Raw genomic sequence first — 126,498 nt, 5'->3', positions numbered from 1 at the left:
TTACTGTAGATGACGGTATGTGACAGTGGATAGCAGTAGATTACAGTAGATAACGGTATGTTACAGTGGATAGCAGTAGATTACTGTAGATGACGGTATGTTACAGTGGATAGCAGTAGATTACTGTAGATGACGGTATGTTACAGTGGATAGCAGCAGATTACAGAAGATGACGGTATGTGACAGTGGATAGCAGTAGATTACAGAAGATGACGGTATGTTACAGTGGATAGCAGCAGATTACTGTAGATGACGGTATGTGACAGTGGATAGCAGTAGATTACTGTAGATGACGGTATGTTACAGTGGATAGCAGTAGATTACTGTAGATGACGGTATGTTACAGTGGATAGCAGTAGATTACTGTAGATGACGGTATGTGACAGTGGATAGCAGTAGATTACTGTAGATGACGGTATGTGACAGTGGATAGCAGTAGATTACAGTAGATGACGGTATGTGACAGTGGATACCAGTAGATTACAGAAGATGACGGTATGTGACAGTGGATAGCAGTAGATTACTGTAGATGACGGTATGTTACAGTGGATAGCAGTAGATTACTGTAGATGACGGTATGTTACAGTGGATAGCAGTAGATTACTGTAGATGACGGTATGTGACAGTGGATAGCAGTAGATTACTGTAGATGACGGTATGTTACAGTGGATAGCAGTAGATTACTGTAGATGACGGTATGTTACAGTGGATAGCAGTAGATTACTGTAGATGACGGTATGTGACAGTGGATAGCAGTAGATTACTGTAGATGACGGTATGTGACAGTGGATAGCAGTAGATTACAGTAGATGACGGTATGTGACAGTGGATAGCAGTAGATTACTGTAGATGACGGTATGTGACAGTGGATAGCAGTAGATTACTGTAGATGACGGTATGTGACAGTGGATAGCAGTAGATTACTGTAGATGACGGTATGTGACAGTGGATAGCAGTAGATTACTGTAGATGACGGTATGTGACAGTGGATAGCAGTAGATTACTGTAGATGACGGTATGTGACAGTGGATAGCAGTAGATTACTGTAGATGACGGTATGTGACAGTGGATAGCAGTAGATTACTGTAGATGACGATATGTGACAGTGGATAGCAGTAGATTACTGTAGATGACGGTATGTGACAGTGGATAGCAGTAGATTACTGTAGATGACGGTATGTGACAGTGGATAGCAGTAGATTACTGTAGATGACGGTATGTGACAGTGGATAGCAGTAGATTACTGTAGATGACGGTATGTGACAGTGGATAGCAGTAGATTACAGTAGATGATGGTATGTGACAGTGGATAGCAGTAGATTACTGTAGATGACGGTATGTTACAGTGGATAGCAGTAGATTACTGTAGATGACGGTATGTTACAGTGGATAGCAGTAGATTACTGTAGAGACGGTATGTGACAGTGGATAGCAGTAGATTACTGTAGATGACGGTATGTTACATTGGATAGCAGTAGATTACTGTAGATGACGGTATGTTACAGTGGATAGCAGTAGATTACTGTAGATGACGGTATGTTACAGTGGATAGCAGTAGATTACTGTAGATGACGGTATGTTACAGTGGATAGCAGTAGATTACTGTAGATGACGGTATGTTACATTGGATAGCAGTAGATTACTGTAGATGACGGTATGTGACAGTGGATAGCAGTAGATTACTGTAGATGACGGTATGTTACAGTGGATAGCAGTAGATTACTGTAGATGACAGTATGTTACATTGGATAGCAGTAGATTACTGTAGATGAAGGTATGTTACAGTGAATCTTGATTCGCAAATTCGAAGGAGTAAACAACCCTACAAAACACACATAGTTTCAAAATAACTTTAAGAGGAAGGATTTTTACTTCAAAATTGATTCGAATGTAGAATTAATGATCGCAGACAAAATTTAGGTAGAAATTAGGTTCAATCAACCATTTGTATTATCAGAAGCGAAAATGACGACTTTATTTGGGTAAGTCTTCAAAAATACATGATATTAGACTACTTGGTCAGTTTGTGCCTTGTACATGTTAGTAAAATATTTGTTGTTAATAAGAAGGAGTTTCGGGGATTTTTATCAATTTTTTAGTGACATTTGTGAGGAATATGAACAATTTTTTGAGCAGATGTTTGCCACATAATTTGGGAAAATATATTGAAACTACAATTGGAGAGAACAACGTACAAAGTTTTATCAAATGCATTGTGACATTCTTCACGATTTAAGGTCGTATTGCTTTGGCAAAGAAGTCACCAAGAATGGGTGTGAGAATTGTAGTGTATAATAAAAAGTTGCACCAACTAACTGAGCCAAAAAACTATTTAATATACAAGATACCTCAGAAAAAAACATACTGGAAAGTTTTGAGTATGGCATGTGACTACTGATTTACAAATAAGTAAATCTGGCGAGAAGAAGAAATTATAAACTGCTACATTATTTTGTACTTATGGAATAACTGACCAAGTCTTTAAAATTACATCATGTAGTTTTAAAGACTTACCCAATTGAAGACTTAACTTTTGATTTAAATTAGTCTACTTTAAAATCTTTTATAAGATTTTAAATCTTTAAAATCTGTTTCCAGATGGCAAGCATAGATGCTTTTCTACGAATGCCCCTTCGTTCGAACTTAGTCTTCTCTCTCGACTCTAGATCATTGAACCTTCAAAGATGGCGAATGTAGCTACAGAAAATTGGGAAATGTTGTGCGATGAAACACGACTTTCCAGGACAGTCTTGTCCAGTATTGCAGATAGTAGCGAGGAAGGGAAGTTGGCATTGAAAGAAATCAGTGATTATGTATCACGAGAAAAATTTAACAAAGAGAAATTAGTCTCAAATCTTCAGAATCTTCGTCGTTCACGTGTCAATGCAGGTATAATGAAATAAACACTTATGAATGCATGTTTTGCTCGTAGAGTTTAATTTTTCGTTAAGTAATGTAAATGATGACTCGTTATTTTTGTTTATTTTCGTTCTTTTGTGTTATGTAAATATATGGCGTATTTGATTTTGAGTATACGTATCTTAGTAATCACTAATTTCACTGATGTCAATCGTCTCAAATTTTTATTATACAGAACGTGTAGGACACTGACTGACACTATGAATATCACCCAAAGAAAGTCGTACTATATTTTTCCGTACAAGGAAGTTCAAAAAAACCTAACTTCAGTTTTTAAACTTTTAGTTTTTGCATGCAACAGTATTAGACGTGAAAGTTTTAGTCTAAAGACATAATTTATATGAGTACACCTTGTTAGTCAAATGGAATTCACATTGCTGCCATAGTTAAAATTTTCATAATGATTGTCCAATGATGTCTGTTGTTTTCACCAGAGAAAGACAGTCCACTTACTTTGCTTCAATGAAATGTTTGATATTGTGATTCATAGTTTTATTGATTTTTTGATGTTTTAGTTTTAACTCGTTTAAACACTGAATGTTTGTAAGTATCTTATTTATGAGTTTTTTCCATCTTAGCATCTTCAACCATTAATGCGTTAATGGGAAATTTTGAATAAATGCAATCTTTATTTGCTCATTCTTTTTATTTGTGACTTGCACTTTTTGTAAAAAATCTTCTTTGTTCCTTAATAAAATTCAATTAAGAAATAAAAGATGTTTACTGTGTTTGCACAGCTTATGCAAATTGAGGAGACCTTTGGGAGAAATCGAGAGCAGATCAGTGCAAGCCCTAGACCAAAGGTTGCACATTATCGAGAGTTCTCACAAACATCTCCGAGGTTTACATAAGCCAGTGCAAACACGAAAAACATCTTTTATTTCTTTTATAATGCAACAATAATGTGAAACAGACAAATTAAAAGTAAATGTTTTTAATTCCTCCTCTAAAATGTATTCATGATCGATTTGCAAATTCTCTTTGACTGATTGATTGTTGTGATTGATTGATTGATTTGATTGGTTGAGCTTAGATGTGTTTTGCACAGGCTAATGCAAACACAGCTCTCTAGACCAATCAGCGCAAGCGTTTCATTATGTTTATTTTATAATGACAAATGAAACATATTGTAAGAAAATTGTTTCGGACGTATTTATAACCATGATTTTTATAGCACTTACGTACATCTATAGCAAGATTTGATGGTTTATCCTTATGTTTTTTGCATTGATTAAATTATTATTTCAGATCAATTAATAATTATGATTTCAGATCAACAATTTAATCAACTTGAAAAGCAATTGATTTCATGCAATAGTAAATTGGAACAAGAAACAAAATCAAATGAAGATTTAAAGAAACGTTTGGAAGAGACAGGTAGGCTCTAAAAATACAATTATTAATTACTAATTCCTTATTGCATGTTTTCAAATTATATTGTCAATAAGTTGTTATGTATATTTTTTTTAAAAATTTCTTTATTGTATATTGAAGAATAAATAATCGAAGATGGAACATTCAACAGCTGCATATTAACCTTTGCAACATCACAAAGTTTTGAACTATTGTTATTGTGTCATATTTCACATATTTTTAAAAAGGCTTGTAATTTTGCATAAACTTACTAATTTGAAAGGTGGGGAAATTTTTTCAGGGAAGGCATATGTGGTTGTGTCTATGCATGATGGCATATAAAATAGTTCATTGTTATAGAATGTTAGGTATGACACAGTGGAACTTTATTTTAAAATGCTACAGAAGTTGATTGGATGATTCCATATGGAGCACTACGTATGTAGGGAGTTTGTTTTTTAGCACAAGGTAGCTAGGACACACAAAGAACTTGGTTGCACAATGCAAAGTAGGACAAAAAGGATCTTTCCTTTCAATAGATATAATATCACATTACTTTTTAACTTGTCGTTTGATTAGTTGAAGCATTGGCATTGAAATCCAGACATTTAAGTGAAGTAGAGTCATCAAAAGACGAAGCACTTACAAATCTTGTATGTTTTATAAAAGTTATTAGTTGTTAATGTTGAACATTGGTCAAAAGATTGGTCATTCTATTGTGAATGAAAATTTTTCTTCATGTTATTTTAGTCCAAAGTCTCACTCCAAAATGAAAGTCTGGAAGGGGAGAAAATAAACTTTGTGACCACATTGCAGAGAAAAAATCAGGAAATTGACAGACTCAATGGTAAGGATGTTTTCATCTTCTTAGGAATAGGATGATATTGCAAATATTAGTTGGTGACATTTTCAGTCTCATGTACATTGTCAATTAAGTTATAATTTATTATTCAAATATTTAGAGGAATGGAAAACAATGTTTGAAAAAGTGAGCCATGCAAATAATCTACAATGTGAGGCAAAGGTTTGTGGATCATTTTTTCCCAAATAGTCAAATGATTTTGGCAGCATATTACTTTATTTTGTCTGTTTTTTGTTTGATTTAACTCTTGTCAATCTGCTGGCAGGTCAAATTGGATGAACTTACTAGTAAAGAAACATCTTATCAGGTTTGATTTAAGAAAGTAACTTCTGCAAATATATTTTTGATTTCATTTGATGTAGATTCCCATTATATATGTATTGTAAGTCATACAATAAATAAACTTTATATGACACAAATCTGCTCTATTCATGGGCATTTTTGACCTGTAGTGATTCAAATGCTAATGTCTTCCTGTTTTTGTTGTGTTGAATTGCATGTTTACTTGTTGGAGAAAAAATTAAACTGAATTTATTAAGTGTTTCCATTAAATTAATAGCAACTGAATTGTCGATTAATTTCCTTTGTCATTTGATTTTCTGATGTCAAAGCTTTTAGCTCAAAAATTTGCATTTTGTGTACCATTGTCTCCCCTTGTGGAAAACCTTGTTGATACTCCAGTAAAACATAAAGATCTTTTTTGTTGTGTAGCTTAAAGAAAGAAGACTAGTTGAGGAGAAAGAACTTTTGATGAAACAAAAAGACTGGTTTGAAACACAATTAAAAGAAAAGTCTGAAGCTTATTTCACTTTGAGGAAAGAAAAGGTGAGGCAAAATTTTTGTAACATTTCTCTAGTTATGTTGTTTACATTTTAAGTAGACCTGACGTATAAATTGATAAACAAGTCTTTGACTGAATAGACTTGTATAATAACTATTTATCAATATTGTTGCCAATGAAGTGCCAGGCAGGAAACGGATTCTCAATATAAATATTAGAGCGCAACAAATAATTTTAAACATAGTCATAAACATAAAACCAAAAACCAAATTGTTTATGATTATGTTTAAAATTATTTTTTGGGCTCTAATATTTCTATTGAGAATTTGTATGATAACTGGCAAAAACTATCATTACTGAACAGATTTATGTAATTTATGAATCTTGTTTATTGTTGTTCAGAGCTTAACTATTGCCCAGCTGCAAACATCATTAGATGCAAAAATTGATGAGGTAAACTTTGAATTATCTTTTTGTCCTACTTATGTTGATACGTTGTAAAATCTCATTTATATTTTTACATTTTTTTCTTTTTTATTTGAAATTTCATTTTTTTATTTTTTCTTCGTTTTTTTTTGTGGTTCAGGCAAACAAATTAGAGACTTTAAACGAGAACTTGAAAAAAGAGAATGAGGACTTAAAGACTAACCTTAACACTTTTGTTGATAAGTTAAAAGAAGTATGAATTTTTTGTGATTTGAACGACGTGATGGTTTCATTTTTCTTAGAAACGTGGCCACTTCGACTTTCTTAGTCCCGTTTTCATTTAATCGTTCTTAGACACGTGACCACTATGCAAAGACGGAGGAACATTATAAACTGGAACTGGCCTCTCAGAGTAAACTTGCTCTATTATACAAGGTTAACAAACGCTTCAACATGAGAACGAGGCTACGTACATACGTATTTAGATGTTAAACTACGATCATTCGTTCTGAACATATGTATTACTCAAAAACTTTGTTTGTATACAAGATCATGTGTTGTTTAGGATTCTTCTGAATCGTCAAAGTCAAAATGTGATGAACTTGTGAGCGCAGTGGAAGAACTTCAAAAGTTATTAAATGAAGCAAATGAAAGTAAGACTTTTTATGTTTAGTGTTAAATATTTGCACAAACGTTTCATGTTACAGATTCCTGGGAAATTTTGCTTTTATCTATTTACATATTACTACCAATGATATTTATTTTACTGAATGGTTTGAGTCTTGAATTTGATGTTGACTAACGTTTTGACATCCCTAGCTTTAGCTAGTGATTGAGTCCTTCATACGAATGTACTGACTACATGTAGAGTAATTACTACTGCGGAATGTGGTTTGCTAATGTAATTATTATATAGATCGTGTTGAAGTTGAAGGAAAATTTTCTGAAAGTGAAGCCAATCAAGAAAATATTGTTAAAGAATATGGTTTGTTTTTCCACTTTTTTTATAAACGATTTTATGATTTATTGCTTTCATATGTCACCATCTCTTTAATTTAGATGAGAAAATACAAACGCTGGAGAATGAATTAAAAAACGCCAATGATTTACTAGAAGCAGCTCGCCAACGAGGTTAATATGGCAAAAATAAATGATTGAACAATATTGAAAGTTTATCATTTATTTGTTCTTTCTTTCACAGGAATGGCTCCAATGTCAGCAGAAACTCTAGCGGCTCTCTCTCCTACAGCAGCTGCTACTAGCGCTTTCTTAAAGTCAGGAATGACATTAACGCAGGTAATGTACCATCTAGCGCTTTCTTAAAGTCGGGAATGACATTAACGCAGGTAATGTACCATCCTATGTTCTATGGTAACTCTTTGGTGTCAACCTTATCCATACTATCTTCTCTGATGACCTCCGTTAATATGTATCTTGTTCCTATTTTCGTTTTCTTATTTTCAGATTTATAACCAATACATAGAGACTCTTGATTCTCTGGAAATTGAAAAGGTCGAGAATGGTCGTTTGAAAGGCTATCTTGATGATATATTGAAGGTATTATGGGTTTTTTTAAAACAAAAGAAATGGTTAAAAATGAATGATACGTAAATAGATTGATGATTGACGTATTTACTTTTCACAATAAGTATAAGGAATGTTGGTGAAATGCAGTTCTTATATGTTGAGTAAAATATAATTTATGTTCCAGGATATTGAAGAGAAAGCCCCATTACTTCAAGAACAAAAAAAAGATTACGAAGCTGCTCTCATTACCATCGATAAATTAACGACAAAACTTGAGAATGCAATGAAGGTGACGTAATGTTAAAAAAATAATGACGTAATGTCAAAAATTAATAAATGAGTTCATCACGCCTTTATGCGTGCATAGAAAAGTGCGAATAATTTTTTTGCTTTTCAGGAGATGGAAAATTTCAGCATGGAAACAAGTGAAGCAGTTCAGAAATCTGAACATTTACGACGTGAAAATGAAAGAATGAAAATTCTGACGGCAGATCTTGCTTCACAGGTGCTTATGCTACTTATAGATTTACGTATTTAGTTCATTTTAGTTTTTTGTTAGAGCAGTTGTGATTTTTTCAGGTTAAGGTGTTGCTTAAAGAATGTGAAGAAGCAAGAGGCTCTGTTGTTAGCACTACATCAAGTATGGGCTTAGATGAACTTACTCAATCTTACAACGAAGTATCCAGCTCTTCAGAAGTTATTTCCAAAAGACTTGTTACATTCAGGTTAGTAATTTTTGATAATCATTAAATGCTAAAAATCATAATTATTTTATTTATTGAACACGTTTTTTTTACATTGAACACTTTTTTTTTACATTAAACACGTTTTTTTTACATTGAACACGTTTGTTTTTACATTGAACACGTTTTTTTTACATTGAACACAATGTTTTTACATTGAACACGTTTGTTTTTACATTGAACACGTTTTTTACATTGAACACGTTTTTTACATTGAACACAATGTTTTTACATTGAACACGTTTGTTTTTACATTGAACACGTTTGTTTTTACATTGAACACGTTTTTTACATTGAACACAATGTTTTTACATTGAACACGTTTGTTTTTACATTGAACACGTTTTTTTTACATTGAACACAGTTTTTAAAAATTGGTGAATTTGTAATTTGTAAATCATCTTATACAGTTAACCTTCTCAGTTATTGATTGGTAAAAATGATTGTATGCATTTCTAGAAATATTGAAGAACTTCAAGAACAAAATCAAAGATTGTTGACAGTGATTCGAGAACTCAGTGAAGAGAAAGAAAAAGAAGAACAAAGAGAGAAGGATAATAAAATGTAATTTATGTCTTGGATATGTCACATATCATTGATCATTAACGAACACATTTTAACAAACTTTGAAAGAAGGCCGCGACTGAGATTAATTTGATGTTTTGAAAGTGCTATTTGAAATAAATCTTTGTTTACAGTCAAATTGATATGAAACGTAAACTGGATGAAGCATTACAAGAACTTGAAGAATTGAAAGATAGTCGTCAAAGACAAACATCAATGGTAAATTGCGGGTCGTATGAAATGCTGTTGTCTTTACAAAAATTAAAAATCCCATCTTGTAAACATATATTTATAACATGTGGTAAATTTTTTCAGATAGAAAAATTTAATACCATAAATTCATTTATTTCTTTAGGTTGAAGCTGTTGTGAGACAACGAGATATGTATCGTGTTTTACTGGCAAATAATGGTCACACTCCGGTCAGTTCTTTACGCTTGTTTTTTAAACTGTGTAAAAGTTTTGTTATTGATGATTTATAACGGAGCCTGGTCACACTCCGGTCAGTTCTTTACGCTTGTTTTTTAAACTGTGTAAAAGTTTTGTTATTGATGATTTATAACGGAGCCTTGGTCACACTTCGGTCAGTTCTTTACGCTTGTTTTTTAAACTGTGTAAAAGTTTTGTTATTGATGATTTATAACGGAGCCTTGGTCACACTTCGGTCAGTTCTTTACGCTTGTTTTTTAAACTGTGTAAAAGTTTTGTTATTGATGATTTATAACGGAGCCTTGGTCACACTCCGGTCAGTTCTTTAGGCTTGTTTTTTAAACTGTGTAAAAGTTTTGTTATTGATGATTTATAACGGAGCCTTGGTCACACTCTGGTCAGTTCTTTACGCTTGTTTTTTAAACTGTGTAAAAGTTTTGTTATTGATGATTTATAACGGACCCTTGGTCACACTCCGGTCAGTTCTTTACGCTTGTTTTTTAAACTGTGTAAAAGTTTGTTTTTAATGACTTATAACGGAGCCTTGGTCACACTTCGGTCAGTTCTTTACGCTTGTTTTTTAAACTGTGTAAAAGTTTGTTTTTAATGACTTATAACGGAGCCTTGGTCACACTTCGGTCAGCTCTTTACGCTTGTTTTTTAAACTGTGTAAAAGTTTGTTTTTAATGACTTATAACGGAGCCTTGGTCACACTTCGGTCAGTTCTTTACGCTTGTTTTTTAAACTGTGTAAAAGTTTTGTTATTGATGATTTATAACAGAGCCTGAGGTGTGTATGGGAGATTATGGCCTGAGGTGTTTCATACAGTCCAAGCGATAAAGGAACGAGGTCTTTACGAAAATGGAATAATTTTTTTATGAACAAATGAAAATCTTTATTTTAACACGCTGGTCCCCTCAATCGACTTTGATATTCACAAGGGACGTTCTTTTGTACAACTAGAATTACATAAATCACCAAACTATGAAATAATTGTAAAGGCAAAAGATAGGTTTAGATAATCAGATATTTACAAAGTTTAGATCTATCCTTAAATACAAACTAAACTAAATCAAAAAATGCAAGAAGCAATTTTATTTGAAAAAGTGACATATTTTTGCTATCTCAGATTTCTGTTGGAATTGAATCCAAAGCAGTATCTTCAGCATACGCAAAGCCTTCGTAATATCATGTAGACTGTGATCAGTAATGTCTTCTTCCGTTGTTTGATTACATTTTAGATTAAACCTCGGCAATTGTTGGATGAAAGTCAGAATTACGGAGAATCTTCAAAAACGGACGAAACTGGCAATGCTTTGAGGGAATTGCAAAAACAATTTGAGGCTTACAAAAATGAGAGATTAGCCAATGAAACGTAAGGCGAACCTACTTAATTATATCGTTTGTTAAATGTTAAGGTTTTTATTCATTTTTACTCTTCTTTAGCTATGATAATGTCTTTGTTTGAAATATGAGTTCTTGTTGCTTTATGATCAGGGAAATAAAGGAAAAGAATGAAGAACTACAGAGTACTATTGCTCAATTGAACATTAAAAATGCCCAAATCATTTCACAGGTAGACTTATTTATTACATCCCAATCCTCTAATCACAAGCCATCAATTATCAATGATTGTTCTTACGTACCCCTTATTATCTATGATTTTCCCCAGCTTGAACACGCCAATGACCGTTGCAAGCTGCTGGACAATAATAATGTCAGTTTGAAGCGTGAGGCAGACGCTTTACGAGATAAATGCGAGAAGATGTCTTTGAGCTGCGCCAAAATGGAGGTTTCGTGTGAGAACAGCAAACAGGAAATGATGGAAACGAAAGAAAGATTAATGAGAAGTGAGGTGAGCGAAATATTACGTCATCAAATACCACCCATTTTTTGAGAATAACAGCTCGAAATATAAGATCTAACATACGGTAGTTACAATGAATAAGTTGTAAATGTAATCTTTGTTTTTATTGTAAGTTTAAAAGTAGCAAAAATGAATTGAGTCACACGACATTTGTTATTGTTTATTGAAATATACATCCTAACATTTAGGTGATGTATGAGAATTTAACGGAAGAAAAAAATATTCTAAAGCAAGCGGAGGCAAGACTTTTAGAAGAGAATAAATCTTTAGTGAAGCAACAAAAAGGACAGAATGTTTTGTTGACCAATCTTCAAACAATACAGGTTTGTTTTACCACAATAAACTGTGCGATTATCTATGTGTCTTTTGCTGCTTGATTTACTGTAACTAAATGATTGGTTACTTCATTTATTGTTACTCAATGATTGGTTACTTCATTTATTGTTACTCAATGATTGGCTACTTGATTTACTGTTACTCAATGATTGGCTACTTGATTTACTGTTACTCAATGATTGGTTACTTGATTTACTGTTACTCAATGATTGGTTACTTCATTTATTGTTACTCAATGATTGGCTATTTGATTTACTGTTACTCAAGGATTGGCTATTTGATTTACTGATATTCAATGATTGGTTACTTGATTTACTGTTACTCAATGATTGGTTATTTGATTTACTGTAACTAAATGATTGGTTACTTGATTTACTGTTACTCAATGATTGGTTACTTGATTTACTGTTACTCAATGATTGGTTACTTGATTTACTGTTACTCAATGATTGGTTACTTGATTTACAGTAACTAAATGATTGGTTACTTGAGTTACTGTTAGTCAATGATTGGCTACTTGATTTACTGTAACTCAATGATTGGTTACGTACTTGATTGCCTACCTGATTGCAGGCTTCTCATTACTGACTGTTCGAACCATAATTAACCATTGTAAAGTTGGTCTTTTGTTGATCAACATTTATTCACCACATTGTTTTATTAATTGTGTCACATCTGAACAGTGGCGGATTAAAGGTGTCTTGGGCCCCTGGTTACGTATATTTTCAGATAGGGCGCCTCCACATTATGTGTATTTATACAACTTTTGTGAAAACAGACAAATTACACCTCCTAAATGTTACGTTAATCTATGATGTGTATCTTTGATGCAGATCGTACATTACTCTGATTTTGTGTATTAACGTAGGATTGAAATTTTCAATTCAACTCTAGCATTACCTCTTTTTGACAATCATGACTACTTTCTACTATATTATTTTAAAAATACTACAGCGGCTGCGCCCCCCCTAAAACTAAAAAAAATACTGTCCCCTGGCTGTAGCCCAGTCACTCCCCCTAAGCCGCTACTGCATCTGGAATGTTAAATCTAAAACTTTCACTTTTGTTCTTATGCGATTATGAATATATGAATTTTATACCGACTTATAATTTCTTTAGAACAATCTTGAACGACAAGAGTACGATACACGATCTCGTCTTACTAGTCAAATTGATAGGCTTGAACAAGAAATTGTCGTTCTTAAACAGAATTTGAAACACGAAAAAGAACAGAATGACGACCTGATTACATCGTTGAAGGTCTGTTGCCAGTAATTCGTTTCGCTTATTCATGTTTGGTTTTCACGATAGACAGATCAATTAGTTCTGTAGATCAGGGGAGCAATAAGGATTGCTAAAGGTATGGGTTTATGGCATGAACGCATTTTTATATTTGCCACAGGGGTGGTGCTGACAATTTCAGGGGGGTGAGCTGGTAAAGAAGTGACGTAAGACGAAGTAAGGGAGTAAGGATTTTTGGAACTGTCTGGAGTCGAGTAGGGTAGCCACCGAAGGTAGTATGGAAAGCTCAAATATTTCCCAGAAAAACGCAGTTCAACTTTACTACTGATTTGTTTTGCTAAAAATTGGGGAAGTTAAAATGTTGCTTAGAGGAGTGAAATCTGATATTTTGGCGGTGACACCCCCCTGTATCCCCCAGGAAATCAGTTCATGGCTTATGGGCGTGTCATAGGGAACTGCAAGTAAGCACGAGTTGTTGGAAGCAGTCAACAATAGCAGTGTTGGTACAGTAAGGTAAACTTTAAGATGTTGATTAAATGATATTTTTTAGGGTGAAATTGCTGAAGAAAAACGAAAGGTAGAGAATGGAAGTATTTTACAGAAGGAAGCAGAAAATCTTGTGGAAACACTGAAATCTGACTTAAACGATGTAAACGCCCGGGTATGTGTTTTGTAAACATCTTAACCAAATTGCGTTTCTCTTAGTGTATTGTATGTATTTTAGTTATCAGAAAAAGAATCTTTGCTGTCTGCAAGCGAGGCAAGACTGAATGAAATTTTAAATCGAAATGCTAGTGAAAATCAAGGTACTTGAATATCTTGATCTTTTGGATTCAGTTATCTTTAATTGTTCATAGTGTGAAATTCTTGGAATTTCGTGTTCTATTCGTGAGTTAACATTTTAGATGACCCGTATCTTCAAACTTTAAAAGACAAGGAAGAAGAACATGCTATAGAGATGGAGAAAATGACAAACAAATTTAACGAAGCGGAAGCCAGGAATAGCGGTAGATATTGCTTTACGTATTAATGTCGCTGTGTAAACTATGACATTAATTGATGAGTTCAAAATATGATACGAATATCGCCATTAGTAATAAAAATAATTATTTAAATTTACACAAAACTGGTAGCTTACATGTGATACACCGCCCCCCCCCCTAAACTATCCTTCATCCTTCATGACTGTTTTATATTGCAGTTCTGGAGAATTGGAGAATCAAATAACGCTTCCCCCCCCGTCTGACTTTCATGACTATTTTATATTTATACTACAGTTTTAGAGAATCAAATAACGCTTTCGAAAAAACATTTGGAGCAGTATAAATCTATGTTGTCTGCGAATGAAGAAGCATTGACGGAGCTCAATAATGTAAGGACAGTTTTAAAATTCATGTGGTTTCTAAAAGTATACTGGGGAAGGCTCTTCATGTTAAAAAATCCTTTAATTATTACAGTAATTACTTTGTTATTGTTTTTTCATATGTATATACACTTGTTTACTTGTGGTATTACGTTTATTTTGGTTATGTTTATGTCGCTTGGTCAATACACCGTGTCTCTGCCTATGATAAAAGTTATTAAAACAAGCATTATACCTTATCCTTGTTTATACATTTTGCTATACATATGATTTGTTGTAGTATTTTTTGTTTTTAGTGGCTGTACGAACGAATGTTCTGGTTGATTCATTCAGCTTTAAATTTCGTTTTTAGACAAGTAAATTATTCGAAGAAAAATGTGAAAATGAACAAAAAGAGAAAGAGAAAGAAGTTGCATCTTTGATGAAGTCACTAACGTCTTCACAAGAAAGAATCACAATCTTAACAACAGAAAATGAAAAATTGAAGGAACAATTAATGAAAGAAACAGAGAGCTTACATAAAACTATCGATATTTTAACATCAGAAGCCAAAGAAGCTGTAAAGAGAGCAGAGCTTTCACTTGAGCAAGAGAAAAGAACTTCGGAAATTTGTGAAGAACAGAAAGCATTAGCGGCTGAGGTGAGTACTGCGTAACGTGTAATGAATTTTTTGTCGTGATTTTTCTGTAGTCATTAATGTGTATATGAATTGTGTTGATGTTCAGGATATAAATGGAATTATTATATTTTTTATTTGCGTTAAAGATTTTTTCTTGTTAAAGTATAAATTATGTTTGTTTTTTTTGTCTTTCAAAAGATTCAACTTCAAACTCTTAAAACTAAATGTTTTTCATTAACTATACTTCCGTTTTTGCAGCAATCTTCAGTTCTCATTATGTCAATTGTTAAAATTTCGTAATTTATTTAGACGCAAGGGAAATATCAAAACGAGTTGTTGCATCATGCTTCAGACGTGCAAGCCTTGACAACAGCAAAACAACAGGTTACAATAAACACTTACTTTTCCCGCTTATTCTATACATCATATATTCTACAATTTGTTTATGCCGTATGCTGTCTATAGTTTTAACCTTTTTCGATAAGCACTTTTTTGATCTCTTGTATTTGTAACCTTAGTTAGAAGATGTTGAGTTGCGTCTTGCGGAAGCTGAAATGAATAACAAGAGGGCAGAAAGCAGTTTAAATGAATGTAAAGCATCTTGGGAAGAGAAATACCGACTTCAAGCTCAAGAACTTAGTAATATTGTTAGTCGTTGTGAAGAACTAACCAATCAGAACGCATTACTTCATGAACAAGGAGAAAAGGTAAAATGTGTCTTGTCAAAACATTGATAATTTTGTTCTTTGATCAACAACTTTATTCAAATAGTTATTTTAAAATGAAAATATTTTTATAAAACATGTCATGGTTTATTCTTGTACAACCTTAAATTTTTGTGTCGTTTGTTGAAAAGCTTTCACGGCAAGTCTTGGCGGCCCAAAATCGCTCCATGAATGATGGAAATGTCGAAAGTAAGATGCTTGAATCAGCTCAACAGTCAGATAATCGAACTGTCAACGATTTATGGGAGGTGATCAGGTATTTATATTTTCATTAATTCTTTATTGATTTTATTTTGATAACATTTGCTTTTAAATATACTTCAATTTTTTCTTTTTTAACTATGTCACATTAAAATATACGTAAAAATATTTTCAATTAATTATTTTTCAGGTTTGTCCGTAAAGAGAAAGATATAGCGGAGACAAAAAGTGAACTGCTGCAATCAGAATGTGTTAGAAACGAACAAAGACTTCAATTTATTGAGAAGCAACTTCGCGATACTGAATCATTACTTGAGAAAGAAAAAGAAAGAACGAAATCGTTGCCTGTTGATGACGCAGAGTACGAAGAGATCATGAAGAAAGTAAAAATGTTCACTGAAGTGGAGGAAACAAATAAAATTTTATGCAGTGAAAAGGAAACTTTACAAAATAAAGTGGAAGAAATTGAAGATCGGGTAAATTATATATTGTTTTCAAAAACAAGTTTTGCTAAGCAAGGCGACATGTCATGTAGAATGTTTGCAATCAAATAATGATGAAATGATTGATTTTAGATGAAAAAGTCAGAAAGTAAAATGATTTCTTTGGAGCAAAATTTGAAGAATTTAACGGAACAAAAGGACACTTTGGTTGGTGAAAAAACTGGAATGAAAAATGAGGTAGAATATATGAAAATTGTTTTGTTAATTACAATTGTTTTATTTTCATAGTAAAGAAAACCTTAAGTCCTTAAGGAAAATCTTTATAAAATCATAAGCAATAAGCAATTTTTTAGGATTGAAAATCGATAATTTTTGTAAAACTCACGAAAGACTAAGCATTTTATCTATTTTTTTAAATAGAAAGAAAATATGAGTGTTTCTGCTTTTGAAATACCCATTATAAATTATCTTAAGAGTTAAATCTGTTGTAAGTAAGAAGTGAGATGACGTGAAAAGGTGTAAATTGACGATAATGCATTTTATTTTACTACTTGACAGGATCAATTTGCTTATAATAAATGTTATTCTTACGGAATTAAAATTTGCTAAACGGTCAATGAATTGTTGTATTTCCGGGAATTTGTTTTTTTCTTAAATTCCGGATTCTATTTTGAATGAAAAGTGTAAATATCTTTGCGGTAGATACAAGCATGTATTGTTCTCATGATAATTATCAGTCGCTAGACGTTTGTGTTATCGAGTTGTTATTTTTATTTGTGTTTAAGATCCAACGCTGGCGAAATCGTGTGAATCAGTTGACAGAACAAACTAAAAATCAAGGAGATCCAGATGAGATTAAGAAATTACAAGAAGAAAAAAAGCAAATGGCATCTCAACATAAATCTGCTTTAGATGAAGTAGAGAAATCCAAAGCAAGGATGGAAGCTATGCGTAATGAAATCACAAGGCTACAGGCTGAAATAAATGTGATGAAGGTATGTTGACAGTTGGAATAAATTTTTTTTGTTGAAATAAGATAAAGGTGGAAAACTCGTTCGTCTGTAAAATATAATGGACAAGATAAAGTTCATTTTTTTTTACATTAGACGGAAAACAGCAAAACTCAAGAAGAATTGAAGAATTCAAAATCGACGAGCACAGCCGCTTTAGCAAGTCTGTCTGAGGAAAAAGAAAAGTTGGAAAAAGAAGTGAAAACAAAAATGGAAGAATTACAGGAGAAAGCAAAGTTTATTCTACAGGTAATTTTCAACGTTTGTTTGGTAATTTCAAAACTTAGTTTTTTGTTTATTGTCTAATGCCTTTTGTTCATAGATTGTAGTAAAAAATACATCTTTCTACATAAGTACATACGTTTGTTATTTTTGGTTTTTGTGAAATGTCTTTGTAGTTAAAGAAACTCGCAAAGCGTTACAAAACACAATATGACGAAGTTGTAGCGGAGAAAGAAGTATTGAACAAAAAATTATCAGAAGAAAAACCTGAGTCAGATGTTTTAAAACAAGATGAAACAATCCAAACTTTGAACTCAGAGAAAATTTCATTACAACAAGAAATAGAAAAATTAAATCAGAACTTGACAACATTCAAGGTATATGAAATATGCTGGAAACTTGTTTACATTTTTAAAAAGACTTTGAGAATTTATTCTTTATTATAGGAAAATGAAGACAAATCTAAGAAAACTTTGAGTTCAGCCACAAAGCGCATTCGTCAGTTAATGAGTAGGTTTTTTGTAAATATAACATTAAATTGCTTGATTGGTGTAGGTTTTATCGCAGTATAAATATTAAATTCATGAATGGAATGATTACCTTTGTGTTTTTTTGTTTAGCTGCGAAAGAAAAATTAACAAATGAAGTTGATGAGTTAAAGAAATCAATGGAAAAAGTTCGAGAAGAAAGTGAAGCTGCAAGCAGCGAACGTGAAATGCGTTTAAGTGCTTTATCAACACAGTTTGAAGGTAAACAATCGCGAATGGAGAAAGAACTTAAAGAGAAGAATGAACTTATTGAAAAATACAAAGAAGAAAAAGCAAAGATGGATGAGAGAGAAAAGGAAAAAGATAGGTATATAGTTATTTAAGATAGAATGTTTTCATGTTGGTTTATGTAGTCATATCTTTGTATCCTCTCCTGTAACAGCTAAACACTGCGTGAAAAATTTCTAGCTTTATTCAACTGTAAGTGTTACTGTTGTAATCAATTATTTTATGTTATACCTACTTATTTTTTCTTGTTTTAGTGAACTGGAAAAACAAAAGAAGCGACTTCAGCAATTTGAACGTGTTAATCGTCAGGCTCAACAGAAAATTAAATCCCAAGCTACCACAATTGCTACATTGACTGCTTTACAATCATCTGGGACAGCATCTTGTGCTGGGGGAAACACGGGTGTAAGTGAGGATACGACTCAAGTGAATACTACTTTACCTCCTACTGCTGCCGTCAAACCTACTGCAACATCCTCTACACCTTCTTCTGTACGATCCATTGTTACTCCCACTGCTAGTATTCGTCCAATGACTTCAGCTACAGTGCAAGCTACACCAAGAGCAACAGTACCTCCAACTGTAACTGCACAACCTTCAGTTTCCCCTATTGTCAATACACAGTCAACGATATCCCCTACTATCGCTACACATGTCGCAGTAGCCACTAGTGCAAGTACTCAAGTTGCTCTACCATTTAACATGACGTCACAATCATTAGTAACTTCACCAACGTCTGTCACAACACAATCTGCGGTTTCTGTTACTGTCACAACACAAGCCACTCCATCCTTGAATATCATATCGCAATCTACGAGTACCCCTATTGTCCATCCATTACCTTCTGTCTCCACTGTTGTAACGTCGTCTGCAACAGAACTTTTGACAACACCTGTCAGACCGATGGCCTCTTCTGTTATGGTAACTATGACATCAACACAAAACATTGAAGACAGAACATTTGAAATCGTTAGTGATGAACGTCCATCGACTTCTGGTGAAAGTCAACTTACCGTTACTGAGTTGAGGTAAACGATGTTTATGTTTTCTATGGTGGCTGATTTGTCCTTAGGTTTTGTACTTTTCAATCTCGAAACGATGGATTTCCTTATTGTTTCAGCAATGTTTTTTCTTTAATAGTGATGTTGATTTTGATATTTTTTACAGTTCTGATGAAGGTGCTATCTCCAAGACAAGCAAAGATGTTAGAGTTGCAAATAAGCGATCACGTGACTATGAAAGGTAATTTTTGTTGAGATTGCTAAATATAAAGATGAAATAACAAAATAAATTATATATAAACATAAATGTTGGAGATATTTCACAGATCATATGTTAGTTGATTGTAAATATATTGTTAATTGTGTTATCTTACGTGTGTTATTGGAATATTCAGCTCATCAGAGTCTTCACTCGGAGTTCAAGAAGCCAAAAAGTCAAAAAGAGAAACTGTAAGAGACTCTCAGCTACATACAATTAAACACCACTTGCATGCTGTAAAACAACACTTCACTTCGCAGTTCGTAGTGTTGAATTGTTGGCAGTTTTTAAATAAGTTATTGAGAATATTGAAATCAATCATTTTTTAAGGTACAAATTATTGTGATTGCAACTGTTTGGCAAATAATATTGATAAATTTGAACTACCTGTAATTTTTTAAACACAGAATAAAAACTGTCCAATGTATACGATCTCTTGATCTACAGTCAGGAATGTACTGTGTTCACGGATGAAATCATTGTAAAAATTAAGAAAAGAAACATTTTATACCTCTACCAAAATATTTTATATATCATAAGTTGCATAAGTTGTTTGTATTGTATGTCTACATAAATTGACAACTTTTCAATATCTTCGAGCTCACTGTTGTTGTGAAAATTTTATATTTAAGGTTCCTGAAGTGTCTGACGTTATCGATGAAGAGGATGTACTTGATGTAATGGCAGACGACGATGATCCTATTGAAGAAGGGGAAATGTCAAAACATGTTGTCGGAGAGCTCAAACCTCACGAAGTTGAAGAAAAAAGAGAAGTTTGTAGAAATGTCATTTTTATTTTAGTTCGACAATTATAACATCATTTGCTATAAATTAAGAAAGTTAACTTCAGTGCGAGATTAATTATTCATTATTTATTATTATTTATTATTTTCACTTCAGTGCGAGATTAATTATTCATTATTTATTATTTTTTATTATTTTCACTTCAGTGCGAGATTAATTATTTATCTTGACTTATAATGTGTAGGTTGTATTTATCGATGATGAAAGTGAAGAAGATGATGAAAGTAATAATGGAGACGAAGCTGATGATGATGATAGAAAAGATGATATTGATCAACAGATTGACATTGATGAAGATGAAGTTGTTGAAGTTATTGATGATGATTGTGATGACGTTGATGATATAGATATTAAAGGTTAGAAATTTATTTATCATTATGTTTTCATAACATTCACTGACAAACACGTAATAATTTTTCTTCAGAAGAACTTGCTGATGAAGATACAAACGAAGCAAGAGAAGTCACTGAAGAAGAATGTGACAGAACATTATTACACACCGGTTTGTACTTTCATCGATATTTCATGGTATAAAGTGTATAATAATTATATATGTATGGATGTGCATGGATATTCATGAATTGTAATGATGTATTGATGCGTTTTGAGGATGATTTTAGTCGTCTGGTTTTGGGGCTAATCATGTTTCATACGATAACGGTAGAGCTCGATATAGTCTGCCTAATTCTGCCTGTTCTAGTAAATCTAACAAGAACTCAACTTATAAATATATGTAAATCACGTTTTAGTTTTTGGTTTTTGTACCTAAATATTCTTCTACGGACATCTGTTCATAAGTAAAGGTGCAAATATGAATATTATTATTGTAGAAAATGTCGAAAGTACTAGCTGTCTTGGTGAAAGGCCATCACAAAGTCAGAGAATACGAGATGTTGTGATAACAACTCAAAGTGTATCTATTATAACACAACAACCATTTATTCGTTCCCAGTCTCATCTTGCACCTTTCTCATTAACGCAGGTTCGTTAATCTCCTTATCATATTGTTCCAGAATATTTGAATATTTTCCCTTTGACAACAATTTATCACTGGACTTTGCAGGCTCAGTCAAGTTCTGGAGGTTTTGATGAAACTGATGATTGTACGGTTCCTAGTACTCCAACGTTATTTATACCAAAACGAACTGATGGTTTTGGTGAAATGATAAGGTAGGTATACTTTACTTTACAAAACATCACAGTTAGAGAATTTGTCGTGGTGACTGTCTGTGTTTATTTCCAGTTCTCCACGTGTTCACCATCCATCATCTACATAACTGTCTGTGTTTATTTCCAGTTCTCCACGTGTTCACCATCCATCATCTACATAACTGTCTGTGTTTATTTCCAGTTCTCCATGTGTTCACCATCCATCATCTACATAACTGTCTGTGTTTATTTCCAGTTCTCCACGTGTTCACCATCCATCATCTACATAACTGTGTGTGTTTATTTCCAGTTCTCCATGTGTTCACCATCCATCATCTACATAACTGTCTGTGTTTATATCCAGTTCTCCATGTGTTCACCATCCATCATCTACATAACTGTCTGTGTTTATATCCAGTTCTCCATGTGTTCACCATCCATCATCTACATAACTGTCTGTGTTTATATCCAGTTCTCCATGTGTTCACCATCCATCATCTACATAACTGTCTGTGTTTATTTCCAGTTCTCCACGTGTTCACCATCCATCATCTACATAACTGTGTGTGTTTATTTCCAGTTCTCCACGTGTTCACCATCCATCATCTACATAACTGTCTGTGTTTATTTCCAATTCTCCACGTGTTCACCATCCTTCATCTACATAACTGTCTGTGTTTATTTCCAATTCTCCACGTGTTCACCATCCATCATCTACATAACTGTGTGTGTTTATTTCCAGTTCTCCACGTGTTCACCATCCTTCATTTTTGTTTGGCTCGACAAGTGAGAGCAACCAATCTGACGGTCTTGCTATGGGAATGTCAGAAGAAGGTTTGTATTAAGAATGTCAGTCTACAATATTGCAAATAAACATCATTGTATATTACAGGTCTTCGTGTGGATGATACGAGATTTGATATTATGGCTTCATCAGGCGAAAACGAAGATAGTGATCTTATTCTTGGTAATATTACGATACTTTTGTTGAATTAAACTACATTTCAAGGTATAAGAGGCGAATCTTGTGACTTGCGTAGTTATTTTTTATGTTATTTCTTTTCTTAGATAATGTTGTCCCTGATTTAGATGAAGCAACTGCCGTCCAGTTGACGTCAGATGGTTAGTGTTACTTTATGTTAGAGTAACTTTATTTCATTTAGGAGCAGTTGACGTCAGATGATTTGTGTTACTTTATGTTAGAGTAACTTTATTTCATTTAGGAGCAGTTGACGTCAGATGATTTGTGTTACTTTATGTTAGAGTAACTTTATTTCATTTAGGAGCAGTTGACGTCAGATGATTTGTGTTACTTTATGTTAGAGTAACTTTATTTCATTTAGGAGCTTTTGACGTCAGATGATTTGTGTTACTTTATGTTAGAGTAAATTTATTTCATTTAGGAGCAGTTGACGTCAGATGATTTTGTTACTTTATTCTAGAGTAACTTTATTTCATTTAGGAGCAGTTGACGTCAGATGATTTGTGTTACTTTATGTTAGAGTAACTTTATTTCATTTAGGAGCAGTTGTCTACAATTTTACTGTCATTTAAATGAATGAAACTATTCCTACATCTTTTTCTTACTGTGATATGAATGTAAATATCCTTAGCAAATATATTATTACTTTAGATGATGCTGGAGAATCTTCTGTGATTACTGCTATAACAAATACTGATATTTCTGAACAAAATGTGCCAGAGACTGGGGAGAAGTTTGAATGTACAGATATAGTGGAGTCTGGAACAGAGGGAACTAAGGATGAGCAAATAGCGTCTTCAATACCTGAGCAAAAAACGTATAACATAATTATGCTATCATTTTGCCTTTTTCATTTCGTGCAGAATGACAACTGTAATATTATAGCTTGAACGCCGGATAATTTAACTGAAAAAAGTTTTTACAGTGTTTAAGTTGTGAAGGATGAACTTCAAGAGCTCGCAATTTTTATAATTATAAAAACCTTTTTTTTATTTCAGTGAAATAAAAGAACCCGAGGAGGCAAGCTCGTCCAGTAGTAACTCAGCATCATTAGATAGTCAGGGTAAACATTACGTATACATAAGAATTTCGTCAATATCATTATACTATGTCACAATATTTAATTGTGAGAAGATAAGTATATTTAATCAAGTTGTGGCTAAACACCAAGGTTGCCTTCGTGTTTTATTTTAAGAAGAGAAATTTATACAGTGTTAACATAAGGTCAAAAACGGGCTTTATTAAAGTTTCTCGTTAACTTGTTTATATTTTAATTTTAATGGAAGTTTCGGAAAAAGTTCAGTTGAACTTAGAAAGATATGAATCCCAGTAGTTAAAATATCATTATTATTATTATCATGTAAAACGAATGAGTTTGTTTTAGAATCTGGTACAAAAGAAACGGAGGAACGACAATCAACTACAGTATTTGAACCTTCGACATCTAGAGGCAAAGCAACAACGATCACACAAGGTAGTTTTACGACATCGTTATTACGATAAACATTATATAACCCGTATGTTACAATAACTATGTTATAGTAACAAATGAAAAAATGTTTCCTCATTCTTTTGAGTGCTTGTCGTAAAAAACCTGATTAAGTATTGACCAACGAGAATAGACTTGTGCTGGTCTTTGTTCAAGTTTGCATCAAGCTACAATTAAAATCGTTTTGTTATTTTAGCTCGAGCTAAGTCAACAGTCGTTCAACTAAGAAGACCACTTCCTCAAACATCTTCAGCAGGTTTAAATGTCTTATGTTTTATTGCTAAGTTAATTAAGCCATTTTCAAATTCGCTTCATGTTTTGTAATATTTGATTTAATAATTGTTTTTCTATCCAAAAATACAACAAGATGTTTTTTAAGCATGTTACGACTTTCTTTTTAAAGACGACGTTCGACCGGCCGTACGTGGACGTCGACAAATACGGAGAAATCAAGGTATGGAAAAAACTCAGATAATTCACTCTCAAATAGCAATTTTCGACAATCAAATTCTTCCTCCGCTTCATTTTGAAGTATGTTTATCTAACTGTAGGTCGTGGTCAATCAGCTCGAGGCTTGATACGACGAGGTCGTGCTAGACAACGTGATAACTTATAAAGACTTTACATAAGTTAATGGAAGAATAGTTACAGAGACTTGCAGAAAATATCGTGTAAAGACTTTACTTTGATGAAATAATTCTGGTTATTTCATCACAGCTTTCTCAACTCTTCACTTTTAATTAAATAATGTTATCTTAGGGACGTTTCGCACATTTTTTGTAAATCTGCATATTTTTTTTGCTCATGCAGTTGAGTTTTATTAAACTTCTTTAAATACGTATTTTTTTATTGCAAATATTTAATACTTTGTGTTCAAGTATTTGAGATTTATAACAACTGTTACAACTAGCTTGGCACAGACTTTTTAGGTTAGTTAACAAGGAATGCAAAAACATGAATGTTATTCAACTAGATTTGATTAGAAACTTAAAATATATCAGTTGTTTTATAATTGTGGAGATTATCTATGATCACAATTCTCTTCGAGATATTTTTCTGCTGATTTCAGAGCGCTTTGTGTGTCATGATATTGAACTAATTCACAAGCTCTGTCGATATTTGCCCATTCATAATGTTGATGTTCATTTGATAGTTTAATTTTGAAGTCTTGGTCTCTTAACTCTGCAAGCCAATAAATTACCGTTTTCAAAACACCTTTTACTGGATATTTCAAGACAACTTTAAAATCTTTAATGATCTTTAAAGATTCAGCAACAATGCCAGCTTCTTCCTCGGTTTCTCTCAAAGCAGTTTGTTCATCCGTTTCACCTTCCTCAACATGTCCTTTTGGTGGCGTCCAATGGTGACTTCCATAAGATGTTTGGAGAAGAAGATATTCTATTGGATTGTTGAAAATACGACGAAATATTATCAACCCAGAAGCTCTTCCCCTACTGGCATGTGTCGCCATATTAAAAACTGTCGGGTGTAAAGTTTTCAGCAGGCAACAGGCCAGCCTTGTGCCTGCGTATTTGTTAATAAAAACTGAAAACGATTTCAATTTACTCGATTTAACCTTCAATGAAATTTTGAAATCTAATGTTGAAGGTAGTCAGAATTTCTGCAATGCAAGGAAATTTAAAGCCAAATAAATGTTTCAATGGAAATCGAGATATATCGTCTCAGCCAATGATTGATGATAAAAATAAAGATTCTTTCAGGAGTAGTTTGGATCACCAAGGTCCTGATAAAGTTGGTCAAATGAACGTTTCTGGATATCCTTTGTTCACTCCACCATTTGCTCATGTTATGAATACAAACAACATACAACCATTCAACTATTATCCTCCTAATGTCATGTATAATTATCAAAATAATCTTTACCATCCTTTGATGTATAGTGGGTATAAAAATGAAGTAAATTCATCATTGAAGAAAAATTTCACACCTATCAATATTTCACAATATCCAATCAATCATCCAGTGGATTATGCAACAAATACAGTTACTTTGTATCCTTCACTTTTGCAATACGAAGCGAAAGATAAGAATGGCTCTCATACAAATAATGATGATGCCTTTTGGTTAAATCAATGGTTAGAACAGCATCAGTTTAAACTGGAAAATGGCAAAGATTGTAAAAAATCATTGAAGGTCAGTTTGAAATTTGTTTTATTTGTAAAGTTTGAAATTTATCATTACCAATAAAGTAATGTTTTTGAAAGTAGTTTGTTTAAATTTGTGTAATAAGTAAGCAATAAAAAAGCTTTGTCATTATTGTATTTCTTAATATTGTTTTAAACAATTTTTCTGTTATAATTTGCATCATGTTGGATAAGGTTAAGTGGAACTATTTCTGACCAATGAAGTACAGCATCATTCTTCAAGATGTATCTCTAAGCTAGTTATGATTAATTACACTTTGCAAAATGCAGGATCCACAAACCTCCCAAATTTCTCTTGTACAATTTTGATGTTTTTGCCTTGAGGAAAGTTGCCATCTTTGTCAAAGTAAAAATTCTTGAATTTTGAAGGTTGGCTACCAACCTTTAATCTTCCCTATATTTGTTTAACCATCTAATAAACATGTAAACTATTCTTTATATTGTTTATTATTTATGTCTGATTGTTATTTACTGTAGCTAAATTCTTTCAAATGAGAAAATGATGAAAATACATCCACGACTTCTAAATGTGGCATCTAAAATCATATTCCTGGATGAATGAATGAATATTTATAGTATCCTTTCATTTCTAATTTGAAAACAAATTTAAAAAACTTTTTTACCTTAAAAACTTTATTGTCAGTCATTTAGATAATTGCAGATTTGAAAATGAAATAATTCAGGTTGAAAATATTGATGTACTTTCATATCAGTTATATTTAATGAATTCTGTACCTTTATTTCATAGATCAGTGAAGCAAGGATACTCTTTGATCGTTATTTGAAACTTAATACTGATTTAAAACAGCAGATTCAGCAACTCAACAGCAATATTGAGGGTGAAGAAAGGAAATGGAATTGTATTTTGGCTGATGTTGAAAAAACCAAGGTACAATAAAATATAATTTACTTTGTTTTTAGCATAAATGTTTATAATACCTTTATCATATAATAAGAAAGATACTGAAATTGTGTATATTATATACTAGTAAAGTATATCATGTCACTAGTTTAATTATATGTTTTTAGGATGAGCTGTCATCAGTGGAAAATGTTTTTTCTGACCAGCAACTTATTAAAGATCTTCAAGTGAAAATTGAAAAACGCCAAGAGAAACGCGTTAGTTAAAAAATTTGGGTTATATAAGTAAAATGGCTTCATTTTTTTTATTTTATTTTGAATTGAAATTCATAAATTTCATTTTTCAACAGCATTGGTGGAGACGTCGACAACATCGTCGATATCTTCAAAGATTAGAAGATGAAGAAAAAACATGCAAATTACATGAAAAAATTGATGCTTGGCAGAAAGATCTAAAACAAAAAGATATCAATGCTAGAAAGGTACTCTAATGTACTTTGATGAACTCTAATTTACTAATTTCATTGCTTAAGGTACTCTAATGTTGTGAGAGGTGAGAGTAAATTGAAACTACATTTTTCTAAAAAGGCGGCAGAACATTGATAATTGGGAGGGGGAGGGGATATTATTCATGTATGCATGTTTTACTTTATTACTTTTTATTAAAATCAATTGTGTTTACGGATTACAACATATGAGTATATGAATATAACCCCCTCCCCCCAATTATCAATGTTGTTTCCTAATGTATTCCATTTTCTGATTAGGCAGCCTCACTAAAACATGAAGCTGGTGGAGTTTTAGATGAAGTTCGTCGCAAACTTCAAGATTGTCGTAAGCTGGAAGACTTGATTCAAGCTCTCGTTAAATTACGACAGTTGAGAAAAGACGAAGGAGAAAAAAAAGGTTCGTGAAACGTTTTCAGTATTGTTTAAGTTAACACTTACACATAAAAGTTGATGCATGTGTTAAATTGCTTTTATTGTTTACGTATTAATTTATTGTTTTTCTGACTGACAAATTTGTGTATCTCATTTCTCTTGAATTTTGCTTGTTGCACAGGTGTCTACCCAAAGACAACTTCTGTTGATGATGAATGTTTAAAATCAAAATGTGAGAGAATAAGTTTAATGTTGAAAGAAAGAAAAGAAAGTTATGAAGAAGAAGAAAAAACTTTACAAGTTATGATAGCAGAAGAAAAAGACGAACAAGAAGAAAAAGAGAAATTAGAACGATTACAGCAGAAAGCATTGCTTAATCTCGCTCAAGGTACTGTAATATGACTTTTTTAAGGATAATGTCAGTATTAAATAACTTAATTATCATTCAAAATATAAAAATTAGAGAATGATCAGATGGCAGAGTTTAGCCGTTATTATGAACAAGCCGACATTAGTCTACAGCATCTTCTTCAAGTCAGGTATATATGACTTAAAAACATTACGACTGTGTCTTTCTCATAATTTCACTATTTCTAAATATACTCACGTTTAGGCAAGGATGGGATATTTACATTACACAAGATACCAGTTTGGGAAGCAGAATACCTAATTGTGATATCTCTCCAGCTTCGCCGACAACCAGTCAGTGGGAAGCCTGTCTTGATACCAATCATGTTAAAGTCCATGCAGTGTCAGATTTCCATGAACAAAAGTTTAGAAAGTAACATAAACTATTGACACCAATAAATCTTTCGGGTTTCATTTTTGTCTACAGACATTAAAAGCCCGGAAATTGTCAAGGAAATAATTTATACCTGCCATATGGTGAATGCCAAAGAAGTAAGAAGTGCGTATTTTCTCATGCGTGAGAAAATATAATGTGTTCAAAAAGTTACCAACAACGTTGTGTACAATAAGTTGTATATATTTTTTTATCAAATTGTCTGCTTATTTATGATCCAAACAAGATTAAACAGCTCCCATAAAATTGTATTTTTATGTGACGTTTATCATTTCATTGAGAGTATCGTTAAGATAAAGCAGACATTCAAATAAACATTTTATACGTATGCTATGTACGACACATACTCTATAGTAACAGAAATAGTCCATCGCTTAATTCTGTTACAAACTGCAAGTCTGCAACATCACACTTATTCATCTTTCAAAGTATGTATATGTTATAAGAATGTTAGCTTTTGAATGTCCGCACGTTCTCTAATGATTTAAATACAACATCATGCGCTAAAAGTTCTTATTTTCTGCATTTTCCATTTTCGAAATGTCAATCGAAAAATGGATTTGTTAATACAGAATAATGAATATTGTAACTTGAGATAAATAAGTTAATGAATAAAGTAATGTTTAATAAAGAGTTAATTTAGCGTTACTTAAATTACTGCAACCAAGGTAACGTGTACTTAATCTAATTCATTTTGATTTTTGCCAAGTGTTTACATTATCGACTGATAAAGGTTTTCTAAATTAAACATGACTGCCTTAGAAGATCCACGAACCTATGTTTTGCCAAAACCTGTATCGCAAATTTCACACAAAGGACTTCGTATTACAGCTCGAAGCGATGTTGTTTACACTGCTTGTGTTCCTGACAGACATCAGGTTGCTCAACAGAATTATTTTCGACGAAGTTATCAAATGAAAAAATGTGGTTACAATTCCCTACCACATAAGCCGTACCAAACTGTTGGCAAAGTGTTCCTTGATGATAAAGATCTTATTTTAGTCACACTTGGTCAGAAACAGGGCGAATCTCCACTTAAGGTATTGTCGAATATCAATGCTAATTTAAAATATAATTGTCTAATTAAGACAAATGTCGACTGTATATTTCGAGTTTTTCCAATTCTAATTCATCATTTGCAACAATTTTAGCCCTCTCCGTTGATTAGTAGTCAATTTATGACAAGCATTAAGTATGACCAACATTGAAACAAAAATTGTAAAAAAGCCTGCGTTAACTAGCCATAAATCTCACTTTATTTGTTTTATAAGTGACCTTGGTTACCATACATACATACGTTGACATAACTTTGTGTTTGGCACTTTAAAACAATCTATCAAATTTTTTTGGATCCAGATTTTATTTATTGTTAACAGGAGTAAATAAATTCATACCAATGTAATATAGCAATTGCCTAGACTATTCCTCTTCTTTAGTAGACATCTCATTTCCTTAAACTCTATGGATCGTGCACTTATACAATGTTTTGATCTGAGAAATTGACTCCACTAATACATTTCTTTTTCATCTTTTTCATTTCTATTTTCAATGCCATTTATTCTTTGTACACAAACCTAACAACCATTGATACAATTTCCAGCTTATCTATATAAAAGCCACTCTCTCTAGCAGGTTAGCTTGTCTATGCTTTTCATTGATCGTGACAAAGTTGTTTAACCATTACTGCTTGAGCGACTAGTTGTCAATTTCCGTTTTTGTACTTTCTATACCACTAGGCTAGATCATAGTTACTTGCACATAATTTTAACTCAAGACTTTCTCTACCACAAGCTCTTTGTTCTTAGCTGTCTTTCTTTTTTGTTGCAAATCAGTCCCAACTAATTTTTATTTACTATCTCTTCAACGTCATTTACTTTACCTGCTTATGATATTTGCCTGCTTGTCATATATTTCAGATTACCATTTATTATCCATCATTGGTCGGTTGCATGAGTGTTCGATAGCATTATCCACTGGTTATCCATTGGATTGTAAGAAAGGTGTTTATGTTTTTCTTACAACAAAAAAATTTTGTAATCTTTCAAAAAATATATATTATTTTAGTGTTTACTCTTTTCAAATCATATATTTTTCTCTTGTAAGAGATTTTTTCAGCTTTCAGAAAAGATTTGCTATGCAGTGGATAGCGCTGTTCAGCCTTCGTACAACTGGCCCCAGACTTTTATTTGTCACCTGACATCTTTTTGTGTGCAAAATAAATTTAGATTTCTGTGATTTTGTATCTTAATCTTGAATCTGATTTGATTGCACTGCAGAGAATATTAACAAATTTTAATCTGTCATTCTATTTGCATTAGGAATCAAACATAAATTCTGTGGAAGAGAACAAACTATCGGGCTGCGATGTTGAGAAAAATCCTGCTGCAATTGATATAAACATTGAATTGAAGTTAAAAAATGTATGTATTTTTTGACATTTCAGTTTTTATCAAAACTGGCACAAATAAATAGGTTGAACACAATACAACATAACATGTATAAGAAATTTTGCTATAATCCATCTCAATTATTTTTGTGTTGCCCTCCTTTGTACGTAGGATTCACAAGCACCATGTTTCTATGCGCCAAAGGAAAAACTTGAAAATATTCAAACCCAGCTGTCGAAAGGAAGGTAGAGATGGAATGGATGCACAAATAAATGTTTTGTTTGGTTGATAGAAGTTTTATGTTAGTGAATTATGATTGTTTAACTCAGAAGTCCACATAATATTTTTAACGATTAGGCTTGAGTTTGAATTTGTATTGAAAGCTGTGTTTTTATGGAAAAAACTATACTTTATGCACCATTAAGGTGGTTGAGGAGGGAAAAATATTTCCTCTCGACCTCAAAAGTCAAAACGACAATCGCCTACGCACGGTTTTGGCTCGTTATGAGACCTCGGAAAAATAGTCAAAATATTTTTTTATCCCGGAGATTCCAGGTTGTAATTGTATGATAATTTTCATTAAATTAAATTTATCTTATTTGACTTAGAAAAATGATGAATGCTGTTCGCTTGGGTTTCAATTTGTTTCGTTTTATCAAAGAAGAACAAGAACGAAAGGTCTTCTTTACCCTTGGACTTATGCAGATCGGTGACAGTAAAAAATCACTTTCACTGTTTTCTATGTTTCAGGCAAAAATTTCTGAGATTGAAAGACAACGTAAACTAGAAAAAGTCAAGAATAGCATGCAGATTATATCTCCTTGTGAGACTTCTGATGAATCTGAATTTGAAGAAAATGAAAATTTGTATGTCTTGCGAAAATTTGTATTATTTGTTCATTCTCTCAATGTATTTTATACAAGTTCCAAAATACAAATAGCTTTAGATTAAAGTTATCTTAAATATTAGTTATGTCATTTTGTAGTGCCGACGGAACGACAACTCGTAAAGATGAAGACTGCAAAGATTTTTTGAGTATTTTATCCAAACTACATGTAAAGTAGAACACACCCTACGCGGCCCAGAAACTTGTTTAAGTTTTTTTATTTAATCGATTTATGTAGATAGTAAATAGATTGTTTGAGTAAACCTAAACAGACTTCTGGACTGCCTATGAATACACATTGATAAAGAATTTTATTCATTTTGTAGATTTGGACAAAAATACTGAAGAGACAAGTTGTGTTCATTCATTGTAAGACATATAGCTATAAGACATTAAAAATCATAACCTTTACTCATGAACATTTTTTAAATTAATATTTTAGCTTTATAAAGTTTTCATCATTGTTAAAAGTGTTTGCTATGAAAAAAATTCAGATTAACTGCTTGTAGTTCTCCCAAGTCAAGAACTTCAGAAAGAGTTATTTCAAGAAAAAAACCACGCAGCTCATCTTTACGACCATATTCTCCAGTATATTCCAACATTAACTATTCTGTTTTGGATTCGAGGTATTGACATAAATGTTGTAATAATGATTTGATTTATATCTGAAAATACCATTGCTAAATTTTTAAATCTGTACGATCTGTATTGCTATTATAAAGATGATTTCAACACAAATTAGCAAAATGTTACTGGAAAGAATTAAATGAAGCAACCATTACTAACGACTAAACAGACGTTTACTCCACACTTGACTCTGAAGATGACTATTGCTAAGGTCAAACAATTCACAGTCAAACAATTCACTTTAAATAATTTACCATCAATTAAAAAATTTGTTTTTTGGTGTGACACATACATACAATGAAATGTAAATGTTTGATATGCTTGTTTGTCTGACTTTTGCTATTAATTTTTACTTCATTGGGTCGGTCAATTTATTGTTATTTGTTAATTTATTTTTGAAGACAATGTGTATTTCGTCAACTGTGTGCCTTAAATTGGATTCTTGACGCTATGTCTCAAGATGTTTTTCCACCAGCTGTTCAACCAATTGCTAATTGTTGGAATTTAAAGTAAGTGTTAATATATTTTAAGACAAGTGTTTCAAAACATTAAAGTGACTTTAAACTACGTTATGACTTTTTGTGAAGTACGAATTATATGTTTCAAAATTCATGTTCAACAATTTACAGTTTTGTTCGTAGCGTTCTTTGAATTTGCAATAATAGTTAACGTGTATTTTTTTTAAGATATTTAGAAGAAGAAGTTCGAACCTCACGCAAAAAACTTGAGAAGAAAAAACAATCTGAAAATAATTGGCAAACACTTCTAGTAAATCCAGCTCGTTTTTCACAGGTATTTAATGCATTTCTCGTTATTTTTTACATGACACAACAATTTATATATATTGAATAGTATTTTTGATTAGTTTGACGATTGTAATCAATCGATCAATTTCCAAGAATTACAAATTAATTGTTATCAGTTTATGTTTGCTCCAAACTTTGTATCATCTTTTTAACATTTCATTTTTTACTTGTAACTTTAATCGATGTTTCAAGCGAAGTCATCGTAAAGTTAGGCGGCGTATATCGGTTCATCCGCAGCATATTCAACGACTTTCTGGAGTTACAAATTCATCATCAAACGCGAACTTAATGAAACGATCCATTTCACCTATTGAACAGAAAGTAGGCAGTTTATCCAGTGCTGATGCTATTGATGCTCCAACTACGTCATCAAGTGGTGTCGGTCAAGAAAAAGGTACAGCTGACAATACTGAGGAATTAAAAGGAAAAGGTAAACTAAATTGAAAATTTAATTGAAGGCATTTCTTCTAACCAAAGAACTGAAAATAATTGAAAGGCAAATTTTAATGAACAATAATATATATATGTTATTTTAAGTCTATAATGAAGGGTGTTACGTACCTTTCATGGTGGTAACTTAACAATTTAGAAATCAATTTACTTTTTTATTATTTTAATCGCTGAGACAGATGTTCACTCTTCTTTTATTTTGTCACTCTTGATTTAATAAATTTTAGTTATTTTCCAAGAAAAAAAAGCTATGTCAGATAATGAGAAACGATTTTCATGTATAAAGTCACTTAAAGCGATGAATTCAAATGAACAAAAATCAGTAAACGAAGGGAAAACCTTTTTATCTGTAAGTAAATTATTCATCCTCATCACTTTTATTGCTGCTTTTGAACATTACGCAGCCAATTTTTCTATAAAAGACAATTTTACTTAAAATAAAACTTGCTTTCAATTTTTTTGCGTTACAGCGCGAACAAGTGACAAAACTTGCGACACAAGAAACAGATGTTGTTTCGAAAAAGCCTGAGACTCGTGTGAGGGACTGGGTTCGAGAAACAGGTTGTGGTCTACATGTTTGAGGCATTGAGTTTTTGAGGCATTTTAAAAAAAGCTGATTGTCAATTGAACTGCATTTTTTTATTCACAGATCAGCGTAGCTCAAAAATGTAAGTTTGAAATCATAATACTTTTAGTAATAAAGTGGTTGGTTGGATTAGGCCCCATCCACACGTATCCGGATATAATTCTATTCGTAAACTTTTTGTTGCGCACCATGTTGCGCATAAAAATGTTTTTGCGTCCAAACGTAGCTTGATATTATCCGGATTTACTATAGTTCCCAGGACTTCGCGCTTTCCGTTTCACTCGCATATTTTGAAATTGTTGCAAATTTGCAGTAAATTGGTTAGCAATTTTGAATTTGGTCGGTGTGTGCAAACGTTGTTCGGCTTTGTTTGAATGTATATGTCATAATTGGGACAGAAATAAAAAAAAGAGCAAGACGGACTCCTTCGTTTAGACTGATGATGAGGTTGAACTCTTACTGAAAGTCACACTAGAATTTAAAATATCCAACGCTATGTAGAAAGTCGATTGGAATAGATTGGAAGCAAATTTGACGACCATTTAAACGCGCTATAATAGTTGCTAGGCAATCTTGGTCAAAAATATCCAAATTTACCGTCCACACGCATCCAAATTGTTTGCAGATACGAAAATTTTCACTCCAGAGAGCGGATTCAAAAGTTTCGGGATAACCCGCTCGAATATTCGGATGCGTGTGGTCAAGGCCTTAGTTAATTAATTTATTAATTGTATTTATTTGTTGTGAAAGAAGAAACTTTGCCAAGTACGAAATTACTTTTTTACAAAGGCGATTTCTTACGGCAGCTTTGGGAACATTTGGTGTTATTCGTCTGAGCAATAATATTGACGAAACTCCTTCAGAAATGAGACGAAAGTTCAGTGAAGTAAATGAAGAAAGAAATATCATGTTACATGATAAACTTGAGAAAAACATCAAGTATCGTCATACATTTATTCAAATATTTTTTTATTCCTTTTAATGTTATTTCTCGTGAAACACAATAATGGTATTTTTATTTCTACGTGAGAAAAGAAGACGATGGCACGTTTTAAGACGAAAGTTTATCAGACTTCATGGATCGGATCATATACAAAAGGCTCTAGATGTTATACGTCATGACAGTTATTCAGATGAGCTCGTAGAGACTGGGGCCGAGATGAGAGAACGTGTTAGCAAGGAGTGTGCTTGGTAGGTGTTTTTATTTATAGACTTTTTAAAAAATGAATAATCCTTTTCCAGTCGACAATTTCAAAAAATAAAAGAAAAAACACACTCCAAAAAACATCATCTTGTAAACTCAACATTCGAGTTATAAAGCAATATTTTGAGTTTGTTCTAACTTTATTGTAATGACTTTGAAATAAAGTCGAAATATTGCTTTAAATATTGTCTCTTGCTTTTATAAGTCGAATCTTGAGTTTACAAGATGATGTTTTTTGGAGTGTGTTTTTTTTAAATAAATAATGTTTCCTGTTTATCACACTGTTGTTTTTTAAACATTAATGATGAATAAGAGAAATACCAATGTTATTTTTATGTTTAGGTACCAAGGCCTTGTAAATATATTTCCAGAGAATGTAAAAAATGATCGATCCATTGGTATTATCCTTAACAAAATAGCTCAATACGGCTCGGTATGTTCTACATTCGCTTATATCTCGGCCCGCAACTTTTTTCAATCTTCCCTATAATTGAGCAGGAAACTTTAGACTACTGTCACAGTATAGATATCTTAACTGAAGGTCCACTCGTGTCGAAACCTTTGATGTTGGTTTCCCCTACTTTTCTGAGGCAAATTCTAAGGAGACACACCTTCCAGCAAGATACTGCAGCTATATCGCAATAGAAAATATACATGTTTTTACAAATATATCGTTTTGCACTACAAAAGCTCGGAACCTTATCGTCTTCGCAAGATGATAACATTTTGTAAAAATTTCGGCAAACTTTTACTTTAAACGAGAATTATTAGTAAAATAGCATTCTCGTGCACAATACTATTCCATAATGATTTTGTGAAAGCATCTTGCTGGGATGTCACGCATGCGTAGTGAAAAATACGCCACGATTTTAGTAGAGTGGGCTTTCTGTTAGATGTCTATTCTGTGCTACTGTGTTTAAAACACTTGTTCATTGAGGGGGAGGTTGAGAGGGCATGTCTGGCAGGGGCAGATTTTCTGGGAGGGGTGCAGAGGTGTACGCACTCCACACAAAAAATTCTCTAGCACCCCCAAGAAAAGTCTTAAAATGTTATTGCGTATTTTGAAATGATATAGAAGTATTAGAGGCTATGAAATTTTACAGCAAAACTAAGCAAAGGTAGAACTTCTCATTTCAAAGAGAATTACATATTTTATACTACCACCATTTTCAATTGAGTATTACATTGCACTTTTACATTGAAACATAAAAATTTAAAAAAATTACTAAATGTGCGTTCATGAATATAAAACATATAATTCATACTTTTTAAAAAAAGGTAATAACACTTTCATAACGCGAGATTCAAAACAGATTCAAAGCAGATTAGCCCTCTTGCTTATTTACTCTTTATTTTTATAGTTAGAAGGAAGGAAAGTAAGTTCTCAACATTTTTTAAAAATCTTGGCAATATTGAGACCTTGGGAACTGCGCTTTCCAGAAATAGCAGCTGCTATAGAGGTCAGTGTAGCAAGATTTGTCTAACGAAAAAGCACAATGAATTCACTAAATTTTTATAAACTATTTACAAATTGCGCTTTGTATCTCTGTATACTTACAAAGCACACAAGTTTTATAGTTAATAAAAATTGGTTTGTTTACATTGACAGTTTGTGCGTGAAAATGTCGTGAATCTTTCAACTGTGGATTATGATGATTGGTTGACATCTTGGAATTTACCAAGAACACAACCTTGATCAACTCAATCATTTCTACGAAATATATCCAAAGAGAATCAACGGATTTAAAAGAATAATTTCATCAACAAGCTTGAAAGACCTGATGTATAAATATAAAATCTTTAATATGCATGACGAACTCACAAACATATTTCCTTGTGCGGCTTAAAGTAGAAAAGATAATATGTATTATTATTAAGTCACAATTTTGTAAAATGAAACAAATCACTTGGACATTTGTAATGTTCGAAAATTTCTATGATATGATCGTTTTTGAATTATAATATTTAAATAAAGTGAATGATTTGAACGCGGGATGCTCGTTAGATGTTTGTATATCGTCCAGGGTGGAAGAACTCTGTGAAGGACTGTTCGTGTTGATTTTGATTGACGTTTCTTGTGTGTATTTAACAAAAAAATTGAAACAGAGCAGTTATGCAAGAATACTCTTGAAGCTTTTTTGACGAATCCATGAGGAAATCTTACAATTCTTTCTACATTACCTTAAACTAGCCAAGTACATCGTGGTGCAGTCTGCGTCTGCTTAATGAATGATCTAAGGAACCACAAAAAGGTTGACACAAAGCTATGTAAAAAATTTAGAAATAAAGGTAAACATAAAGGTGGACATAAATGTAGACACAAGGATAGAAATAAAGGTTTACAAGAAAGTTTACAAGAAAGTAGACACAATGGTATGTGAAAAATGTAAAAACAATGGTAATCATGAAGGTAGACATAAAAAGGTATCGCGTAGTCGTCAAATCATTTCAAAAAGTTGTTATTTCATGTAATCGCTTGATCATATAAAAAAGTCGTTATTTTATTAAAGACAGTAGGTAGAGGAGAGGTAAAGATAAAATGTAATTAATACAAGTTTATTATACTGATAGCCAATGAAGTCCAGTGGCGTCGTTATACTTCTAAACGGCCATCATAAAATTAAACAAATAAGCTAAAGAGTCATTACAAGTACATGTTATTTTTTGACAATAATTCTATAAGATAGTCGTGAAAACTAGAATCGTCATTAATTTATATTAGCAGCACGAATCGAACGTAAATTCGTAAAGTTAAAGATTTTTATTACTTCTGCTCTGGAGAGGCACAAGTAAAGGTTTCGACTTGTGGTGTCCAGACAAATTTACTTTGTAGACCCATAATGCATTGCGCTTCCTCGCGTCGCTCCATGTCGGTATATTACGGCCTACAGCTCAAACTCTTGGATTGAAAATAACATATAAAAATTCATGGTCAAAATTAAATAATTCTCAATAGGTAAATGGTATGAAAAAGAGAGTATCAATTAAGAAAAATGGTGTTACTGTGTTTGAACGGGTTTATGCAAACTGAAAAGACCTTTGGGAGAACTCGACACGAGATCAGTGAAAGCCCAAGACCCAACGTCGATGGTCGCACATGCTCGAAAACATGTCGAGCATATCGAGCATATAGTCTTTGTCATGAAAATGTGTGAAAATCCATGAACTATAGTCTTTGTCATGAAAATGTGTAAAAATGCATCTAATATAGTCTTTGACATGAAAATGTGTCAAAATCCATGAACTATAGACTTTGGCATGAAAATGTGTAAAAATACATGAACTATAGTCTTTGTCATGAAAATGTGTAAAAATGCTTCAACTATAGTCTTTGTCATGAAAATGTGTGAAAATCCATGAACTATAGACTTTGGCATGAAAATGTGTAAAAATACGTGAACTATAGTCTTTGTCATGAAAATTTGTAAAAATGCATCAACTATAGTCTTTGGCATGAAAATGTGTCAAAATGCATGAACTATAGTCTTTGGCATGAAAATGTGTAAAAATGTATCAAAAATGTAAAAATGCGTCTTTGGTATGAAAATGTGTAAAAATGCATCAAAAATGTAAAAATATGTCTTTGGCATGAAAATGTGTCAAAATCCATGAACTATATTCTTTGGCATGAAAATTTGTCAAAATCCATGAACTATAGTCTTTTGCATGAAAATGTGTAAAAATGCATGAACTATAGACTTTGGCATTAAAATGTGTCAAAATCTATAGTCTTTGGCATAGAAATGTGTGAAAGTGCATGAACTGTAATCTTTGGCATAAAAATGTGTAAAAATGCATGAACTATAGTCTTTTGCATGAAAATGCGTGAAAATCATGAACTATAGTATTTGGCGTGAAAATGTGTAAAAATGCATGAAGTATAGTTTTGGCATGGAAATGCGTGAAAATCATGAACTATAGTATTTGGCATGAAAATGTGTAAAAATCCATGAACTATAGTTTTGACATGAAAATGCGTGAAAATCATGAACTATAATATTTGGCATGAAAATGTGTAAAAATGCATGAACTATAGTCTTTGTTATGAAAATGTGTAAAAATGCATGAACTATAGTCTTTGGCATAAAAATGTGTAAAAATGCATGAACTATAGACTTTGGCATGAAAATGTGTAAAAATGCATCAAAAATGTAAAAATGCGTCTTTGGCATGAAAATGTGTAAAAATGCATCAAAAATGTAAAAATGCGTCTTTGGCATGAAAATTTGTCAAAATCCATGAACTATCGTCTTTGGCATGAAAACGTGTAAAAATGCATGAACTATAGTCTTTGGCATGAAAATGTGTAAAAATGCATGAACTATATTTTTGGCATGGAAATGCGTTAAAATCATGAACTATAGTCTTTGTTATGAAAATGTGTAAAAATGCATGAACTATAGTCTTTGGCATAAAAATGTGTAAAAATGCATGAACTATAGACTTTGGCATGAAAATGTGTAAAATGCATCAAAATGTAAAATATGTCTTTGGCATGAAAATGTCAAAATCCATGAACTATATTCTTTGGCATGAAAATTTGTCAAAATCCATGAACTATAGTCTTTGGCATGAAAATGTGTAAAAATGCATGAACTATAGACTTTGGCATTAAAATGTGTCAAAATCCATGAACTATAGTCTTTGGCATAGAAATGTGTCAAAATGCATGAACTATAGTCTTTGGCATGAAAATGTGTCAAAATGCATGAACTATAGTCTTTGGCATGAAAATGTGTCAAAATGCATGAACTATAGTCTTTGGCATGAAAATGTGTCAAAATGCATGAACTATAGTCTTTGGCATGAAAACGAGTGAAAAGCATGAACTATAGTCTTTGGCATGAAAATTTGTAAAAATGCATGAACTATAGTCTTTGGCATGAAAATGTGTCAAAATCCATGAACTATAGTCTTTGGCATGAAAATGTGTAAAATGCATGAACTATAGTCTTTGGCATGAAAATGTGAAAATGCATGAACTATAGTCTTTGGCATGAAAATGTGTAAAATCATGAACTATAGTTTTGGCATGAAAATGCGTGAAAATCATGAACTATAGTCTTTGGCATGAAAATGTGTAAAAATGCATGAACTATAGTCTTTGGCATGAAAATGTGTCAAAATCCATGAACTATAGTCTTTGGCATGAAAATGTGTCAAAATCCATGAACTATAGTCTTTGGCATGAAAATGTGTAAAAATGCATGAACTATAGTCTTTGGCATGAAAATGTGTCAAAATCATGAACTATAGTCTTTGGCATAAAAATGTGTAAAAATGCATGAACTATAGTCTTTGGCATGAAAATGTGTAAAATGCATGAACTATAGTCTTTGGCATGAAAATGTGTAAAATCCATGAACTATAGTCTTTGGCATGAAAATGTGTAAAATGCATCAACTATAGTCTTTGGCATGAAAATGTGTCAAAATCTATGAACTATAGTCTTTGGCATAGAAATGTGTGAAAATGCATGAACTGTAGTCTTTGGCATAAAAATGTGTAAAAATGCATGAACTATAAACTTTGGCATGAAAATGTGTAAAAATGTATCAAAAATGTAAAAATGCGTCTTTGGTATGAAAATGTGTAAAAATGCATCAAAAATGTAAAAATATGTCTTTGGCATGAAAATGTGTAAAAATCCATGAACTATAGTCTTTGGCATGAAAATGTGTAAAAATGCATGAACTATAGTCTTTGGCATAAAAATGTGTAAAAATGCATGAACTATAGTCTTTGGCATGAAAATGTGTCAAAATGCATGAACTATAGTCTTTGGCATGAAAATGTGTCAAAATGCATGAACTATAGTCTTTGGCATGAAAATGTGTGAAAATGCATGAACTATAGTCTTTGGCATGAAAATGTGTAAAATTGCATGAACTACAGTCTTTGGCATGAAAAATGTGTGAAAATACAAAGACTATAGTCTTAGGCATGAAAATGTGTAAAATGCATGAACTATAGTCTTTGGCATGAAAATGTGTAAAATGCATGAACTATAGTCTTTGGCATGAAAATGTGTAAAATGCATGAACTATAGTCTTTGGCATGAAAATGTGTAAAATGCATGAACTATAGTCTTTGGCATGAAAATGTGTGAAAATCATGAACTATAGTCTTTGGCATGAAAATGTAAAAATGCATGAACTATAGTCTTTGGCATGAAAATGTGTAAAATGCATGAACTATAGTCTTTGGCATGAAAATGTGTAAAATGCATGAACTATAGTCTTTGGCATGAAAATGTGTAAAATGCATGAACTATAGTCTTTGGCATGAAAATGTGTAAAATCATGAACTATAGTCTTTGGCATGAAAATGTGTAAAATCATGAACTATAGTCTTTGGCATGAAAATGTGTAAAATGCATGAACTATAGTCTTTGGCATGAAAATGTGTAAAATCCATGAACTATAGTCTTTGGCATGAAAATGTGTCAAAATCCATGAACTATAGTCTTTGGCATGAAAATGTGTAAAATGCATGAACTATAGTCTTTGGCATGAAAATGTAAAATGCATGAACTATAGTCTTTGGCATGAAAATGTGAAAATCATGAACTATAGTCTTTGGCATGAAAATGTGTAAAATGCATGAACTATAGTCTTTGGCATGAAAATGTGTAAAATCATGAACTATAGTCTTTGGCATGAAAATGTGTCAAAATCATGAACTATAGTCTTTGGCATGAAAATGTGAAAATGCATGAACTATAGTCTTTGGCATGAAAATGTAAAATGCATGAACTATAGTCTTTGGCATGAAAATGTGTGAAAATGCATGAACTATAGTCTTTGGCATGAAAATGTGTAAAATCATGAACTATAGTCTTTGGCATGAAAATGTGTAAAATGCATGAACTATAGTCTTTGGCATGAAAATGTGTAAAAATGCAAAAATGTAAAATATGTCTTTGGCATGAAATGTGTAAAATCCATGAACTATAGTCTTTGGCATGAAAATGTGTAAAATCCATGAACTATAGTCTTTGGCATGAAAATGTGTAAAAATGCATGAACTATAGTCTTTGGCATGAAAATGTGTCAAATCATGAACTATAGTCTTTGGCATGAAAATGTGTAAAATGCATGAACTATAGTCTTTGGCATGAAAATGTGTGAAAATGCATGAACTATAGTCTTTGGCATGAAAATGTGTGAAAATGCATGAACTATAGTCTTTGGCATGAAAATGTGTAAAAATGCATGAACTATAGTCTTTGGCATGAAAATGCGTGAAAATCATGAACTATAGTCTTTGGCATGAAAATGTGTAAAAATGCATGAACTATAGTCTTTGGCATGAAAATGTGTAAAATGCATGAACTATAGTCTTTGGCATGAAAATGTGTAAAATGAACTATAGTCTTTGGCATGAAAATGTGTAAAAATGCATGAACTATAGTCTTTGGCATGAAAATGTGTAAAATGCATCATGAACTATAGTCTTTGGCATGAAAATGTGTCAAAATGCATGAACTATAGTCTTTGGCATGAAAATGTAAAATGCATGAACTATAGTCTTTGGCATGAAAATGCATGAACTATATATTTTTGCATGAAAATGTGTAAAATCATGAACTATAGTCTTTGGCATGAAAATGTGTAAAATGCATGAACTATAGTCTTTGGCATAAAATGTGTGAAAATGCATGAACTATAGTCTTTGGCATGAAAATGTGTAAAATGCATCAAAATAAAATATGGCATGAAAATGTGTCAAAATCCATGAACTATATTCTTTGGCATGAAAATTTGTCAAAATCCATGAACTATAGTCTTTGGCATGAAAATGTGTAAAAATCCATGAACTATAGTCTTTGGCATAGAAATGTGTCAAAATGCATGAACTATAGTCTTTGGCATGAAAATGTGTCAAAATGCATGAACTATAGTCTTTGGCATGAAAATGTGTCAAAATGCATGAACTATAGTCTTTGGCATGAAAATGTGTCAAAATGCATCAACTATAGTCTTTGGCATGAAAACGAGTGAAAAGCATGAACTATAGTCTTTGGCATGAAAATTTGTAAAAATGCATGAACTATAGTCTTTGGCATGAAAATGTGTCAAAATCCATGAACTATAGTCTTTGGCATGAAAATGTGTAAAAATGCAGGAACTATAGTCTTTGGCATAAAATTGTGTAAAAATGCATGAACTATAGTCTTTGGCATGAAAATGCGTGAAATTCATGAACTATAGTTTTGGCATGAAAATGCGTGAAAATCATGAACTATAGTCTTTCGCATGAAAATGTGTAAAAATGCATGAACTACAGACTTTGGCATGAAAATGTGTCAAAATCCATGAACTATAGTCTTTGGCATGAAAATGTGTCAAAATCCATGAACTATAGTTTCTGGCATGAAAATGTGTAAAAATGCATGAACTATAGACTTTGGCATGAAAATGTGTCAAAATCTATGAACTATAGTCTTTGGCATAGAAATGTGTGAAAATGCATGAACTGTAGTCTTTGGCATAAAAATGTGTAAAAATGCATGAACTATAAACTTTGGCATGAAAATGTGTAAAAATGTATCAAAATGTAAAATCGTCTTGGCATGAAAATGTAAAATGCATCAAAAATGTAAAATATGTCTTTGGCATGAAAATGTGTCAAAATCCATGAACTATATTCTTTGGCATGAAAATTTGTCAAAATCCATGAACTATAGTCTTTGGCATGAAAATGTGTAAAAATGCATGAACTATAGACTTTGGCATTAAAATGTGTCAAAATCTATAGTCTTTGGCATAGAAATGTGTGAAAATGCATGAACTGTAGTCTTTGGCATAAAAATGTGTAAAAATGCATGAACTATAGTCTTTGGCATGAAAATGCGTGAAAATCATGAACTATAGTATTTGGCGTGAAAATGTGTAAAAATGCATGAAGTATAGTTTTGGCATGGAAATGCGTGAAAATCATGAACTATAGTCTATGGCATGAAAATGTGTAAAAATGCATGAACTATAGTCTTTGGCATGAAAATGCGTGAAAGTCATGAACCATAGTATTTGGCATGAAAATTAGTCAAAATCCATGAACTATAGTCTTTGGCATGAAAATGTGTGAAAATCTATGAACTATAGTCTTTGGCATGAAAATGTGTAAAAATGCATGAACTATAGACTTTGGCATGAAAATGTGTCAAAATCCATGAACTATAGTTTTATGAAAATGTGTGAAAATGCATGAACTATAGTCTTTGGCAAAAATGTAAAATGCATGAACTATAGTCTTTGGCATGAAAATGCGTGAAAATCATGAACTATAGTCTTTGGCATGAAAATGTGTAAAATCCATGAACTATAGTCTTTGGCATAGAAATGTGTGAAAATGCATGAACTGTAGTCTTTGGCATGAAAATGTGTCAAAATCCATGAACTATAGTCTTTGGCATGAAAATGCGTTAAAATGCATGAACTATAGTTTTGGCATGAAATGCGTGAAAATCATGAACAATAGTCTTTGGGATGAAAATGTGTAAAAATGCATGAATTATAGTCTTTGGCATAAAAATGTGTAAAATGCATGAACTATAGTCTTTGGCATGAAAATGTGTAAAATCCATGAACTATAGTCTTTGGCATGAAAATGTGTAAAATCCATGAACTATAGTCTTTGGCATGAAAATGTGTAAAATCATGAACTATAGTCTTTGGCATGAAAATGTGTAAAATGCATGAACTATAGTCTTTGGCAAAAATGTAAAATCATGAACTATAGTCTTTGGCATGAAAATGTAAAATCCATGAACTATAGTTTTGGCATGAAAATGTGTGAAAATCATGAACTATAGTCTTTGGCATGAAAATGTGTGAAAATGCATGAACTATAGTCTTTGGCATGAAAATGCGTGAAAATGATGAACTATAGTCTTTGGCATGAAAATGTGTAAAAATGCATGAACTATAGTTTTTGGCATGAAAATGTGTTAAAATCATGAACTATAGTCTTTGGCATGAAAATGTAAAATGCATGAACTATAGTCTTTGGCATGAAAAATGTAAAATGCATGAACTATAGTCTTTGGCATGAAAATGTGAAAATAAAAATATAGTCTTTGGCATGAAAATGTGTCAAAATCCATGAACTATAGTATTTGGCATGAAAATGTGTAAAAATGCATGAACTATAGTTTTGGCATGGAAATGCGTGAAAATCATGAACTATAGTCTTTGGCATGAAAATGTGTCAAAATGCATGAACTATAGTCTTTGGCATGAAAATGTGTAAAAATGCATGAACTATAGTCTTTGGCATGAAAATGTGTAAAATGCATGAACTATAGTCTTTGGCATGAAAATGTGGAAAATGCATGAACTATAGTCTTTGGCATGAAAATTTGTCAAAATGCATGAACTATAGTCTTTGGCATGAAAATGTGTAAAATGCATGAACTATAGTCTTTGGCATGAAAATGTGTAAAAATGCATGAACTATAGTCTTTGGCATGAAAATGCGTGAAAGTCATGAACCAACTTATGCGTGAAAATCATGAACTATAGTCTTTGGCATGAAAATGTGTAAAAATGCATGAACTAAAGTCTTTGTCATGAAAATGTGTAAAAATGCATGAACTATAGTCTTTGGTATGAAAATGTGTAAAAATGCATGAATTATAGTCTTTTTCATGAAAATGTGTCAAAATCTATGAACTATAGTCTTTGGCATGAAAATGCGTGAAAATCATTAGCTATAGTCTTTGGCATGAAAATCTGTCTAAATCCATGAACTATAGTCTTTGGCAAGAAAATGTGTAAAAATCCATGAACTATAGTCTTTGGCATGAAAATTTGTCAAAATGCATGAACTATAGTCTTTGGCATGAAAATGTGTAAAAATACATGAACTATAGTCTTTGGCATAAAAATGTGTAAAAATGCATGAACTATAGTCTTTGGCATGAAAATGTGTCAAAATGCATGAACTATAGTCTTTGGCATGAAAATGTGTAAAAATGCATGAATTATAGTCTTTAGCATAAAAATGTGTAAAAATTTATGATCTATAGTCTTTGGCATAAAAATGTGTAAAAATGCATGAACTATAGTCTTTGGCATGAAAATGTGTCAAAATCCATGAACTATAGTCTTTGGCATAAAAATGTGTAAAAATGCATGAACTATAGTCTTTGGCATGAAAATGCGTGAAAATCATGAACTATAGTCTTTGGCATGAAAATGTGTCAAAATGCATGAACTATAGTCTTTGGCATGAAAATGTGTAAAAATGCATGAACTATAGTCTTTGGCATGAAAATGTGTCAAAATGCATCAACTATAGTATTTGGCATGAAAATGGGTCAAACTCCATGAACTATAGTTTTTCACAAAAAAAATGCATGAAAATGCATGAACTATACTCTTTGTCATGAAAATGTGTAAAAATGAATGAACTATAGTCTTTGGCCTGAAAATGTGTCAAAATGCATGAACTATAGTCTTTGGCCTGAAAATGTGTCAAATCCATGAACTATAGACTTTGGCATGAAAACGTGTCAAAATCCATGAACTATAGTCTTTGGCATAGAAATGTGTGAAAATGCATGAACTGTAGTCTTTGGCATGAAAATGTGTCAAAATCCATGAACTATAGTCTATGGCATGAAAATGTGTAAAAAATCATGAACTATAGTCTTTGGCATGAAAATGCGTTAAAGTCATGAACCATAGTATTTGGCATGAAAATGTGTAAAAATGCATGAACTATAGTTTTGGCATGGAAATGCGTGAAAATCATGAACTATAGTCTTTGGCATGAAAATGTGTAAAAATGCATGAACTATAGTCTTTGGCATGAAAATGTGTAAAAAATCATGAACTATAGTCTTTGGCATGAAAATGCGTTAAAGTCATGAACCATAGTATTTGGCATGAAAATGTGTAAAAATGCATGAACTATAGTTTTGGCATGGAAATGCGTGAAAATCATGAACTATAGTCTTTGGCATGAAAATGTGTAAAATGCATGAACTATAGTCTTTGGCATGAAAATGTGAAAATGCATGAACTATAGTCTTTGGCATGAAAATGTAAAATGCATGAACTATAGTTTTGGCATGGAAATGCGTGAAAATCATGAACTATAGTCTTTGGCATGAAAATGTGTCAAAATGCATGAACTATAGTCTTTGGCATGAAAATGTGTGAAATCATGAACTATAGTCTTTGGCATGAAAATGTGTCAAAATGCATGAACTATAGTCTTTGGCATGAAAATGTGTGAAAATCATGAACTATAGTCTTTGGCATGAAAATGTGTAAAATGCATGAACTATAGTCTTTGGCATGAAAATGTGTAAAATCATGAACTATAGTCTTTGGCATGAAAATGTGTGAAAATCATGAACTATAGTCTTTGGCATGAAAATGTGTAAAATGCATGAACTATAGTCTTTGGCATGAAAATGTGAAAATCATGAACTATAGTCTTTGGCATGAAAATGTGTAAAATGCATGAACTATAGTCTTTGGCATGAAAATGTGTAAAATGCATGAACTATAGTCTTTGGCATGAAAATGTAAAATGCATGAACTATAGTCTTTGGCATGAAAATGTGTGAAAATCATGAACTATAGTCTTTGGCATGAAAATGTAAAATGCATGAACTATAGTCTTTAGCATGGAAATGTGTGAAAATCATAAACTATAGTCTTTGGCATGAAAATGTGTGAAAATGCGTGAACTTATAGTCTTTAGCATGGAAATATGTGAAAATGCGTGAACTATACCCTTTGCCATGAAAATACGTGATAATGCATGAACTATAGTCTTTGGCATGGAAATGTGTAAAATGCATGAACTATAGTCTTTGGCATGAAAATGTGAAAATCATGAACTATAGTCTTTGGCATGAAAATGTGTAAAATGCATGAACTATAGTCTTTGGCATGAAAATGTGTGAAAATGCATGAACTATAGTCTTTGGCATGAAAATGTGTGAAAATGCATGAACTATAGTCTTTGGCATGAAAATGTGTAAAATGCATGAACTATAGTCTTTGGCATGAAAATGCATGAACTATAGTCTTTGGCATGAAAATGTGTGAAAATGCATGAACTATAGTCTTTGGCATGAAAATGTGTGAAAATCATGAACTATAGTCTTTGGCATGAAAATGTGTGAAAATGCATGAACTATAGTCTTTGGCATGAAAATGTGTCAAAATCCATGAACTATAGTCTTTGGCATGAAAATTGTGAAAATGCATGAACTATAGTCTTTGGCATGAAAATGTGAAAATGCATGAACTATAGTCTTTGGCATGAACTATAGTCTCATGAAAATGTGTCAAATGCATGAACTATAGTCTTTGGCATGAAAATGTGTCAAAATCATGAACTATAGTCTTTGGCATGAAAATGTGTAAAATGCATGAACTATAGTCTTTGGCATGAAAATGTGTGAAAATCATGAACTATAGTCTTTGGCATGAAAATGTGTAAAATGCATGAACTATAGTCTTTGGCATGAAAATGTGTAAAATGCATGAACTATAGTCTTTGGCATGAAAATGTAAAATGCATGAACTATAGTCTTTGGCATGAAAATGTGTAAAATGCATGAACTATAGTCTTTGGCATGAAAATGTGTAAAAATGCATCAAAATGTAAAATAGTCTTTGGCATGAAAATGTGTAAAATGCATGAACTATAGTCTTTGGCATGAAAATGTGTAAAATGCATGAACTATAGTCTTTGGCATGAAAATGTGTAAAATGCATGAACTATAGTCTTTGGCATGAAAATGTGTAAAATGCATGAACTATAGTCTTTGGCATGAAAATGTGTAAAATGCATGAACTATAGTCTTTGGCATGAAAATGTGAAAATCATGAACTATAGTCTTTGGCATGAAAATGTGAATGATGAATGGCATGAAAATGTAAAAATGCATGAACTATGTTTGAATGGAATGTAATGAATGAATGGTCTTTGGCATGAAAATGAAATGCATGAACTAAGTCTTGGCATGAAAATGTGTGAAAATCATGAACTATAGTCTTTGGCATGAAAATGTGTCAAAATGCATGAACTATAGTCTTTGGCATGAAAATGTAAAATGCATGAACTATAGTCTTTGGCATGAAAATGTGTAAAATGCATGAACTATAGTCTTTGGCATGAAAATGTAAAATGCATGAACTATAGTCTTTGGCATGAAAATGTGTGAAAATCATGAACTATAGTCTTTGGCATGAAAATGTGTAAAATGCATGAACTATAGTCTTTGGCATGAAAATGTGTAAAATGCATGAACTATAGTCTTTGGCATGAAAATGTGTGAAAATCATGAACTATAGTCTTTGGCATGAAAATGTGTAAAATGCATGAACTATAGTCTTTGGCATGAAAATGTGTAAAATCATGAACTATAGTCTTTGGCATGAAATGTGTGAAAATGCATGAACTATAGTCTTTGGCATGAAAATGTGAAAATCATGAACTATAGTCTTTGGCATGAAAATGTGTAAAATGCATGAACTATAGTCTTTGGCATGAAAATGTGAAAATCATGAACTATAGTCTTTGGCATGAAAATGTGTAAAATGCGTGAACTATAGTCTTTGGCATGAAAAGTTGTAAAAATGCATGAACTATAGTCTTTGGCATGAAAATGTGTGAAAATGCATGAACTATAGTCTTTGGCATGAAAATGTGTGAAAATGCATGAACTATAGTCTTTGGCATGAAAATGTGTGAAAATCATGAACTATAGTATTTGGCGTGAAAATGTGTAAAAATCCATGAACTATAGTCTTTGGCATAGAAATGTGTGAAAATGCATGAACTATAGTTTTGGCATGGAAATGCGTGAAAATCATGAACAATAGTCTTTGGGATGAAAATGTGTAAAAATGCATGAATTATAGTCTTTGGCATAAAAATGTGTAAAAATGCATGAACTATAGTCTTTGGCATGAAAATGTGTCAAAATCCATGAACTATAGTCTTTGGTAAGAAAATGTGAAAATCCATGAACTATAGTCTTTGGCATGAAAATGTAAAATGCATGAACTATAGTCTTTGGCATGAAAATGTGTAAAATGCATGAACTATAGTCTTTGGCATGAAAATGTGTAAAAATGCATGAACTATAGTCTTTGGCATGAAAATGTGTAAAAATGCATGAACTATAGTTTTGGCATGGAAATGCGTGAAAATCATGAACTATAGTCTTTGGCATGAAAATGTGTCAAAATGCATGAACTATAGTCTTTGGCATGAAAATGTGAAAATCATGAACTATAGTATTTGGCATGAAAATGTGTAAAAATGCATGAACTATAGTTTTGGCATGGAAATGCGTTAAAATCATGAACTATAGTCTTTGGCATGAAAATGTGTAAAAATGCATGAACTATAGTCTTTGGCATAAAAATGTGTAAAAATGCATGAACTATAGTCTTTGGCATGAAAATGTGTAAAAATGCATCAAAAATGTAAAAATATGTCTTTGGCATGAAAATGTGTCAAAATCCATGAACTATAGTATTTGGCATGAAAATTGTGAAAATCATGAACTATAGTCTTTGGCATGAAAATGTAAAAATGCATGAACTATAGTCTTTGGCATGAAAATGTGTCAAAATCCATGAACTATAGTCTTTGGCATGAAAATGTGTAAAAATGCATGAACTATAGTCTTTGGCATGAAAATGCATGAAAATCATGAACTATAGTCTTTGGCATGAAAATGTGTCAAAATCATGAACTATAGTCTTTGGCATGAAAATGTGTAAAATGCATGAACTATAGTCTTTGGCATGAAAATGTAAAATGCATGAACTATAGTCTTTGGCATGAAAATGTGAAAATCATGAACTATAGTCTTTGGCATGAAAATGTGTAAAATGCATGAACTATAGTTTTGGCATGAAAATGTGTGAAAATCATGAACTATAGTCTTTGGCATGAAAATGTGTAAAATGCATGAACTATAGTCTTTGGCATGAAAATGTGTAAAATGCATGAACTATAGTCTTTGGCATGAAAATGTGTGAAAATCATGAACTATAGTCTTTGGCATGAAAATGTAAAATGCATGAACTATAGTCTTTGGCATGAAATGCGTGAAAATCATGAACTATAGTCTTTGGCATGAAAATGTGTAAAAATGCATGAACTATAGTCTTTGGCATGAAAATGTGTAAAAATGCATGAACTATAGTTTTGGTATGAAAATGTGTAAAAATGCATGAATTATAGTCTTTGGCATAAAAATGTGTAAAAATGCATGAAGTATAGTCTTTGGCATGAAAATGCGTGAAAATCATGATATATAGTCTTTGGCATGAAAATGTGTCAAAATCCATAAACAATAGTCTTTGGAATAAAAATGTGCCAAAATGCATCAACTATAGTCTTTGGCATGAAAACGAGTGAAAATCATGAACTATAGTCTTTGGCATGAAAATGTGTAAAATGCATGAACTATAGTCTTTGGCATGAAAGTGTGTCAAAATCCATGAACTATAGTCTTTGGCATAGAAATGTGTGAAAATGCATGAACTATAGTCTTTGGCATGAAAATGCGTGAAAATCATGAACTATAGTATTTGGCATGAAAATGTGTAAAAATGCATGAACTATAGTTTTGGCATGGAAATGTGTGAAAATCATGAACTATAGTCTTTGGAATGAAAATGTGTAAAAATGCATGAATTATAGTCTTTGGCATAAAAATGTGTAAAAATGCATGAACTATAGTCTTTGGCATGAAAATGCGTGAAAATCATGAACTATAGTCTTTGGCATGAAAATGTGTCAAAATCCATGAACTATAGTCTTTGGCATGAAAATGCTTGAAAATCATGAACTATAGTCTTTGGCATGAAAATGAGTCAAAATCCATGAGCTATATTCTTTGGCATGAAAATGTGTAAAAATGCATGAACTATAGTCTTTGGCATGAAAATGTGTAAAAATGCATGAACTATAGTCTTTGGCATGAAAATGTGTAAAAATGCATGAACTATAGTCTTTGGCATGAAAATGTGTCAAAATCCATGAACTATAGTCTTTGGCATGAAAATGTGTCAAAATGCATGAACTATAGTCTTTGGCATGAAAATGCGTGAAAATCATGAACTATAATATTTGGCATGAAAATGTGTAAAAATGCATGAACTATATTTTTGGCATGGAAATGCGTTAAAATCATGAACTATAGTCTTTGTTATGAAAATGTGTAAAAATGCATGAACTATAGTCTTTGGCATAAAAATGTGTAAAAATGCATGAACTATAGTCTTTGGCATGAAAATGCGTGAAAATCATGAACTATAGTCTTTGGCATGAAAATGTGTCAAAATCCATGAACTATAGTCTTTGGCATGAAAATGCTTGAAAATCATGAACTATAGTCTTTGGCATGAAAATGTGTCAAAATCCATGAACTATAGTCTTTGGCATGAAAATGTGTAAAAATGCATGAACTATAGTCTTTGGCATGAAAATGTGTAAAATGCATGAACTATAGTCTTTGGCATGAAAATGTGTAAAAATGCATGAACTATAGTCTTTGGCATGAAAATGTGTCAAAATCCATGAACTATAGTCTTTGGCATAGAAATGTGTGAAAATGCATGAACTATAGTCTTTGGCATGAAAATGTGTCAAAATCCATGAACTATAGTCTTTGGCATGAAAATGCGTGAAAATGCATGAACTATAGTTTTGGCATGGAAATGCGTGAAAATCATGAACAATAGTCTTTGGGATGAAAATGTGGAAAAATGCATGAATTATAGTCTTTGGCATAAAAATGTGTAAAAATGCATGAACTATAGTCTTTGGCATGAAAATGCGTGAAAATCATGAACTATAGTCTTTGGCATGAAAATGTGTCAAAATCCATGAACTATAGTCTTTGGTAAGAAAATGTGTCAAAATCCATGAACTATAGTCTTTGGCATGAAAATGTGTAAAAATGCATGAACTATAGTCTTCGGCATAAAAATGTGTAAAAATGCATGAACTATAGTCTTTGCAAAAAAAATACGTGAAAATCATGAACTATAGTATTTGGCATGAAAATGTGTAAAAATCCATGAACTATAGTTTTGACATGGAAATGCGTGGAAATCATGAACTATAGTCTTTGGCATGAAAATGTGTCAAAATGCATGAACTATAGTCTTTGGCATGAAAATGCGTGAAAATCATGAACTATAATATTTGGCATGAAAATGTGTAAAAATGCATGAACTATATTTTTGGCATGGAAATGAGTTAAAATCATGAACTATAGTCTTTGTTATGAAAATGTGTAAAAATGCATGAACTATAGTCTTTGGCATAAAAATGTGTAAAAATGCATGAACTATAGACTTTGGCATGAAAATGTGTAAAAATGCATCAAAAATGTAAAAATATGTCTTTGGCATGAAAATGTGTCAAAATCCATGAACTATATTCTTTGGCATGAAAATTTGTCAAAATCCATGAACTATAGTCTTTGGCATGAAAATGTGTAAAAATGCATGAACTATAGACTTTGGCATTAAAATGTGTCAAAATCCATGAACTATAGTCTTTGGCATAGAAATGTGTGAAAATGCATGAACTGTAGTCTTTGGCATGAAAATGTGTCAAAATCCATGAACTATAGTCTTTGGCATGAAAATGTGTCAAAATCCATGAACTATAGTCTTTGGCATGAAAATGTGTAAAAATGCATGAACTATAGACTTTGGCATGAAAATTTGTCAAAATCCATGAACTATAGTCTTTGGCATGAAAATGTGTCAAAATGCATCAACTATAGTCTTTGGCATGAAAATGTGTCAAAATGCATGAACTATAGTCTTTGGCATGAAAATGTGTCAAAATGCATCAACTATAGTCTTTGGCATGAAAATGTGTCAAAATGCATCAACTATAGTCTTTGGCATGAAAACGAGTGAAAAGCATGAACTATAGTCTTTGGCATGAAAATTTGTAAAATGCATGAACTATAGTCTTTGGCATGAAAATGTGTCAAAATCCATGAACTATAGTCTTTGGCATGAAAATGTGTAAAAATGCAGGAACTATAGTCTTTGGCATAAAATTGTGTAAAAATGCATGAACTATAGTCTTTGGCATGAAAATGCGTGAAATTCATGAACTATAGTTTTGGCATGAAAATGCGTGAAAATCATGAACTATAGTCTTTGGCATGAAAATGTGTAAAAATGCATGAACTATAGTCTTTGGCATGAAAATGTTTAAAAATGCATGAACTATAGTCTTTGGCATGAAAATGTGTCAAAATCCATGATCTATAGTCTTTGGCATGAAAATGTGTAAAAATGCATGATCTATAGTCTTTGGCATGAAAACGCGTGAAAATCATGAACTATAGTCTTTGGCATGAAAATGTGTAAAAATGCATGAACTATATTCTTTGGCATGAAAATGTGTCAAAATGCATGAACTATAGTCTTTGGTGTGAAAGTGTGTAAAAATGCAAAGACTATACTCTTTGGTGTGAAAGTGTGTGAAAATGCAGACTATAGTCTTTGTTGTGATAGCGTGTGAAAATACGAAGAGTATAGTCTTTGGTGTTACAATGTGTGAAAATGCAAAGACTATAGTTATTGGTGTGAATGTGTTTGAAAATGCAGACTATAATCTTTTGCATGAAAGTGTGTGAAAACACAAAAACTATAGTATTTGGCGTAAAAGTGTGTGAAAATGCAAAGACACAGTCTTTGGTGTGAAAGTGTGTGAAAATGCAAAGGGTATAGTCTTTGTTGTGATAGCGTGTGAAAATACGAAGAGTATAGTCTTTGGTGTTACAATGTGTGAAAATGGAAAGACTATGGTTATTGGTGTGAATGTGTGTGAAAATGCAAAGACTATAATTTTTTGCATGAAAGTGTGTGAAAACACAAAAACTATAGTATTTGGCGTAAAAGTGTGTGAAAATGCATAGACACAGTCTTTGGTGTGAAAGTGTGTGAAAATGAAAATGTCATTTCAGTGAAATATCATTTTCAGTGAAGAGAAACCACTACAACCACGAAGTGCCAACTTGACCACTTTCAAGTCTGCTACTTCTGCCTTTCCACTTGTTTAGTTGTCTCTGCCACAATATTTATACGCAATTGCCTGTCTAGCAACATTTTAATAAATTTCACTTTAATTTAGTTTCTCATCATACAGCACCCCAATAACTTTGTTATCACTTTTTCCGCAAACACCGCTCTCATTGAACTCAAGCACTAGAAGTCGGCAACCTCTTTAACAAAATCTTTTTCAAATGAGAAAGGACTAGGCACGGAGCCTTGGTGCAGTCCTACCTACAGCTAAATACTTCACTCGGTTCTTCTGGGATCATAGTTTCACATCTACCTGTTGTTTATTGCATTCTTGACCCATTGCATTACTCTGACATATCTTTGTAAAACTCCAACCAATCACAAATTTCCACTTTTCTAAAAGCATTCTTAACCCCAAAATAGCATCAGTTAGTTGACAGTTCACAGTTGCACTCCTTCCTGACTTACATCCTAACTCTTAATTGCCTATGCACACTTCCTATCTCAGTCCAAAGTATTTCGGGAACGAATTCCAACTGCCTTCATAAATCACGAGATGTCGTGATAAAATAATTTTTGAAAAAACATAACCAATGTTTACAATTTGCAATGCTGTTTTATATTCCAGTTTATTCCACTACATTAACGGGTCAGTGTTGCGTACGACTGTCGTTATGGTGATAGACGCTGCGACGCTAAATTAAAAAAAGTTCGTATTTCCTTATCAATTTATTGGCTACAATAAAGATATATATGTTTTAAAATATATGTTTAATATGAGAACTGAAGCACGAAACTTAAACGCATTTTATTGTATGTAAAGAATGCCAACTGGAAAAAAAGATGTTGCAGCAGTTCGTAAATTGCTTATGAAGTGGGATGGTGGCAACAAGCAAACAAGAATGTCAATACTGGAAGATTTTATTCGTAAAAATGAAAATAAAACTGGTCCTGAACTCGACCGTGAATTTGCTCAATCTGCTAGTTTATTTCTTACAAGACTTACTGCTTGGTTGAGAATGACGTATCTTTTTAATATGTGTCGGTGTAGATTTGATCTTCATTAGATTCTACAATGCATATTTATTCTGAGAAACAGACTTTCTTTATTTATACTTTGGTTTCACGTGGAAAAGCTTGATAAAATTTAGATTAGCGTTATTGTTATCAGGTTTATGAATTCTTGATGTCAATGTAAAGATACATGGTTGAAAAACATGTCAGTTTACAGCTTAAAGCTATCAGAATCTTTGTTGGGGCTTCAAGTGGGTTGGTCATGCTGCAACTTAAAATTTGCACTTACCTCAAGGAAACTCTAAAGGTTTTGTTTCTGTGATGAAATTGCCGCTCTAGTAATTTATGCTTTGTCATTCTATAGACATAAATTTCTGACTGAATTTTTGGAAATTGGAGGCGTGTTGACAGTACTAGAAATCCTTGGTTTAAAACAAGCAACAGAGGTATTATTTATTCAACATAAAAAGAAACAAATGCTAGCAATGTTATTCATTTCCAATGATATGTGGACTTTAATAGCCATGAATAATTATCATGCATTTACAGGAAGACAAATTTGAATCTTTGCAACTTCTCTTAAATATTGCTGATGATGGAAGACGTTTTAAGGAATTAATTTGTGAAAGTTATGGTAATTTTATTGAGTAAAGAATTTTCCTACATTTTCAAGATGTTGGAGATGTGCAAATATGTTTTTGTTAATGTTCTATATTGTGCTTTTAAACATACTAATGTAAGTTTCTTGTTATTAGAGATTTCTTCTGTATTGAAATTTCCTCACTTAGCAACTATATAAATATCTTGCTTGACATATCAGAGTTTTGTGTGATTTTTCAAGGCCACTTTAAGGACAACCAATTCATACACTGTTGAAATAAAGCTAATGACTGTTCTTATTATGACACTTTACCTCTATCAAGTCTTTTTCCTGTAATTTTATGTGCTGTGTAAACGATATAGGTATCCAGGCTGTGGCAGAATGTCTTGCAAAGTCCACTTCAGAAAAAACTCAAGACTCTGCTAAATTATTGATACAAGAACTAGCCACGGTTGGTGACATACTTTAAAGGCAGAAGAAATGACTGTAGATATTATAGTAAATACGTAACTCATTCACTCAGTAGGCCATGATGGTCAGCATTGAAATCTGTTGATCAAATGAATTAACTCATTAACTCTGTTGGTCAGCATTGAAATCTGTTATCACATTAAATTACTCATTGACTCTGTTCGTCTTGGTAGACATCTGTTGAGTACATTAAATCACTCATTAACTCTGTTGGTCAGCATTGAAATCTGTTGATGACAGTAAAAAACTCATTGACTCTGTAGGTTAACATTGGACTGTGTTGACCAAGTTAAACAACTCTTAAACAATTTATATATTTCAGGGGAATCCTAAGTTTCAAGGTCAACTGTACAAAGCATTAATATCTTTACTACGCGTTGCATCACCTAAAGCTCAACAAATAGCGGCAGAAATATTAAGAATAGTTCAAGTATGTACAAGAATACATTGCACTTTACTCTTGATATCATGTTAAAAATATAGTTGTAGTTATATGTTTTCTACTTAACAAAACGTAAATAAAAATTTAATTGAATTTTTTGTTAGGTTGAACTCTATCATTTTATTAAAATGTTTCACTTGTTAAAGTTAACATTTTAATTTATTGTTTAGCCTATGGTTAAAACAACCGCTCCAACTATTGTTGACTCTGTGTTAATGTTATTACGCTCCTTTCATTTGGAAGTGCAATATGAAGCGTCAGAACTTATTAAAGATCTTATAAATTATGATGTTCAGTTACCTTTGATTAAAGGATTAATATCTTTACTCAAACCTTGTATGAAAGACGTCCACGTTGATGAAATCCACAATGGTAAGGTAAAAATTTGCTTGATGATTTTTAGCTCGTACTTTCCATGTTTTCTTACTAATTGTCGATGAATCGCAATAAAAATGAAATTTAGGCGTTGAAAAATAAAAATTTATTGTAACAATTATAATATTATTTATTTAGATCTTTTTCTGTCAGAGACTGGACTATCAGTGCTTGTTTATGTTCAACAAGCAGCAGCCTGTAAAATGATAAGGTCAGCAACACTAAATATCAAATGAAGCTTTGACGTGTAGAAAGTTGAGTTAGCAGAAAAAAACACAACTTTTAAATCCATGAAGCGGAAGAAGTTCGGCTTAAGATAAAATTTACAAGTGTGACTTGTCCCTATATAGAAGAATATATTTTTCAGTTGTTTGAAATGGAAATATTTTTCTCCACTGTTTTTAAAACTTTTCCATAGACAATCGCAGCAAACATATTTAGTTAGCCCAAATCCGACATCTTTTTTGTAAATTTATCTAAGGGTACTGGCTCAAAAATCACTTGATGTGGCCGAAACGTTTATTCAGGTTTGTCTGGTTTATCAATAATATGTAATCATTGTTCTTAATCACATTAATTGCATTTATTTTTATGCAAAAACTTACTCATGAGAATGTTTTGAGGATTGCCCAAGAATTAGGAACTAGATTTAGGGATCTTGTAAACGATAAACAAACAAATTTGTTGTGATCATACAGTTCAAAGCTGTCATTCATTAATTTAAGCATTAATTTAATTCGAGTTTTCCAGATCTATAACTTATTTGTTTTAGTTTCGTGTGATACATAGTCTCCTGGTTGCACTTGGTAATAACAAGAATTCGGAGTCTCAAAAACAAGCTGCGATAACTCTCCAGGTATAGTAATTTTGCTGCCATTCAAAATACAACATAAGAATAATATTTTAACGTAAATTAAAAACTTGTCACCAAAGGGGTGTGCAATATTATTGTCAGGTATTTGCCAAGCAAGAAGCGGATTTTTTATACGTAGTGACATAATTTTTACATCTATATCTTCTCAAAGTGTCGCGATGATAATTTGATATCGATAATTAATCATATTTTTTCTAGTTTTTTATGCAATCGTTTTCATTTGTAAATAAAAAAATAAAGGAATCTCTGGGGGAGACATTTCAGGAAGAATTACTGGTAAGAATTTTGATTAGTTATAGACATAACTTTTATCATATTTCTTATGATTTTTTTTTGTTAAGAAAAATCCAGATGACTTGTACACCAATCTTACTCCAATTCAGACGAGCGTTTTGTCATTGAATAAAATTAATATTCCTGAAGGTAATTACGAAGTATTTAGGTGATGTTATGTCATTGGTCAATGTTTACTTTTACCATATATTCTAAACAAAAAATACATATTCCAGGTTATGTTACGCTAAATAGCTAAGTAATTTTTTTTGCTTTTTTGTTGTAGTGGCTGAAGCTCAAGAATGATGAAGATGATATATTCTTCTGTTAATCAAATAAAGCAGCCGCCTTTTCTTAAGTGTTCATACTTCAACGTATTTTTAAGACCGTTGTAATTAAACCGATGGTAAAAAAAAAATGCAGTTGATTTATAATATATTACTATAGAACTTGCTAAATATGTATAAAAATGTTGACGATTGGGAAAACGTCAATTAATTTGCCGATAAACAAAGGATTAACAAACAAAAAACACGAATTGAGGAACGTTTTGGAAGCCGACTCAACGTAAAGATAGCTTCTCGGGTAACAAAACTTTTTATTGTAAATGGTTATTGTTTGCGAAAATTTTACTGCCTAATGAACCATTGGAAAAACAACTACAAATTTATACCAAACGTTTTTAGCAAACCATGCACTCTGATCGATTTATTGACATTTTCCTAACTTCCTACTTTTACTCCCTACACTCTATTTAACACAATGCACAGTTGAGTTAGTAGCTATATAGCATTGCTATAATATAGAGAACTATACTACTTTGCACTAACATGTGATACTATTAGCTATGGAAATGAATATAACTGGACCGCTATGATTGTTTTGATGAATACATCACAATTGGGCTAAGTTTATTTGAAAACTATCATAGCCAAATTGATTTAATGCGAAAATAAATTCAGCCAATCAGCGATGCCTTCGAGCATTCAAAAATATGACGAATGACAAGGAGAGTGTAAAAGCTGAATACTAACTAGTAACATTCATTATTAAGGCACTGTATTTGTTTTTCATTATTTGCCATTTATGATATATTTAGGGTTTTGTATATTGTGTTAACGTTCTGTAATTTTGAGGGGCGAGTTTCTGGGCCGCCTATGGTTATATTCAATTCAATGACTACAGAGTATTTTTAATTTCCTGCAATCTGATTGGCTTGAGCAACGGGCAGCACTTTACCATATGTTGACCATGTTCTAAAAGTGTTGTTTTCTCGCAATGTATTTGTTCACAAAATGAAATTTAAATTTTTTAAACGATTTAAAAACGATGTAAATTGTCAAAAGAGAAAGCAAAGTGTGTTCAGATCGTAGAAGTCCGTGGATCAGACAGTAAAAGTATACTTGAAAAAATGATTTTCGCTGCACACCTCGCACAAGTAACAATTTCTTTTATAGTGTTAAAGAGAATAATGCAAAAGCAAGTAATCAATGTGGCCACAAGCGATAAGTGTGCACATTAGAGAGTTTTAGTTTGGCGTTGACGGCAAAAGACAAACCGCAAAAAGTCGCGTTTGCGGTATACGTTGCAGTTTGCGGGTCAGGTTTTAACGGCAGGCAAGAGGCCCTTCTTGCTTCTTGCGGTAGGTGACATACGGCAAGCTTTTTAGTACTTTTTATACAACCAAGTGACGTTTGTGGCTTAATATTATACTTTTTTACGTGAGTATACAACATGAATACTCCTTTTTCGTCAACAAAACTTTAACAAAACATGAATACTCCTTTTTCATCAACAAAACTTTAACAAAACATGAAATTTAGCTCAGGGCAATGCGAATTGTAAAATACAAATGCAAAACGCCACTGACAAAATATGCAAACTAAATTTAAATTTTTTGTAAAACTGTAAACTTCAACGGCAAGCGGGTAGTCGAGGTTTTCCGTATGTCGCCGTAAACGCCAAACTAGAACTTTCAAATAAGCAGAAATTTACGTTTTATTCAGGATGACGTCATCAATAGTTAATAAAACCAAAAAGTTTGCAAATTTAAAAAATTCTCAGTACCATTGGATAGACTGGTATGAGATGAGTAAGCAAGTTTGTTATAGCGTTTACTTTCTGTGTCTTGTTTACGAAGTATCAACGATTTTTTTACAATGATGCTGACTCAGGATTCAATGGTCTTCTCTTGTATCACAGGCAGACCTGACGACTTACTTGATTTTATCAGCTGTCACCTAAATCTTAAAACAAATCCTTAGAACACCAGATTTTTTGAACATTTTTACCTTTATTTAACGACATGTAGTAAGTGAAATAATTTTCAACTAATTATATCGCACTGAATAATTAATTGCAATAAATATTAACCACTTTAAATGTTATGCATTCAAATTTTCCACGAACTTACTTTTTACGAACAAGAAATTCACTAGCGTTTTTTTTTGTTTGATGTTTTTAAGACAATTCTCTTCCACCGAGTTCTTCTGTTCGTCAATATGTCGTTGAATACAATTTTAAACAAACACTCGCTCAGACTTGATTCGTTTAAAATTACTTTACTAAATACATGCTTTAGCAAAAATTTAAAACGAGTGAAAGCGATTGCAAATATGGTGACCTAAAAACTTGTTTTAAGATTTAGGTGACAGCCGATAAAACCGGGCAAGTTGGCAGGTCTACCAATCTGATAACTTACGAGTCATAAACGAGTCATAGAAAGTAAACGCTGCAATATATTTTTTTACTTATCTCATAGCGAGAATTTTTTAAATTTGCAAACTTTTTGGTTTTAATATCTATTGATGACGTCATTCTGAATAAAACGTAAATTTCTGCTTATTTGAAAGTTTTAGTTTGGCGTTTACGACAAACGGCAAACCTCGACTTCTCGCTTGCCGTTGAGGTTTACGGTTTCCAAAAAAAATGAACAAGGTGAAACCTTAAAAAGCTGAGTCAGCGTCATTGTAAAAACCATTCGTTTAGACGGTGTAATATACTTTTTTACACATCCCATACTAGTCTAACTAATGGTACTTAGAATTTTTTTAACGTTGAAACTTTTGGGGATTTGATAATTATTGATGAAGTCATCGTTAACAAAACGTAAATTTCTGCTCATTGAGCACGCTTATGGCTTGGGGCCACATTGATTACTTTCTTTTGAAAGAAATTATTAGTTTGAGAGATGTACAACGAAAGTTGTGTTTTTGAGCATATTGATGCACTTGCTATAGTTACCATAGTGAGAGTGAACTTTTCTATACAGAGTACCTATAGCTACCATAGTGAGAGTGAACTTTTCTATACAGAGTACCTATAGTTACCATAGTGAGAGTGAACTTTTCTATACAGAGTACCTATAGTTACCATAGTGAGAGTGAACTTTTCTATACAGAGTACCTATAGTTACCATAGTGAGAATGAACTTTTCTATGCAGAGTACCTATAGTTACCATAGTGAGAGTGAACTTTTCTATACAGAGTACCTATAGTTACCATAGTGAGAGTGAACTTTTCTATACACAGTACAATCCAATTTCAAAAACAAACAAGACACATATCAGCCATTTTAAAGTGATCGAAATGCTTCATAATAAAAATAAAAAAATATTATACTTATGGTGATGGAAATGTTCAACGAGTAAAATATATTTCTCGTATTGAAAAGATAAGTAACTAAAAGCGACTTAACACGACACATTTAACATCGAGAGAAAAACATAATCGCTACTGAAAACGATCAGCAAATCTCTCGTTTATAAATTCAAAAAACAGGCGATGTTAGTGAATGCATTTGAATCAGGTTTATCTCAACGCAAAGATTTATAAGGAGTTTGAAGTTCCACACAACTTTGTGTTCAGTCCGTTCACGATGATAATGTTAATTAAAATAATCCTGACGTCGTATCGGCCAAATTTATTAAATGACGCCAAAATAATGAAGCTTGATGCTGATTATTTTCTTAGTTAACGTATAAAAATAACATCGTTAACAATTGACATTATATTGCATAATGTCATCTAAATTTGAGTAACTTTGGTTGGTGATCTGTACATTAGTTATTTCATAGACTAGAACAAAAAATTCATACAGCACAGGATCAGTTTAACACTTTCAAATATTCTAATAATTCAGCATGTTTTTTCTCCGTTACACCGCAATGCCAATGAAGATAACTTTCATTTAATGTTTAAGGTCAAATAAAAAATTTGAGAATGATAAATTACAGCTTTGGTAGATGAACACACCAAAAGCAGCAACTGAAACTCAAAAGCGCTCTAATGAAAATTCAATAATAATCGATTTACCTAATTATAAGGAATAAATCCAACTTTTTTGACACTCAAAGACATCGTGAAACGATTTTAGGACAACAAAGTGACTCACTCCAGCATAAATCTAAAGATTAAAAAAACTTCCTGTTAGCTATAAAGAATAAAAATTGGATAAAAATATCGTGATGATTATGACTGATTGTAAATATGGAACTGCGACAATTTTGTTAAATCAATATACATCATTGAGAATCCCGACGTTATGGAACTCATTAAATGAAGAAAATGGTCAAGGTTCCAGCACCAAAATATTACACTCTCGTTGGGTAAAAAGTTTTCAATTTATGTTAATAGAGTGGAACCTGTATTAAGCCATTACCTTTGGGGATTTCTTGTGACTGTTTAATACAGTCTCAAAACAATGAAAAATTAAGATTGGGACATTGGAAAAGGTGACCGCGTCCACTTAATTGAGGTGACCGTTTAATAAAGGTCACTTTAATAGTATTTACACCATGAAATTTTCGGGACTTTGCTATATGACCGCTTAACACAGGGTGACCGCTTAATACGATGCTGCTTAATACAGGTTCTACTGTATATTTATTTTATGTTTTATTTTGAATGGCAGCAAAATTACTGTACCTGGAGAGTTATTGCAGCTTGTTTTTGACAACTGAATACGAAAATTAATAAAAGGTTACGTAATAAGCTTAATTCTATCTCATGCACTTTTCAGTCAGGCAGTTGAAAACGAACAAGTAAGATGAAAAGCATGTTAAAGGTATTAAATGGTATAGGCATTATAAATTAACCATTTAATTCAAGCATTTTGCAAGACTGCCAAAGACGAACAAGTGTTTTATAATAAAACATCAAACAATAATTACGAAAAGCACATAAGTGCTATCGCTTTCACAAAGTTTCACACATGATTGTTGTCGTATACGTCTTTTTTGCTGTTTCCGTCATTAATGTTTCGTGCTTCAGTTATTCAACATGTTCAACAATTTAATGAAAGATATCGCAATTCGGTTGATAAAGCAATGTTGTTACAAGATAAAATAATCAAGAATACGTACAAATACGGCATATGTAAATATGTTAGAAAATGGCTTTTGAAAACGTTCAATAACTGGAGCAGATGACATTATAGTGAGAGAAAAAAACAGAAAACACCGCAATAAAATGAAAGAAACAGTCAGCGCCCACAATCACGAGTGAAACTCAGTGAAAGCGATAGATTTTGTGTGGTTTACTAATTGTCTATTGCTTGGTGTTAAATTGAATCAAATGTCACAACAAGGATAAATCTGAGGTAAAAAATTGACTGTACGTACCTACAATGCTGTACATTACAAATATTGCAGCAGTATTAGAAGTTAACATGATAACAAAACGTTTTAACAGTAACATTTTAACTATATAAAATAATAACAAACCTTACCATCTTTATCCTTTCCATTTATGTTGAATGTAATTGAAAATATTCCAGTTCTTTCCTTTCTTTTTATGTTGAGATTGTCGTGGGCTCATTGTCCAGCAGTTACTCGAGACTTTCACACGCAAAACTTCGACGTCAGACTCAGAAAAACATCGAGGAATTGAATGTAATTGATGTTGTGAGTTTGCTGGATATTGACGGGACTTGTTTAAATTCGATTTGGACCATGTGTTAAAATATGTTTCATCAACATCAAAGTTGTCTGATGGTGAATCATTGCATTCAAATGAAGCGAGGGAATTCTGCTCGTTGTTTTGTATTTCATCATAACTATCCACTAAAATTATATTCTTGTAACAAGCCTCATTTTCGCGAACTACTACTTTAGACTCATGTGATGATTTCTTTAGAGCTGGCACACTACCATGATCAAAGAACGAACCTTCAACCTTATCACGTGGTATTATGACATTATTTTGTTCAGTAATTTCCATAGGAAAAATATTTTTTGGTATTAAACTACGTCTTGCGTATGAGTGCGTTTTTTCAATTGAATGAGTATCTGTGTTTGTTTTGTTGTTCATTAACTGACGAAATGATTTTAATTTTGGACGACCAACGACACCATCGTGAACAGTTGTTTTTGATCGTGATTTATGACGTCCATTTAATTTATGTTTTTTCTGAACATGTAAAACTTTGTTGAAGAAACCAGCGAGTCTACTTGGTGTATTTTTGACAAGATCTTCCGTTTTACCTTGTTGTCTGAAATAGCGTGCGAAAAATGAGTATCTTTTATTACGATTATCGACCAAATCATCTAATCTCTCAACTTCTTCTTCTTCTTCAAACGATGATACAGCGTCAATTACAGTTGTATTGGTTGTGTGGTTCCCGTTAACACAATCTTCTTCATACCAAAGTTCTGTATCAATTTCTTGTTTCATTTCTGTGTTGTTTTTATGGTCTAGTTCTGTTTCGTTTTCACATTTTACTTCTGTTTCGTTTTCAAACATGCATTCTTTATAGAATACAGGGAGTGATTTCCTTGATGTATCTGAACCTTTCTTTGAGTCTTCTATCCAGTCTTCAATATTGGCAGACATACGTTGTGAGGTGTCTTGAATTAAAACACAAGGGGAACCTGTTACAATTACAAACTGTCGAATATACCCTAGGTATTTTGCAGTCAGTTCAAATGGAGGTCTTAATTGCGGGTCAACCTAGAGAATAAGGTGAAAATAAATAAACTCTGTGGTAAAGTATTTGAAGAACATATTTAACTTACAATTTAAATTTTACATACACTACAAACCTGACAACAGCAAACAGCAAGTCGAAAAAATTCAAAGGGACATCCCTGAACCAGCTCACAAAACTTGTCAACATCTAAACCAAAATGCTAAAAACAAAAAAATCAAACAACTACAGTTTGTTGCTAAAGTCATTTGCTAATTTTACTTACATTTGTTCTGGGTATTTCATCCGGATTAGAATGAACACGTCCAATAATCTCACATAAAATGATACCATAAGAAAATATGTCGACCTGCATAAAGATGATCTTACAATTATTGTTGCATTATGGTGCGATTAACTACTATAAGTTATATATTTATAACAACAAGGACAAGCAATGATTTAATTTTACTTATAAAATATTGTTTGTGAATAATATGAAAATAAAAAAATAACAAGATAATAAGTCTTACAGTTTCATTGTATTGGTCATTTCTTAAAACTTCTGGTGCCATCCAGTATGGAGAACCAACAACTCTTAGTTTTGTTTTCCTGGAAAATGAGAATTACATCAACATAAAATAGCTTAATTACCGACACTAGGAAAACTATAAAAAGTTAGTCAATGAACTTTAGTATGTAAAGACAGATTGCTAGCAGAGCGTTACATACAACATATGTCAAAAAAAGAGGGCATTCAGAAATTATGACAATTTCAATACCCTATCATTAAACAAAGCACAAAAACTTTCTGCTTCTGAGAATTTAACATAACTTCTAACTGTATAATCTGCACATTACTAAACACACATGTAAAGTGAACTATTAGCTAATTTCTAAACACCCTGTAAAACACTTGCAAAGAAAAATAACTATTTGGACAAAATATGTAAATTATATTTGGCAATTAGTCATATTGATTGTTAGAAAATGCTAATGCAAGTATAATGAGGTGCATAGCCACTTCAAAGTGTGACAAACAACATGCTTGTGTTTTATCATTCTTCACCACATTATGGAAAATATGCACTAAAAGTAAGAATAAATGAACTCCACATAAAGGAATTAAATAACCTTGTCAAGCCAAGTTATAAGACTGGTCAAACTTACACAAAATAAACACCTCAAACACAATGTAATTCTTTTCCGTTATTGAAGTGTTGAAGTGTGAAAAATTAAACGTACCTTGAAGGAATCTTAGCAGCTAAACCAAAATCAGCAATAACAGCAGTATAACCGTCTTCATTCATACAATTTGAAATTAATATATTCTATAAAAGAAAATAAATCAAATTATCATTTACATTGAAACATTGTCCTAGGTTGAATAAACACATTGTGGTATATTTGTGATCATACTGAGTTGTTTATAATGAGAATGTTTATAATAAAAACCTTGGATGCTAAATCACGATGAATGACTCCGACGCTGTGTAAATAAGCCATTCCTTCTGCGATATCGTGGGCAAGTTTCATTCGTAATTTCCAAGGTAATGGTTCTTTATCGTCAGCTACAACTTCCTCCAAATTACCAACTTCCATATACTATAGAAAGACAACAGCTATAAGCATAAACAAACCCGTCAAGTATTTTATTCCTTATATGAAAACTGCGCGACAAGTAAGATGTTAATAATTTTAAAAATAATAAAAATTTTTTGTTACTTCTGTAAGCAAATGTATTCTTTTCCCTTCGATACAAACACCAAGAAATCTAGAAACACAAGGAAAGCCAATGAAGCAGTAAATTTTAAGAGGTACATTATCTGCACAAACAAGTAACAGTGAAATTTAACGAGCATAATAGTTAGAAAATTACATATCGCTCGATTCAATATCATTTATCGATTTATATGTTGTTGGTAGACAAACCTTAAGATGTTAGGATGTTTAAGACGGGCCATCAGTCGTATTTCTGCACACATCACCTTCATTCTCGTTAATTTTTTCATAGTTTTCATTACAAAAACATTGCCAGATTGACAATCGGTAACCTACAGATAAAATGGAAATTTAATATAACGCAATCTGTAAAACAAACGATATTGTCTTCACTAAAACATTTCATTTTTAAGTAACATGCGACAGACTTTCAGAGTCATTATACTATATACAACTTAGCCAGACCTTTCTTTTCAACTAATGGGGAAAATAACGATTATTTGAAAATTTACAATCCACATGAACTAAGTTAATGAAAATGAACCATTTCTTACGGCATAAAGCTATAATTTACTAAATTTAACGATGAAATGTTTCGACAACTTTTACAGAAGATAAATTATAAACGACAGTCAACAACTATACCTTGTATATTTCACCGAAGAAGCCATCCCCTATTTTTTGCAACGTACAAGAATCTGTTTTATAAAGTTTCCACTCGTTAATGTGACGAGGCAAGCTCCTGATAAAATAATCAACATCTATCTCTTCATCATCGCTATCATATGGGGAAGGATCCTCGTCTGTTTCGAAGTCTTCGTCTATAATTAGTTCAGAGGGTCTACTTTCGTTTCCACAGCTCTCCATTACGCTTTATCAATGTGGATGTTTTAGGAGGTTCTTTTAATGCCAGTGCCGTCCATTCCAGATAACTGGGACACAAACAAAATTACAATTTGAAAGCAGTGGCGGACACCTTGCTTCGATGCTTTGAAATTCATTCCCGCACAAGCAGTCAATCTCGCGTGTACATTTAATGACATCGCGTGACCGGAAATGAGTATTGCCCCGACAACTCGGCTAGACCAATCGACGTGCGTTTGATAAGCATATAAATTTGGAAAAACAAATCAATCGCGAAAGGAAAAAGTAGTGACTTCAAAGTCTTTGTGAAATTGTTTATGGCTGTTTGTTTACTTCATTGTCACATTTCCTAAAAATAAAGCTTTCCATTTACACGCCAGCTGCACGAGCGAATGAAAAAACACGACATAGGATCAACTCAAGCCTATCCACTTCAAATGTTTTTCTTTTTGTGGGGACAACTTTCTTTTGTTTAGATTATATTTAATAATCATAAATAGTAAAATGATAACTGTAGAACAATTGTAATGAACTTATAGTTATTTTGCTTCTCCTGAGTTGCGTTTGTACAGTGATTTTTTCACCCAGTAAATTGAATGTTCCTGTCAATAACCACGCCTTTATTATTTGGCAGTCTTAAAATGTGTACGTTTGCATAAGAATAAGATTACAAGTTGTACTTGTGTTAGTAGAGACATTATCTTCATAGTTCGTACTGTTGCTATACGTTTCTAAATTTGACGTCAAAGTCAGTCATTTTTATTGTACAATATTCCCGACATACACATACACATGGACAAGAAAAGGAAAATTCCTGATGGATTGCAATAAGTTTGATCAAACCATTAGTTCTCTTTTAAATATTAGAAACCGAGTTAGAAACAATTTACATTTAATCAACCAGTCCAAAAATGAATGTTCAAAACCATTCGAGAGGACCACTGACCTCGAACTTGATGTAGAAAGGCTTTTCCATTTATGGGGTAATAGCCTTTATCTCTGAGTGTGGGCAACGGAAACTGAAAAAGCCAGTTTCAGCTGGGGTGAAAGTTTGCGCAACTGAATTAGGACATCGATTAAAAGTTGTACTTGGCATTTGGACCTCGAACAATGGCTCGCATTTTTTTCGCAATCAATTTTCAATAATCGCTTATCAATAACCAATGCTATCTTGCAAATTATGTTTATTTTTCGAAGGAATCCTTTAATGCAAAGAAATGCTGCGATATTAAAAATATTTTGAGATCACTTGAGCTGTATAAACCTGGTGTTGTGTTGGTAGGTTAGCCCAAATTCATCAGCCTTCGATGTGTACACGACGGGAATTTTGTGGCAGTTTTGGTACAAAAACCCATATCATCTTACGCGCTCACTACGTCTCTGAGGGGCAAATTTTAGAAATTATGAGTACGATGTTGGTAAGTAAACGCCATTTTGAATTTTAGCAACGCCCGTTGCCCAATAGTGCATGTAATTAACTAATGAGATAAAAGAATTTCAAAAGTTCCTGCACAATTGTTTAGAGTACTATAAACTGCATTGTACATACATATGTCTTATAAACAACGCAGACAATTAATAAACATTCCATTTCTTTGTAATTTTGGTATTTGAACGGAAATGGGGGGCACTGCTCCCACCTAGGAAAAATGGGAAGCCTTAACCCCCCTGCTTCCTTTTTATCTATTTTAACGAGGCAGATGTAGTTGAAACTTATATTAATCTCAGTGGCAGCGGGAGGGGGAGGGCAGGAAAGACAACTGAACTGGACACAAGACACCAGTACGCTAATGTCGTACAGAATCTACTCTCGCGTGATTAATGGCACATGTTTGCTATCTTCTAGCTCGATCTTCTAGGACGCGCTCTTGAAATTTTTTATTTTGAATAACACGAGGATGTCACAGCAATTATTTTATAAATAAACATCAGCATTCATCTTATGTTTTATCAAATAATCACTCACAATCAGATTCATATGAGGGGAAAGGCACGCCAAAGCCTGCTCTAGTCTTCGAACGCTACCATCCCTCACACTATCACTGATTCACATGCAAGTTTTGCGATTTGATCAATTGGTCCAGTTTATTGACTTCCATCATTATGCTTTTCCAAATTTCTGTCATTTTCCAGCCCTAAAACCCGGCCTTTTGACAACTTTAGCGGGACTACCGACTCCACGCCCTTGCTCGTCTGGCAAGTTTGCAAGTTAAATTATATTGCTATCCCACAAATCTGCTCCTGTTATTGAATATTTTCAGCGTTCCTAAAGAACTAAATAATGATAATTCTATGAAAACGGGACCAAACATATGCAGGCAAGCTACGCCCCAACCGGAACTTCTTTACCGTCGTTCAGCAGTTGGCTTATTTATATATATAGTTGACAAAATATTTCGTATATTTGTCTATTTTATTTTACTTATATATTTGTATTTTACCATTTTGTGTATTGGTTTGTTAGCGTACAATGTAAATAATTTAACGTTACATTTTCGTGTATTTTCTAAATACCCACTATTTTAAAGAGTATCTTACTTTTCTCAAAAGAATAAGTTCATATTATCACAATTGGCTTGCTATATTTGCTGGATGACACGAGTTTCAATATCGTATGATAAAAATACCAAATATTTGAAGTGAAATTTTGATGGAAACGAACTATATTTGTATGGTTTTCTGACTTGAATAAAGAAGTTATGGCCTGTAAACGTCCAACCCTTTTCTTATCTTTCATTTTTTCCCTTTTCTTATCATCTTAAAAGGAGTTTTGAAAGTTTTACCTTTGTTGTTGCAGGTATTTGTGATCTTACCGTCATGCTCTTTGCCATCCTCATCATCAGCACTAACAGAGAGAAGACTTATTTAGACTGAAGATTTGAATACAAAATTTATTATTCGTCAGTAAAAGTTAAATCGTTTCAAATTGTATCGTCTGGAAGTTGACTGTTTTCCATGTGTTTTTCCTTCGACTCACATTCGTAAATGGTTTTTTCTTTCGTTTTTCTTGCGTTTTGCTGTTTGCTTTACAAAGTTTGTTTACACTTGACGGTAAAATTACGCGTTTTGGACCGTGGTCGATAACGGGAAAATGGAAAATAATGGACCGGCAAAAATGTTTCTGAGCCAATCAAAGCGCGCCATTTTGTCGGAAGTGACGCTTGCCATATTATAAAACAATGTAATACAATTAAATTCTTTCTCAAATGTCACAAGAATGAGATCCAGACAAAATTTTCCCATAATTATTAGTTAATTCAATGGTCACTAACGGAGCTTAATGTATAGAGTAAAGTAGTGATCATATTGAGATAAAGTTTCGCTGAAATGGATAGTTATAAAAAAGCCTCCAGTGCAAACACCATTTCAATAAGTACGAGTAACTTAACTTTCATTACCAGGTTGCCTTATGAACGTGCCTTATCTTTGATTTGAAAACTATTATTGTATTTTTTTGACTTTGAATCTTTGAAAGATGAAAGAATCTATAAAAACTTTAGTTTACTTTATTACACGATAACCGAAATGTACAAAAAGCCGGTGGACAGTAAAAAATAGAAAGCAAAATATTTTCATGCATGGGATATGTAGTGTTGTTGTCCGTAATCGCTTAAACTACGTTCTAGTGAATATATATAATCTACATATTAGTAAACAGTGCTTCAAATGTTTTAATATAACATAAGTGATATAACAAGTTAACAACAGTCATTTTTTAGGTCACCGTATCATTTTCATCAACTTACATTAGTGTACGGGCCATGGCAATATAATCCCAATCAATATATCCATCATCATCCTCATCTGACAAATCATCCGCTAGTTTATTTTGTATTCCTATAGGATAGATTGTTACTTTTTCTTAAAGACTATACGTCATTGATATTATTTATTCAATACTTTCAGCTTTCTCTAAGCCATACTTCGAACAGCGTATTTTTTCAGAATAAGCATAAGTTTGTCCAGCAAAAACAAAAAAAATAATGAGTACATATATAATATTTACGAAATATTTGTAAAAAACTTTTTACGGCAATAGGTTGCTGACATATTTGCTCAATTTGGGCAAATGGCAAGATCAGTCGCTTGAAAGTACAAAAATAATTTACTGAATGAACACAATACAAGCATATTTCATGCATTAACGTGAACAGTAGGCATTAAAACAAGAACTTTTCACAGCGACACAATTTTATCTTAGATTTCTTTTTACTTGTTTCGATTATATTTCTTATTGTTTACCATTTGTCACACCACTTTCAGCTCATTTGAAGTATTTTATCCTAATTTTTCTGCTTTTATACATTCCATGTGAACGATCAAATTGAGCTGATTTTTATATTTTTTATTGGAAAATGGCTTTTTTTTCGAAAATAGAATGACAAAATCGCAGCAAATTGGTGTTCAGTATAGAATGTATCTTAGTTCTTTTCTAAAGGACTCTTAAATCTACTAACAAAAACACATTTCTCATTTACAAGGACACAAAGTGTGTAAACAACTTACTTATTTTAATGCCTGGTCAACAGTATAAACTGTGTGTCGATTATTGATCACTGAACGATTGAACTGTGGGCAACAAATTATGGATTTGTTTAACAACTTACGTAATTTAGCGCGAAGTACTTCCAACAATTTTTCATAACAGTAAAGGCTCTGATCAAAATCTTTGTTTACCAAATGAATTTCAGCGAGATTAACACAAGCTTTACTCTGACCATGAAAATCTTCTAAAGTCGTGGACAAACTGAGGCGTTCATTTTGATATTCAATGCATTTATCCAGGTCCATCAACATAGCGTATATATTGGCGATATTATTACATATTCTTGCTAGAGCTTTCTTTGCGTCTTGTTCTTTACTAATATTGTAAGCTTTCTTCAAATGAAATAAAGCCATTGGCAAATCTCCCATTACTTTATAAATGCAGCCAATGTTACAATGTGAACGTCGTTTGCCACGTAAGTTATTGGTTGTTTCAGACAGAGATAAATGTTGTTGATTATAATCCAATGCTTTATCATATTCACCCAATTTATAGTACAATAAAGCAATATAACTCAAAGCTTCTCCTTCTTGTTCTTTATTTTTTTTGTCTAAACTAATCTTGTATCTCTTCTTTATATCTTTCATTAACAATCTAATGTCCTCATTACTTTCTTCCACAAAGCGAAATTGATTTGGATCGTTGTTCTTCATCACAACATAACACATACTGATTCTTGAAATTTAAATACTGGTTTACAGGTGATTACATGTAGAATAACATAAATATTCTTACTTACATAAAGTAGACATAAATTTTCAATCACAGTCAGTTTTTTTGTACTTGGACCGTCTGTTTCTAGACTAAAATTTTACGAAAAAGTAGCTGGCGGCAGTACACGAAACTAATTCAAAAAAAGAGCTGAGTTGAGAAACATATAAATTTTACGAATGTTTTTAACCATTAGTATGAAAATGTTCAGTAATTCTCATCGATAAATTTCATGGTGAGCTGTTTACACAAATGGCTTTAAATATTTTAGATTGAGAGTGAAATGACAAACCATATGTGTATCAAACGATATTTATCAACACAACTATAGATTGTTATTTGGGAAGCAAAGATCACTGTACTTTTAAAATCAGACAATTTGTCTCATTCATTGAAAAAACGAGTATTTAATTTATCGTCAATTGCGCAAAACCAATTAATGATTTTTCATCTTTCATAATCCCAACTGGAATGGATGTTTTCTAAAATGCAGAGATATTAGAAAATTGATGGTTGCTGATAAATGTTATGTTTTAATGTGAACTGCTACTTTCATACATTCAACAATAAGATTACGAGCTCGAGATTTCCACGAGGTTATAGTTAAGAGGGTAAAGCCTAAATCAACTATCGCATCACAGAAATAGAGAGCGAGTACTAGTATGGTTCTATCAGTCAATGTTAAAAGTTTGTACGTTTATCAACATGTTTGCTTTTTTATCGCGAGTGATGTGAGACGTCAACTAGCTATTGAAGTCTGTATCTTTGAATAAACCAAAAAACATTTGGTTTCATGCATAAATTTCCCAGTCTGGGACCATTCGCCCTTCCCTGACTTGCAAATGTATGCATGAAACCAAATGTGGAGTACCTATTGAGAGTACCTATTGTTTTTCATTAAAGTCATTAAAGTCATGTGTAATTAACAGCTCACATCACTGGCGATAAAAAAGCAAAAATGTTGATAAACATATAAGCCATGGTACACGAGTATAACTTCTTTGAACGATGAAAACAAAAAAACAACTAAGATTAATGATAGTCTGTCAACAAACCAGTTGAAAGACCATAAACTCCGGATGGTGGTAGAGAGCTGGATTCTCAAGAGCTTTTTCTAGATTTGCTGCCACTAAACAAATACACGAAAAAATAAATGCGACAAACCTCAAGAGATAATGAATGTTTTAATTGTCAATTTAAGATACCTAATATCATATCAACACCATTAATAAGTCCCGCACTGACAAGTTCCTGAGCAACGCCCTGCGGTGTGTCTATTAAAAAAAATAAAATAGGGAAAACATGTTTTTCATCTACTATTTTTTAAGAAAAAGACTAATTTAGAAAAGTTAAGCAAGTATGCAAATAACTATGGAATAAAAACTTGTCAAGCATAGCTACCAACAAAATAGTGACTAAAAAATACCAAGTGAACGTATACTGTATAAATATCTTTCTTGTTACAAAATAAGGAAAAATATCTGACAAACAGAAGAAATCTCTGTATCAACTTACCTTCACCGTGTTTAAAATCAAATCTAATATCGTTCAGCTCATTTTTAGCATTTCTATAAAAGCAAACAGAAATTAAACAACTGATAAGTTTTTAGAAAACAATTCAGAAAAGAATAAAGTTTATACTGCTTTTATTCGTCTCTATATTGATAAAATATATTATTAATTATTAATAGAATCGTACTAGTAAACTATTGCAAATGCTTAAATTTGATTGACTACGCTACACGCTAACTATTTTTCAATGGACAAACGATAAACTTTATTGTTTCGGACCGAAAACAATTTTAGAAAAGACTAAAGTTACTATACTAAATACAACGTTACGATATTAAAAGGCAAAATAAACAAAAATTCAAGTAAAATAACAAGAAACATGCGAGAGTCGTTCGCTTTTTAGGTAATATAAACAACACCAACAAATGCATAAAAAATTAAGTAAAACTATAACTATCATTTTCTTTATGAATTTTTTACTAGTATGATTTTACTAAAACAATTAAATTTTTGTTTTGTCTTTCCACTTTATAGAACAAATGTTTCAAGTAAAATTACTCTATGCCTACTTATAAATACAAGCTACTGCGTAAATGCTGCAAATATTTTATTCTGTAGCATTAGTAAGTACTGTTTACATTTGCAAGTGCCTTCATTTGGGTAATGGAGATAACTTGTTTTGAAAATTAAATCGATTTTAACAACCCTTTAAAATTTATTTGATAAGACGAAAATCGTATTTTCATGAAAGGATATTTGGGCTAAAACTGTAAGTGACTAAAGTCATGAGGTGGCATAGGTGTATACTTTGACGACGTGGTTAGAGCAAATAAACAAGAAAATTTTTAAACACTCCGATGATATATCCCGCAAAAACTTTATATTATTATATGATAATTATGCTTTATAAATAAAGCATCTTCTCTTTCTAGACCCAAAAAACCATGAAGATGAAATTTTCTACCTATCAAATATATTCCAAATGTTCGTAAAGTCGATTTAATCATTTCTCTGGCACTGATATACATATACTACAAAATAATACCTCAAGCGTAAAGTGAGATTGAGGACTGGTTTATCAGAGGAACTCGTTTCTTCATTGGATGGTTTAGAAACAACACAGGCTTGTGTAGCTGGTGTAGTAACTTGATCGCTTTGATCACTCGTCATCGAAGTAACTACGTAAAAACAATATAGACCTGAATCTGTCTTATAAACTAAATTCACATTTGAAAAAGAGTTCCCTTCAGCATGTTCACTTGATTGAATAAGAAAATAAATTAAAGAAATTTAAGAAAAGCCAAGTACATAAGCCATTTTTACTCATTCTTTTTTTATTCGCTGAAAATGAAGCTTTTAAAGAACAGGCAATCAAGATTGCTGAAAAATTTTTCAATCAAGTTTCTCAGTTTATTTTTGATTTAATGTGTTGCGAACTAGAATTTGCTTTCTGTAAACTAATGACTTCTGGGAAAAACAACTCTGTGCTCGCCAGACAGATGACAACATTTAAAGTACCCGTTCTAGAAATGTTTTCTACCTCCGATATTATCACGTAGACAACTAGAAAATCTTTCTTCAACTGTTTTATATGTTGATTTTGATACGTTAAATAAATTAAAAGAGATAAGAAAATGTTTAGCTAAAGAAATAAAGTTTAACGACAGAAAGAAAGAATCAAAGAATTAAAATTCTTTAAATGACAAAAAACAAAACTCTCTAAACGTTGAAGTTTTCACAATAACTGAATTGCCAAAGCGTCAAAGCATTAAATTTGTATTTTTTAAAGAGAGAGGAAGTGTTTTCCTCTAAAATATTGTATCCACAGATTATTGCTGCTTGTAGATGTAGATCCACGTTAGTATAGTCCTGAGAAGGACTGTTGGTGTTGATGTTGACTGACGTTACGACAACCTTAGCGGTAATCATCTTATGACTGATACTAATATTATACTGTTTTAACTTTCTAAGACGACAACTAACCTGGAGTTTGCTCTCCTTTATTATCATTTGGTGCATCAATTTTATTTTCATTCTGGAAGAAAAAACAGTTAAAGATGACAATGGCAATTCAAAAACTTTCTAATGACAATTTCGGAGTAAATGTTGCTAAGAATTGTCAAAATAACCTCGTTACCAGGCCCACCATAGCTCTCATCGTCAGACCATTCCCATAAGCCATCGGAATTTTTATGAAGACGACCACTAGAGCCTGGAACGCGTTTAACCTTAACATGAAAATACTTTTATTCTTTAAAAAAATAAAATCAAACATACGTTAAAAGAGACGTTTAAATGCAGTACCTTCTGCGATCTTTCACCAAGCGGAGGAGCAAGTGGTAAAAGTGTTTCCTTTAGAAAAGCTTTACCCTAAAAATCACAAAACACTCTTGTCTATCGCTGATATAAACATAAAAAAAATAAAAATTTCTACATTTTTTACCTTCGCTCGTTTAAAAAAAGCATTTTTCAATAGTTCAGAAGCGTCAGGTCTACAAATAGACTGAACTATGTTTCACAAGCGATGACACAAATACAGTTCATTAAATCATATAAAGCTAACATCATCTTTTGTAATGCTGATTCAATAATATAGAATGAAACAACAATCTGCAAAACGTACTGCTTAAAAATAACATTCAACCCGGTTCGTTGAATGCCACGGAAATAATCAGAAGAATCATATTTACTTGCAACAAGCAAACATTGCACAGTAAATAAGTTTTTTGATGAACACAACTTTTAATCAAAACACCGGTTATTACTTTCAGGAAAAACTTTTCACTTCTTGTTTAGGTTGTACAACTGAGCCTCAACCAAACTTTGCAAACTTACAAAGTACAGAGATTAACATGCTTACGATACAATATAAACATCACAGCAGTCGACGGAAACATGCACATATGAAGTAAATAGTTATAAGGAAGGATACCTACCTTTGCTGAGGATCTTTATTAAGACACAAACTAATCATACGACGAAATTGTCGAGAATATTTTTTATAGTCATCATTTTTGTTTTCAGATATTGTTTCAAGTGTAGGTGGATCATTTTGCAAAGTTAACATTAAAACCTTGAGGATAAAATTTTATTCATGAAATGCAGGTAATGCCGTCACTAAAACATTAAATTCATCCAGTACCTTCATGGCGGGAAATTTGGCATATGGTGCAGTTCCGGTTGCTAATTCGATGGCAGTAATACCAAAACTCCATATATCTGCTTTGTTGTTGTAGGCATTCACCTTGTAATGTAAGAATGTATATCTAATTTTTATTTTTGCTTATTGTTCTTGGGAAAATTAAGAAAAAAGGAAGAAATACGATAGACTGAATCACGCCATTTAATGAAAAAAATTGGTAGCAACTATATCGCTGAGTTTCACGTTGTTTTTGAGCAGTTTTCAGTAGGATTGTACGATAAACTCCGCATTATATACTAAGTATAAGCATGGAGAACGATCATCATTAAACTACTCAACTCGTCTCACAATAAAATAGAACATATAAACGAAAGCGCAGCTGAATAAAGAGCTGGTGGTAGTAAAATGAACAAGTCTTCTGGCTTTCAGTATTTTTTTCACCACGTCATGCAGGCCTAGCCTTTACTTTCTTCACCTTTTCAACTTTTCACAATTAAATCACAGTGAATGAGAGAAATCAAACTATTATAAAATACAATTAATACATATCATCACTAAAATGGCTGTGGGCATGCGCACTAGGAGCTTGTACTTCCTATATACACGAGCTAGATGGAGAATGGACAATGAAATATTTTGAGATGTTTTCATTGCAGTGTCTTTATCATATACAGTAAATACTTTATCTTAGATTATAAGTCAGTATGCACCATAACTGGGAAACAAACAAAAAAATAAAGTAAACGGTCACGTGTACAATTCGCACATAATGAAAACGACAACTTTTTTTAAAATAAACACGTTTCAACATCTCATGATGCCATTTTTAGTATAATAAAGAGTATTATGCATATGATAAATATTGATGATATTCTTTATTATACTGAAGATGGCATCATGAGATGTTGAAACACGTTTATTTAAAAAATAAACTTGCCGTTTTCATTAAATGCACATTATCAATAGTGCTTTTACGCAGTTACGTACATGTACAATTATATTTGCAGTGCAATAACAATGTCTGCCAATTCAGCAATCTCCATTTCCATACCTGTTCCATGACTTCAGGTGCCATCCAACATGGAGTACCAACAAATGTGGTTCTTTTCTCTGGTCGACTACGGTCACCATAGGAATATAACGCGGAACTGACGCCAAAATCTTTAGGTAATGAACAAACGTTTTACACATGATGTCACAAGAAGTGTGTGGTAAATTTTTCACTCAAATCATTATTCACCAAAATTCCCCCTCCCGTCTTTGGTGATTTGGTAGAGTTAAGGGGTTAGAGTTTAGATCTATAGTTATGGAAAGACAAGTAATACACATAGCAAATAACAATTTTATAATATTACATAAAAAAACAATAAAGATGGATATGTGTCTCACTAGCCTTTATTGAGTTTTTTAATAAATGGTAAACTAGAAGTTATTAAAAACTCAATGTTACCTGCAACTTGAACAGTTCCGTCAGTCGCAAGCAAAATATTACCAGCTTTTACATCTCTAGTGAGACAAATGTTAATTAAAAAATTTTGATTTTTATCTAAGTTTGTCTGTCTTATTACCTATGAATAAGACCATTGCTATGAAAGTAATCCAATCCTTTAAGAACCTCCTTAAGAACTGTTGCAATTATTGTTTCATCCAACACACCTCCCTGATTACGGCCTAACTTGATCTGATATCGGATCACATCTAACATAGAACCTACATATTTTACAAAACTATATTAAAAACTTCAATCATTTGACCTGTCATTAATAATATTCATTACACAAGAAAAAAAACTACTAAATTTATGAACTAGCCCTGAAACAGTTGGAAATGTAAGAATCTTAAAAGTGGTATATAGTCTGGGGTAAAAATACAATTTTAGCAAATTTGTATTTCAAACAATGTGTTACGAATCACTTTCAATAAATTTGTTTTTTTCAGTTATTTTTCTTTTATTCACAATTCTTTATACCTTAAAAAATATATAACTTGATGAGAAATGTATTGATTATTGCTAACTCAACTGGTCATGTTCTTAATGATGTACTGTAAAATACTACTTCTAAAATAAACAGGCTTTTTTTAATTTTAAATTTACCTCCATCTAACAAGCGCATTACTATCCAAAGTTCTTGTTTAACAATAAATGATGTATAATAATTTACAACATTTTCATGGTTGCATTGGGACATTGCAGCAATTTCTTTCTAAAAACATCAAATGTTTCAATTACTTTACAACAGTCACATTCCATCTTTATAATGTCTTATAAATGATGAACAAACAAGATTATATTGAAGACAAACTAGATAAGTCTTTGCTTTATCTTTATAAAATGTATGAATTTTATTAGAAATTTAAAAAATGATGAAAATTCCATGTTTCTAACACAAACTAAAGTCTTATAGACCAAGAAAACTGTCAGTATTTTTTATATAACAAAAACAAAACGAATTATATTTAGTAAATAATATTGTATCAAAAATGAAATTCCATAGTAGCGAGCTTGAAAAGTTTGTATTGCGCACCTAAGATCTTGGGTGTGCTATTTTTTTGCTAATTAGAGTATGCATGAGAAAGTATGATATTTTAACAAAAATACATTGCAAAATTTGCATTTCAAGCACGCAAAAACCAACCAAAACGAAAGTCAGGCATTCAAAAATTTTTGTAAAATTGAACATTAGTGTGCAGTATACAAACTTTCTAATCTGGCTTATTACCAATGGTAAAGCCAACCTGATCTTTATTCATACAGTGCAAATTTTTCACCAATATTATTATTTATTTCTTTAGAAAATTAACTTAGTTCATTTTTTTCAGCAACTGAACAAAAATATTTGCATTGTAGTAAAAAATGGTTAACTTTCTATCAATTATTCATTCTGTTATAACAACCAAGACTCTACATTGAAAAGCATGTAGTCTGCGCACCCAAGATTTGAAATTTTCACGCATAAATGCCTACTTTTGTCAACCTTCCAGTCTCGCCAACACACAAATGTAACTGTTAATGGTGTCCATTGGTATTATGAAAAGAAAGGAAATTATTGTACACCATAGTTGATGTTGTTTAAACCTTCGCAACAAAATTACGCCATAAAAGTACACATATAAGGTCTGACTACATATTTACCTGCATTTCATCGATACTTGCTCCACATTTTTCAAGGTCTATTCTTTTTACAGCAACTCTTTCATTGCGTGGTTTACATAATGCCGCCTGAACTACAGCTGTTGCTCCGTATCCTAGAGAAGAAGACATTAAGGAAAAATAAAAGGAAGAAAGAAAGAATGCAGAAATATCATGAGATTTACCAATGACTTCCTGAAGGTCATAATCATTGAAAGTATTTGGCCAGCTCTTTCCATTCATGGTCGCCATCTTTTAACGTGAAAAGTTGCAAAAACGTCATGTAAGCGTCGATTTTGATCATTCCATAATTTCAATCACCAGTTTTAGTAAGAACAAAATTGTTTTTCAAAATTTTCAAAACAATAGTTTTATTTAAAAATGAAAACGCAGTGAAAGGAAAAGATTGTACTTGATAAGACTAACCATTGATTTAGAATAATGTCTGAGTGAAGCCATTCTCATCTCTAAAGGGTTATCCGACAAATTGCAAGTCAAAATTTGATTACCTAAAATAAACTCCCTCCATAGCACTTCTTTGCCTCCCCATAATTTCTCCTATATTTATGCTAGTAGGTAGTACTGGATAAAGTTCTGAAGGGACGTTATTGTCACGTTCCTTGACAACAAAAATGTGGCAGCCTTAGACAAATAAACGAAACATGCAAAGACGGTTCAAAGACATTTGTTTTGTCATATTGGCATACTTATCGACTTAAGTTAATTTTACTTTAGTCTGAAACTAACAATCTGGCTTCCATAATCAAACGTAAAAATAACGCAAATGAGCGTAGTAAATAAATATAAGTTCTAAAGAAGTTGAATCCGTGATTTTTTTGGATTTCTCGAGTAAAATTCAATGTTTGAAACACGATTGCTTCTGATAATCTATGAACTAAAATAAGACATTTACTTGATGACAATGATTGATTTGGCAGGTGTTAAAGAGTTTATTGTAAATATTATTAACAAGGATTTTTGCTCGCGAGAAAAATTTTAATTATTAAAAATATTTCCTTTAATATTGCTATACCGTTATCAAAAAGCCTTTCTCTGCGAAAAAGCCACGGAACATTTAAACAATTAGCGAACAAGTGACTATCCATCTTTTCAATTTGGGGATTGAGTGAAAAATATTCTTTAAAAGTGTGAGAGTAATATATATGTCTACAATCCTGACATAAATTATGTGTCGATAAATGAATGAAATATGAAATTTTAAGAAGCGGATATCCTATGACTTTATTGAATGCTGCATGAAAGTCAACTTTGTTAATTTGAAAATCAATATAATTATTTTCTATGACAATTTTTGCTGCACATGTTAGTTTTAAAGATTATATTGTATAATACGACATAAGAGTAGCTACAGTGAAAGAGAAAAAGACAAATTCTTATGATATAAAGCAGCTTTCCAATGATGCCAAATAATTCATTTGTCGGGACTTTTTTCTGAAAAAAATGACCAGCTCACTGAGGTTAACATGTTTAACATTTATTATTGCTGTTGTTGGTGTACAATCTTTGTCTGACAGCAGTGATTTGATTTACAAAAGATATAAAAAAGAAAACTTACCACGACATTTTTTGTTCTACAAATATTTTCTTCACTACAGAAGATGTCAAAAAGGTAAGAAATCAAAAAGTAAAATATATTTCACATTCTGGTTGTAGTGGTTTAGTTCTTTACACTTCTTTTCCCCGCCATAATTGCTAGCCAATTTATCACAAAGTCATCGATGGCATGTAATATCGGTAATATTTTCAAACTGAGTACGTAATTGTGACTTATTTTAAAAGACCTGTCTCACTTTTCTTACTTCATACACATACTGAATAATGTTTCTAGTTTCATGAAGCATTTTGGATACAAACGTCTTTTCGTACAAATGTAATTGTAAAAACAGCAAGCTGTTTACAGGATTTTTTAAAATGTAAAACTCAGTGGAAGGCCATAACCGGCAAAAGGTTGTTATAACTACACATGCCCATGCACGACAAATTTACGTTCTTGATAGTACAGTGGTCTAAAAAACGACTAACGCTAATGCAAATTTATCGAGACGAGATTTGACGTACTTGTAACCCTAAGTAACATGCACGCATTAAAATCTATCGGTTTGATTTCGATGTCATATCACAAAATAATAATCAGTGCATGTGTTGATAATTTTTTATATTATTGTTTTTAGTAATTATATTTTTTATTTCATTTGATATTGTTAATTGTAGTTTTACTGAAAAGCTATTTATTATGATTTATTGAATTGTTTATTCAGATCTGAAGGTTCAGCAAATTGTTTATTCGTTTATCGTTGTAAATGGTCGAACATTTGGCAAGATTGGCAAAATTAAAGCGAGCTCCATTTCAGGCAAACCAATAACCTATAAGCTCTGTTCCATTCAACCATTTATAAAAATTCATCGTAGAGATGGATCAATTGAAATTATTCGCTCTTCTTATTATTCTTCACGTCGGAGTCAAATGACGACATTCCGTGTGGCAGCAACAACTTCAGTTTCCAATGCAGGATGTCGATTTTCTTTTTGTAAAAAATGCAATGCTTATGCATGGGTTCGTATAATAGCCCTACGTCCACAGCACGGTGATCGAGTTATAAATTCTATCGGAAAACGACTTACACATGTAAATCAGTTGTCAGGAAACGCTTCTCCTTACAATCTATATCGTGTTGTTAGATGGATCTCACCAAAGTTAAGTCCATTCTCTACAAAAGTCTCTTCATCTCAAGTTCGTGTAGACAATGTAATAGCAAAACTTTTGTGGTCTCTTCAATCTCACTTTAAAAGTAAGCTCAATTTTACCGCTTTTTCAAGGTTTTTGATAAATATGGTTTCAGGTATTTTATATTTTTTGTCCTATTATGCATGATTCCATATTTGTTCGTAGTAAAAAGACCTGTTTAATCTCTAAAAAAATATTTATGCTAATTGACTCAGACTTGTATTATTAACTCCATAAATGTTACTAATTTTTCCATTGCCATAGTCATATTTATTTCAGTATATAATATTTAATTCTCATTTTTATAGTTTATACAATCTGAATTTCCCAAACATTTTTTTTAATGTCTTTAGAATATTTTCCAACGGTGAAAATTAGTGCATCAATAAAGCATTTATTCTCGACAGTTTTTTTGAAAAGAATAATTGCTATTTCTCGATGTCCCAGAAGAAATATCAATGCATTATTTTGCAGAACAGATGTTAAATATCGTTCAATTGACGGAACATGTAATAACATAAAATATCCTTATTATGGCTCATCGTCAACTGCTTTCACACGAGTTGTTCCTGCTAAATACTATGACCCTGATGGTATTAAAGATCCACTAGGGTTACCCGGATTGCCTTGTGCTCCTGATGTACCTAACCCACAAATGGTCACAAATGATTTTGTTGTAAATCAAGACTATCCATCGAGACATAAAACAAGCAATCAATCTCATTTCACTATGCAGTGGGGTCAATTTATAGATCATGATTTTACTTTAGCTCCAGAGAGCGAAGATGCAGAGAAATGTCGTAAAAAAAGGTAAAAATTTGTCCAGTATCTGTATCTGTATTCGTGTCATCTAAAACCAACTGTATTTAATGTTGAAAATCTTAATTTTATCATCTCAGGTGTGGTGACGAAACAAAACAATTTGAGCCACCATGTTTTACGATACAGTCACACAAATCTTCGAGATGCATCCACTTTACAAGAAGTTCAGCTGTTTGCAATAAAATTAAACTTGGAACTAGGGAACAAATGAATGCCAACACTGCATTTATTGACGCTTCTCACATTTACGGATCAACGTCTGAGTTGGCCAAAATCCTGAGGGATTTTTCACGTAAGTATTGCAACAAAAATATGATAGCATGCTGTCACTAAAGGATTTAGATATAAACTTAATTTGTAGAAAGACAACCGTTTAGTATAATATCTTAAGCCAAAAAATGCACAAAATGGCAAAAAATTCACACCGTAGTTTAACTTGCCAAGACTATTGTCATAAACAGTAACACTGAGAGAATGAAGATTGCTAATAAAAATAATGTAAATCGCAATGTTGCCAAGAAAGGAAGAATATTACCGAGAAATGCAAGATTGTAATCATGAAACTCACAACAGTCTAATACTTTCAAAAACGCTAGACTAACCATGGACAGATTTTTTGGAGGGTATTAATAGCATACCCCCGAATATCAGATTTCACTCCCCTAAATAATTGTTCAACCCAAAAAAAAACTTCAAAAGAAATTAGTAGAACAGTTGAACTGAGTTTTTCTGGGAATTGTTTCAAAAAAAAGAAAGAGAAAGTTTTGTGTGATACGTATGTTCCTCATATTGTGTTATGTTTTTACAAATATTTTTGTCAGAAAACACCAACAGACTTTGACAATTGGGCCATGACATACTGTTTTTTTATGAAATAAAAATCAAACGTATTTTACGGAAATTCAGTAACGTTGATGAAACATAGAATTTATTTTTATTCATTTAAACTTCAATTTTATGGCTCTTGTATTCATTCTGTACGGTTATCATTTAATAGTACATTGACAATCGTGAATGAATAATCTTATACTTCGTTCTTATTCGAGTGGAATGTAATAAGAAGCGAAAAGGCTGAGTGCGATCCACCACTCTACTTGATGATTATTTTGTTTAACGTCACTTCGATCCATATCAGCTCATGCACTCTCCCCTAAAATTTTTAGCACCACCCATGTAAAAAATATGAGAATTCGTTTATGAGGCTGACACATGTTAAAAAAAATAAAAATTATAAAAAGTACAAAATAAAATAGAAAAAGTAATCAGTAAACTAGCTATAGAAATGATACGAACCACAACCCAAGCAATAACCGGCAATAATTAATATTACATTTCAGCAAACAGAGGTCTGTTGAAAGTTCAAAAATCTACTCATGGAGACTTACTACCAGAGGATACATCAGAATTAATGTTTCCAAACCATTTATGTATACAAACTGGTGGATGTTTTTTAGCTGGGGATGTTAGATCTAGTGAACAAATGGCTTTGGCAGCCATGCATACATTGTTCGTGAGAGAACATAACCGTATAGCCAAGAAGTTACTACAAATCAATCCAAGATGGAGTGGAGACACAGTCTACGAAGAAACAAGAAAAATTGTAGGAGGGATTATTCAAAAGATAACATATAAAGAATATCTTCCTCAACTCTTGGGTGTAAATGCTTTACCAAAATATACCGGTTATAAACCTTGGATTAATCCAGGAATCATTAATTCGTTTGCTACAGCTGCTTATAGATTTGGTCATAGCACTATACGACCGTCGTTTGATATTATTGATGAGCACTTTAAAAAAGTTGGAGCCCCAATTCCGTTGAGTCAAATGTTTTTCAATAATACTTATATAAAACGCCATGGAATCGATCATTTGTTACTCGGTCTTTGTGCATTTCGATCAGAAAATGTTGACCGTCAGTTTGCAAGAGGTGTTGTCGATAATTTATTTGAACGAAAGGAAATTCCAGGACTAAATTTAGTAGCATTAAACATACAGAGAGGAAGAGATCACGGATTGCCAGGATACAATGTATTCAGACAATTCTGTCAGTTAAAAGATGCTAGAACATTTGACGACACTAGTAATGAAATATCAGCAAAAAACAGAAAAATTCTTGCAAAACTTTACAATAACGACCCATCAATTACAGATTTGTACGTCGCTGGCGTTGCAGAAACGCCGTTGGAAAAATCACAACTTGGTCCGACATTTTCGTGTCTTATAAAAGAACAGTTTATTCGTCTTCGAGATGGGGATAGATTCTTCTATTTAAAACAGGGTGTTTTTAAGCCTTCTCAGCTTCAAGAAATAAAGAAAGCTTCTTTAAGTCGCCTATTGTGTGACAATTTAACAAAAGGAAAAAAACTTTCCATTCAGAAAAACGTTTTCCGTGCTATAAGTGATGGTGCTCGTAGAGTGGCCTGCTCAAGTTTACCGAAAATTAATCTTTATCAGTGGAAAGGTGAATCTATCTTTACAAAACATAAGTATAATGGAAAATGAGTTAGTTTATTTCTGACAATGTTTTAAATCTTTTACCTGATGCCTGCGTTGAACAACAAAATAAAAACTAAATTAAACTATTTTACATGGCAATGACAAAATCTTTTCTTTTTCAGAAACTGCAGTCTAGCCAGAGCTACCCAAAGAAAAAAATGGATGACTTTTTCGTTTAGATATGTTGCTTCATTGTGCAATGATATAGGAACAGAAACATTTCAATTACATGCATGTAATTAATGAAAATTTTTTATAGTTTTTCTTGCTATAATTTAGAAATATCTAAATATGTAGCTAAGTTGTTTTGTGCTGTGTTTACAAAAATACAAATATACGAAACTATAGAACTATTATTATTGTGAGCTATAAGGATATATGAGTGTAAAAGTACGGTTTATCAAAAAAATTAACTATCTTATTATGATGGTTAAATATTCAAATTACAAAAACTAATTCTAACTCAAGTATATGTTCAAGGAAAATTCCCTTCACCGTGTGTAAAGATTATCCAGCAAGTTTTTGTTAGGAATCTATAAAAAATGGTTTGAGTTTGTGAGTGATGATACAAGAGATCATTTCAAAAACATTTTCATTAAAAAAACTTTTACCAAAAATGAAAAAAATAGGTTCTAAATTTTTAAAGCATGTTGTTTATATTAAGTCATGTTAAACAAAAAAAAATAAATTTGTCTATAAAGTCAAGCAAGGTAAATTGATAAAATTTCGTATCTTGTTTCTTCATTATTTAAACAGATCATCAACATTCAACCATGATAAATGCAATTTTTCAGAAAGCACCGAGAATTTTATCAAAAAATAGCCGACTAAACATGAAAACCTTATTTTAGAAACAAAACTTTATAAGTGTATTAAATTACTTTTACTGTTAGGATTGTTATCATACAAAACTAACCTTTCCACATGTTGAGGTTAAGTTTAGGAATTCGTTCGCACGTTATTCGTTGTTGTGTAGTCAAGAAAGCGTTTCGTTGAATGGAAACGATAGTCTTAAGGTTGTCACAGTAAACTCGAGATAACGAAGACTTTTTAATTTCTCGCAATTGTTTTGAAGAAAAAACAAATTTGTTAAGATAAAAGAATCTATCACCATCTCTAAGAGCTTCCATTTGTTTTTTGATGATACATTTTGCCGTTGGTCCAACAACACCGTCTCTCACTGGATCTTCCGCCAACAACGATACCCATAAATCTGCTCTCGCTGGATCATTGTTGTACAGTCTTCTTAAAATTGATCTCGTTCTAAAATTCTTAATTTCTTTGCGAGTGTCATAGAATGTTGAAGCACTTTTAAGGCCACAAGCGACTCTAAAGCTGTTGTATCCAGGAAGTCCATGATCCCGTCCTCGTTGGATGTTCAACGCGGCTAAATTCAATCCAGGAGAGTTTGGACGTTGAAATAATTCATCCAAGAGATCATTAGCAAGTTTACGATCAAATTTTTCCGAGCTATTGGCAAGAAGTCCGAGCAGAAATGGTTCAATTCCTAGTTTTTTTATCAAGGTGTTATTAAAAAATGCTAATCTTAAAGGCAAAGGATCAGCTATTGGCTCAAAGTTTTTGTTGAGTATATCAAAGGTAGGTCTTATAAGGCTGTGACCAAATCTAAAGGCAGCTGTAGCAAAAGAATTAAAGATTCCTGGATTAACATTAGGTTGATAACATTTGTATGGTTTAAGCGAGTTTGGACCTAAAATCAGAGGAAGAAAATCTTCATATGTAATTTTTTGTAAAATTGCTCCAACAATTTTCCTTGCTTCTTGATACTTTCTTTCTCCATTCCATTTTTTATTGATATGGCCAAACTCTTTTACTATTCTGTTGTGTTCGCGAACAAATATCGTGTGAATAGATAATAAGTTCAGCTGCTCATTAGCTCGACCATCGCCAGCAAGAAAACATCCGCCAAAACCAATACAAAAACTTGACGGTCCCTCAAGTTCAGAAGACGTAGCCAGTGGAAGAAGATCACCATGAGTTTTGGTAATTGTAACATTAAGAAAACCTACATTGTTATTTGTGTGAAAAGAAACATATACATATTATTAAGTCTCTTTTGATCAGAATTTATATAACAGACCTGAACAATTAATCTAAGCTCCCAAGAAATTTTCGCTTCGTTTGTCATAGCGTTTTTAATAAAGACACATGCAAAACATAAATCGAGAGAAGATCTCAATAAAATAATGAAAAAAATCTAGCGTTTCATAAAAATAAGCATTTAAAAAGTATTTACCGTTAGAACTTCTTAGTCTTTTGGCAAGTTCATCATCAGAGCCGTAGACTTGTGAACCATCAACAAACGCAGTAATCTCGTTCACTTGTTCGCGTTTTTTTATCCTACCAAACTTATTAGCAAGACAAACAGAACTTGAGCGAGTGAAATTTATGCACCTGGTTTTTGCTCGATCCAAAAGAGGGAAACAAGGGGGAGCCGTCGCATTTTTCTCAAATCCCCTAAAAGCATGCAACAGCTTAAGTATTGATTCTTGATATAGCAATATTTATATTCATCGAGAATTTATTCTGTTGTGAGACAAGTCGCTATAAAACAGTTCACCACAAAAAAATTTAATTATCACGAAGCAATAAGATTTAAAATGGAGATCACTTTTGAACGATGAACGAAAAATGTTACACAAATGATCAAATCTTGCGTTTTTACTGACCCTTTCTCCTCTAAACATTTTTCACCATCTTCACTTTCAGCTGTAAATGTAAGATCATGATCAAGAAATTGTCCCCACTGCATCACAGCATGAGAAATCAAATTCCGTTTAATTGGTTGTCTTAATTGACCAATGATAAATTTTTCTGCAACTTCTAATGCTAAAGGGAGTTGAGGTGCAAAAGGTTGATTTGGAAAGCCAATAGGATCATTTATACCATGGACGTCATGATATTTCACAGGTACCAGTCTTCGGAATGGGTTAGAGGCAGAGCCAAATCTTCGACGCACAATATTGTTGCATGTTCCATTAATTGTTCGAAATTTAAATGAAATACACTGCTTTTTACTCGGTAATAATTCATTTAAATTTGTACAACCGACTTTACGGTGAAGCGTTTTTAACTTGAATTTAGAAAACAAGACATTATATGGAAGGAAGACACCCTTAAGGTAGGCTAAACAAATAAAAGAATAGAATAAATCAACTTGTTTTTTGTTTCCTATCTATGGAAGTATAAGAACAAGAGTAGAACGTTTATACCGCTAACTGATAATTGGGAAAGAATTAGCAATTATTAGATACAACATATTGATTTGTCTTTAATAAATATAAGTGAATAAAAAAAACTATATAAATTAGAACAATTACCTTTTCTAAGTTTTCGTCTAAAAGTCTTCTTAGTATTTTTTACAACATTCTCTCGAGCCTCATAAAGAGCTTCTTCTAATTTGATGGATGCCTCAGCTTCTTCTACTCCCGTTTTTGAAAACATTCTTACTAATCGTAGTAAAAATCGATGTAATCTTTTTGGAGTAGCACTAAGCTGATATTTCTTGGTATTCTTGGTATTTTTTAATTCTTTTGCTTTATACTTTGCGAGTTCTCTGTCACCTCCGTATATCGGCAATATAATTACCTTAAAAGGAAATCTCGAACGTCTCCCGTATCGGGGTACTTGAATGACGGTGCTTGAAATAAGGATACATTTCTTTACCAAACGAGTTCCTATCCAATTCACTACTCCAGTATTACGATCAATACTGATGAATTTGTTCCTTTTATAAAGTCTATAAATCGCATCATTACGACGATTGCAAACGCGACCCAGGGGACCTGTCCTCAAACCGGAAGATATGATAAAGTAAGGAGTACGCTGTCGATTTCTAAATCGGGAAGGATATCTCCAACTCCGTGTAGAACGAAGTTCTTCATCGCTATCATTTACTGCGTCTAATCAATATAAAGTTACCACAAAAGTTATTCGATCATGAAATTAAACATCAAACGAATTGATAAGTTTATGTAGACAGAAGTAAATAAGGAATTTGTATTGTATAGACATAGTTACTTACGAGTGAAAAATAAGAGATAGCCGAAAAAACAGACAAGGCCAAAGAAGACTTTCGCATTCCAAACCATTTTGATTGCCTTCTTCTCTCCAAGACAGTAAGGTGTGCTTTGATTCATGAATTACATCCAGGAGTTTAAATATATTACCATTTTGTAAAAAAATGCTTGGAATCTGAACAAGAGCAATTAAAAAGTCTCATGTCGAGATTTATATAACTGTCGACATTCAATGATTGTTTCTAGAGAGCAACAAAAAAACCCCATTGAATTATGACAATAGAGCATAACTTTGCGTCATACACGAAATATAGATGATTTCAGATTTCTGTGCGTTATTTCAGATAAATGACTAATTTGCTTAAAAATAAGCAAAATGATATACCATTAACATCAAACTTTTGACATTTTATCTCTTCTACTGAGCAGGAATTAATCATAATGATAGCTAATAATTCATGCACCCACGCACTAAAAATTACATTGTGGTCACGTTTGTTTCATGGTATCAATTTATAGTTTCAGAGATTGCTTACCCTTTGAATAAACTTTTTTTCGATAGCAAATAGAGCTTTGATCAAAATATGTTTTTATCCATTTATGATCAGAATATTGAAGAAATGCTGTGCCAAAAACTCCTAGAATATTCCATAGTTATTTTTGTGTCGCTGTCATTTGAATTCATGAAGATTCACTTCCTCATCACGTATTTCGAAAACTTATTGCAATGAACAAGTAAAACACAGATGTTTTGTTCCTTTCTGCAGTATTAACTAGAACAACTTAGCCAATTAACATTGCCAGAAGTTTTAAAGAAAATCCCAATGTCTTAAGTCTTAATAAACCTCTAGAGCAGTAGAAATAAAAGTTTGGACGCTCGTGCTTATTTTACTCGTGTGAACCAGGCTTAAGCCTGGGCCACACTATCGTCTATATTGACGAAAACGAAAACGAAACGAAAATTCGTGCACGAAATGCATGCCAGACACGACGAAAAATTTCAAGCATGTTTGCAAAGCCGAAACATTATTGGCCAATAAGCAAGCGGCATTTTTGACGGATTAGAAACAATGGCGATCTTTTAAAGAAAAAGATTACTTCTTCTTAAGAAAAAGTTACTGCTTTTAAAGTTGAAAACAAGCAACAGCAAACGTCGATACTGGATTCATCCAATTAATAAACGACGTGATCGCCTTGGACTATTTAATAACTTCATTAAAGAATTACGAGAGCCGAACAATGAAAATAGACACATAAAATACTTGCGAATGACGACGACAAATTTTGACTACATTTTGGATTTAATTAGACCTCACATCACTAAAGTTGACACACATCTTAGAAAGTCTATTAGCCCTGATTTAAAGCTTGCAGTCACACTGGATTATCTCGCAGAAGGTGCAAGCCACGTATCCATTGCCTATCACTACAGGTAGGGAGATCTACTGTCTCAGCAATCATTTATGATGTGTGTCAAGCATTATGGAGTGAACTTCAACCAAGGTATATGAAGGCACCAAGTGGACCGGACGAATGGAAAGAAATTGCCAAAGGGTAAGTGCTTGACGTGTGGAATGTTAATTTAGTTAATTTGGTAAACCAGTGGCCCTCCTAAAATCTAACTAATTACAATCAAACTATGCTATATACAATAAAATATGAAATGGGTATAAAATTTGTGTACACTATAGTTTTGAAAGGTAGAATGTTCCAAATTGTATTGGAAGCATTGATGGGAAGCATGTATCTATCCAGAAGCCAAAACATAGTGGATCAGAATTTCACAACTATAAGCAAAGGTAAAGCGTAGTTCTCTTAGCTGTTTGTGATGCAAACTACAAATTCACCTTGGTAGATATTGGTCAAGCTGGTAGTCAAAGTGATGGTGGCACATTTGAAGCTTCCGAATTTGGAAAAGCTTTTTTATTAGGTATGTCATTCCAAGTATTGTGCTTTTACGTTATGTTTCTTTGAATAATAAGAGAGAAACTTCAAATAATATCATTTTGCTAACTTAAGATTTGTGTTATTAAATCAAGATGAATGGTTCTAGTAAAATTGGAAATTCATTCTAATTTATTGGCACACCAATCTTGCACTGGCAAGCTTGCATAAAATATTAACATGTTTTCATCTTTTCTAGGACAGATAAATCTTCCAGCACCGGTCTGTCTACCTCACGAAACTGGGAACCCCATGCCATTTGTTTTAGTTGGAGATGAAGCATTTCCACTAAAGCCTAACTTATTACGACCATATCCTGGCAAGCAACTTGATTGCAATGCTAAACAGATTTTCAATTATCGATTGTCTCGTGCATGCAGGGTTATTGAAAACTCATTTGGTAGGTATCACAAATCAAAGTTATTTTTATACGATTGAATGAATTTACTTAAAAAATGAAATTATGGTGTATTCCATTGATAAATTTTAGGCATCCTTGCTCAGCGATGGCGGTTATTGTTCAGAACAATAATTGCTGAACCAGAAAAGGCAGCATTGTTAGTTAAAGCAATATGTGTTTTGCACAACATGTTACGAACTGTTGGTGATCCATCTTATACACCTCCAGGATTTGCAGATTCCATAGCTCCGGATGGGCATCTGTGCAATGGATTCTGGCAAAGGCAATCCAATGCAGAGCTGGAAAGTGCTGTAAGGCTGGCAGGCAGAAATTCAACAGCTGAAGCAATTTCTGTATGTCAGCACTTTACTGAGTATTTTGTTAGTGAGCATGGTTCAGTTGAGTGGCAATGGGCTTACATAAATCAACGCTGAACACTTTTCCTAGTAAATAATTTTTGTCAAAATAAACTTGAACCTTTAAAAACCATCTTTTTTTGTTTGTGTCTTAACACATTGATGAATTATTGTAAATATATTTTAAAAAATCACTTTAACAACAGATACTTAAGATAAATTAATTGAAGGATAATCACTTTGTTCATCATTGTTTGTGGGTAGAGCAATGCTGGTGGGCAGGAAGTTTTGTTGCATTGTTTGGGGCAAAACTTGAAGAGAAGTTGATTGCGATGAAAAAGAATTAGAGTAGCTTGGTTCTCTAGGAGTAAAATACTCAGCATTGAACACTGCAGCTTCAATTTCTCTCTTGGCAATGCTCATTTGATAGTGGGATAGCTTCCTTAATCAGGTTGCAATCCCCATACAGAAAAAATGGGCATCATCTTCATCATGATTCAATTGCTGGTCAATGGACTTAAGCATCTCATCATAATCCATGGAGCTTTTCCTCTTGCATGCTTTCTTGGTTTTTCATGCAAGTGTTGGAGCTGTTGAAGTTGGTGTTGTTATTGATGGTGATGGTGAAGGTATGGGTGAAGGTGAACTGGTTGAGTTTACAAGAGATGATGATGAAGATGGATCGTTTGATGCTGAGCTGATGTAATCGCAGGAAAGGTAATCGAAGGGAAACAATGATCTAATAGAAATGCATAGTTAAATATTAAAATTACATATAACTACTTTTAACTTATCACGATGTTCCAGCATTAACCAGCCTAGTTTTATTTATTCTATAAAGAAATTTCATGATTTGTTAATTTTTTTGATTTCTTTAAAACATCAACATGTAGCCCATAATAAATGTCCTTTTTCAAAAAGCAAAAAGTTCATCGACAAATATTACTTACAGACTACAATTTTGACAACCATAACTAAAGAATCATATGAATATTACCATTATATGTATGTTGGTAGATGAAGATCGTCCAGGTTAGTAGAATCCTGAGAAGGACTGTTGGTGTTGATGTTGGCTGACAGTCAATTTTAGACTTGAGTGCAATGTCCCAGGGTTGTAAGCATTCACTTTAATACTGCCGCGATCAATACAGATAAAGTTGCTTCTTCGAGAAAGTCGATAGGTGTCACCTGACGAATGATTATGATCGCGAGCCAATAGACTTTGCCTCAAATCAGCAAACAAATGAAGTAGAAGACAGTGCAATGTATAAGAGAGGGTGGACATAATGGATTTGTTTGACGTCTACGAGAATATCGTGATTCACGGAATACAAAACTCTCACATCTACGAAATCAAAGTCCATGGATCCCAATGATGTCCATGATCGATGGAATGCAGATCTTTGACTTCTTAGAAAAGAAAACAATTGACCTGTTCGACGACTTCACATCTTCTACAAAAAAATACCTCTTTTCTTCAACGCAATCATCTTCAACAGTGTAATCTTCCGTATCTCGTCATAATAAAGACACTACAAGTCATTAAATGGGCCTATTTGGCATCAAATATGTTAGCAAGCCCCAACTATTGACAAGCATTATACCAATAAATTAATTGAAATAAGAAAAATTATCAATATAAAGAATTATTTACACGTCAAAAATAAGAGAAAACCAAAAAAACGTACAAGACATATAAAAACTTTTACCTTTCAAATCATTTTTAGACAGTCAAGTGGTCTTTGAGCTGTGTCCGAACGCTGTCAACAATGAAGAGTCACCCTTTTTCAATTTCCCATTTACACCAGTGAGGGTTTGTGAATAACATTATGAGCATTGCTTATAGATTCTAATAAAATATTTGCATGACACAATACTCATAAAATATTTGCATGACACAATACTCAGAGAGGTCTGTTGAAAGTTCAAAAATCTACTCATGGAGAGTTACTACCAGAAGATACATCAGAATTAATGTTTCCAAACCATTTATGTATACAAACTGGTGGATGTTTTTTAGCTGGGGATGTTAGATCTAGTGAACAAATGGCTTTGGCAGCCATGCATACATTGTTCGTGAGAGAACATAACCGTATAGCCAAGAAGTTACTACAAATCAATCCAAGATGGAGTGGAGACACAGTCTACGAAGAAACAAGAAAAATTGTAGGAGGGATTATTCAAAAGATAACACATGAAGAATATCTTCCTCAACTCTTGGGTGTAAATGCTTTACCAAAATATACCGGTTATAAACCTTGGATTAATCCAGGAATCATTAATTCGTTTGCTACAACTGCTTATAGATTTGGTCATAGCACTATACGACCGTCGTTTCATATTATTGATGAGCACTTTAAAAAAGTTGGAGCCCCAATTCCGTTGAGTCAAATGTTTTTCAATAATACTTATATAAAACGCCATGGAATCGATCATTTGTTACTCGGTCTTTGTGCATTTCGATCAGAAAATGTTGACCGTCAGTTTGCAAGAGGTGTTGTCGATAATTTATTTGAACAAAAGGAAATTCCAGGACTAAATTTAGTAGCATTAAACATTCAGAGAGGAAGAGATCACGGATTGCCAGGATACAATGTATTCAGACAATTCTGTCAGTTAAAAGATGCTAGAACATTTGACGACACTCGTAATGAAATATCAGCAAAAAACAGAAAAATTCTTGCAAAACTTTACAATAACGACCCATCAATTACAGATTTGTACGTCGCTGGCGTTGCAGAAACGCCGTTAGAAAAATCACAACTTGGTCCGACATTTTCGTGTCTTATAAAAGAACAGTTTATTCGTTTTCGAGATGGAGATAGATTCTTCTATTTAAAACAGGGTTTTTTTTAAGCCTTCTCAGCTTCAAGAAATAAAGAAAGCTTCTTTAAGTCGCTTATTGTGTGACAATTTAACAAAAGGAAAAAAACTTTCCATTCAGAAAAACGTTTTCCGTGCTATAAGTGATGGTGCTCGTAGAGTGGCCTGCTCAAGTTTACCGAAATTAATCTTTATCAGTGGAAAGGTGAATCTATCTTTACAAAACATAAGTATAATGGAAAATGAGTTAGTTTATTTCTGACAATATTTTAAATCTTTTACCTGATGCCTGCGTTGAACAACAAAATAAAAACTAAAATAAACTATTATACATTGCAATGACAAAATCTTTTCTTTTTCAGAAACTGCAGTCTAGCCAGAGCTACCCAAAGAAAAAAATGGATGACTTTTTCATTTAGATATGTTGCTTCATTGTGCAATGATATTGGAATAGAAACATTTCAATTACATGCATGTAATTAAATAGTTAATGAGAGTTTTTTATAGTTGTTCTTGTTATACCTTAGAAATATCTAAATATGTAGCTAAGTTGTTTTGTGTTGTGTTTACAAAAATACAAATATACGAAACTATAGAACTATCATTATTGTGAGCTATAAGGATATATGAGTGTAAAAGTACGGTTTATCAAAAAAATTAACTGTCTTATTATGATGGTTAAATATTCAAATTACAAAAACTAATTCTAACTCAAGTATATGTTCAATGAAAATTCCCTTCACCGTGTATAAAGATTATCCAGCAAGTTTTTGTTTGGAATCTATAAAAAATAGTTTGAGTTTGTGAGTGATGATACAAGAGATCATTTCAAAAACATTTTCATTAAAAAAACTTTTACCAAAAATGAAAAAAATAGGTTCTAAATTTTTAAAGCATGTTGTTTCTATTAAGTCATGTTAAACAAAAAATACTTTGTCTATAAAGTTAAGCAAGGTAAATTGATAAATTTCGTATCTTGTCTCTTCTTATTTAAACAGATCATCAACATTCAACCATGATAAATGCAATTTTTCAGAAAGCACCGAGAATTTTATCAAAAAATAGCCGACTAAACAAGAGAACCGTATATTAGAAACAAAACTTTATAAGTGTATTAAATTACTTTTACTGTTAGGATTCTTATCATACAAAACTAACCTTTCCACATGTTGAGGTTAAGTTTAGGAATTCGTTCGCACGTTATTCGTTGTTGTGTAGTCAAGAAAGCGTTTCGTTGAATGGAAACGATAGTCTTAAGGTTGTCACAGTAAACTCGAGATAACGAAGACTTTGTAATTTCTCGCAATTGTTTTGAAGAAAAAACAAATTTGTTAAGATAAAAGAATCTATCACCATCTCTAAGAGCTTCCATTTGTTTTTGGATGATACATTTTGCCGTTGGTCCAACAACACCATCTCTCACTGGATCTTCCGCTAGCAACGATACCCATAAATCTGCTCTCGCTGGATCATCGTTGTACAGTTTTTTCAAAATTGATCTCGTTCTAAAGTTCTTAATTTCATTGCAAGTGTCATAGAATGTTGAAGCACTTTTAAGGCCACAAGCGACTCTAAAGCTGTTGTATCCAGGAAGTCCATGATCCCGTCCTCGTTGGATGTTCAACGCGGCTAAATTCAATCCAGGAGAGTTTGGACGTTGAAATAATTCATCCAAGAGATCCTTAGCAAGTTTACGATCAAATTTCTCTGAGCTATTGGCAAGAAGTCCGAGCAGAAATGGTTCAATTCCTAGTTTTTTTATCAAGGTGTTATTAAAAAATGCTAATCTTAAAGGCAAAGGATCAGCTATTGGCTCAAAGTTTTTGTTGAGTATATCAAAGGTAGGTCTTACAAGGCTGTGACCAAATCTAAAGGCAGCTGTAGCAAAAGAATTAAAGATTCCTGGATTAACATTAGGTTGATAAGAATTGTATGGTTTAAGCGAGTTTGGACCTAAAATCAGAGGAAGAAAATCTTCATATGTAATTTTTTGTAAAATTGCTCCAACAATTTTCCTTGCTTCTTGATACTTTCTTTCTCCATCCCAATGTGTATTGATATGGCCAAACTCTTTTACTATTCTGTTGTGTTCGCGAACAAATATCGCGTGCATAGATAATAAGTTCGGATGCTCATTAGTTCGACCATCGCCAGCAAGAAAACATCCGCCAAAACCAATACAAAAACGTTCCAGTCGCTCAAGGTCAGAAGAATTAGCCAGTGGAAGAAGATCACCATGAGTTTTGGTAATTGTAACATTAAGAAAACCTACATTGTTATTTGTGTGAAAAGAAACATATACATATTATTAAGTCTCTTTTGATCAGAATTTATATAACAGACCTGAACAATTAATCTAAGCTCCCAAGAAATTTTCGTTTCGTTTGTCATAGCGTTTTTAATAAAGACACATGCAAAACATAAATCGAGAGAAGATCTCAACATAATAATAAAAAAAATCTAGCGTTTCATAAAAATAAGCATTTAAAAAGTATTTACCGTTAGAACTTCTTAGTCTTTTGGCAAGTTCATCATTAGAGCCGTAGACTTGTGAACCATCAACAAACGCAGTAAGCGTGTTCACTTGTTCGCGTTTTTTTATCCTTCCAAACTCATTAGCAAGACAAACAGAACTTGAGCGAGTGAAATTTATGCACCTGGTTTTTGCTCGATCCAAAAGAGGGAAACAAGGGGGAGCTGTCGCATTTTTCTCAAATCCCCTAAAAGCATGCAACAGCTTAAGTATTGATTCTTGATATAGCAATATTTATATTCATCGAGAATTTATTCTGTTGTGAGACAAGTGGCTATAAAACAGTTCACCACAAAAAAATTTATTTCTCACGAAGCAATAAGATTTAAAATGGAGATCACTTTTGAACGATGAACGAAAAAAGTTACACAAATGATCAAATCTTGCGTTTTTACTGACCCTTTCTCCTCTAAACATTTTTCACCATCTTCACTTTCAGCTGTAAATGTAATATCATGATCAAGAAATTGTCCAAACTGCATCACAGCATGAGAAATCAAATTCCGTTTAATTGGTTGTCTTAATTGACCAATGATAAATTTTTCTGCAACTTCTAATGCTAAAGGGAGTTGAGGTGCAAAAGGTTGATTTGGAAAGCCAATAGGATCATTTATACCATGGACGTCATGATATTTGACAGGTACCAGTCTTCGGAATGGGATAGAGGCAGAGCCAAATCTTGGATTCAAAATATTGTTGCATGTGCCATTAATTGTTCGAAATTTAAATGAAATACACTGCTTTCTACTCGGCGGTAATAATTCATTTAAGTTTGTACAACCGAATTTATAGTGAAGCGTTTTTAACTTGAGTTCAGAAAACAAGACATTATATGGAAGGAAGACACCCTTAAGGTAGGCTAAACAAATAAAAAAATAGAATAAATCAACTTGTTTTTTGTTTCCTATCTATGGAAGTATAAGAACAAGAGTAGAACGTTTATACCGCTAACTGATAATCGGGAAAGAATTAACAATTATTAGATAGAACATATTGATTTGTCTTTAATAAATATAAGTGAATAAAAAAAACTATATAAATTAGAACAATTACCTTTTCTAAGTTTTCGTCTAAAAGCCTTCTTAGTATTTTTTACAACATTCTCTCGAGCCTCATAAAGAGCTTCTTCTAATTTGATGGATGCCTCAGCTTCTTTTACTCCCGATTTTGAAAATATTTTTGCTAATCGTAGTAAAAATCGATGTAATCCTTTTGGAGTAGCACTAACCTGATATTTCTTGATATTTTTTGATTTTTTTGGTTTATAATTTACGAGTTCACTGTCACCTTCGTATATCGGCAATATAATTACCTTAAAAGGAAATTTCGAACGTCTCCCGTATCGGGGTACTTGAATGACGGTGCTTGAAATAAGGATACATTTCTTTACCAAACGAGTTCCTATCCAATTCACTACTCCAGTATTGCTATCAATACTGATGAATTTGTTCCTTTTAGAAAGTCTATAAATCGCATCATTACGACGATTGCAAACGCGACCCAGCGGACCTGTCCTCAAACCGGAAGATACGATGAAGTAAGGAGTACGCTGTCGTGGTGGAGGTTGAGTTGGTGGACGTTGAGTTGGTGGACGTGCAGATCTACGACGACGAAAAATAGACCTACGAATTGTAGATGTGGAAGAAGGATATCTCAAACGTCGGTAAACATATCTCCGTCGGGAAGAAAGATATCTCAAACGTCGGTAAATATATCTCCGTCGGGAAGAAAGATATCTCAAACGTCGGTAAACATATCTCCGTCGGGAAGAAGGATATCTCAAACGTCGGTAAACATATCTCCGTCGGGAAGAAGGATATCTCAAACGTCGGTAACCATATCTCCATCGGGAAGAAGGATATCTCAAACCTCTGTAACCAAATCTCCTTTGGGGAACACGATATCTCAAACTCCGTGTAGAACGAAGCTCTTCATCGTTATCATTTACTGCGTCTAATTAATATAAAGTTACCACAAAAGTTATTCGATCATGATATTAAACATCAAACGAATTGATAAGTTTATGTAGACAGAAGTAAATAAGGCATTTGTATTTTGTATACATAGTTCCTTACAAGTGAAAAATAAGAGATAGCCGAAAAAACAGACAAGGCCAAAGAAGACTTTCGCATTCCAAACCATTTTGATTGCCTTCTTCTCTCCAAGACAGTAAGGTGTGCTATGATTCATGAATTACATCCAGGAGTTTAAATATATTACCATTTTGTAAAAAAATGCTTGGATTCTGAACAAGAGCAATTAAAAATTCTCATGTCGAGATTTATATAACTGTCGGCATTCAATGGTCCTTTCTAGAGAGCAACAAAAAATCCCCATTGAATTTTGCCAAAAGAGCATAACTTTGCATCATACACGAAATATAGATGATTTCAGATTTCTGTGCGTTCAGATAAATGACTAATTTGCTTGAAAATAAGCAAAATGATATACAATTAGCATCAAACTTTTGACATTTTATCTCTTCTACTCAGCAGGAATTAATCATAATGATAGCTAATAATTCATGCACCCACGCACTAAAAATTACATTGTGGTCACGCTTCTTTCATGGTATCAATTTATAATTTCAGAGATTGGTTACCCTTTGAATAAACTTTTTTTCGATAGCAAATAGAGCTTTGATCAAAATATGTTTTTATCCACTTATGATCAGAATATTGAAGAAATGCTGTGCCAAAAACTCCTAGAATATTCCATACTTATTTTTGTGTCGCTGTCATTTGAATTCATGAAGAGTCACTTCCTCATCACGTATTTCGAAAACTTATTTCAATGAACAAGTAAAACACAGATGTTTTGTTCCTTTCTGCAGTATTAACTAGAACAACTTAGCCAATTAACATTGCCAGAAGATTTAAAGAAAATCCCAATGTCTTAGTCTTTATAAACCTCTAAAGCAATAGAAATTAAAGTTTGGACGTTCGTGCTTATTTTACTCGTGTGAACCAGGCTTAATATAAGCTTCCGTGGGAAGTAGTGAGTTTGGTAACAGTGGAATTTCGTCACTTAATAAGCTCGAGAAATGTTATTCTAGTTTCCGGCTCCATAGCTATTTTGTTTATAATTATATTAGACTGAGAGGGCAACAATTGTTGACTTGTTTTCCTGTATGGAAACATTGCATTTACTTGAAGTCAAAAAAATGAACCAATGACATTTATCATACATACACACTACGGACAGTACCTATATAAGAAATTATCTTTACTTCATATTTACCCAAGAGATTGTCGTATTGCTTTATTGTTAAATTGTACCAACATATATGATGTAGAATCCTATAACCAAAAAACCGGCTTTTATAGAATTCATGGGTGGAAAAGATAGGAAATGCATAGTTAAATATTAAAATTACATATAACTACTTTTAACTTATCACGATGTTCCAGCATTAACCAGCCTAGTTTTATTTATTCTATAAAGAAATTTCATGATTTGTTAATTTTTTTGATTTCTTTAAAACATCAACATGTAGCCCATAGTAAATGTCCTTTTTCAAAAAGCAAAAAAGTTCATCGACAAATATTACTTACGGACTACAATTTTGACAACCATAACTAAAGAATCATATGAATATTACCATTATATGATGGTAGATAAAGATCGTCCCGGTTAGTAGAATCGTGAGAAGGACTGTTGGTGTTGATGTTGGCTGACAGTCAATTTTAGAGCTGAGTGCAATGTCCCAGGGTTGTAAGCATTCACTTTAATACTGCCGCGATCAATACAGATAAAGTTGCTTCTTCGAGAAAGTCGATAGGTGTCACCTGACGAATGATTATGATCGCGAGCCAATAGACTTTGCCTCAAATCAGCAAACAAATGAAGTAGAAGACAGTGCAACGTATAAGAGAGGGTGGACATAATGGATTTGTTTGATGTCTACGAGAATATCGTGATTCACGGAATACAAAACTCTCACATCTACGAAATCAAGGTCCATGGATCCCAATGATGTCCATGATCGATGGAATGCAGATCTTTGACTTCTTAGAAAAGAAAACAATTGACCTGTTCGACGACTTCACATCTTCTACAAAAAAATACCTCTTTTCTTCAACGCAATCATCTTCAACAGTGTTATCTTCCGTATCTAGTCATAATAAAGACACTACAAGTCATTAAATGGGCCTATTTCGCATCAAATATATTAATAAGCCCCAACTATTGACAAGCATTAGAGCAATAAATTAATTGAAGTAAATAAGAAAAATTATCAATATAAAGAATTATTTACATGTCAAAAATAAGAATAAACCAAAAAAACGTACAAGACATATAAAGACTTTTACCTTTCAAATCATTTTGACCACCCTCTTTTCACTAAGACAGTCAAGTGGTCTTTGAGCTATGTCCGAAAGCTGTCAACAATGAAGAGTCACCTTTTTCAATTTCCCATTTACACCAGTGAGGGTTTGTGAATAACATTATGAGCATTGCTTATAGATTCTAATAAAATATTTGCATGATACCATACTCACAAATTTGCAGTATTTTCACGACCCCCTGACTAAGTTAAGGTACGTTTACACACAACGATTTGTCTGGTCGACACTGACGCCATATTTTCAAACATAAAAAACTTTAGCACCCATCTGACAACACAAAAAGCGTAGTAGATGCAATGCAAAGTACTTTTGCACAGTTCATAGAATGCTTTCATGAATAGCACTGGACCAAATTTCCTTGAGAGTTACGTTAATATGAAGTGCTCCATTATCAATTTGCAATCCTACATCTAAAAACCTAAAATTTGAATGAAAAGCAGTTTTGCCAGATGAATTTTAAATAAGTTCATGTCGGCATGTTCAAAAGTTCACATATTATCCACGAATGTTCACAAATCGACAAAAATTGCCTAATTTGCACCGAATGAATGAAATAGGCTAAATCAGATGTAAATTTATAATGATGCACATTGCACATTTGTACAAAATAACAAAAAAAATAACAATGAAAAACAATTATTTAATTCGATTCAGATTCATCGCTTGAGTCAGAGTCTTGAGCATAAAGAATGTCGGTTGTCATACGACTTAAAGCATTGGTCGAAGGAGAATATTTGATACAGCCTCATGACTCTTTCACTCTTGCTTAACTTTTAGAATACTGTAGACTGACTGTGTGCAACCTATTTCTTTCTTTAGTTTCGATTGCATTCACAGAAGAAAAAATTCCCTTCACATCAGCATTGAAGATTGAATTATGCTTTGTCTCAAATCTCTAAACCAGTGTATATTTATTGTAAACAGCCTTGTCCTTTATAACTGATAAGTTCATAAAAATTTTTTAATTTTTAGTAAAAGTTCATGAAATGTTCACAAAAATTCAAAATAAAAATCAAAAGTTCATAAATTCATGAACTTTGTTCACAATGTGGCAACACTGATGGAAAGAGGGGCATAACAAATTATTAGGGGAGCAAGTGCCCATCACCCTAGCAACGCAACGGTTTAACAGATATTAGCAGTGCTCTCACAATCAAACTTCGTGGTTCCTTAGAAAATGCTTAAAAACTCCTCAATTTTCCATAAAATTCCTTAAATTTGTAAAAATTACTACAAGGCGTGACCATACAGGCTCAACGTTGTATTTGTGAAGATAAATTAAATATTATTAAATGTATATTGATTTAAAGTAAAAAAAACATCCTCGAAAATATCCTTAAAACCTTTAAAAAATCCTATTTTTAAGGATAATTCCTTAAAAGTGAGAGCACTGGATATAAGCTTAGCCTGACATGTCTTTTCTCTATGCTATACGTGTAACTCTTGACGAGTTTTCTAAAAAGGAATTTCGTTCATTTCCTGTCCACACTAATTCCAACTAAATCGTTACATTATGCAGGATTACTTTTTATCCATATTAATAATCAGTAAAAAAATGTTCAAAGACCGTTAATATCATTGACACGTTTTCTGACATTATCTACATTCTGCAATATTTCCACAATATTAACCCCCAAAGAAAGTGGCAATCAACATGTAGCAACATATGAGGACGAGATCGCTACTCTTTTTCACAGCAGCGAAGAAATCGACAATACTCTCTTCTCACATCAGCTAGCTAAGTTCAAATCCTGCACCAGATTGAAGAGCATAGAGGAGTTTCTCACGCATTGTGTTTTCACTGCGATACTCAGGAAGTTTCAATAAGTTAACACAGGTACTTGCTGTAGGTAAACGGTCATCTTTGCCAGCAGCATGAATGGTAAACGGAGGATGCAATTCCTGATGAAACAATTATGAATAAAATTAAATCACAACTGTTAAAACAAACATATGCTGGAGATTAAAAAATGAAATCCAAACACAAACATATTTTTAACAAAATTCATCTCACCTTAAATCCCAGGAGAGGTGGTCTTGAACAACTAGTGACAAATTTCAACAACTGACGACGTTGTTCTTCTTTAAAACTTAAAACAGCTGACCAAAAATGTCGAACACTTTCATGTTCTGCACTCAAACCACCTAAATTTTTTGTTTGTTAACACATAGACACAAACGATTTTTTTACGTTACAATATAAGAAAACAGATCAGGCAGTATAATAAAACCAAGGTGGAAGATAATTTTCCAAGCAGAGGAATTAAACATAAAAACACCTACGATTACATATTTTACTTCTTCAACTGCGAAAAAAACAAACTACTATGACCGAAACACAGTTTGGTAAAGGTCTCAAACACTGGACGAATTTCTACAGCAAAACAATTACCAGCATAAAACGTATGGGCCTTTAGATCTTGAATATCAATGGGGACTTGAGCACCAGATATAAGAATCTACAATAAATCAGAAAAAAGTTTTCTGGGTTAAAGTGCCTACTTTTTTCATGAAAAAGAATTATTTGCTAATCAAAAAAATGTTGTCATACTGTGATAGAAATGATTTATCTTATACCTGTAATTCATTTGAATCGAACATACGAAGCCAGGAAATATCAATAACGCTCGACAATCCTTCACGAAATGATTTACAATGGTGACGAATCTAAGTAGTTAAAACATTGGACGTTTTGATAAAAAACGAGAAATTTTCTTCAAAATCTGCAAAATTACCTGTTTGTTCAAATAGTAGTCTGCCATTAAATGAATATATTCAATTCTATTTTGGTTTGTAACATGAGAATGACGACCTCCAGGTTTTAACTCAACAACCTGAAAGTTAGAAAATACCAACAAGAGTCAAGTAGTGCGTTAAAGAATATGAATATCTAAATACTCAAAATTCTATTCTTAACATGTCAAAAAACTTCACATGATTGTATAATTTAAATGAAGCCCAGAGCAAGAGCCTTTTTAACATTATTTTTGAAGAAACAGCAATAAAATTGTCCTGTGGTAAGCTTTGAGAGACTGTTAGACAAAGTAAAACTTCATTTCGCTATTTTTTCTTTTCACTTCACACATGTATTAAAACAGACACTAAAAGAATGATTGACGATTAAAAACAATTTGCTCTTTTTGCGTGTCAATACCAGCAAAATGAATAAATGAAATATATATTTATTGGAACAAATGCCCAAAGATAGCTTTGTAAGAGTTGCGAACGAGACAAAATGGACACATTTCTAAAACACAATGAATAGTTGCGTGATCGTTGAAAGTGACGTGAAGATTAAATTTCACATCAAGTGAAATTTATACATATTTAGTCTATAAGTATACATTACTCTAGGAATAAATCGTTCATTTTAATGTACAATATTTAAAATGGATACCTGAGATTCTCCAAGATAACTGATAACGGTGGTAAAGTCAAGTTCAAGACTTTCAACATTCTCATATTCTCTCAAATACAGAAGATTTCTAAGAGTTTAAAAGGAAAATGGAGGATAAAAATTTACTATTTAATTAGTGTTTCAATCCTGATAAATTTGCTTTGTTGATGGGACAGGAGGCATAAAACTAAGTCCTGTTAAATAGCCACACATTGTCAATTGTTCTACGATTTTTATCAAGTCAAAAAGTGGTAAAGTAAGAAAGAGAGGGGGTAAGGAAGAGAGAAAGGTAAGGAGAATGGGGAGTTAAGTGTATGACCTAAACGTATTCTGTATGCGTCAAGGTGTCAGGAACTATAATTTGTAACATGATCAATACCTGTACATTTCAGGATCAAGGGACTCCAAATGAACAATATCTACATCACTTTCACACTGACTTAATATCTTACAAAGGAAAAACTCAGCAAACCGAAGTTCCACTAACATATTCTCATATAATGCCTAAAAAATAAAAAAATCGTTCTTGTAATTGTTTTATTCAATGAAAATATATGATGCAGTTGGTCGGATGTATAAAAATAACTTGACATGTCACTGCTCATCGCAACAATAATATATATGGATATGGCATAAACTCTATAAATTACATCTTAAGATGTCGAAGAATTGCATGGACATTTACAATTGGAAATACCCAGTAAAAATACTTTTCATCTACCTTTCCCAGCATTCTACCAAGAAAATTGTAATGCTTGGACGCATTTTCATCGAGTCTGTAAGCCTGAAGGTTATTAGTGAACATTAAATAATAAAACAAGATAATGAGAAAAACAGAACTTTAAATGACGCAAAACTGTCATCAACTACAATAACACAACATGCAGTTGTAGGTTTGAAATAAATATCCCCTTGATTATTAAAATAGGCTTACGCAAAACCTTAAAGAACAAAATTGCTTTTAAATTTTCTTATTATTCGATATTATTCCATTTACACATGGACATTGATAAACAGATACATGCTACAGTTGTACACACGATTTAACACTTTGTTCGAAGCAAATAATAATAACCAGGGTTATACCAGGCGGGAACCGAATTCTAATAATAAGGAGCATTGGAGCATTCAAATAATAATGATGAGATTTAAGCAATCACCTGTGGATTGGGATAAAGTAATTCATCCTTTGTAGATGAAAAAAATCCAATATTTTGATCAAACCCAGCGGTGAGAGTTTCGTTTAAGAATTCCCTGAAACATTATAGAAATTATAAACTTATCTTTATTGAAAAGAAAGAGTTAGATCAAACATGGTTTTTCTCTAACATTAATCAAATTAAACAGAATGGTACAATAAAAAACAAAACAAAACTTATATAACTCGTAATACATGAACAATCAGTTAATAACCATGCTAAACTTATAAAACTCACTTAATGAATAAAAGTTATATAACTCACATATATAAATAAAACTTATATAACTCACTTAATGAATAAAAGTTATATAACTCACATATATAAATAAAACTTATATAACTCACTTAATGAATAAAAGTTATATAACTCACATATATAAATAAAACTTATATAACTCACTTAATGAATAAAAGTTATATAACTCATATATATAAATAAAACTTATATAACTCACTTAATGAATAAAAGTTATATAACTCACATATATAAATAAAACTTATATAACTCACATAATGAATAAAAGTTATATAACTCACGTATATAAATAAGACTTATATAACTCACGTACAGTACCGCTCACGTATTTGTTAACATAATTTTGCGTATGATACGCGTATCGCTCTCGTATCATACTCGTATCGCTTTATTTGATACGCATATCGCTCTCGTATCATACTCGTATCGCTTTATTTGATACGCATATCGCTCTCGTATCATACGCGTATCGCTTTATTTGATACGCATATCGCTCTCGTATCATACTCGTATCGCTTTATTTGATACGCGTATCGCTCTCGTATCATACGCGTATCGCTTTATTTGATACGCATATCGCTCTCGTATCATACTCTTATCGCTTTATTTGATACGCATATCGCTCTCGTATCATACTCGTATTGCTTTATTTGAAACGCATATCGTTCTCGTGTCATACCCATATCATTTTATCGATATTTTCGTATATGGTTTCAATATAGTTTGGTTTCATCTACGTACACAAATATAAGTATAAAGTTTTCGAAAACTTTGCATTTACTGTTGCAACTGCCTATATCAATGATGGTTTACCTTTAAAACGAAGTTTACGCCGGTTTTAATATGCATGCAACTCTATAACTCACAAGCCACAGATTTTAAGCCCCAGTGCAGTTTATGTATAAAATGCACTGTGAAAATGTGTTAGTGCATCGTTGAAGTGTATAATTGCTCTGTAAAACATATCCTTTAAATTATTCGTGATTCGATAATAACATTCGCATTGTACGTGAAATATTTATGATTTTATTGTGGAACTAGTAACAAAGTTAAGTATCAGCGAACGATATTTACAATAACAAGTACGAATATCACTTAATCTGATGTGTGTCATATCTACTTAATCATGCAATGGTATGTTGTTTATGTCTTTTCGTTTGATGTTCATATCTTAACACGGACTCCCGCTATTTCACTGCAAACTATAAAAACTCTTTCGAGTATTTCAATCCGTAATTGCACTCGAAACTTAACTATTACCTCTAGTAAAACATGTTATCGTATATGTTTTTCGTATCATACGCGTACCGTATGTTAACAAATAACGCGAGCGGTACTGAATATAAATAAAAGTTATGTAACTCACGTATATAAATAAAACTGATATAACTCACAAAAATAAATCAAAGTTAAAGAACTCAAACATACAAATAAAAGTTATATAATTCACATAAATAAAAGTTAAAGAACTCACATAAAAAAAGTTGTTTAACTCACATATATAAAGCTCAAGTTTATGAACAAGAAAATAAAATTTTGCAATATTTTGCTACAATACGAACTACATCTGTAATCACCTAAACACGCCACCACCGTCAACTCCAGCTTCTTGTAAACCATGATTATTGACAAATGTCACATGAATTCGCTGCCTAAAATCTTTTCAATATAATGAGAAAAATATACATGAAAGAGAAAAATATGGAAATGAGGACGAAAACAGAAAAAAAGTTCAATTCAAGTGAAAACAAAAAATTGGTCGAAACAAAACACGATCGATTTTTAGTCACCTCTATCCCCAGATAATTCATCAAAAGCGTCTCGATATACGAACGTTCGTCTGATGCGAATGTCATTAGAATGATCGATAAGAGGGTTTTGTATGTTTGACACATGTCTATGTTTATCTTCTTTTAAAATTCGATGAAACAACTAACAACAATAAAGAAGGATTTATGTAACGATAACTAATTGCTACAAAGATTCACGCGGTTTAAAACACATATTCTTCATGACTAAAACAACTTCGATAGCTGTAAAAAATTAATTCAACAGAACATTTAACAGCCAATAGAAGGTACAACCATGTAGAACTGAGGATCGAAGATAATGCAAAGTTTCCAAAAACAACAATATATCTGAGTTGCGTTGTGATATTAAGTCAAATTAAACAATGTTTTTTACATAAACATCCAGCTGATTTTTGATGTAAAAGGAAAGATTCCATCGGTTTCATGGCAAAAAAGGATTTTATGTTTTACTTGTCCGATACAAGATTTCAAAACTCAAAGTATTTATGTTTAGGAAGATTTTTAAAACAGGTTAAGTTCATAGTTTGAGGTTTGAACCTTTTCATTTGACAGAAAATTTAACTTCAGCGGTTCATTATGATGTCATCAGTTCGTAAACTTCCCCAAAACAACGTAATTTATGATAATTAGTGTCAAGTCGAGTTAAATTATCGTATGGCATTATCGTGCATTAAATTCTTATCTATAATTAAATACATCACACAGACACATGATTTTCGTTCTTTCACCATTTCTATGTTTTCCTAATCTTATAATAATAATAAAACAATGCTGTGAAGGAAACATGTCTTAATTTGATCATTGTACTATTTCGTCAATTAAAACAAACATGTGTTACTGAAAATTGAAGTCAAATAATTCTTATCCCACTCTCTACTGAATTTCGATCAAATTCGTAAAAACGATTTTGAGGTTTTAGTTCTTACATTTCTGTGATTGACAAATTATAAAAAGTTGACATGCATAATGGATACAAAACGATATATCTAGAACTTACCCTCTAGAAGCATATAATAAATAAATATATTGACACTACACATATAATCATTATGATCATACCCTCCCTCTTAATGTTTACAGTATAAATGACTAGTTTGAATGTTTCTCTCAAATTGCTGCTCATTACAAACAATGCTGTAAAGATTAGAGGAAACAGAAAAGAAACATATTATTTACCTTCACACGGTCAATGAAAGGTACAACAAAAGGAATATGATCTAAAATAGCAACTTGAACGAATTTTACTCCAGGAATTCCTTGCAATAAATCAATTGGTTTATTGTTGTCTAAATTAAAATATAAAGTTATGTATATTGTAACGTTTGTTCTTCTTACAAACGTATTTAATGACACAAACCTTTATCTTCAAAGAACATGTCCAGATTAACCTTGAAAGAAAATAAAGAACAAGTGATGGGGGCTAAAGTATAATACAAATTATTGCTAGAAAAGTGATCGACTAATACGAAATTTATATGTACTTTCGTAATCATTATAGAAATAGTACCTCACCATCCTACAATCTTACCAGATCCGCTTGAACGTCAATCTTTGACGACAACCAATGATTTGGAGGACAATAATGTAGTCTTGTGTCACGTGAATGTAATTGCTTAATCACATGTGTCATTTCCTATGAAAGAAAAATCATTAATGTAAAACTACATTTTGTAAAATAGGAGCTACAGGTCGTGAAAATGCATTTAATTATGTTTCTCTCTTGATTTTAAATGAGATGTTAGAAAAAATAAATTTTAAATTGAATTTTTGTAAATAAAGTCAGTTGTTAACACCTTAAGTACGTTATACCACTTTTTTGGACTATACATTGCATTTTCCCATCTAGTTTCATCGATATTTTGTGTGTCTCTGATGTTGTAATTAGGAACAGTTGTTGTTCTCAAATCATGATTCATTATCTCAACAACTCCCAAAGTAACTTCACACAGCGTTTTCCCGATCAACGAAAGCTCTTCTAGTGTAAATGGAATCTTTGTTCCTTATAAATAAAAAAACCCCACAAATTGTAAGAAAGTCAAATTTTTGTTGCGACTGTGAAAACAATTCATAAATACACAATAATGAACAAATAATTATTACTGTGGTTACATAGAGCTTAATATTGATTGGGATGTCAATACACATTTCAGAAATGGTATAGCCTGTATATTGCAATAAAAATTTCTGATAAAAAGTACGTTAATGGAGACCGATGCTTAAGCTGACGTAAACTCACACGGTAATCTATGGTTACTGTGACATTGACAAACTGGGTAATCTATGGTTAAAGCGACATTGACAAACTGGGTAATCTATGGTTAAAGTGACGTTGACAAACTGGGTAATCTATGGTTAAAGTGACATTGACAAACTGGGTAATCTATGGTTAAAGTGACGTTGACAAACTGGGTAATCTATGGTTAAAGTAACGTTGACAAACTGGGTAATCTATGGTTAAAGTGACGTTGACAAACTGGGTAAACTATGGTTAAAGTGACGTTGACAAACTGGGTAATCTATGGTCAAAGTGACGTTGACAAACTGGGTAGTCTAAGGTTAAAGTGAGGTTGACAAACTGGGCAATCTGTAGTTAAAGTGACGTAGACATACATGGAAATCTAGTGATAAGGTGGCAAAGACAAACTGGGTCATCATTGTCGACCGATCATTAATAGCTTAATTTTTTTTAATCCGCTTAAGTTATTCATCACTGAATATTAAAAATATAAAACATTTTTACGACATAAAACAAGTTTACCTAAATCTTTCGCCACAAAGTCCATATCATGAAGAGAAAACAAAAGATTGGCAAGTAGAAAAGAAAACATTGCAAGAAGTGGAGCAATACATTCAGCTTCCCAATTTCGAAGATTGCTTCCTTGTATCAAGATTTTTAGTAAACAAATTTCTTTCCTATAAATTATAATCTATTAGTATTCATTTTCGGTGAAATGCAACCCAACAGCCGCTTAAATCAGCAAAGTCTGTCTGAAATATAATTTTAAAACGACCCTTTCTTTGGATCATTACAGAGGAAAATTTGACATACATACCCAACACTTGATTGTATAGATACTGTTTGTATCATTTTCCATAATCGTTTATAGAAACCGTAATTACAGGATAACGTCAACAGCAGCCTTAAACAAAAATCAAAATCTTGAACAATGTTAAGTTGAAGATAATGAAAGTACGTAAGAATCAAACAACAGCAAAACCTTGATTCGTGAATGTGGCACTTTTGATGAAATATTAAAAAAATACCAATAAGAGAAATCAATCGAATACAGTCTTCATTTTGGCTACATGAAGTAAACATGACAAATTCATTATTACACACGTCTCACGTAGATAAATCATGATAATCGTGCATCATATAAACTAAACCTTAAATCCAAAGCAGAAATTATCAATTTAACATGATTTTCATCGTTAAGCAAATGCAAACATTGTTCAATGATTTCTTCTTCATCACTATCATTTTCCAAAGTCTAAAACGTTTAAAAAGAAAAAAATGATCTTCGGTAGAAAATTTATATGTCCGAAAATTCATGAAATTCGAAAGTGGGTATGCTGTATCACAGTTACTGTACTATACAAATATTGAATTGTGTAGTAACAAAAAATTTTGCAACTTTTGCTTCGTACGAAGAAAATATTTTATGGAAGATTTTTAAACATCGATGAAAGACAGCGGTTTGTCTCAGAGCAACTTTTACTCGTATAAAAGTGTCACTTTCGAACATTTTGAACAGTAAGGCGTTGTGTTATCTATCATACATAAAAAACTCTGTTTCTGGGAAAGTTTTTGCGTTTCCAAAATAAATAACTTCTTATTTTTGCTGTATTTTTTGTTGGAGTTTGGACATTTATTTAGTTGAATGTTAACGAAAATCTCCCTGCCAAAGATCTTGTTTTAATTAAAAACTCCGGGTCCAACATTGGTTTAAAGAATTTAAACTCGACGTGAAGTTTTATCAACTTTTAAACGAGTACTAAGTGATAAACTCAGATAGTTATGCTTTTACATACATTATTAATGGTTGGTAACTCCTCATCTGAATCTTCAATATCACTTTCAATCTCAACTTTTTCTACTGAAAAATTGTAAATTAATTAAGTTTATTACAATGAAGAAATCAATTAAATAATTAAAATACACGATTGGCAAACAAAAGTTTGAAAAAACGTCATTATAAGAAAGGAATACGTAACAAACACATCAAGTCGTGCTGATTACAAACAACAGTAAAATTAATCAATTTTGTACAATTAAATAACCATTCTACAATTGAAGTTGTATAGTATATTATTTGAATTCAAAATTAATATGGTCGTTTTGTTTGTTATTCTTTTGAATAAATATTGTGAACGCATAAGTCATATGAAGAAGACTATTTGAACAAAAAGCTTCCATACTTTTTTTGGGTAATTTGTTTAACATTTCATTTAGAGTTTTAAGATAAAGTGTCATTGCCTGGGGACCTTTGAGTACATCTGTGGTAAATGAAAAACATGGATAATGTAAACTAGGACATTAAGAGAAGAATGTAATAACAAATAATAACAAAATTGAAACTAACCCATGTGTGATTGAACAATCATCAAGAAAGAGAACAAGATATAAGTACTAAACTGGCACTGAACAATCTTTACGCACTTCACAAAGTCAATGAATGGAAAATTGTGAAGAGTTTGAATTTGTGGCAGAATATAACATTTGACTTGAGGTGACAGCTTCGGTACAAGGAAAGCTTCGACAAACGAACAAAGAATAGCAAGTCTGACAAAGAAGAAAAAAGGTCACTGTTACTGTTGGCAGAAATATATATACCAAGCAAAAAACAGCCATAGCCGAATATAATTCAAACATTAAAGAAAGCTAAAAATAAAACAGAAATTAGATGCTCATGAAAAGGTATTGAGCAATGACCAAAAATTTGAAATCTTTTCTGCAGGGAATAAGTGTAAGTGAAATGGAGAAATAAGACAATAGAAATAAGATAAACTTTTGGGTGAAAAGAATAAAGAGTTACGTTTATTTGAGAAATTTAAAGAAGAAACAACTGTAAACATAAAATCAACAAGGGAGTATTGCAAAATTGAGAATAAAGGTTCACTTAAACCAAATTTTTAATATTATAAATATTTATTTTCCTCAAGTTGATAAGTTTTTCGATCCACTTGTCAGTTAGTCATGTGTTTTCCACTTCGACTATGGTGGTAATATTTTTTCCAGTTTGTTGTATGCATTGTCTTAAACATCTAATCTGTAAACATCGATTCAAAATGGTGAACTAACCAGTAAATTTCACTGTTGGGTTTCAATCTCATAGCACTAATGATGTACTTGAATTACTTATGCAAGTACATTGCTCCACAGAACTGTACTTTGGCACGTCTATCGTACGCTGCTTTATAATAACTTTCACAATTTTATCATTATTTAATAATAATGTGCTTTTTTATAAAACTTAGCAAAACTGTTTACTCTAAAATGCATGGTTTGAACCCGGGAGTATCGTTGTTGACTGACGTTTCGATAACCTTAGCGGTAGTCATCTTCAGAGTCAAGTGATTTGTTTATGTCATTTCCTTGTTGTAACAACTATTTAAGTAACATCATGCTTGCTTAAAAAAAATAATCACTTAACTTAATCATGACTTAGAAATAGTCGAAATATTCCTTTATATCCTGCCTCTTGTTATTATAACTTGAATCTTGAGTTTACCAAATCATGTTTTTTGGAGTGCGTTTTCTCATTTACAGCACAATATTAATCTTCTAGATACCTCTTTTCTTCAGTAGCTAAACTGTTAATATTTTGTAGGGATATTTGTAGAAGACAAACAAGAGAATCAGCAAGATGAGTGGACAATCCATGTTGTAACGAAGATGGAACACGATTTTCCAAAACATATCGTATATGATTAAAATAACCTAAAGTACAAAAAATTGAATACTAAAAAACTTTAATAATAAAACAATGAAAAGATAAAAGTTTTACCATTTTTTACTAAATACGAAGTAACAGTTGTAGCAAAATAATTTGAATGGTAACCAGATATACGATCAATGTTGTCAGGTGATGAAAAAACTTCGAGCATACGCAGAGGAATTGCAAATGGTCGACTCTTTGACACTGACTCCATTAACTTTCTACAAAGCATAACTATAAACGTCAGTGTACAAAAATAATGGTCAACTCTTTGACACTGACTCCATTAACTTTCTACAAAGCATAACTATAAACGTCAGTGTACAAAAATAATGATCAACTCTTTGACAATGACTCCATTTACTTTCTACAAAACATAACTATAAAAGACAGTGTAGAAAAATAATGGTCCACTCTCTGACACTGACTCCATTTACTTTCTACAAAACAAAACTATAAAAGACAGTGTACAAAAATAATGGTCCACTCTTTGACACTGACTCCATTTACTTTCTACAAAACATAACTATAAAAGACAGTGTAGAAAAATAATGGTCCACTCTTTGACACTGACTCCATTTACTTTCTACAAAACAAAACTATAAAAGACAGTGTACAAAAATAATGGTCCACTCTTTGACACTGACTCCATTTACTTTCTACAAAACATAACTATAAATGTCAGTGTACAAAAATAATGGTCCACTCTTTGACACTGACTCCATTTACTTTCTACAAAACAAAACTATAAAAGACAGTGTACAAAAATAATGGTCCACTCTTTGACATTGACTCCATTTACTTTCTACAAAACATAACTATAAAAGACAGTGTAGAAAAATAATGGTCCACTCTTTGACACTGACTCCATTTACTTTCTACAAAACAAAACTATAAAAGACAGTGTACAAAAATAATGGTCCACTCTTTGACACTGACTCCATTTACTTTCTACAAAACAAAACTATAAAAGACAGTGTACAAAAATAATGGTCCACTCTTTGACACTGACTCCATTTACTTTCTACAAAACATAACTATAAAAGACAGTGTAGAAAAATAATGGTCCACTCTTTGACACTGACTCCATTTACTTTCTACAAAACAAAACTATAAAAGACAGTGTACAAAAATAATGGTCCACTCTTTGACACTGACTCCATTTACTTTCTACAAAACAAAACTATAAAAGACAGTGTACAAAAATAATGGTCCACTCTTTGACACTGACTCCATTTACTTTCTACAAAACATAACTATAAAAGACAGTGTACAAAAATAATGGTCAACTCTTTGACACTGACTCCATTTACTTTCTACAAAACATAACTATAAAAGACAGTGTACAAAAATAATGGTCCACTCTTTGACACTGACTCCATTTACTTTCTACAAAACATAACTATAAAAGACAGTGTACAAAAATAATGGTCCACTCTTTGACACTGACTCCATTTACTTTCTACAAAACAAAACTATAAAAGACAGTGTAGAAAAATAATGGTCCACTCTTTGACACTGACACCATTTACTTTCTACAAAGCATAACTATAAAAGACAGTGTAGAAAAATAATGGTCCACTCTTTGACACTGACACCATTTACTTTCTACAAAGCATAACTATAAAAGACAGTGTAGAAAAATAATGGTCCACTCTTTGACACTGACACCATTTACTTTCTACAAAGCATAACTATAAAAGACAGTGTACAAAAATAATGGTCCACTCTTTGACACTGACACCATTTACTTTCTACAAAGCATAACTATAAAAGACAGTGTAGAAAAATAATGGTCAACTCTTTGACAGAGACACCATTAACTTTCTACAAAACATAACTATAAAAGACAGTGTACAAAAATAATGGTCAACTCTTTGAAACTGACACCATTAACTTTCTACAAAGCATAACTATAAAAGACAGTGTACAAAAATAATGGTCAACTCTTTGACACTGACACCATTTACTTTTTGCAAAACATAACTATAAACGTCAGTGTAGAAAAATAATGGTCCACTCTTTGACACTGACTCCATTTACTTTCTACAAAGCATAACTATAAAAGACAGTGTAGAAAAATAATGGTCAACTCTTTGACAGAGACTCCATTAACTTTCTACAAAGCATAACTATAAAAGACAGTGTAGAAAAATAATGGTCAACTCTTTGACAGAGACACCATTAACTTTCTACAAAACATAACTATAAACGACAGTGTACAAAAATAATGGTCAACTCTTTGACACTGACACCATTTACTTTTTGCAAAACATAACTATAAACGTCAGTGTACAAAAATAATGGTCAACTCTTTGACACTGACTCCATTAACTTTCTAAAACAAAACTATAAAAGACAGTGTACAAAAATAAGCTACAGCTGTTTCATGCAACCCAACATGAAACCTGCTTTGGTCATGTCACAGTAATTGCACATTCCACATCATTATTTTTATCTACTATAGTTGCTGCTTTTTTTGCTATCCAACCCAAAGCTAATATAGCACAAGAAAGTGCAATGGAGATTAGATATGCATGCAAACTATGCAGTTTTTATTAAAGAAAATAACAAAAGTCTACCTGCTACAATGACATAAAAGTTTCTTCATATGAAATGTCCACCTTTCATGATTCTGAACGCACAATTTATCATGATTTTTTAATAATACATGACAAATCCAAATCTATTGACAAAATTTGATGTTAAAATAAGTTAATGAAATATGCAAGAAATAAAAAACATGTAACAATCGAGAAAAGCATTTGAGCCATGGAACACAAGTGGAACCTGATTACATAATATAACAGTATTAACTAATATAATGTTGTTTAAAGGAAGGTTTAAATGGGGACATTGCTAAAACAAGCATTTACAGTAAGAAGTGATTTTAAAATATACAATATCTATCATCTAGGATATGACTGAAAAAGGACATAGAAGAATTAAATTTAAAGTTGATATGTATGACAAACAAGGAATTTCCCCCTAAGTCTCTCTTTGTCATTATAATACATCATTCATATACTTTTCATTCAAAAAAATTATTGACAAATTGATACAACAGCCTTTTGAAGAAAGAACTAAAGTTCATGGAGTAAGATCATCAATCAACATAAATATACATTGTACTAGACAACTTACCAATCGTTCAGAGTCTTTTTTGTCAGAGTAAAAGAAAATAAAATATGTTAGTAACAAATGAATTGTTTTATTATTTGGAGAAACATTTTCATTTAACTGTGAACAAATTTCATCAAATGCAATCCTTTGAGCATCATACTAAAACAAGAAAATAACATGAGATAATACCATAAAATACCAATTCATAAAAACAATATACTCTAACAAAAACATCCATTACACCTGCTGTTGTCTAACCCAGTATCCCCGTAATTGTGCTTGAATTTTCAATGCACTAATTCTTCTTTTTTTCCCATCCTACAATGATTACAAAAAACCAACATGACAATATGCTAATATTTAGGCACACTTTTAACATAATTTTGTACAGTTCATTGGTTTACTTGACACCTAAACTGAACAATTTCCTCTGTTACCTCTCTCTTCTCTCTTTCTATTTGTTTTTTATGAATCAATGCTGTAATGTTTTCCTAAATAATAGTAATTTAATAGTCATGACATCATTGCATTGTTTCTAATGGAAATCCATGAAACTAGAAATCAAAAATGAAAAAGAAACTTCTCTTATTATTACACAATAAAGTAACCAAACTTGCAGCACACACTAAAACTTGTGACACATCAAAGCAAGTCAGACAGTTTCTTCTTATGATTGTTACACAATCATCTTGCTACAACTTGGTAGACAATAGTCAAAGGCAAAATGTAAGCAGTTAACTTAAGTTGAAAAAAATCTGGAAAGCATGTTTAGAAACTGTCAAAATCAAAGTATTTAGGTCACAAACATTATTGCAACTTCTTAGTGCACAGTTTTAAGCAAGTGTCACATTCTGCTTTTTTTTAATTCGGCATTTTTTGCAGGTAGTGATTATTATCTCTAATCAACCAAAATAAAATCCCTTTTACAAAAGCATAAGAAAACTTTGACTATCTAACGGAAAATTGGTCATGGTATTCAGTAAAAGTAACAAGACGAGCAGCGAACGACTGAACGCTATCAAGTTTAAAGCAAATAATCTTTATTGTAAAGGAACACAACATAATCAAAACGACTAGGCAATTACCGTTTTACTTGCACCTCGTAAAGAAACTTTAGGTTTGGATTTGTATTCACCAGCAAACATATTGATAATAGGAATCAAAACACGAAGTTGTTCGTGGTACTAATGCATTTTGAAAGCCTAATCAATTGCGTAATGACAAACTGATTTCCATCTGCCAAAATACAATGCAGAATCATGTACAACAACATGGTAAAAGAGGTAAGCGAGACAATTTCATCATCGAAGATATTAAGATTACATAGGGCAAAAATCATCAGCCTTAAAAATTAATTTATGACAAAGATACTTCGTAATTACAGAAGTTTCTATAGTTAACAATCAATAAACGATAGTGAATGTGTATAAGGCAAGTGGCACAACAATCACCGACAAAACTTTGTTTGGGGAAAGCATCTGACTTATACAAATCATCTAACTTTATTATCACGAGCTTCCTCCATGACAGCTGAGCAAAAATTTGCTAGGACGCCATGATTTGACGATATACAAGTTGATCTTCCTGCATCTTCATGAAAATTTCATATTTTTTTTCGTAGAATCTAAAAAATCGACACAAATCGTGATCGACATCCCACAAACGAAATTATTAATTATTTGTAAACATAAACGTTATGTTGACAGCAAAATCGTTTCCAATGAAAACCAATGAAATAATGAATAAAGTCTTACGAATTTTCTTATGATTTTTTTGGAGAAATAAAGGAATGTCATACATTGAATATAGAGAGGGAAAAAAATATAACACCTTTTCAAATCGTTATTTGGATAAAAAGTCTTTCCAGATGCACTCATCGCCGTCATAGCGTCCTGGAGCATAGGTAACAAATGTAAGGAAACTATCGAGGCAAAATATTACCGAAGCAAGGTCACAAACCAAAAACTGCAAAAAAACTTTTGCGTTATAATTGACACTCGAAAAAGGGGTCTTTAAGACTGCATAATTTTGATGTTGGTAATAATTATTAGATTCTCCCTTCTCTACGAGTTTTGCAACTCCTCCATCAGACTTAAGTCATCATAAATAAAAATGTTTCACCTACTTCTATGGAATTAAAATCTCCAGCAGCATTTGCTGCTAAGATGGCTGAGCCCACAAGCGTCGACTCTGATTCGCGTGGCAAAATGACAGGAAGCCTTTATGGTAAAAGAATGTATTGAAGCATAGAGATAGCGAAATTCAAAATGATACGGTCTATCAGGAGGATCGGAAGAGGTGATGGTCCTGGTAACATATTTTTAATCCAAGTTATAAAAACATAAAACACACCTGCGACATCAGAATGACATTCAACAAAAATTCGATTTTTCGATAAACCACCACAAAGCATTATGACTTTCATCATCCAGATGCATTTAAACGATCGATTATCTGTTTCGTTCTACACTGAAACGAATAAAGTAATTGTTTGATAAAAAATATTGCAAGAAGTTTGACTTGTTGTTCAATAACTCACAGCAATCTCTTGAATCGTTGAAACATACAGTGTGACTAAATTTTTGAGATCTTTTGCTAGCGATAAGCCAGTTAACTATATAAGCAAAAAAATATGAATGCATTTAAAACTTTGTATGTAGGCAAAAAGAAAACTCGAAAAGGTTAATGTAACAAAACTTGGGGGGCACGGCAACCCCCCTCCCCTATAAGACATAGTAAAATGGGCAAACATTTAACAAATGGTGTAAGAGTATAATTGTAACTATAATTTATAGTAATTATAATAATATATAATTATAATCAATACTAAAATTATAGATAATTAATACTATCAATAAAATAAAATCGTAAAATTAAGAAAGGATGTATGGTAGAGGAGATCTGTTTGTTTATTATATATTATATTACATAGGGGTGTTACGAATTTACTGGTAAATTTCACTTTCAATTTGAAAATTGTTACGAATTTGGTAAATCGAAAACGAAATAATGCGTGGGGGATTCGTTTCCGTTTATGGTAATGGCGCGCGCGTATATAACGACAAGGTTTTTGCTTGCGAGACGATGACGGTCGATTTCGCGATGGCGGATTGGAAAAGTATTGTCGACGAATACACAGACGACGACTTGGACAATTTAATTTTAGTATTATCAGAACGCCAGACTGTCCCGATAAAATACAAGGATAAACGCAGTTTGCAGATTGTTTTACTATGTCGAATGTTGTTGAATCGTTTGGAAAAGATTATTTTACCCCAACGAAGCCGTTTACCATTGTTTCATTTACCTACAGATGCTAAAGTGTTTATGCATTACAAATTAACAACGACGTTGGAAGAAAACGCCATTTTGTTTCGAAAAGAAACGGGAATCGATATGTTGCAATAAAATATACACTCGCCCCTGAACAATCACCGATCACATCGCAACAACGAAGGGCGCGTATACGAAAAATACATACCTGTGTATTTTAAAAATACCAAGGTAGGAAGAAAAAAATACATACCTGTGTATTTTAAAAATACCAAGGTACGAAGAAAAAAAATACACAACCGTATAAAATTGAAACATTTTATTTTGAATTTCTTTCACATCTTTTTTAAATTGATTTAGACCAGCATTTTTCGATACCGATCGCATTCTCAAATGTATTAAATTATATACAACTATCTTTTCAAACACATCAGATTGTATAGTTGTACATATATTCTGCTGCTCCTTGGAAAAAGTAGTGCCCCAAAAAGGTTTATCGCAGCACGCGAAGTAGGGTATGTAAGTGGATGAAAAAATATCCGGAATAACCAATTTCTTGAACATAATTCCATGCTTTTCGCCATCGATCTTCGAATGCGATGTAAAATAAGTATGATCGATGACATCTTGTTCGATCAAGGTCGAAAATCTCTCATAATTTCCAAGTGTTCCTTATAACCGTGACAGTCTCCGGAATCGGCCAACACGACCGTCTTGATGTTAAATTGTTCAAAATTGAAATTAATAATTTGTTGAAATAAATCCTTTTCGAAATCAAACAATTCCAATTTGAAAGCGAGAAATAACAACTCTTCCAAGGTTCTCGAATAATAATCTCGATATAGATTTTTCACATTTTTTAAAATAACGGCGCGACTCGTCATCTTGAAAAATGTATCGATGTTAAAATCATTGCTTATTATATAGCTTTCGCAAGTACGGAAAACTTTTAGTCATAATTTCGAACATGCATTGCTGATCGGTTTCTTCGTCGGTTCGAAATCTTCCAACGCGCAATAAATGAAATACAAACACCACAACCCGCACGCTTTTCCGTCTAATGTTTTTTGATACGGGATGGTAGAAATTTTAATCCGTTCCGAATACTTATCGTTCCAATTGTTGTTCGCGTAATGCTCAAAAGCGTTTCCGTACGGATCGATAAATTTCAATTCCCCATCATGTTTCATAAACACGACCCAATGTTGACCGGGCGTATCGCTTTTCATCGTATTTACAATTTGATAATAATTTTTACGCATATCATACATAGTTCGTAACGTTTCTGCACCACCGACATGATAGTTGGATTTACGCTCAAACATGTAAGATAACATGCGTCGCAATCGAAACATATCGAAAATATGCACGTTTAAAAAATAACTTTCGATCGACAAGTCGTCATCGTTGATCGTTTTTAAATCATCTTTCGAATCGATTATGATTGACCGTATTCAATTTTGTCACGGCTCTGTAAGCTCGGTCCGTATCTTGAAATAAAGTAAATTTATTCAAATCTTCCAATCCGATTTTCTTTCCGGAAAGAATCTGTGCACGTTTGGTCATTTCGTGTTTATTTTTGACGATCGGAATTTCATTTTTCGGATTGTAATTTTCAAAGTATTTCAATTTTTGTCGTCGCGTCATGTTTCTAAACGGTGATTTCAGTTCGGCCGTTTTTTCTTCTCGCATGTGTTTCATGAGCTCGTATTGATTCATGAGAATGGGTACGCCTTCGTCCAATTCCTCATCGTCGATCGGAGCGGTCATGAAAGCGTACGGTTTTTCAAACGCTTACGATCGCTACGAACTTTACGTTTCGTCGATTCTCGATGTTCCGTAAAACCCGGTATACTAGCAATTTTTTCTATAAATGAAACAAAAATAAAGATATTAAATCAAATTTATACGACACGCGAAAGAAAAATGTCCGAATTAGTGAAAAATGTATACATCGTTCCCGTGAACGAAACGCATAAAATATTATATCAAATTGCAGACATGTACAGCAAAGTCTCGCACGGAAAACCGTTGAGCGGAATGGAACATGTGAAACGTGCCCAAGACGAATTGGAACGAGAATCGGATAAAATGAATCACGACAATAAAAAAGATGAAAGTGAAAAAGACGACGGAAACGAAAACGAAAAAAAAAGGAAAAAAGAAAAAATCCAAAAATCAAATCGGAAAAGGGATCGATTGGATCGAATTCGGTATAGACGATCGAAATTACATACGCAATTTGAAATCGAAACATCGTAAAGAGACGAAATTTTTGGTGCAAGACGAAGAAAGAAAAAAATTTTTATTCAACGTGATGTTGCAACGTAAAATCCCTATAAAATCCATTGACAATCCCAAGCTGAGGAACCAATTCCGAGACCATCGTCGAGAACACATCAACGCGAAACGCGATCTGGCAAACGACGACGAAGAAGAAGAAATTTTCTTTCAACTATGAGTTTTGAAACAAACGATAACATGGAAACGGACGACGTGTTCACCGTCAATTCGAATGATATTGTAGGAGGATCCGCCGTAGCCGTCAAAGACGAGAAAGGAATTACGCTTTACGCTCCAGAGACATACGTATCGCCTGCGCTACAAGTGATG

General features: G+C 32.4%; 13 protein-coding genes and 1 long non-coding RNA gene across 22 annotated transcripts; 8 read left to right on the top strand and 6 right to left on the bottom strand.

Moving 5' to 3' along the window:
• The first annotated feature begins 2,658 nt into the window (after positions 1 to 2,658).
• LOC124448495 (nucleoprotein TPR-like) lies at positions 2,659 to 24,932 on the top strand. Of its 5 annotated transcripts, none has more exons than XM_047000364.1 (58): positions 2,659 to 2,889; positions 4,192 to 4,296; positions 4,852 to 4,925; positions 5,023 to 5,119; positions 5,235 to 5,296; positions 5,400 to 5,441; positions 5,846 to 5,959; positions 6,318 to 6,368; positions 6,502 to 6,594; positions 6,696 to 6,776; positions 6,907 to 6,994; positions 7,258 to 7,326; positions 7,401 to 7,472; positions 7,543 to 7,637; positions 7,806 to 7,898; positions 8,053 to 8,157; positions 8,266 to 8,373; positions 8,448 to 8,593; positions 9,071 to 9,175; positions 9,310 to 9,394; positions 9,531 to 9,596; positions 10,845 to 10,978; positions 11,101 to 11,179; positions 11,276 to 11,458; positions 11,659 to 11,793; positions 12,926 to 13,066; positions 13,599 to 13,709; positions 13,773 to 13,854; positions 13,954 to 14,055; positions 14,326 to 14,420; positions 14,764 to 15,051; positions 15,340 to 15,414; positions 15,549 to 15,737; positions 15,887 to 16,011; positions 16,147 to 16,432; positions 16,532 to 16,636; positions 17,185 to 17,394; positions 17,506 to 17,658; positions 17,808 to 18,008; positions 18,078 to 18,141; positions 18,252 to 18,486; positions 18,662 to 19,435; positions 19,575 to 19,649; positions 19,804 to 19,858; positions 20,300 to 20,440; positions 20,656 to 20,827; positions 20,899 to 20,973; positions 21,302 to 21,453; positions 21,535 to 21,641; positions 22,363 to 22,454; positions 22,513 to 22,587; positions 22,689 to 22,742; positions 23,254 to 23,419; positions 23,601 to 23,665; positions 23,987 to 24,076; positions 24,288 to 24,347; positions 24,495 to 24,545; positions 24,643 to 24,932. In XM_047000364.1, exons 1-58 carry the CDS (start codon positions 2,685 to 2,687, stop codon positions 24,705 to 24,707), a joined length of 7,218 nt encoding a protein of 2,405 aa, XP_046856320.1. In that variant the 5' UTR covers positions 2,659 to 2,684; the 3' UTR covers positions 24,708 to 24,932. The 5 variants fall into 5 exon arrangements, with proteins under 5 accessions (XP_046856320.1, XP_046855749.1, XP_046856770.1 ...); XM_046999793.1 differs by having other exon boundaries at positions 20,896 to 20,973; XM_047000814.1 differs by lacking the exons at positions 2,659 to 2,889; positions 4,192 to 4,296 and adding an exon at positions 4,644 to 4,780 and having other exon boundaries at positions 20,896 to 20,973.
• A 697-nt stretch (positions 24,933 to 25,629) lies between these two features.
• On the top strand, positions 25,630 to 29,438 carry LOC124452965 (programmed cell death protein 7-like). Its single transcript, XM_047004003.1, has 8 exons — positions 25,630 to 26,245; positions 27,005 to 27,145; positions 27,286 to 27,375; positions 27,468 to 27,599; positions 27,885 to 28,023; positions 28,180 to 28,386; positions 28,462 to 28,537; positions 28,612 to 29,438. Exons 1-8 carry the CDS (start codon positions 25,691 to 25,693, stop codon positions 28,781 to 28,783), a joined length of 1,512 nt encoding a protein of 503 aa, XP_046859959.1. The 5' UTR covers positions 25,630 to 25,690; the 3' UTR covers positions 28,784 to 29,438.
• A 53-nt stretch (positions 29,439 to 29,491) lies between these two features.
• Positions 29,492 to 37,739, top strand: LOC124452036 (coiled-coil domain-containing protein 60-like). The gene is made up of 19 exons (XM_047002908.1): positions 29,492 to 29,840; positions 31,119 to 31,220; positions 31,359 to 31,432; positions 31,796 to 31,865; positions 31,938 to 32,053; positions 32,173 to 32,222; positions 32,400 to 32,442; positions 32,583 to 32,699; positions 33,102 to 33,209; positions 33,387 to 33,492; positions 33,699 to 33,936; positions 34,184 to 34,305; positions 34,427 to 34,517; positions 34,606 to 34,624; positions 35,332 to 35,481; positions 35,578 to 35,733; positions 36,089 to 36,179; positions 37,108 to 37,206; positions 37,356 to 37,739. The coding sequence occupies exons 1-19, from the start codon at positions 29,550 to 29,552 to the stop codon at positions 37,440 to 37,442; spliced, it is 2,130 nt and encodes a 709-aa protein (XP_046858864.1). The 5' UTR covers positions 29,492 to 29,549; the 3' UTR covers positions 37,443 to 37,739.
• An 18,666-nt stretch (positions 37,740 to 56,405) lies between these two features.
• Positions 56,406 to 60,541, top strand: LOC124441822 (armadillo-like helical domain containing protein 1). 2 transcript variants are annotated; one of them, XM_046992300.1, is made up of 14 exons: positions 56,406 to 56,503; positions 56,618 to 56,818; positions 56,995 to 57,063; positions 57,173 to 57,254; positions 57,358 to 57,442; positions 57,772 to 57,860; positions 58,203 to 58,310; positions 58,493 to 58,694; positions 58,836 to 58,908; positions 59,179 to 59,224; positions 59,470 to 59,553; positions 59,770 to 59,847; positions 59,913 to 59,994; positions 60,131 to 60,541. In XM_046992300.1, the coding sequence occupies exons 2-14, from the start codon at positions 56,619 to 56,621 to the stop codon at positions 60,148 to 60,150; spliced, it is 1,218 nt and encodes a 405-aa protein (XP_046848256.1). In that variant the 5' UTR covers positions 56,406 to 56,503; position 56,618; the 3' UTR covers positions 60,151 to 60,541. The 2 variants fall into 2 exon arrangements, with proteins under 2 accessions (XP_046848256.1, XP_046848247.1); XM_046992291.1 differs by having other exon boundaries at positions 56,461 to 56,818.
• Positions 60,542 to 63,462: 2,921 nt separating this feature from the next.
• LOC124434948 (probable serine/threonine-protein kinase kinY) lies at positions 63,463 to 69,484 on the bottom strand. 4 transcript variants are annotated; one of them, XM_046984913.1, is made up of 11 exons: positions 69,116 to 69,484; positions 68,681 to 68,802; positions 68,474 to 68,522; positions 68,204 to 68,353; positions 67,994 to 68,079; positions 67,282 to 67,360; positions 67,035 to 67,118; positions 66,876 to 66,971; positions 65,573 to 66,792; positions 64,771 to 64,801; positions 63,463 to 64,249 (listed from the first exon to the last, which is right to left on the bottom strand). In XM_046984913.1, exons 1-9 carry the CDS (start codon positions 69,335 to 69,337, stop codon positions 65,578 to 65,580), a joined length of 2,103 nt encoding a protein of 700 aa, XP_046840869.1. In that variant the 5' UTR covers positions 69,338 to 69,484; the 3' UTR covers positions 63,463 to 64,249; positions 64,771 to 64,801; positions 65,573 to 65,577. The 4 variants fall into 4 exon arrangements, with proteins under 4 accessions (XP_046840869.1, XP_046840875.1, XP_046840862.1 ...); XM_046984919.1 differs by lacking the exon at positions 64,771 to 64,801 and having other exon boundaries at positions 65,568 to 66,792; XM_046984906.1 differs by lacking the exon at positions 64,771 to 64,801.
• A 900-nt stretch (positions 69,485 to 70,384) lies between these two features.
• Positions 70,385 to 72,260, top strand: LOC124434994. Its single transcript, XR_006944958.1, has 2 exons — positions 70,385 to 70,752; positions 72,132 to 72,260. It is a non-coding gene; the product is annotated as an uncharacterized LOC124434994 (long non-coding RNA).
• LOC124434982 (G-protein-signaling modulator 1-like) lies at positions 71,733 to 74,548 on the bottom strand. Its single transcript, XM_046984949.1, has 3 exons — positions 73,942 to 74,548; positions 73,081 to 73,171; positions 71,733 to 72,179 (listed from the first exon to the last, which is right to left on the bottom strand). Exons 1-3 carry the CDS (start codon positions 74,546 to 74,548, stop codon positions 72,068 to 72,070), a joined length of 810 nt encoding a protein of 269 aa, XP_046840905.1. The 3' UTR covers positions 71,733 to 72,067.
• On the bottom strand, positions 74,529 to 82,646 carry LOC124434974 (STE20/SPS1-related proline-alanine-rich protein kinase-like). The gene is made up of 17 exons (XM_046984939.1): positions 82,561 to 82,646; positions 82,379 to 82,491; positions 81,341 to 81,449; positions 80,814 to 80,955; positions 80,696 to 80,751; positions 80,297 to 80,406; positions 79,246 to 79,347; positions 79,040 to 79,176; positions 78,547 to 78,595; positions 78,408 to 78,473; positions 78,233 to 78,331; positions 78,087 to 78,138; positions 77,149 to 77,281; positions 76,107 to 76,159; positions 75,797 to 75,865; positions 75,647 to 75,720; positions 74,529 to 75,073 (listed from the first exon to the last, which is right to left on the bottom strand). The coding sequence occupies exons 1-17, from the start codon at positions 82,625 to 82,627 to the stop codon at positions 74,999 to 75,001; spliced, it is 1,506 nt and encodes a 501-aa protein (XP_046840895.1). The 5' UTR covers positions 82,628 to 82,646; the 3' UTR covers positions 74,529 to 74,998.
• Positions 82,647 to 85,226: 2,580 nt separating this feature from the next.
• Positions 85,227 to 88,446, top strand: LOC124444853 (peroxidasin homolog). The gene is made up of 4 exons (XM_046995559.1): positions 85,227 to 85,236; positions 85,475 to 85,931; positions 86,021 to 86,235; positions 87,281 to 88,446. The coding sequence occupies exons 1-4, from the start codon at positions 85,227 to 85,229 to the stop codon at positions 88,444 to 88,446; spliced, it is 1,848 nt and encodes a 615-aa protein (XP_046851515.1).
• On the bottom strand, positions 88,432 to 92,633 carry LOC124443372 (myeloperoxidase-like). Its single transcript, XM_046993866.1, has 6 exons — positions 92,486 to 92,633; positions 91,782 to 92,363; positions 91,131 to 91,587; positions 90,698 to 90,918; positions 89,357 to 90,466; positions 88,432 to 88,973 (listed from the first exon to the last, which is right to left on the bottom strand). The coding sequence occupies exons 1-6, from the start codon at positions 92,598 to 92,600 to the stop codon at positions 88,966 to 88,968; spliced, it is 2,493 nt and encodes an 830-aa protein (XP_046849822.1). The 5' UTR covers positions 92,601 to 92,633; the 3' UTR covers positions 88,432 to 88,965.
• A 1,354-nt stretch (positions 92,634 to 93,987) lies between these two features.
• On the top strand, positions 93,988 to 95,415 carry LOC124444764 (protein ALP1-like). Its single transcript, XM_046995450.1, has 4 exons — positions 93,988 to 94,034; positions 94,286 to 94,410; positions 94,624 to 94,824; positions 94,915 to 95,415. Exons 1-4 carry the CDS (start codon positions 93,988 to 93,990, stop codon positions 95,256 to 95,258), a joined length of 717 nt encoding a protein of 238 aa, XP_046851406.1. The 3' UTR covers positions 95,259 to 95,415.
• A 303-nt stretch (positions 95,416 to 95,718) lies between these two features.
• Positions 95,719 to 98,607, top strand: LOC124444676 (peroxidasin homolog). The gene is made up of 3 exons (XM_046995339.1): positions 95,719 to 95,821; positions 96,908 to 96,993; positions 97,089 to 98,607. Exons 1-3 carry the CDS (start codon positions 95,719 to 95,721, stop codon positions 98,034 to 98,036), a joined length of 1,137 nt encoding a protein of 378 aa, XP_046851295.1. The 3' UTR covers positions 98,037 to 98,607.
• Positions 98,411 to 102,729, bottom strand: LOC124443358 (eosinophil peroxidase-like). Its single transcript, XM_046993857.1, has 6 exons — positions 102,612 to 102,729; positions 101,590 to 102,489; positions 100,936 to 101,395; positions 100,503 to 100,723; positions 99,162 to 100,271; positions 98,411 to 98,784 (listed from the first exon to the last, which is right to left on the bottom strand). Exons 1-6 carry the CDS (start codon positions 102,724 to 102,726, stop codon positions 98,759 to 98,761), a joined length of 2,832 nt encoding a protein of 943 aa, XP_046849813.1. The 5' UTR covers positions 102,727 to 102,729; the 3' UTR covers positions 98,411 to 98,758.
• A 3,402-nt stretch (positions 102,730 to 106,131) lies between these two features.
• Positions 106,132 to 122,824, bottom strand: LOC124445831 (ubiquitin-protein ligase E3C-like). Its single transcript, XM_046996645.1, has 31 exons — positions 122,738 to 122,824; positions 122,443 to 122,504; positions 121,698 to 122,236; positions 121,050 to 121,103; positions 120,856 to 120,930; positions 120,634 to 120,771; positions 120,072 to 120,175; positions 117,559 to 117,710; positions 117,344 to 117,491; positions 116,134 to 116,333; positions 115,970 to 116,047; positions 115,583 to 115,647; positions 114,938 to 115,041; positions 114,769 to 114,852; positions 114,604 to 114,690; positions 114,309 to 114,463; positions 113,344 to 113,549; positions 113,079 to 113,183; positions 112,908 to 112,938; positions 112,727 to 112,836; positions 111,530 to 111,671; positions 111,317 to 111,398; positions 109,443 to 109,536; positions 109,004 to 109,066; positions 108,662 to 108,786; positions 108,283 to 108,370; positions 107,621 to 107,719; positions 107,463 to 107,552; positions 107,278 to 107,344; positions 106,900 to 107,030; positions 106,132 to 106,787 (listed from the first exon to the last, which is right to left on the bottom strand). Exons 3-31 carry the CDS (start codon positions 121,755 to 121,757, stop codon positions 106,620 to 106,622), a joined length of 3,105 nt encoding a protein of 1,034 aa, XP_046852601.1. The 5' UTR covers positions 121,758 to 122,236; positions 122,443 to 122,504; positions 122,738 to 122,824; the 3' UTR covers positions 106,132 to 106,619.
• Between the last annotated feature and the right edge of the window lie 3,674 nt (positions 122,825 to 126,498).

The sequence above is a fragment of the Xenia sp. Carnegie-2017 genome, unplaced genomic scaffold, assembly GCF_021976095.1.
Source record: "Xenia sp. Carnegie-2017 unplaced genomic scaffold, XeniaSp_v1 HiC_scaffold_1, whole genome shotgun sequence".
Taxonomy (NCBI): domain Eukaryota; kingdom Metazoa; phylum Cnidaria; class Anthozoa; order Malacalcyonacea; family Xeniidae; genus Xenia; species Xenia sp. Carnegie-2017.
The sequence above is the reverse complement of the archived record's forward strand: the minus strand, read 5'-3'. Positions and strand labels throughout refer to the sequence as shown.

Bases quoted from the DNA above. Each gene is read 5' to 3' on its own strand.
- LOC124441822 (XM_046992300.1), top strand. From the start codon at position 56,619: ATGCCAACTGGAAAAAAAGATGTTGCAGCAGTTCGTAAATTGCTTATG. The intron at 57,064-57,172 runs GTTGGTCATGCT...GTCATTCTATAG, and splicing joins TTTGTTGGGGCTTCAAGTGG to ACATAAATTTCTGACTGAAT. The intron at 58,909-59,178 runs GTCAGCAACACT...AATTTATCTAAG, and splicing joins GCAGCCTGTAAAATGATAAG to GGTACTGGCTCAAAAATCAC.
- LOC124444853 (XM_046995559.1), top strand. The intron at 85,932-86,020 runs GTAAAAATTTGT...TTATCATCTCAG, and splicing joins GAGAAATGTCGTAAAAAAAG to GTGTGGTGACGAAACAAAAC. The intron at 86,236-87,280 runs GTAAGTATTGCA...ATTACATTTCAG, and splicing joins AATCCTGAGGGATTTTTCAC to CAAACAGAGGTCTGTTGAAA.
- LOC124434974 (XM_046984939.1), bottom strand. From the start codon at position 82,627: ATGGCGACCATGAATGGAAAGAGCTGGCCAAATACTTTCAATGATTAT. The intron at 79,348-80,296 runs GTATGGAAATGG...TTACATTACAAG, and splicing joins CACCTGAAGTCATGGAACAG to GTGAATGCCTACAACAACAA. The intron at 77,282-78,086 runs GTTAGTTGTCGT...GTTTTTACGTAG, and splicing joins TAAAGGAGAGCAAACTCCAG to TTACTTCGATGACGAGTGAT.
- LOC124444764 (XM_046995450.1), top strand. From the start codon at position 93,988: ATGAAGGCACCAAGTGGACCGGACGAATGGAAAGAAATTGCCAAAGG. The intron at 94,035-94,285 runs GTAAGTGCTTGA...GCAAAGGTAAAG, and splicing joins TGGAAAGAAATTGCCAAAGG to CGTAGTTCTCTTAGCTGTTT. The intron at 94,411-94,623 runs GTATGTCATTCC...CATCTTTTCTAG, and splicing joins TGGAAAAGCTTTTTTATTAG to GACAGATAAATCTTCCAGCA.
- LOC124443358 (XM_046993857.1), bottom strand. From the start codon at position 102,726: ATGAATCATAGCACACCTTACTGTCTTGGAGAGAAGAAGGCAATCAAA. The intron at 101,396-101,589 runs GTAATTGTTCTA...TTATTTGTTTAG, and splicing joins TAGACGAAAACTTAGAAAAG to CCTACCTTAAGGGTGTCTTC. The intron at 100,724-100,935 runs GTCAGTAAAAAC...GCATGCTTTTAG, and splicing joins AAATGTTTAGAGGAGAAAGG to GGGATTTGAGAAAAATGCGA.
- LOC124434948 (XM_046984919.1), bottom strand. From the start codon at position 69,337: ATGGAGAGCTGTGGAAACGAAAGTAGACCCTCTGAACTAATTATAGAC. The intron at 68,803-69,115 runs GTATAGTTGTTG...TTTTATCTGTAG, and splicing joins TCTTCGGTGAAATATACAAG to GTTACCGATTGTCAATCTGG. The intron at 67,119-67,281 runs GTAAGACTTATT...ATCTTTATGCAG, and splicing joins ATGACCAATACAATGAAACT to GTCGACATATTTTCTTATGG.
- LOC124443372 (XM_046993866.1), bottom strand. From the start codon at position 92,600: ATGAATCAAAGCACACCTTACTGTCTTGGAGAGAAGAAGGCAATCAAA. The intron at 90,919-91,130 runs GTCAGTAAAAAC...GCATGCTTTTAG, and splicing joins AAATGTTTAGAGGAGAAAGG to GGGATTTGAGAAAAATGCGA. The intron at 90,467-90,697 runs GTAAATACTTTT...ATAACAATGTAG, and splicing joins AAGACTAAGAAGTTCTAACG to GTTTTCTTAATGTTACAATT.
- LOC124444676 (XM_046995339.1), top strand. From the start codon at position 95,719: ATGGAGCTTTTCCTCTTGCATGCTTTCTTGGTTTTTCATGCAAGTGTT. The intron at 95,822-96,907 runs GTGAACTGGTTG...AATCATTTTTAG, and splicing joins TGGTGAAGGTATGGGTGAAG to ACAGTCAAGTGGTCTTTGAG. The intron at 96,994-97,088 runs GTTTGTGAATAA...CACAATACTCAG, and splicing joins TCCCATTTACACCAGTGAGG to AGAGGTCTGTTGAAAGTTCA.
- LOC124445831 (XM_046996645.1), bottom strand. From the start codon at position 121,757: ATGTTTGCTGGTGAATACAAATCCAAACCTAAAGTTTCTTTACGAGGT. The intron at 115,648-115,969 runs GTATGGAAGCTT...ACAATTTTTCAG, and splicing joins AAACAAATTACCCAAAAAAA to TAGAAAAAGTTGAGATTGAA. The intron at 113,184-113,343 runs GTGTTAACAACT...TTTCTTTCATAG, and splicing joins AGTGGTATAACGTACTTAAG to GAAATGACACATGTGATTAA.
- LOC124448495 (XM_046999793.1), top strand. From the start codon at position 2,685: ATGGCGAATGTAGCTACAGAAAATTGGGAAATGTTGTGCGATGAAACA. The intron at 8,158-8,265 runs GTGACGTAATGT...TTTGCTTTTCAG, and splicing joins AACTTGAGAATGCAATGAAG to GAGATGGAAAATTTCAGCAT. The intron at 14,421-14,763 runs GTAAGGACAGTT...TTTCGTTTTTAG, and splicing joins CATTGACGGAGCTCAATAAT to ACAAGTAAATTATTCGAAGA.
- LOC124434982 (XM_046984949.1), bottom strand. From the start codon at position 74,548: ATGTGTTATGTTGTGATGAAGAACAACGATCCAAATCAATTTCGCTTT. The intron at 73,172-73,941 runs GTAAGTTGTTAA...TCTATCCTATAG, and splicing joins AGTACTTCGCGCTAAATTAC to GAATACAAAATAAACTAGCG. The intron at 72,180-73,080 runs GTAAGTTGATGA...TCTCTCTGTTAG, and splicing joins GCCATGGCCCGTACACTAAT to TGCTGATGATGAGGATGGCA.
- LOC124452036 (XM_047002908.1), top strand. From the start codon at position 29,550: ATGACTGCCTTAGAAGATCCACGAACCTATGTTTTGCCAAAACCTGTA. The intron at 31,866-31,937 runs GTCTTCTTTACC...TCTATGTTTCAG, and splicing joins AAGAAGAACAAGAACGAAAG to GCAAAAATTTCTGAGATTGA. The intron at 32,700-33,101 runs GTATTGACATAA...TTATTTTTGAAG, and splicing joins TATTCTGTTTTGGATTCGAG to ACAATGTGTATTTCGTCAAC.
- LOC124452965 (XM_047004003.1), top strand. From the start codon at position 25,691: ATGTTGAAGGTAGTCAGAATTTCTGCAATGCAAGGAAATTTAAAGCCA. The intron at 26,246-27,004 runs GTCAGTTTGAAA...TTTATTTCATAG, and splicing joins ATTGTAAAAAATCATTGAAG to ATCAGTGAAGCAAGGATACT. The intron at 28,024-28,179 runs GTTCGTGAAACG...CTTGTTGCACAG, and splicing joins AGACGAAGGAGAAAAAAAAG to GTGTCTACCCAAAGACAACT.